At 41.3% G+C, this 120,595-nt stretch overlaps 4 protein-coding genes across 5 annotated transcripts; 1 reads left to right on the top strand and 3 right to left on the bottom strand.

The window, feature by feature from the left end:
• Positions 1-9,719: 9,719 nt before the first annotated feature.
• faf1 (Fas (TNFRSF6) associated factor 1) lies at positions 9,720-70,251 on the bottom strand. Its single transcript, XM_083969956.1, has 19 exons — positions 69,958-70,251; positions 67,583-67,651; positions 63,399-63,445; positions 60,244-60,512; positions 60,031-60,122; positions 59,302-59,393; positions 52,212-52,317; positions 47,176-47,262; positions 38,152-38,247; positions 37,892-38,015; positions 37,722-37,785; positions 37,526-37,607; positions 31,368-31,522; positions 25,926-26,062; positions 25,701-25,789; positions 21,975-22,055; positions 21,316-21,393; positions 17,501-17,716; positions 9,720-10,858 (listed from the first exon to the last, which is right to left on the bottom strand). The coding sequence occupies exons 1-19, from the start codon at positions 70,015-70,017 to the stop codon at positions 10,775-10,777; spliced, it is 2,028 nt and encodes a 675-aa protein (XP_083826082.1). The 5' UTR covers positions 70,018-70,251; the 3' UTR covers positions 9,720-10,774.
• A 2,715-nt stretch (positions 70,252-72,966) lies between these two features.
• Positions 72,967-77,068, top strand: cdkn2c (cyclin-dependent kinase inhibitor 2C (p18, inhibits CDK4); the record flags this gene model as incomplete). Its single annotated transcript, XM_083970112.1, has 3 exons — positions 72,967-73,150; positions 74,388-74,745; positions 77,064-77,068. Exons 1-3 carry the CDS (start codon positions 73,019-73,021, stop codon positions 77,066-77,068), a joined length of 495 nt encoding a protein of 164 aa, XP_083826238.1. The 5' UTR covers positions 72,967-73,018.
• Positions 77,069-80,306: 3,238 nt separating this feature from the next.
• On the bottom strand, positions 80,307-96,383 carry rnf11b (ring finger protein 11b). Of its 2 annotated transcripts, XR_014595349.1 has the most exons (4): positions 95,807-96,383; positions 84,694-84,863; positions 83,012-83,627; positions 80,307-80,503 (listed from the first exon to the last, which is right to left on the bottom strand). XR_014595349.1 is itself a non-coding variant. In XM_083970605.1 (3 exons), the coding sequence occupies exons 1-3, from the start codon at positions 95,927-95,929 to the stop codon at positions 83,456-83,458; spliced, it is 465 nt and encodes a 154-aa protein (XP_083826731.1). In that variant the 5' UTR covers positions 95,930-96,383; the 3' UTR covers positions 80,307-83,455. The 2 variants fall into 2 exon arrangements, 1 of the variants encoding a protein (XP_083826731.1); XM_083970605.1 differs by having other exon boundaries at positions 80,307-83,627.
• A 1,624-nt stretch (positions 96,384-98,007) lies between these two features.
• On the bottom strand, positions 98,008-119,966 carry ttc39a (tetratricopeptide repeat domain 39A). The gene is made up of 21 exons (XM_083970807.1): positions 119,863-119,966; positions 118,779-118,829; positions 118,537-118,587; positions 118,107-118,160; positions 111,134-111,238; positions 106,101-106,232; positions 105,535-105,575; positions 105,234-105,301; positions 105,048-105,112; positions 104,805-104,904; positions 104,212-104,277; positions 103,483-103,591; positions 103,202-103,269; positions 103,062-103,121; positions 101,879-102,040; positions 101,531-101,622; positions 101,088-101,208; positions 99,860-99,971; positions 99,570-99,684; positions 99,267-99,383; positions 98,008-98,966 (listed from the first exon to the last, which is right to left on the bottom strand). The coding sequence occupies exons 1-21, from the start codon at positions 119,913-119,915 to the stop codon at positions 98,852-98,854; spliced, it is 1,857 nt and encodes a 618-aa protein (XP_083826933.1). The 5' UTR covers positions 119,916-119,966; the 3' UTR covers positions 98,008-98,851.
• Between the last annotated feature and the right edge of the window lie 629 nt (positions 119,967-120,595).

Raw genomic sequence — 120,595 nt, forward strand, 5'->3', positions numbered from 1 at the left:
TGCTCTTAATCCAGTTTTCCTCTCGTCAGCCCAACGCTGCTCGTCGCAGAAGAAGAAAACGACATTTACCCCAAATCAACGATTTCTTCATTTTTTTTAATGTGTTTAATGGTTTGGAGGAAATTACTGCAATTTTTAAAATCATTTTGCTTTTTTTTGTTATTCTCGAAAAAAATGAGTGTCATTATTAGGAGTTAAATTGTGCACATTTTTGTAGCCTATATATTTTTTTTAAAACATTTGTTTATTTAGAATTGATTTACCGTGGTTCGTTTTCAGAATGAGGAGCATCCTTTTATTATCATGTACATGTGTACATGATACAAACATGTGGGTAAATAAACTGAATATTTTTTATTGAATAGGAATGCGGTGTGTAAAATGTTTGTATAAATAATAACAATAATAATAATAATAATAATAACAATAATAATAACACAATACATAAGATAGTAAAATAACTACACATTCAAATTAATTCAATTCGAATTAATCAGTATAAATAAGTTTTCATAAAATACATGAATAAAAGCGGATAACAGTTTAATAATTAATTTCCATTATGTTGGAAAAGTTGATGTGCGGCTGAAGCAGGAGTGTTTTCTGTTTGTTTTGGCTCCAGTTTCTCATCTTCAACATGTTAATTTAAAATAAACTTTATCAGGCAAAAAGAAAAAATAAACAACAGAAAACAGGATCTCTAAATTATTTCCCCACCATCTTTTCAATAAAGTCTGTAAAGTGAGCGTTTAGCATCTTCCTCCCGCCGCTCCTCTCTGAACTGACTAACCATAATACTGTAATGCTTCCAGAGATTTGAGGAGTCCACGGCGCGTGGAGCTACAAAGGGCACGGCGCGCGAACCACCTGCTTCCTCACCTGTTCACTTGATGATGATTCATGCAGCCTTTTGACTATCTGATTAAAAAGATATAGATTTTAAAATCAACAATTGTCAGTCCCTTGGAGGACCACAACAACAGTCTAAATGAACCATCACTACTACTACTACTACTACTACTAGTACTCTTTGAGGCAGATGAAGACAGAAATTGCTGTTGGGTGTGCACAACAGCAGCAGCAGCAGCAGCAGCAGCCCTGCCTCTCTCCCTCCCAGGCTCATTGTTTACTTTCTGAATCACTGTAAGCAAATGCCATCTGTTTCCCTCGCCGCTGTCATCTGCACCTTAATTACCTAGCCAACAGGCTAATAGAGACGATATTAAAACTACATCTTTTTGACATTCAAAGTAATTATCTGCATGGGGGCGACGATCTCACTCGGATGAAAATTACCCGGCGTCCTGCTCGGGGGAAGTGATAGTTGCAAAACACTGCAGGGAGAGGAGGCCCCGGCGCTCACAGCACTGACTAAGGTGTGTGTGTGTGTGTGTGTATATATATATATATATGACTAATATATATATATATATGGGAGCTATAAGCTGATAGCTGCTGGAGTATTTTAAAAGAAAAGCACCTGGATTTGACAGCAAAACACTTTGGTATAGCTTACGCATGGTGTTTAGATTCTCCATCTACTTTTCTCATTACGCACAATTTCCACTGATTTCAGGTGACTATTACTTTGACTTGATGAGTGTTTATGGAGCTATATTTGTCCACACAGAGCTCATAACGCTCATATGTTGTTTAATATGATCACAAGTGAATTCCCTCTGGAGGATGAACTGGTTAAATTATCGCTCACTTCATCCACTGCGCGTAAACCTTGGTTCGGGGGTTATCCCCGGGACATATTTATCACTTAAAGTTTGGCTCAGCCCAACGGAAAGTTCATTTTTCTGGGATATGCATTATGATAGGGATTAAGTTCACTATTATTCCTCCTGGCCCAATTAAAAATGCCCCCCGCGCAATTAAAAGTGACTGTGAGCACTTAGAAAATCCAACATTCTTTTACCCACTTCATTAGGCCTATGCATAAAAAAAACCATGCGATGCTTTCATTTCTTTCAGGAAGGCTACAGACGAGTGGGTTTTTAACACCCTTTTAAGATCACAACAAAGGCCATGCTTGACCCAACATATGTAGCAGCATGTTTCCGCTGCCCCTGCACCCCGGTGCGGCTTTCTAGCGGCCTCTCCCACTGCCGCTGCCCCGCCTGCAGCCCGGCTTTGCCCGGATCCCCTCCCGCGCTCTCCCGCTGCAGCAGCCGGGCTCTGTCACACAGAGGCAGAGGTTAGAGTAGCAGTTAGACAAGGGGCCGCGGAGAAAAGAAACGCACGGGGGTTTTTCACACAAGTATTTACACGCTTGACGGGCACGCCGAGTAGGCCCGGGCTTATAGACAAGAGGCTGTTAACCTGCCACTTCACACCAGCTCCACTGCGCCGGGGAAATGGATCAGGCTTAATGCATTCCTTTAAAGGCAGAGTCAGGGGAGCAGCGAGGGCTGCAGACACATTAAACACATTGTTGGGCAAGTTTATAACCTGCTTCTTTAATACTGATATACAACAGTAGCACGTAAATTGCTGTTGAAATAATAATGTGATGGATAACCAGGATTTCCAGACTAAAGAAAAACTATATGATTTCTGACTGCAGCCCTGGATGACACATAGAAGGTCTGTGATTAGTTATTAACATTCAATCCGAGTATGAAAACAGAACTATTCAGGGTATTGAGCCTCAAAAAGCACCACTAATGCACCAAAATAGCCAACTCGATAACATTGAAGGCCAAGACTTAAAATTAGAGCATTAACAGCAAAATCCATGTAAAGTATCACCAGTAAAAGCAACCTAAGGATTCATTTTATCTTGAGCTGAGAATTCCGTTGGGTTATTGTTCATCTGATCAATAATAATCAATCATTTTTAGATAAAACTAGGTCAAGAAATAGCTGTCAGGTACAGATGAGTGGTGGCATTAAACAGAGTCACTCCACTTCATTACATTCCAGCACTGGGGGACAAATCTCACAAGGCCTCTGCCAACAAAAAAGAGTGAGTGGTTAGTTTGCAGCTTCGCAAAGGTCTCAGAGTAAAAGACAGACGTCGAGGCGAAATTTCAGCAGCTAGGGCCGCGTGCTGAAGAGCCACTTGAGCTGAAGAGGCACAGAGAGCTCTCTCTCTGTCAAGCATCACTCCTCACCCGCTAGAATAACACTTATTTGTAAATGGGGGATCACCCTGCCACGGCGTATGAATATTTCAAAGATTTGAAGGGTTCCTGCTCTGCCAGAGCTGTTGGCCAGCACTCAGGCAAACACACACACACACACACACACACACACACACACACACACACACACACACACACACACACACACACACACACACACACACACACACACACACACACACACACACACACACACACACACACACAGTTTTTGTGCCCCCGAGGTAGGTTGGCAGGGATTATCTTTGTTTAATGAATGGGCTACAAGTATTCATCAACACGGCGAGATTATTGGGCGCACTCGCTCTCCCTTCTGCAAGGCCTATAGTGGCATATTACTCGTGTGTGTGTGTGTGTCACTCTCTCTCTCTCTCTCTCTCTCTCTCTCTCTCTCTGTGTGTGTGTGTGTGTGTGTGTGTGCGCGAGTGTGAGAGACCCACACACTGCAGCCAATTAAAATGCACTCTCCCCTGCTCTATCCCTGCTCTATCCCTCCACATCTGCCTCCTTTTCTCCACCAACGAATGGCGCAGAAAAGAAGGAAGCTCATGAATAGGTGCTCATTGAGATCACAGATGGAGTATGGCTTTCTCTTTGCTAGAAATTTGAGAAACACCATTGTCCCCAATCAAAACTCAATGTGTTCGCCCACAATGGTGCCGGCTTTGAGCCGCGCCGCTTCAATTGGCCTTGTTTTTGAAACTTGAAGTGTTCGGCACAAAGACGTGGCCCTCCTAGATGTCACCACCGCCTCGCTCCAGTAGGGCCGTGGGTGTGTGCGTGCGTGGATGTGTGCTCAGAGAGAGAGAGAGAGAGAGAGAGAGAGAGAGAGAGAGAGAGAGAGAGAGAGAAACACAATTAATATGAAGCAGTAATTACTCCCCTTCACGCCACTGCACCCATTCAGGACCCCACTGGCCCATTTATTGCTTTATCCCATGCGGTTGATAATCCGAATACCACAGGTTTTTCTGAGGCCTCTGCGGCGTTTAAGGAGACAGAGCTGAAGGAAATAAACTGAGCAACGAGCTGCTCCCTGAACACGGTTTAGGTAAAACAACTTAACGCATCACTTCAGTATAGATTCGTCATCCTATTAGCCTCAACCTGTATTTAATGTACATTCATATTTAGTAAAATAGCCCGACTGGTCACAGCTGTGCTGGAGTTTTGTGTAATTCACTGCCACTCTCGTTATCAATCTTTAGTTATAGGTAGTAATCTTTAATCTGCATATTAACTCATACACAAATTTGTGTTGAATTGATAAAATTAGTATTTTCACATTGAGAAGTCAAGAATGAAAATAACTATTATAGATAGATAGATAGATAGATAGATAGATAGATAGATAGATAGATAGATAGATAGATAGATAGATAGATAGATAGATAGATAGATAGATAGAAGTTCGTCAGTAATAATAAAAATGGTTAATAAATAAAAATTGACCGATAGGTCAAGTCTTTTTCTTTAATATTCGTTAGTTTCATGAATTGGCCAGATAACTTAAAATTATGCTGTTAAATATATTTTAATGTTCCTTTTTTATTTTATTAATGTTATTTTTATATTTTGCCTCTCAAACTTGATTTTCCCTGAGTTTACAGGCTTCACAGCTGAGACTGACTCAGTTCCTGACTGAGACCAGGTGCCCGCAGCGCCCCCTGCTCCAGACACAGACCTGGAGCTCCGGCAGCAGCTCGAGGACACAACATGCTTGGTTATTGTGTAATCGAGACCGTTTCCCATAATAATAATAACAATAATAAGATAATAATAATATAATCTTTGGTGCCTTTTGCACGTGAATCGGACACAATTTTGGAAAAAACAAAAAACAAAAACAAACGTGATTTCCAACGAAAAACAAACGAAAAGCCAGGGGGAAAAATCACTAAGTGTGAACATAATATTTCCTGGATTGAGGAGAAAGTGGCCTCACATGCTCAGAGTTGTCAGGTCGCCTCTTATTAAAGGAGTTAAGCTTATAAAAGTGGGTATCTTCACAGCTCAAGGTGAAGTGTGGCTGCTATGTGGCTCTGCTCTAATTATAAGGAAAAACAACAATAGTTGCTAATTAAAACAAGTAATAAATCAGCTTGTCCTCGTGGTTATTTGTTAATTGACTGAATACATTATATCCTGCATGTATATTCTCTCAGTTGCAGCAGAGTAGAAGGGTCGTTAAGAATTTTTTTTTACTGTCACTGCACACTTCAGCTTTTTAAAAATTCAGACCCATTTGAAAGAGAGATTTCAGCTTGGCTACATGGCTGCAAGGAAAACGTGTTTTGTCTTTTTATAGATGGAAATCAAAGTCTTTCCATGTCTATTGTGTGACTAACAAACAGTACTGTGAACGGAGAGAGCCGGAGAGGGATAGATGACCCTCCTTTTGTGCCCATCCAACAGTTTAAGCTGCATAGATTCTGTTTCTTTGGGCAGGGCCGGCTTCTCTGAGAAAGTAAACTTAGGGTGACCCTGCAGGTTAGGCCAGTCTGGGATACGAGCGGAGATGCTGTGATTCGGGGAGCCGCCGTGCTCTGGGATCTCAGTGGGTCCCACTTCAAAAGGAGGGAGGCGAGATCACTTGTGTCAGGAATTTTGTTCCCTCGCCAGTGGGCTGCATTCTTGACCCCGGCGGAGCTGGTTAAACATCATGGACGCTTTCCTCTTTTGTCGCCAGAGAATCAAGACAGGCAACCTGATGTTGCCACCAGTGAATCTGTGGCAGGGAAGCCGACAGAGTAAGCTCATTACCACACAGACACATTCTCGTCCCGCCTGTGTTAGATAGACGGAGTCTGGACACTGATTGAGACATCCAAGACTGACTAACATGTCAAAGAGCAGCTCATCTGACACCGAGTCCAAACACACCAGTGTCCTCTCCAATACAAAGTACCTTAAGTTTAATATTTCAAGTTGTTTTAAGTGATAATTTCTGATTAAATATTCTATAAAACTGTTTGTTTTTTAAAGTGTGAAAATGCTCATTTTAGTTTCTCAATTTCAATGTTTTGAGGTCAAAACACAAGATTCAATTGAGCATCATATACAAGAAAAATGCAGCTAATCTTTTAACCTTAAAATAATTAGTACACTGATCAACAAATAAATGAGAGGCAGTAAATGCATCAACTAATTATTCTCAATAAAAAGTGGTGTGGTCCATGACTTCCTTTTGTTAAGGGGACTAAAGCCCTTTGAGACAAACTGTTTGTAAAAATGGGCTATACAAATAAAATTGCCTTGCCTTGCCTTATCTATTCAAAAACTGGGATAGGTCATGTCTATCATGTGAAAGAGATAATAAAAAGTAACACATACATTTCACCAAATTTCTCTGAAATTTCAGATCATTTTCTTTAATGTTGTCTTTCCTCTCACAGTTTAAACCTGATGACTTCTTTCCAGTGAAACAAAAACATCTAATGACAAGTGTGGTCAGGTATAAAGAGGAATATCATTATGTCTCATTGACATTTCCGACCCCATCACCATCACAGGCCGCAGCAGCACAGAGAGACATGCCTGTGCACATCACGTTCAAAAAAGCTGCGTGATAGAAACTGTAATCTCACACTTGAGAGGAGCTGCACTATGTACACAGTTCCCCGAGGAAGACACACTCTGACAGACGAGCAGAGATGCACCTGTCTGTCTCTTTGCATAAACGCACCCGGTTTTTCACGCTCACTGAGCTCCTGGCCCTGCCCTGACCTCTCCCTCGCCCCGAGCTGCACGTGTCAGCACGGCCAACTACAGGGCAGCAACACTAAAATGTCATCCACGAATGTTTCATCTGCCAAGGACGCCTTTTCAGAGTTGTCTTAGAGTTAGGGGACATCATAACATCACTGTGTGTTGGTGGTAAAAGGGTCCAAACTAGGCATCACACAGGCACCACTTTCTATCAAGGTGAAATAACTTTTTAAAACCATTATAGAGTCAAACACTCCTCAGGATAGGAGTCAGCAGTTTGGTGAAGAGAAACACCAGGTGAATTGGACCTGCTGTAAAACTACTGTGTTGACTGAAATCAGAAGTGAATTGACTGAGTTTTCTTAACGTTCACATCGCAGTGGATAGTGTCACTGATGGAAAATCTATAATATGTTACCTTTGTCATCTTTATGCCACTGCAGCGAGCTTCATCCCTCCATCTCTCAACAAAGACAAGGCCACGTCGGTGGTTTCCCATGGTGGATCTCTCAAAAGGCTGCAATTTGCCACAGTACACTGAAGTCACACACTGGTTAAGAACTTTTCAAATAATAAAATAAAAATCTGCTTTGCGCTCACTAGTGGTTCTTCACTGAGGTACTTTCAAGGGTCATGGAAAACTGGGTTTTTATTAAGAAATACAGGTTTGATGTGAAGTGTTTTTTTCTTAACTTTTCATATAAATACAAATACCAGTTGTTGAGAAGCAGTGTTTCTATTTGTTGTGTTGAATATTACTCCCTGAGTAGATTTTTACAGAGACTCAAACAGTCTGAGGATTTGTCCTGCAGTGTTTCTCTGTCTCTGTCTCTGTCTCACAGTGCCTTCAGCAACATCTCATGTCTGGTCAAACCTGGGGAAGTGTGGCTGGCTGAGCACATTAGAGTCGACTCATTCCTCGCGTGAGAAACAAGACAGCCGCAGAGAAAGCAAGCCGATGCACACTCACACTCCAGCGTGCTTGTGTAACACAACGACTCATACGAGAAGTCCCAGTATTTTCAAAGCACTAGTGTAACTACCTCAACTAGAAATTCCCAGAGACTACATGGTTCTCAGTGTCCTTGTAACATTTTAAGAGTCAGACTTTCATCAGTAAACACCACAGGACCTGATGACGATACACAAAGTAAGATTCATGAGATAATTGTCTATTTCACCCACAAGGATTAAGTTGAAGATTGCAGAATTCCCTTTCGAAACTACAGAATCAAAACATCAGATTTAGTTTTTTTCACTCATTTAGTTTAGATCAATATAATCCAGTTCATGAGGAAAATTGAAAGTACACAGGAACTAAAGGTCTTATATTGCTCCCCTAAAGGGCCAAAGTTTAGTTTAGTCTAGTAAAATGTTCTGTAAAGTAAAAGCATAACCACAGAAGTCTGACTTTGACCTGTATCAGGGTTGTACAGCGACGGTTAATTGATTAATCTTAATAGTTGCTTATGAATTATTTCAACACTTTTTCTGATAAGCTTTGTTATGCAAGTAGCTGTGACACTGCTTCCTATTTCTAATGAAATAGTCAGAAAACAGATTTTGATCTTGACTTTGTTATGTACAGGCTTCTTTAATTAGAAATAACTACATAAACATTAGCTGTTGTGTTCATAGTCGGCATTTAAAACATCAGAATATTAGTATTTTCACTGTCCTCTGGTAATTTTAAATTGTATTTATTCCGTTTCCCTCCAAAAGCAGCAAAAATGAATTTCAGTATCATGTCCACTGGCATTGGCCGATTCATGTTTAACACGAGAAGAAAACAATGATTCCTCCAAAATGTTAGGAACTTGAAATATCACATGCAATCCCTCCTTCTCTGTCACCTCCCACACCTCCTGTCAGCGCACACCGTCAAACATGAGTTAGAAGAAAAGAAAAAGACATAAAGATAATCTATGAAATGCCATCTCAACACCACTCCTGTGAGTCGCCCCTGTCCCACCTCAGTGTGTATAGGTCAGCTTAGGCCAGACCACTGTGATCTGCTTACCTGTTTATTGATGAGCAGCAGTTTGTCTGTGTGGCGCGTCGCTCTGCTGGGGTTCTCAAACTTTGCCTTTAGCTGACAGAGGAGCCCTGCTACAGATGGAGGGCTAAGCCTGCGTGATCTCTCCTTGCTGAAGGCAGGAAATTAGCTGCGGTGAGGCTGATATTACCAGGTGGCAAGCGGGTGAGAATATTAAAACATTTGTTAAGAGAACTATACAAAAGGTCTGTCGGTGGCAACCGAGATGTGATAATGCATACCTAAACTTTAATCTGCGTACAAGCTGAGGCTGAACTGTCCCGACTGGCTCCAGGTTCAGGTCAACTTGACTGACATCAGGCTGGTTTGTGGCGTCACCTACAACTGGTTGTCGTCAATAAGCTGAACATCAACAGGAACGTCATGGTTATTATGATCTCCAGCAGCCAGCAGCACTGTGGTATCTCTTGGGTAAAAGCAAACAACTCACAAAAACACATATAAATGTCAAATGTAGGTTTCTCTTGCTACAAAAATGTTCAACCTTTATCCTCTCATACTCCACAGGAGTGTCATAAAATAGATATTTATATGATCAAAGATGATTTTATATCAGAAATCAATGTGAAAATCATGTTTTTCCATCTACTCAAGGTTTATATGCCCTTCATAACAAACCTTTACTTAGCTGTAGAGAATCTCAAAGATCGCATGTTAAATCATCTGAACAGACTGAAAAGACGTGTGGTTGTGTGTGTGTGTACCCATCGTGAAGTATTTCAACAGATTTCTGGTCGAGACAAATTGATGTTCATATTCATATATTTTATATAATGTATATCAAACTAAAACTAATACAGCATCAAACTTAAAAAGGATCAAGAGAAAAAAAAAAGAAAAGAAAAACCTGAAAACTGAGCAATCCATTGGCTTGTGGAGCAGAGGATGTTAAAACCAGGGCGAGCGGAGACTGAAGAGGGCACAGCAGATGCTGTGGGTGTCCCATCACGTCCCATTCCCCGTGGCAGACAGCGGGTGGAGGGGGCCGGGGTGGAGGGTGGGGTGAAGGAGGGAAGGGAGGGGGTGGGAAGTCGCAGTTGGGGGAAAGGTTAAGGGGATAGTACAGGTGGAGATGAGACAGCCCAGACATCTCCAGGGCAACGTCTCTTCTTGCTGTTTATTTTTTATTTTTATTTATTTTTTATTTTTTAGCATTTTTTTGGATTTCAAACACAAAAACCATGTTCTAAAAAAGCAGCCTTGGTGTGTTGAATGTGGAAACAAGGGGGACCGAGTCCTTGTTCTTTTTTTTTTGTTTGTTTGATTTTTTTTTCCTGTGACAAAGATTTATCTGCTCAGTCTCTCAATGCTGTTATCGTACGGTGTTTGTCGTGTTTCTGTTGTGAGAGGAAAACCATGACAGCAGTTGGGAACGTGGATTTGTTAAGTGTGTGACAGGAGAGAGAGAGAGAGAGAGAGAGAGAGAGAGAGAGAGAGAGAGAGAGAGAGAGAGAGAGAGAGAGAGAGAGAGAGAGAAGGTTTGGGTGAGGTGAATGTTTGGCTGTGTGCTTATGATACTGTCTTTGCTCCTCTGTGCAACACGTGTACACTAAACGCATTCATGTACCACGACCAGGCCGAGGGCAGAGAAGCTTACTTGCACTTTTGTGTCACTGGATGTGCATGCCAGTGTATTTATGTATGTCTGAGAGGAGAGAGAGGACCGTGTATCGCTGTGTGTTGGTGAGTGTGTGTGTGTGTTTGTGTGTGTGTGTGTGTGTGCATCGTAGGCCCAGACCGGGAGGGGAGGTTTTGGGGGGTAAGGAGGGGGCCCATGCTCGGTGACTAGTGTGTGTGTCCAGCCAGTTCATCAGTCAGTTCATCAGTGGGTCCTCTCAGCTATCAGAGGGGCCAGTTCCTATTCCTTAGCCTCCAGGAAGAGCGTCTCCTGTGGAAACAACTTGGCCTCCAGCAGAGTCGACCCTGGATCCAACTGGGTGATCTGGGAAGAGACAAGGTGTGGGGGGTATGGAGAAAATATTAGCCCATCACTGACCAAATGGTTTAAAGCAACTAATAAATAATAAATTAAACACTGAATTAACAATTACATTTGCTTGAAATCAATATTCTGCCAATTAACAAACAAATTAAAAACAACAAATAATTTCAGCACCATGAGAAATGTTGCTAGTGCTAAATTCAAAGCTCTAACCTGCTCCTGTCAACAAAGGCAATGCAATTGCTGAGCAAAGTCGATCAATTTATAGCAACCAAGTAGAAAGTAGAAGTAGAAAATACATGTGACAGAGTCATAAAGTCTTTTCAAAGTCAGTTTAATTGTATTATCTAAACTACCTCAATTATATTTTCAGATTTATTCCTGTCAGTGTAAACATGGCCCAGGGATCCAGCCTTTACTGCAGAGTTCAATGAAAGTGTGTGTGTGTGTATTATTCTAACATCTTGTTTTAAAAAAACGACTGGGCAGTAATCTGAGCAGCTCCAGCTTTGTTTCCCTAAGAGGACCATCAGGTTTGTTTTCATGGAAAGGCTGGGGTCCAGAACAAACTGATGAAGGTTACAGGACAGGAGAGTGCATGTTATAAAAGTGTGTGTGTGCGAGAGAGAGAGAGAGAGAGAGTAGCAGGGATTGAGAGAACTGTGTGTGTTTTTGATGGTTAATAATGACTAATTTCAGCCGTGACAAAGGTCGAACAGGAACGTAGCTGATGCTGTAGAGGAGAGAAACATTTATCTCCTTCCAGTACTACAACAGCTATTGTCTAAAAGCACAGGAATAATTCAGTGCCACCCACAACGGAGCTGATCGAGTTAACTGACACGAAGGGGGTCTGACCTGTATGTTTTTTTTTTGTTTTTTTTAAACAGGACAATCTGACTCTCTTTCCGACACCCACCACCCCTGTGGGCCTCTTAGCTTATGTGAGCTAATCACCGGAGGGGTTGAGTTACATCGGGCCAATCTAACACCTGGGCTGAATGGGCGAGGTGGTGTGACACCAAGATGTGTCCGGGGCTTATCTGATGACTGCTGCGTCAGCCCCTCTGATTAGGGCTCCTATTCTAACCTCGCAGCGGGATAATTAACAGGCTCGCTGTACCTGCTGTAGAAGGTCGGAGGGCAAGCCCAGCGCGGCAAAGGTCGGCCTCACAACAAGCACAGCGATCGGCCTGAGACATACTATTGTAGAGAGAGAAACGTGAACTCTGACCATGAACCGAACCACCAGCTTCACCTTCTTCGCCCACCCTGTAAGCACCTTATCAGTTTTATTAATGTTTTAACAATCAAATGCATTGATTTGAAGAATAAAAACCCTGTGCACGACAAACAAAGAGTCTGTGTTAACTCCTACTATAGAAGCTGAAAACAGAGATATAAACACTTTGATTTAACATTTAACCTTGTGTTCACTACACAATCTGTTAAATTAGATTACGTTCAAAGACGCTGAGGAAAGGGTGAGAAAAGAAAAAAACAAAACAAGAAGGCAAGTAAATTAGGGAAAGGTGACATCAGCATCAGACAACCTATCCATCTCCCAAGGGAGTTTGGAAATGTCACACCCATGTGCATTTCGACTCCGTGTCTTTCATCTCCATGTCCTCATTTCAACGTGTCATTTAGACTCTTGACTTCTCAGCGGGGTCCTGGGGAGCCCGGTGTGGACAGGGAGGGGCTGCCACATCAACCTTATGCCCATCACCTAGTCAACTGCCTCATAGCACAGCGGGGAGCAAGGCACCATAAAGAGAGGTAAAATCGTGTGCCTGTTTTTATGAGGATATGTGTGTGTGTGTGTGTTTGCCGCAAACATATTCCATCCCAACGGTGGGGAAAAGGACCAACAGGGCTGCTGCGTTCCTTTTCCCACCTCAGGAGCAGCGCGTCGCAAATGGCTGCCATGCTAATGAACCCGACAGGCTGTTATGACACCACAGCATCAGGTAGGAGTAAATGAGGCTTTGGGGTGGAGCAGGTGTGTGTGTGAGTGAGAGTGTGCGTGTGTGTGTGTGTGTGCAGTCATGTGTCTGTGGACTACATATAAGCTTGTGTGTGGATGTGTGTTGTTGCTGTGAGTGAAATCGGGATGAGAGTTTTTGCTCGTGGTGCACCAGGGAGAGACAACGGGGGGAGAGCAGCATCTGACTCTGAAAAAGAAAGTAGGGAAACAAGATGCCACACTGACACAGGAGACGGGCGCCATCGGTGATTGTTTACATTGTTATCCAATTAACAGACCATAAGTATGGAGGCATCTGTCAACAAACAAAGCTGTTGTTTTTCCTCTGCTCTGTCTAAGCCATATTCTCCCCTCCTGTGCCTACACAGCCATGCATACATACATACATACATACATACATAAGACAGACACAATCTAGCTCTCTGCTTGCAGTTTGTTTTTAACCTTGAGTCAATATAATTTTCATCGGCCAATTTAGATCAAATCAATCAGCTGAATTAGGGAAGTGTCTGACTAATTTAAAAAGATGAAATTAATTTCCAAAGATTTTCATCTGACTAAATAGTATTTGTAGAAAAGAATAGGTTTTCCAGTGGTTAATTAAAAATACATAAATGAACAGAATAAAAACTGAATTGAACTCTGCCTGAAGCTAAATCTAAATAGATAATACAATATCTGGAAGCTCGGCCGTAAAAAGCCTAATTTTAAAACTGGAACCAATTAAAAAGACAGATGGTGCCTCTCGGCAGTCTTTGATATTTTATCTTTCTATCCTTATGAAAAATTGTATGACATAAAATAATCAGCTAATATCAACCCCATGTATTTGGCATTATCGAAACAGCAGATTTCACCACTGTTAAAACCACATAATTAGCACTTAACGTGAAGTTTAAAATAAATACCACAATTGTAAGTCACTTGATTCAAATGAATAAAACACACTGATATAACAGAGGCGGCGACACTAAGCAACGCTCGGCCATGAAAGAAAAGAAAGGGAAAATAAACACAGGCCCTCGAGATGTCCGTTTCCAATATAATCAAACGTGCAGCTGAAATAACGCATTTTTAATGAAGCCATTACAGGCCCTACTATGTTAATTAAAACCAAATAACTTGTCTGTTTTAAACTAGTGTTGTCAAGTGTTTATTTGGCCAATTACAAAAGCAGTGGGAGATCATTATCTGCTGCCAGGAGCGTTGACAGCACGTAGCGCCGGGGCGTGAACAGAAAAGAACAGACCAGAATACGGCACTTCAAAGGGAGAAATGCGCCGCACAGACTGGTGGGGGGGGGGGGGGGGGAGAAAAATGGGAGAGTAAACGAGAGAGCAAGTGAAGTGAGAGTGAATGAAGACAGACTAGTTTATGCTTAAGAAATATATTTGAAGGGGATTTAGGAGGAGAAAAAAAAGTGAGAATGCACATGGGGAAGAATATAAAGACTGGAGAGCAAAACAAAAGTATAATTGCAAGAGATGGGGACTGTGCAAGGAGGGAGGTACAGAGGGAGGAAGACAAGGAAAGAGGAGGGAAAAAGAAGACAGAGCGAGGGAAAGCTGGACAGAAGAGGAGATGGAGAGGGCTGAGGGGGAGGAGGGGGGAGGAAAAAGGTGCAGCTTCTTATATCAAAAAATTCTCTTTCGCTCTTATTAATAATTTGTGTCTGACAACATCCACTTCTCCTCCATCAATATCTACGACACTATGAATATGCAACTATTTAAAAAAAAAAGTTTAACTACCAGACACAATACGTCTCCTGCTTCAATGAGAAGTTCATTGTCAGAGTCTGTGCAGGGGAGCTTTCACATCTCTTCGTTAGTTGCACATCAACCACAAATGACTTCTAAACTGGTTGTGATGTAAAGTAAATGTGTTCAACTCAGGTTTAAATTGAGCAGCGAGAAACGCTCCACCTTTAACAGAGGAAGAAACAGGTAACAATACGCTAAACGCATTTCTGTGTGTAGGGAGACAGTAGTCTGTGCATGTAGCCTAACATCATGTGTAGTGTGGGTGTCTTTACAGTTTGGTGCAGCGGTGGGTTTGAGATCTGCGGAGAATATTAGAGGAAAAAGTCCTGAGGTATCTCTGAATGAAACTACTTTTAAAATAAACTACCCTTCTCCTTCCTGTGAAAACAAGTCAGATAGTGGGACAAGAAAAACAAAGCACACCAGTATAACAGATGTAAAATCTATTGCAGTGCAGCACACAGCTTCTCCTGCGCCACTGTTTATTTTTTCTGCATCTCAGGTTTTGTCTAAGAATCATTTGGGCAAATTCACTAACAGAGCTGGAAGAAGGATTAAGCGAGGGTGAAATAGAGTACAGTATCACTGTGAGAAAAATAATACGCTGCTCTGACAGTGTTTGGGTGTCTATGAGCAGCCGGGCAGGAAGAGCAGACTGTCGATTATTATACCGGCAGTCTAAACATGTTCGCCACAAGCTGAGGGAAGAAGACCTCAGGCCTTTCGGCAGCGGTTCGTGCTCAACAAGTATCAAAGAAAATGGTGGAAATTCTTGAATGAAAAGCTGAAAACTGAAACACTAAAAGTCCCCCCTCCTCCCTTCTTCAAACTCGCTGACAGTGATAGAAACGGAGAAAGGGTTAGTTCCCTGAGCACGGCTAAGCCTAGTACAAATGAAGCCAGTGTAAGGCCTGCTGTAGTGCTGAAGAGATAAGCCACTGATACCAAATGTTGAGGAAAAGACTGAGTCCAAAAATTGGAGACTAATAGACACTTATTGGCTAAGCTACAGGAAGGTGGCAAAAGCCTGAATCAGAGACATCTGAACTGGTTTCTCGTGTATTTATCTCAGTCTCAGATGTTGATTAACAAATGAGAATGAGAATAAATCTGTTTCCAGACTCGCAATATAGCTCTCTCTCCTAGTCAGTAATGTTGTAGTTTTTAAACCAAAACATTTGATAAAAGAAAATTCACTTGATGTTCTCAACTCGGACTGCGTAGACCCACTAATTTGTGTTACAGCTGAATGAATGGAGATGAAATAAAGCAGGCTGAAGAGGAGGGAAATAGCAAAAGAAAGAGTGACACTGCACAAAGCCACAGAGAACTCGAAAAGGGAAAGAAGGTTTCAACAGTTGTGCAGTATTACAAATGCAATAGTGGTCTATCCTCTATCCTCTGATCCTGGCAGAGCAACAGTGAGAGCGTCTGGACGGGATGGAGGCTTTCTATGCTCCCTCTCATTTAATTACAACACAGAGCTGGAGGATTAGACAGGGGCCTGTGTTCACAGCCTCATACTGGCACTACCACTGAGCTGCTTCCCTCCTCTCTTTCCCCAAATCTCTTGCCTTTCTGTTTTCTGGAATTATCTCCCATTTTCTTCTTTTTAATATCTTCTCCACTTGTCTTCTATATCCCTTTCTCTTTCAGACTGTTTCTCTGATTAAATCTTTTCTTTGTTTAAGCTTTTGTCTTCTCTGTTCTCTTTTCGACTAGTTCTGCAGTCACCATCCTCTTCTCGCTTCTCTACCCCTCTAATCCTCCCATCCTGTTTTTGCCGGAATTTCATCTGCGATGCAGACACATCTTTATCTCTGTCTCAAACACATGTTTACTCTTGATTATAAAGAGACAACTGTGAATCCTTTAAGTGACAAAGTTGTGAGCGGGGCATGTGTTTACTTGAAAATATTTGTGCATGTGTTGAAGTGTGTGATTGTGACGAAATGAAGAGTGTGAGCTACGCGTTAACGTGTGTGTTAGTTTGAGGTGTTTGCCCCAGCGGTCTCTACAGACTAAGATGGCACACTGCCTGGGCAAGCCTACACACACACACCTCTACACAACCACACCACCACCCACCCTCCACATGCACTCTTCTCTTGATTAATGGAAATCCCATTTTTGTTTCCAGCAGCATGGCTAATTAAACTGGTAGTTAAAACAGAGCTCATTAGCCTGCTACCACGGAGCGCGGCGACCAAGCCCTCTAATGACTGGTTGAAGCTGACGGAGTGCTGCCTGGTGTCAGCGGAAGAGCCATAGAGAATACTACTGTTAGTGCTGACAACTGTATCCTACCCGCAGTCACAGTGTACTGTATTCACAATGGACTGATACTAATTAATATTCACTGAATAATACATGTGCACAGGTGGAGGGATAAACACTTGGCTTAACTTTCCCCCATCACAGGTACAAGGAAACGTAGGCAGTGACGCACCGGCGCTGCTGCGCCGCACAAACACTGCAAACAACTGTGATAAAACACAAGAAAAACTAAATCTTCCGTCAGCCACAACAGATTGTCTTAACTATTGTCCCTGCTGCTCTCCACACACGGCTGCCACCTGAGATTCAGCCCAGGCCCAAACGGAAAAGCCAATTACAGCTGTGGATCTCTCCAGCAGAGATGTGAGCTGTGGCCAAGAACACTTCATAACCTGCTGCTACTCTTCTGCACTAAGGGCGAATTTAGCACTTGTTTGTGTGGGTGCAAAATTGTCACAGAAAAAAAAAAAAAAAAAAAAAAGCCTTTACCCCTTCATATGTGCAATTTAACAGACTAGATGTGTTGGGCCTTACTGTCTTTTTCAGTGTGCAGATGAACGTGTGAGCAGGAGAGGACAATTTTCAGGGAAGTGCGTGTCGAGCTGCACCACTCACATTTCTACGAGGGAAGGTGGTGAGGAGCTTGAACTCTTCAAAGGGGTATCCCTTGGAGGCCACAAAGTCGAAGAGGACCTGGAGCTTACAGCTGCCCAGGAAACGCCGTTCCAGAAACTCGCCACTTGGCGTGCGGATTCGCAGTTTGCTGATTTGCTCTCCAGCCTCCTCGGCGGGCTCTGGCGGTAGGGCCTGCTCCAGTGACAAGCGGATTGCCTGAAAGAAGAGAGTGGGAGAAATGCAGTATGGTGGTTAGTGTGGCACATTGACAATGTTGGAGACGCTTCATAATTACCAGAGAGTTGGCAAGATTTATGTTATGCTAACAAGCAACCTGTGTATGGGTATAAAACAGACAAATTTGCAGAAATCACTCTGGATAAGTGTTAATGAAATTGATTTCTCCAACTCTGGGAAATCTGACAGTTTCTTCACTTCACTAAATTATGCACACGCTATTCGTTGCATGCTACACAAATATTAATCGAGGAAATTTTAAGAAATGAAGAATAATATACAGCTTAATTACTTTTTCTACACACACTGCCTCACAGTGTTGAGTGTTGACTGAGGGCAGGCATGTTTACATACAGGTGCCAGTGAGATGCAGCTGTCATCACTGGTGCTGCAGATCTTGTTCTCAGGCCTATTAGCATTACAAAGTACTGATTTTTTTTTCTTTACAGTTTGTTCACACCAGACTCAGTAAGACTAATATTGTGACAGGTAGCCAGAAATAATAGGTTCATAATTAGATCAATTCAATACTGGGCTAAAAGGACAAAAATAGTGGGGTGCTTATGCAAATGAGAACAAATGTATTTATGATTAAAAGTTATTTGTTATTATAAAACTATAAATATATGCAGTGCAAGAGAGAAAAGACACCAGGATGTGCATACAATCCTCCCCTATACGTGAAAAAAAAAAAAAAAATCTGATAGTCAGTCGAGTGCAATTATAAAATGTCTCTCTGAGAACTTAAACCGAAGACTCAACAGTAACACTGGCAGTTATGAAGATGATGGCACACTGTCCAAACAAGTACGAAACACAAGCCAAGAACTTTCTCCCAGAGTCTGATTACAGCACTGTTGCCTCACATTAATTAAAGGATCTTCTTGTCCTGAGTATGTTATTAAATTAGTTGTCCTGTGTCTCACCCTGTTCCCTAAAGTCTGATGTAGCTTAGCAGGTTGCGGAGCAGCATTTCAATACGTTAAAAACAGCCAAGAGTGTTCCTCTTTCATGCTGTCTTACTGCTGCTCAGCCCCCTTTACTGGGAAATCTGAGATGGAGACTGTTGATTATCTCACTAGTGTCCACCGCAGATACTTCAATCAAAGTTGTTTCATAAGAGCTAAAATCTTACAGCTGCGCGAACTTTGGTATCACGGTCTACGGCGGCTTTAACTGGCACAGAGACAACAATCAACTGTCATCTTGCAGAGCAAAGCTAATCAGCTCTCCTGTGTTCTGAAAAACTGCGCTTCAGCCACTCCCTTGAGCCTTCCTCCTTTTTTTTGCTCTTGCCCCTCACCTCCCTCCTCCTCCCCCCCTCCTCCTCCTCCCACAGCTTGTTGTTCCTGTTTGGCCAGCCGGGGAGCATATGCTGTGACAACACGCCCCGGTTTTATTTACACACCATAATGCAATTATATTTCATAAGAGTGTACAACAGTAGCTCATTAGCAGCTTCTGGTGTTGGGTGGGCAGGGTAGGGCACGTGCCGCTCCACCATCAGCTCCCTCAGGTATAAGAGCTGATGCTGACTGAGTTAAAGGGGCCCCATGGGGCAAACTAACACACACACAAATAACAGACAGGAGTGTGGATGCGGTGGTGGTGGACATATAAATGCAGACAGAGAGTCGACCACAGACAGAAGCACAAACACCCACACAAGTCAATGGTAGCGTCCCTAAAAAAAAACAAAAAAACCACAGGACACACTTCCAGTCGAGCTTCGGTCCCCAGCTGATCCACACAGACAATCAGAAGCATCTCTCGGTCCGACTACCTGCCTCTCCAGCTCTGTTCCACTAACCACAGAGAGCAAACACATGACAGGTGGAGACCAGGGGGGGTGAGGTGCACCTGACAGCCACACAACTACATGCTAAGACCCTCTGAAGTAGGTGAATAGTAATGTCAAGCCACACAGGCACATGAAACACATGTAGCCCACCACCGCTCTTCTTTGCACAAAGGCACAAAATCGCAGAGAAAGCGTTCCCCCTAGCATTGTCTGCTCTCCGGTGGTTACTGATGTTTTTGTTGTGTCTGTAGTTTCTGTCAGATACACTAAAAGGTTCCTGTCTCCTCAGACTCTACTCAACTGAAAGCTGTCAACAACAAACATTAACAATAAAACTGATCAGACACAGCCGCTAAATTCACCTTTATAGCCAGAGCCCAACATCACTGCAATGTTTGAATACTACAAAATGTCACAAATGCATCTACGCAGTGGTCAGGGGTGAGGTGGTGTGGCAGTCTGTCCACGATAACTCCCTGTGGCTAAATAAAAGCCAGTCAGTGTTGTAAAGGATAATGTATTAACATTTATGGGAGGAATGATTTAAAAAACAAAAACAGCAGCCTCAGCCTGAGCTGTCTCGATGAGGTGGTGCAGTTGTCATGTAATCTAACGTTAATATGTGAATGCAAATAAAAAAACGAATGTTCAAGGATAATATCAGGTTTCTAAAACTTCATAGAGTGTAAATAATGATAGTCAGATTCAAGAATTAAGTATAAATTGTAAACTGTGTTGTTTATATCATATACAGTAGAGTATTACATTTGTATGCAGTGACTATGAGCAAAGAAAAGTAGAATAACAAAGCAAACTGATATTGCTCAAATAATTTCTATGTGTACCATCAAATTTAATAGTTTAAAAATCTCATGTTGCCATTCTGACAGATATATGGATCTATGACTGTAGCACAAGCACAACACTAACGCCGTGGTGCTCGGGTAGGAAGCACAAAAAAAAAACGATGGCCATTGTTGTTTAAAATACACAAGCGTGCACACAGTTTGGTTAGAGGACTGCAGTGATATAATTAAGAAGGCCAGGTCCAGGGCTCTTTTGTTGTTGTCTGTTTAACTTAAGAGACAAATCACCTGAACAAGCTGGGTCACCCGATACCACGCAGCGCCCCAGGCTCTCTGCTGCTGGGTAAACAACAATCACTGAGGACTACACTGTATTACTATAGACTGTATTACAACAATGGTGTCATCCTAGCAGACAATAATTGTTTTCCTTGTATGCGTGACAGTGTGTCAGTAGTGTGTCTCCCAGTGTATGTGTATGTGTGTGTGTGTATTATCCCCCTCTTCACATACAATAATTGTTTTCCTGTGAATGTGTGTGTTTGCTTGGGAGGTGTGTGTTTGTGCACGAGCCAGTGTACATGAATTGCCTGAGTCTTTTGTTCAGTTGGGTTTCAATACGAGGCTGTGTGCTATACCAACGTAAAGCAAGTTAAACCGAACAATAACTGTGTGTATGGAAGGTCTAAGGCCTCACAGTAATTAGGATATTTCATTCTTCTGAAATCGCTGTATGCCTGTTCACCCACAATACACACGCTTCACTGATTGGCAGGCTTCACTAAAACCTCAATCCCATTGACTTATCATGGTTAAGTGAGAACAAGACAGAAAACAACAACAACACAACGTGCACTGATGAAACATTTCACTCTGACTCTTCCACCTTATACTGATGATAATGATGGAATATTCATTTAAGAGAAAACTTGCACAGTGTGAGTACGGCGTGTACATGGCTGTCTTCTCACCTCCTTCTCGTCCTCCTGCTCCTTTCTCATCTGTTCCTGGCGAACTTGCTCGGCCTCTTCTCTCTCTTGGGCTTCTCTCTAAAAATGACAGGAGAGGAATGTAATCAATGTGACAGCCGAGTCAATCAAACAGAGTGACGTGCAGCCCTTAATTTTGGTGTGGTGAATCACAGGCTGTCACTTTGATTTGATTAGTCATTGTGGATATTATCCTCATGATCAGAGCAATGTCATTTTCTTGGCACTGACATTTCCAAAACTGGAACAGTAACTTCCTACTAACTGATTATCAAGGCAGTGACTTAAACTGTCTCTATTTTAGTAGATTGTGTTCAGACAACTGGGCTGCTATATGGGCAAATTGAATGAATGTTTAAAGTGTTTAAACTCTGAAATGAATTCAAAAAAATTAAATTAAATACCAAGCAACTGGTCTTATGTACAGTTGGATGTCTACTCTACACATGATAATATGGTTATTAGCAAAACAAATCATTTTAGAATAAGAGAATATTCTAAAATGAGAAGAGAATGAATGCTTTTTATTAAATCCCTCTGGTTTTTACTTTAAAACAGCATCAGAAGTGATAATGGTGCTATGCAACAAAAATAATAATAAAAAGATGTGATAGAGGAAAATGTGTTTGTTTTTTAAATACCTTCTTACGATCAGCCTCTAAAGACAGACGGTAGGCCTCATCCTGTTCTCTCTTCACCATCTCTCTTGCTTCACGCTCGTCCTGGGTGGAGGGAGGGGAGAAAGAAAGCGGGGCCCATTAGCTAACAAGACAATAAAGGATACACGGGGACAAAGCATCTAAGCTGAGGAGCCAAAAAGAATCGAGCAAAAGGAAAAATGCAGCATGTCAAGTGTGGTTACGTACAAACACCAGGTATGAAAGAGTAGCACCAGAGGGGAATTCATTATGACGGGGCTGTCATTTACCAGACCCCGAGCTTCTTTTATGTTTCCTCATCTCAGTTTCACCGTCCCTTTCTCTTTCATTCACTCTGCGTCTCGCTTCCTGTTTGTACAGAGGGAAGGGGAAAGGCGGCCTTTCTCTTTCTACCTGCTGTGGCTACAAAGTGTTTTATAAAGACTGGGACTAAATACGAGTGCCCATTGTGTTAACAGTGCACAGCCATTAGTTTTCCATTTTCTGAAGGCCCATGCTGTGTGCCAGCCCGGATATGGCGAAGTAAGCTTATTGTGATGATCAGAGGACTACTGTGCAGCCAATCAGTGGCTAAGCAAAAGGACAGTGTGTATTGTTGCATTCAATCGGAAAATGCAAAGGATACATTTGTGCTTTTGACCCGCATAATAGATGAACATTGAAAGGAAACTGTAAAAGAATGGCAGACGGGGACAAAACATCAAAAGTGGCAACCTTCAATGGCCCGGCCCTGAGTCACGCAAACAAAGTTGCAGAGTAGTTCATGTTAAATACTCATTTTGTGCTGTTGTAAAATGTTTTCCAATTCACCATCTGCATCGAATGCCCTTTGAGAACCAGAGGCATGAAGTGAAATGTTAATTTACCATGAATCTGCTTAAACAATGTGATTTTCCTCTACGGAGGAAAACAGAAGGAGATTTCTGCATCTATAACTTGGCTACCGATCAAGTTGGTGATACACATGCTGTCTTCTAGAGGTAATGACAGGCTTATCAAGTCAGATGTCAGAAATTCAAGCTGTCAAACATTTAATAATTATTCACAAATAACAAATAATGGAAAGAGTTGCAGTTAAATTTAGATTAAAGCTACTTTCATTAATAAGGCAAATTAAACCTGATTTGTTTTTTTATGAATACTTTGGCCCAGTGTCTCACTGTCACTCCACAGCCAGAGGATCCAGAATTTAATACGAGCACTCCTGTCTGTGGACCTTTCATACTCCCTGATGCTGGGATATGTACGTTTGGTGCCATTGACCGAGCTACTGGCTTTAGAGCGCCGCTGTTTCTCATATACAGCCTTATGTGAAACCAGCTGTTTATCCCCAAAATCAACATGGGTTATTTTTGGCGGTTGCTCACATGAAAAGCAAAGAAGAAAGCCCCCGATGCTGACAGATGCAGACCACAAAACCTGCAGTGAGTAATCAGCCGATTACTAAGTACTAAGCTAAAACACAGACAACCATAGGAATGACTGGCGAGTCAGTAAGGTTGGTTGAAGTCACAGTGTGGCTGCCCAGCTGCTCCGTTTCCAGACAGACACAAAAGTCACTGTCAAAGTGGAATGTCTGGGTTAGGTGGGTGTCTGTGTTCGTGTCTCAGTTTGCCTTTGGAGGGTCGAGGTGGAAAAATGGAACAAGAGAAAAAAAAAGAGGGAGAAGGAAACTCAACAATGCCTGAGAGTTGCTACAGCAAAGACAGGATCGGTGCTGTGTCAAGGTTGAGTTCACCTGAAGATGGAATGAGTCCTGTCAGACGCAGGATATACTTAAATCCTGTGGTTATTGGTACTAATCATGAATAATCACACAGAACATTATGCTCTCATCATCACTTACATGCTATTTCTTTCTGGCCTCTAATGCCTGGGTAATTATCACACTTTAATGGAACAGCTTCACTGCTCTTACGCTATGGCGAATCTAATTTCTTATTTCTCTGACAGATCTCAACCCAGTTGTTAGAAATATAATAGAAAGAAGAGGAAGAAAAAAAATATTTGAATTTTTTAAAGCACAAAACACAGTCACCTTGTAAGAAAAGAACCTACAGTGTCAAAATAGAATCTTATATTTAACAAAACCACATAATTAGTTCAATATACATTGCATCCAAGTGAAACAAATCAGTCTTCCAGGGTGAACGGGCCTAAGTTTTGAACGTCAGTCCTTTTGGTATCAAGTGAAATGTGTCCACAAGACATTTTGGAACTGTTAAGTAGTGAAAGCTGGCACAAAATGTCTGCTGAAATGTAAATCTAAATGTTGCCAATTTTAGTCAGTTTAATTTAGGCACCATTTGTGCATTGCAGCTTTTCTTCAGACAACATCAAACATTTGAGAACTTATTTGTCAACTGAAAAAAAAAAGGGGTTCGGCTTTGTAGAAAAACTTGCTTATAACTGATGTATTGACATGTATCACTTTAATTGTCATCTGTACTAAAACACAGGTATCCTTTTGCAACTGGTCAAATAAAATGTCATAACCTCACGTATGAACCTGCAATCATCTTTATGACTCACAGTTTAATCTGACACATGCACATGCTCCAAATACTTCATGTCACTACTTATTATTTTTTTTTTTTTGAAGTGTGACAACCCACAATAAAGCCAGAGAATTGTAGCAATAACAACAACAACAACGCAGAGAATAGCTGTCATTCAACAGCAGAAAATGCCAAACCCTAAGGGTGTGTGTGTGTGTGACAAGATTTACTGCTTAACCACTGTTCCCACAACTCTGTGCTGTGGCTCTTGGATTAACATTGTTAGGGAGGCAGTTTGGTTGACTAATTGTAAAACTAATAATTTGGCATGACATGTGTCATCTATAGATATAGTAGTCAAAAAAAAGGCACGACAATGTCAGAGGGTGTGGGAATATGAGGGACGAAGCATTTCACAACTGACACACTGCACAGAACTAAACACCTGGAAGGATCATCACAGATCAACATAAACTACACAAATCTTCATATTAATTAATAACTCATTATTATTTGAAATATTAAAACATGAGTCTTAATTTGTGATTCTATAGCGACTGTACTACACTAAATTCCAAAATATGAAAAAATATTTTGTTACAACAAAAGAGAAAAACAGAGCTTGGAGGATTATGTGAATACTCTGCGAAAAGAAAACTTGCCTGAACAAAAAACACTTAGTATGTCATTCATTCTCTTCTTTGATGTTGTGTTGAAATATCAGTGAGTGGTGCAGAGGGGTCAGGTGAAAGTCTTGTGAAGAGACCTCCCTGTCATACTGTCCCAGATTCCTGTCTATGACATGAAAGATCACTGTTCCCTCATATTATTGTATGGAGGAGGGTATCTGTCAGGTATGTTTGTCCACTTTCTAGTGGAGTAAAGTATGCCACAGTTTAACAATGTAGTCTGATCTGCCCTAACATGTTGCCATTCATCTCCTGAGCAGGACACAATAGACTGGCTCTGGCTTAAATAAGGCCACCAAATGTAGCTAGTCATACAGCTGAAGTTGGTTTAAGTTTGTACTAGACGTCTTCCTATTCCACACCCTAAACAAATTAATGTATATGAAATATTACCTCCCGTTCATTTCTTTCTCGATAAACCAACTTAAAAACAGTCAACCTGATCCCAAGCGTTTTCTAAATCTTAAAGAATCAGAGCCCAACATTTTTGTTTGTTTGGCTGCTCCCTGCTCAGACCTTACCTCATCTTTGATGTCCTCCTGCTGCTGTGCTGTAAAGATTTCCATTGCTCCCATTAACCTCATCATCAGCTCGTCCACTGTCGTATTGCCTGAAGATTTTAAAAAACAAAACAAAACAAAACAAAAAACAGTCATACAATCACAATCAACACTTTGTCATTTATCATTTTTTGCATTTGTCTACACAAGTATTGATAGTCATATTATTAATGAAGTACAAATTACCTTGTATAACATTTAGAACTTCATTGGACGTGCGTTTGCCCATGACTATTAGGAGCAGGGGGAATTGGTCTGTTTTGTATGTTCGTATAGTTTGCGTCACCACACTTCCAAAGTGCCTCGTACACATGGTGAGTAGTCTGGAAGCAAAGAAGGAAATCCAATACAAATTTCACTTTTTTATAAAAACAAAAACCTTTCATTGTTTTTCTTGGAAGTGAACAACTACTTCAGAGCCTGCAATTGAAAAATAAATAAATTCAAACATAAAGGAGACAAACACATACAAGCATGTGTACAAACATTTTTACAACATATGGAAATGAAGGTGTACACTCCAGCTTTTGAGACTGCAGCAGAAGAGAAATACACACAACTCGTGGCATTAAGGACTTTAAAACCAATTCTGCATTTCCTTATTCCATCAGAGTGACATGCTATCTCAATTGGAACCGTAGATGAATTAGTATTCCTCACCAGACACCCATGAATTGATAGGGCAAGAGAGGATTTCTTATTCCATTACAAAGACAGAACTTTTTAAATTAACATTTCAGAGAGGGAAAAGGGTAGCAGGCAGCCGGGGCCCCGCCAAGCTCCCTGTAAATGTCATAATATTAATGAATTGCTATAGACTGAATGCAAATATAGATTAGCTTTTTCTCTCGCCTTTTAATAAGATCTACTTTAATAACTGGCTGGTAAAATAGAGAAGTAATGGAAAGGATGGAGGGACAGCAGGTCAGGGGAAGAAGATAGATGGAAGAGGTGTTGTCTGAGAGGAGGTATAGCTCATTAAAACATGAAGCCAAAGCTGCAGCAGCAACTTTCAGACTTTTCAAACTGTGAAACTGACTATTTGAGTTTATAGTGGTACTTCCTAAAAACAATAATCATAACACTCCAGACTGAAAGATCAGTGAACAACGGGAAGCTACAGGGCCGGAGCTCAAAGAAGACCAGACTTTAAGATGTTATTGGAATATGATTAAAATAAAACTTCTCCAAATGTTGAACTTTCAGTGACCCACGTCTTGCAATGAAAAAAGTTGGGTACCCTAAATCCTACTGATCATTCTGTCCTGACATTTGTCCCTGTTTAGACCTCTACCGTGGCAGACCATAACAATAGCCCACAGGGAAACTCTAACCTGTAATGAAAGGGCCAGGGAACAATGGACACTAACTTGAAGGGTAATCCAATCTTAAACCTCCCATTAAGCACAAGCCAACCTGCTTTGGTTTCTATCTCAGAACTAAAGGAAGTCAGTCCACCACAGCAAAAACCATCGCCGCAGCAGAAAACTGCTCGGTGTGGAAACTCGGCCTGGAACCGCTGCATACGCACTGTCACTCAGAATGGGAGAAATGTTGTAATCAGGATATGAAACACTAATGAATCCACCTATAGAACAAGCACGGACACAGCACGGAGAGCAGGAGGAAGTCAAGCTGCTCCAGGAGCTGAGGTGAACAGTTCACCACAGTCTCATCCAGCCATAACATAACGTGGTGAAGAATGTAGCCTGGTCCATACCAGGCCCTTAAAAACCTTCAGGGGTAACTAAATGTAGAGGAAACACCTGCCTGGAACTTGCAACTAATGTGAGCTAAAGACTTTGGTTCAGTGGTTAATGTGATTGACAGCTTCTAATTTGTCACCCATCCCACCTCCTTGACGCACTGCACATCAGGGCAGCTAAAATAGTAAATGTTTCCCCGGACTGTCACGTCACATTTCTTCACATCAAGCTTGTGCAAGAAGATATGAGTAGACTGGTTAAACCTGACAGCTGCTTGACTGAGCAGCTGATGAGTCCAGCTTGTACAGTAGCACTGCAGGGAATATTTTTACCAGCCACCTGTATGGGAGGGTGAAGTATGGGAACCGGATGCAGTGATAGCTCACTGTGTCATACACACTTTGTTTCAGAGCGAACATGGACATGTTTTGATTTGAAAATGACATTTTGTTCTCTCTCTAAACCAGTTATGTTTTCAGATCGGAGGATGTCAAGAGGTGAAGTCAAGTGTGCAGAACAGGTTTGCATATTGGTTGGTCCCTGCTCTTATAGGTTATGACACTAATTTACACTTAAAGGTCATTAAAAATATGAAAACGCAAATGTGGTGTGAGACTCAGAACTCTCAAACACGTGAGATAAAATTAACTTACATGACTCTTCATAACCAAATTCTGTTGACTTGTCTTTTGAACAACTGCACAGTAAATATGATTTGACCAGCAATACCCTCGACCAATGTCTTCAGTTAGAACTTTTACCTGTACTTGCATCCCTTACAGCTCAGTGCGGTCCCAAAACCATAAATCTTTAGCAAGATGGGGAAAGGGATTTCGACATGGCAACTGATTAATGCCAAGACAGTCAGTTAGCAACTATTAATGCCAAGTAAAGACTAGTTAATTACAACTTCTTTCATTAGCCTTACCTAAACCCACAGAAAACACACAAATTCAAACATGAATTGTCTGAAATGTGCTTTAGATGTGGTGTAGAACCCGGCTCTTTCCAGCACTGTCCCTGGCCCTGTACTAAGGTGAAGCTCATCAGCCACGACTTCTGTGACACCTTGACCAAGGACACTGGAGCTACCTTCCCATTAGATCCTGGACTTTCCTTAGTGGTGACTTTTAAAAAACATCGCCTTATCTGCAGCCTTACCTGGAGTATATAAAAACATCACGGACACCAGCAAAACAATCCATCTGTTAACCTAAGACCTATTTTAGGGGGAGCTAGATGCACTTGTGTTATATAAATGTGAAAAATTAAATTTTCCACAGGAGGACAAATATCAATAATATGTATTGCAGCGCTATTGTACAGGTGTTAAATGGCAGGCTATTGTATACTGTTGACTGTCAATACAAAAGAGATGGCCGACTTTATTAAAACCTTTCTTTGTGCTTGCACAGATATGTTACCATGGAATAAAATGTGTAATAGATTTGAAGTAGGAAACACACTGATAAATTGATCTAACTTGTAGCGTGTTTATCTACTGACAGTTTTAATATTTGCCATGTGCCACTGAAGTGCAGCGTCTGTATGATATATCAGATTCATTTCCCATGGGTGACAATTACACTGACATCCAATCAGTGGAACTACATTTATGCATAATTAATCATTTAACTGGGAGGCCTGTGAGAATACAGAGAGCAAAGCAACAGGCACATTCCAATAGCAGCAGGTTCATCAAACACACGCAGTCAGGATACCTTTCTAACAGCCTGCACGATTGGTGCCAATCACCAGTCACTTTGGATCAACCAGAGAGCGTGAGAATGCAGAGAGGCAGCGTATGTGTGAGTGAGAGAGTGCGCACATGTGCATGCATGCGTTAGCAGCAAAGCTGTGACTAGCTGTGTGTGATGAAAAGCTCCAGATGTTGCCTGCTTTTTAATGTGCAATAAAAAGGCTCAGCTGGGGCAAAAAGCAAAGGAGGCCAATGGGAGAGAAAGGAGAGTGGAATGAAGAAGGAGGGAATTTCCTTAAAAGAAATAATGGAGGGGTGAGGTCAAGGTGCGAGTCTTTCTTAAATAGCTCCTTCCAGAGGGCAGGCTTAACTCTCGAGGTTCTGGGGACAGGGAGAGAGGTGAGGTAGTGGGATAAAGAGAAGGAACATAAAGAAAAACTGGGAAAGAGATGAGGAGAATGAAAAGATGTAGCAGAGATGTGGGAGGAAGTGGGAGGGAACTGAGCTTGTCATTGGCACAATGTTATGAGGAAAACCAATCAAACCCTCAGCAGGTCTGCATTTACCCCTACTTGTCCACAGGCAAACACTTAAACCTGCAGGGATCTGGTTGTCTGTGACACATTGCAGGTCAGATTTGTTTTTCTAATTAGTGTCATGTATTTTCTACAAAATCTAAAATTAAAAAAAATCTAGTGTGAGTTGTCCACTGTAGTAGTGGGACGTGTAATAAACTAGTGCTAGACAGACCTGTCAATTACCAACACACACTGTTGGAGCTCCACTAGGCCATCTGAGCATAAATGGAGAGATAGAGATGTTTGGACTCCAAGGGAGTCCTTCATCTCCCACTGACCCCGTATTCAGACAGCTTAGTCAAGATTGCCCAATCAGGGGCCTCACCATGCAAACACAACGCCTTTTGTTAGCATGCAACCTCCAAGCTTCAAAAAGAGAATGAAATTGAAGAGAGAATGGGAGGACAGAGATGCAGGGTGTGAGCAATGGAGTAAGAGCTGAATGCCGGCAATTAAGGACATGTCCACATTAATGCGAATAGATGTGAAAACGCTGTTTATGTGTCAAACGGACTTCTGTCCACACTAGCAATTTTAGATCATTTTGTAAAAGCTTCCTATAAACTGAAGTGGCAAAACAAAGATCTCATCTCAAGTCTTTGAAGCTCAAGATTTTCTGCCTCTGAAATTGAAAAAACAATTCCACGAGTATGCAGCAGGATGGGGCAAGGTACTAATGAATACATTGACCTTCTCTATGAGAACCATTAAAAACAAAGACACTGGCATACATAGCAGCATGTTCCAGAGTAACAGGGTTCTTCTGCATACAACCAAGCTGCTCTCCTCCTGAAATACATCTGATATCCCCTCTATTAGATACACGTCAGTATTTATGCAACAGCCCACTCCTCCAGACAATAAGTCTGGCATAAATAAAACATAAGGATTAGGCATGCCGTCAGGGCTTAGAGGTTCGATTATTGCTCTACTAAACTTTGCATCAAGGAAAAGGAAATATTATTATACACAGTTTGATTGTGGTTTCTGAATCTCTGTGAGGGTCAGATAATTAATTCAATGTTTAAAGAGAAATAGTTTCATTTCAAACAACCTGGGTCAAATCATTCTGGCTATCATTTCAATTGGATATTAACACAGTTTTCTCTCTAGCTCCATTATGAGACTCAGAGGGCTGAGAAAACCCCTACATTCAACTTTACAAGATAATTCATGTGTTTGATTTGATTACTGAATTAGACAGGTTTAAAACAGTTCTGATAAAGAAATCATAAATCTATTATGTTAAGACTGCATCTCATGTTCCTATCGTCAGCAAAACAAAAAACTGCCTAACGCCTGATAGTAATAATAATGATAACAATAACAACAACAGGAAAACTAATTAAGTCACATACTTATCACTATTATTTTCTGATTGGCACAGTATCAACAAAACTTCATAGTAGTAGTTTATGGCAAAGGTATTGCTATTATTGTGTGTCCATGTGTTACTGAAGCTGAAGTTGTGTCTTAATTCATGCCATAGCTGCAATACTGGGTAAAGATGGCACAATTCAGAGTTCAGAGAAGAATATACAACACGACATAACTGAAAAATTCCAAAGCCACACAAGCAACGGGTCTGAACCTGAACAAAATAAAAACAAATTGCACATCCCTCTGGCTGACTTTGGTTCTGTACCTGGCTTTGTTAGCTTCTTTAGTGACGTCCCAGGCCCATGTGATGAAGTTCTGGCTCAGGTAAGAGACAATGGAGTCAGCACACATCATTTGGGAGCAGAAGACGTTGCTGAGGACACTGTCGTCGTTGTGGAGGTAGATGGCCAGCAGCTTTCTCTGTGGAGTCGATGAAGAGTTGTGTGAGTATACTGTGCCATCGTACGGACATTTTTCACAACAGACTGGTTTTATTTGGAGGTGACTTTGTGTTCAAGCAAACAACATAATAAAAGGTATAGTTTGCTGCTAACAGATGAGTATGTCGTTTTCTAAGCCTTTGGAGAAGAGATGTATTTAGATTGCTCTCTTATAAATTGCAAGATTACAATATTGATGGCAAGCTTATACACAGAGGTCCCAAAAAATAATTAATTGTTAAAAGTATAATCTTTGCTTGAAATGAAAACATCCATCCTCCCTGCTCTGACTTGATCTGTGTAGGGTGAGATCTCCAACCCACGCGCCAGTGTCTCATTAGCGGGGAGATATTTTCACATTATGTGATCATAAAATGACATGAGGGACCACGGGGTGCAGAGGCAGCATGACTTCTACAGACCATGGCGAGGCCACAACTGGCAAAAAAGCAAATACCACGCAAAATCAAATGCAGAGCGGTGTAAATAAAACTTCTCTTGGAGGCGACGAAGATATGGAGAAAACACAACAGACAAATCACTCTATTTATTTTACACCAAATGCCAGCAGCCTGTTCAGGTTAGTAGCGGCAGGGCCAGACAATATTGACGAAGCTCCAAATCCAAGGATATTGACACCATCATATAAGCCCGGCAGATTCTCCCTACTGACAATCTAATTAAAAAACAAACACAGCCACAAACATAAAAGGTTCCAGGGGACAGTGTTGGAAATAATGCTCTCTAAATTACATGTCACTTCTCTTACTATAAAAGAGCAAATAAGAAAAAACTCTCTCAGTCTCTGCTTAGTTCATTTTTAACCATGGCTGCAAAGGGGGAGTCAGGGGGTCCGTTTCTCAGGAGCAGAAATCTAGGCTACGTACGCCAAAAAGCAAAAAATCTACACAGGGCGTAAAATGTGAAGAGAAGTGAAAGAAGAAGTTGTGCTATACTGTGGCCTGTGTAGAATAGGAATGGGAGAGCACTGCTGTGTTTGCTCAACGATTAGTGCTTTAGAATAATCTCCACGGCTACTAGTGAGAAGGAGCTGGGGACTCATTCATTGGGCCGATTCAACGGCCTGAAAAGATTAAACACTCATGCTGAGAAGACAAGCAAATTCAGTCTTGAGAGAGGAATGAGTGTGAGGGGAGGGAGAGTTTTACAACATGGAGAAAAAAAAAAAAAAAAAAAAAACCTGATACACACTCAAACGCTGATGTCCCAACACACATGCACACATGCACAAATCTCACTGCGGTCGCCATAAGTGAAGGACTCACACTCGCACACATGCATGCTCAATTAGAGCAAGTGTAAAGATTAATCAAAGTGGGCATTTTGGCCAACTGAACTCCTTCATCTTCCTTAAACTGTCCATGCCCCTCTCTTCCCTCTCCACTTTCAAGTCGGATCTTTTGTATTGCCTGTCTTAGCAGGGAGGAGCAAATCCCTCAGTTCAGCTAAATTACTAGGTCCAACCTGAGCTAGATAGTGACCCCATAGCCCTTCCTCACACCTGTTCACCTAAATCTAAGCTCGCTTTGTGTGTGTGTGTGTGTGTGTGTGTGTGTGTGTGTGTGTGTGTGTGTGTGTGTGTGTGTGTGTGTGTGTGTGTGTGTGTGTGTGTGTGTGTGTGTGTGTGTGTGTGTGAGAAAGAGAGTAAAGATTTCACACAGCTGAACAGTGTACACATTGAGTGAGCTTGAGCCTCTGACTATATAATCAATGCTGCTCTTTCATTGGAAAGAGATATGCCTTGTGTGAAGAGTTTGAGTCATCCCCACTTAAGAAAAAAAATGATTTACAAATTTACAACATTACGGCAATATTTTTCCAGTGAAACAAAAAACTCATTGTGTTGAAGTGAATATTTGGTCCCTATTTTGGATTCTTAAATTGATTCCTGTTCTCTATTCTGAATGTAACATGTCGAGGAATCACAGCAGAGCTCTGTGTAATGAACAAATGTTATTAAAAATAAAATAAACGGAGAACATTCAAGGTCTGGGTATAGCTTACTGAAACACCGATAGCAACAGTGTGATATGTAAGCCTGGCAGGTAAATATTATTATTAAAAACAATAACTTTAATTTAATTTCGTTTGTCTAGAGGAGCCGGAGCCTTTCTCAACTTACTTTAGGAAAAAAATCCTGCTGAAACAACACAGTTCTAATAACACTTGCTCCTTTACTTCAAGTATGAATCAAAGCTGTCACATTAACAGAGAGAGCACACACAATGTTACTCCATTCCATTCTTTAACGTGTTTTAAGAGACAGTCCATGATGAACCATTCAAGTACTAAAAAACTACTACTGCATTAAGCCCATGAACTGATTCCAGTGGATGATAATATAGATGCACAATTGTCAGACATTAATGTACTATACAGTACACACACACACACACACACACACACACACACACACACACACACACACACACACACACACACACACACACACACACACACACACACACACACACACACACACACACACACACACACACACACACACACACACACACACACACACACACACAGTACAATATAAAGAGAAAGAAAAAATATATATCTTTCTATGATGAAAAAAATATGCTCTCTGAGGGTGAGCAAAAAAAAAAAAAAGACTTTTATGACAGTGAATTAAATCACATTTTTCATGCAGGCAGGCTTGATGAATTAGAGGCTGCGTCTAAAATAACTCCAAATTCATTTATTTGCTTTTACTTTAACATATCTACTTTAGAGTACCAACAAACTTTTTTTTTTTTTTTTTTTTTTTTTTACAGCAAATGAAAAACTAAAACAGTGTGTCCACTGCACAAACACTGCTTATCACTAAAAATCCCACAATGCAACTAAACTAATCCCCCCTCACAAGCTCTGTGTGTCACTCCAAATGAAGTCACATTGACAGCTGTGGAGGGCACTCTGCATTCAAGGAAAAGCTCATATTAATAGAACCAAGATCCTAGATTATATCGTTTCTCATATTGCAATAACTATTGTACAACTGATACATCCAAGTCCCATGTAACCTTTTCTGAGTGTTAAACAATATTTTCTGTAATTGTCATGCAGTAGAAATATGAAACACTGGTCCAAACAGATGAACAATATATACATGTGACATTGTTATATTTAAATAAATAAATAAAATAAATTGAGGATACATTTTCATGAGACTGAGATGAGATTTGTTCATCACATCACAAAAAGGTGTTAAATCACATGTGCAGTATGTTAAACAGGACCAGATCATACCAAGATACAGAGTGAAAGCAGCACAGAGCAGCCCAGATAGCGATTGTTCTACAGATGGCAGGCCCAGTCTGGAAAAGCAAATACTTCAAAATGAAGAGCTCAAATGTCTGATCCAATGACCTCGCACACACAGTGGGAAAACACATTTAGATCGATGACCAACCACACGGGAGGTTCTCTACAAGCTGTTGAAAACACATTAACTCTTGGACAATTTTTCTTCCGAAGGTGTGATATTCAGCCTTGAATTAAATGCTTATGGCCAAGTAGAAATCTTTTGGCTATGCAAATCTACTAGTGGTTGGTGAGGTAGGATGTCATATATTCATACTTTAGAGTAGTTTCCTGCGTTTCCACTCTACTCTAGTCCATTTATTCATGCATGGCAGCAATGCTGTCAGGTGCAGTCGATAACTTCCGAGAGTGTTTCTTGTGATCTGCAGCCAGGGATCTGATAGATATATGGACATCCATATGTCATTTGCCATTCTGATTCACTGCTGCTCTTTTCTCTCGATCCGCAGGGCTATTGCTGGGGTTTAAAGCGGATACTTGGCAGTGATAAATCCCTCAAGTCCCCTCTCAAGCAAGGCTATGAATTTTGATGTGTCTTTGTGTGTGGCAGACAGGAGAGAGGAGTCGAGAGCGAAAGAGAGCGGGGTTAGAGTGATTAACCACTGCGTTGATGGGGATTTAGTGAAGATCGTGGTTAGTGATGGGTGGCCTATCCCCCTGTACGCTCTGACTAACCACTGATCCCCCAGAGGGTTCAGCTCAGCTCAGCTCAGCTCTGCAGCCCAAAGCATTTTCATTAAGGATGGATTGAGTCAATCTCAACAGTCCCCCAACACACACCTTCAGAAACACTTCATCAAATGTAGTGTTTTGCTTAGTGATTAGCCTCTCCCAGGCTTTGAGAGAGTGAGACTGATTCCTGTGTTTATAAACCCACCGAGTAGCCCTTCCGTCAAATCTGCCCTATTCCAATATCCCCTTAATGAAGGAGGCTTTTTTTCCACGATGAGGACACAAAAACTCGATTCCCTTTCAAATGGAAGCAAAGAGCAAAGATGAGATGTCTCGATGGATGGGAGGAGGGACGGTGTAATCGTGCACATATGCTACTGTGTAATGAAACCGTCAAAAGCAGCGTGTTTTGGCCTGTCGTCTAAGGATGCTTGTGACAAAACAGGACAAACACAGAACAGATCAAATAGCTTCTGTTTTCATGCAAAATTCTTCGCACATATTTCAGCTTCCCTAAAGCCAGTCTAACCACGGCACAGTTGGCAGGCTAAATCAAGCTCACCCAGAATAAAACAAAATACAGTGAAAATGAATACTATTTCGCCCCTGAGCTGTGTAGAGCTCAGTGGTACAGTACAGAGTGTGTGAACACCAGGGAGACATCGGCCATATTGTGCTGGCTTAGTAGAGGAGATCAGCTGGGAAGCAGGCGAGACGCCAAGCTTCTCTTTAGATTTTTTCCATCATTGTTTGTTTCACACTCTCTGCATCCCTTTACCCCGTGCTGCAACCTCTCCTGCTTTTACTCCTCTCCTTCTCCGAGCTCAGTGTCTTCCTCCAACTTTGTCTTTTTTGCACCCTCCTCCCCCGTCAGACCATGTTATCTGCATCGTGGCCCTACTCTCATCCACTCCACCCTCCCTCCCTCTCTGCGTGCCTGGTGATCTGAACCCCCCTAACATCTTGCTGTGTCCTCACAGTCTAATAAGGCTGTAATCCACACAAGCTGTCAGTTGATACAAGCATCCTTAAAAGGACAAAAGCTGAAAAACAAGGGGGGAAAGTGGACAGCTAAAAATAAAGCCTCAGCTGTCAGGGTGAAAATTTGATGAGGGTTTTGATGAAATGATATCAATGTGGCTATAAAGCCGTCTCCACACAGCAAGACACGAGGGGTAGACAAATAACAGTAAATGCTGCATGCAAAAGGATTTCTACTCTGAACGGAATACATTATCACTGCCAACATAGCACATCTACAGTACAACAACTTGTGACAACTTTGGCTTCTTCTTGTTCTAAAGCAAGGTTATTTAAGGTTACACACAGGTAAGATGTAGCAGCTTTTAATCAACCCAGCAAACACTGTTCATGTAAATCATATACCTGTTGCTAAAATGTACCTTATCTCTCCACCAGATCAGTTTGTATGTGTTTAGCAAGGTACCGAATTCTTATTAACAGCCTGTCTTTGTACGTGTGTTTACACAGTGCCTTTGTTAAACTAATAACTAATCAGCCTGAGGACCAGAAGAACCATTTTACAGCTAATCGTGGCCTGGAAAAGAGCAAACGAGGCATACACAGAAACTTGTTATAACACTGACCACTGTGTTTTAAATTCCCACCAGCTCAGTTATGAGAATAAAGATTATGAGAAACACAGTATCTCCCCTGACAGATAGAGAATGGATAATATCCTGTTCAGTCTGTGTTTCTTCTCCATGTTGTCTTGAGCAAAGAAAACTGCAACGACTAGACTACACGAGGCAGGAGTGACATCAGTGTTAAAAGACAATCCAACACTGGTAGGATCAAAACCTCGTATCTTACGCAGACAGTCTAATTTTTTTTGTATTTTAGATAAAAAGAGACAAAGAAAAATCTGACACTGTGACTTATTTCAGTATCTCAGTATGTTTTTTTCCGTGAAACCTAAGCAGTCTGAGTTCGTACTTACATCTCTGGCTTTGCCATAGAAGGCCTCTTGAGATGCTGCCTCCAAAGACCCAATGAAGAACATTGGGTGGGTCTCTCCATACCTACAAACACAGTAATAGCAAAGAGCACACAAACACCAGACAAACAGTTAATAAACAGATTGTTGCATTCCAGTCTTTTGAATTACTATGAGAAGTGTCTGATGCATAGCTCACCTTGAAGAAAATTCGGCAGTAAAGTGCAGTAAGGCATCAGCTTCGTTCTCACTATTCTCTGGCACTGGAGAAAGACAGAAAATACTGCATGGTAAAGCTATGTCTTATAGCTGGAGTTACAATTATGAGCTCATAATCTTATATCATTGAGCTGATCCACTGGCACATACTCATAGGTGCTTTCCGACAGGTTGAGGCGCCCATTCCAAACATCTCTGAATCGTCCACACCAAACTCTGACGCATCTTCAAAATCATCCCCCTCACTGTCACTGATCATATGGACATCTGCACACTGCAAACACAATTTATTCATTATTAATATCTGGATTTACTTCAAGAAAAGCACATTGTTACTGTTCTTTTTGGGCATGGATACACAAAGCCCAGTGGGAAAAATAATGCACAAAGACTTTATGTATAATATGAACCTCTTCTGTGGGCTCCTGGGCATTGGCTGGTGAGGACCTCCGACAAACACTGAGGTGATGGCAAGGATAGGTGATCCCAGAGACAGCTAGTGTCATCTATAAACAAGAAACATAAGAAAATGTGTTAACAAGTTTAGTCAAACGCAACAAATTGAGTATGATACTATGAGTAAATGGCACAATCCTAAGCTCAAACTTAAAGTTGACTGCAAATTCATTGCAGTTGTTACCTCTGACCAGTCAATACCAAAAACTGACCTCTAATAATTAGACAAAGCAAAGCTCACAACTCCCTTAAGTCATGTGTATTACCGGCGTCTCCCCCAAACACTTTGGATGACTAATTTAGGACTAGATTACCATTATGAGACACTTTATAATTTCTGAACAAAGACTCCCTCATCTCTCTAAACAGGGGGAGACCTCGATGAGGTATTTGTGCACCTGCAGTAGCCGTTAGTGTGATGGTGGTTTGCAGTAAGAGAACACCTGATTAATGAGCTCTCCAAATCCAAAGCCAGGACTGAAAATGTCAGCATTCAGCAGGGACTCATTACAGCTCGTGTCTCCTAGCTTAGATCCTCAGGGACATCAACAATAGAAGCAAGGCTGTTGCAGGATGTGGTGTGAAACTCAAGATACCTCACTTTTCAAAAGCGCTGTGCCAGATTTTAGATTGATTTCTATCATATAACAATGTGGAGCCACTGTACAGCACCAAAACAATAGTGGCCTGTAAAAGTAGGACTGGTAAACGTGTCACCGTGACTTATAGCCTGAATTCACTGATACTTGTCACAGTAATGCAACAATATATTCATTCATGTCCTAATTGTTAGGAGCGACGCAGCAAGCCCAGATGCAAATACTTTTCTGGGAGAATGAACTTCTAAACAACGGGACAGAGGCAGAGCGAGCAGGGAGTGATAAGAGACAGAGAAGCTGCTCGTCCCCTGCAGAGGTCCTGTGATCTGCTCTATTGTCAGGGGCCACGACACACAAAGAGCAGCTGGACGTGGTTGAATCAAGAGACGATTACATGCAACGGCAATTGAGTCTGAAAAGGGTTACACAGACTGCATGGAGTTTCTCTCTCTGTCTCTCCTAATATAGACTGGTTCGTCTCCTTGGCCTCAGCTTTTTTAACAGGAGCAAACAGTGTAACCGCTAGACCTTGACACCAACATGGACTTACTTGTGAATGCTGCGGTGTGGCACTGATAAGAATCTAAATATCTAAAAAAAAAAAAAAAACAAGTCTTTTATAATTCTATCCTTTCAGACTACCTTATCTTTTCAGTGTTAAAGAAGTAAGTAAGCTGCAGTCAAAGGCCAAAACATTTGCACAGTTGTGGCTAAGATGAATGCATCTGTCAATTTCTGCTGCACTTAAGGTGTGTATGTGTGTTACACCACTATGGACTATGATACAAATCAATCAACAGGACTAATTCATGGTAATAATGAAGGTTTATGATTTTTGCATCAGTATGATGGACTATCTTAATATATCTGGTATTTATTTTGCAATATTATCCAAAACCAGACATCCCTGTCAGTATTTTGTGTCTATAAACAGTTTCTTAGTTGATTTTTCTGGAGAAAAAAAAGAGCGCACGTTACACACACATATGTAAATATTAAAAGCCATAATGTGACATGTATGATGCCCTGAGACTGTAATTGTTGAAAGAAAAATTAATTTAAAATGTAAAAAAACTATGCATTACCTCCCTTTTCTACACACACTCACTATCGTAGATCAAATGTGAAACTGCATTTACCGTTTAGAGTTGGTCCTAAACTGAGATAATGAATTATCCCAAGGAAAAGAACAAACATTTTCAATTTTATGAAAAAAAGGGCTTCCAAGGGGACATACTGAAACTGGTTATAATATTGACCACAGTTTCCTAAATTCCCAGCAGCTCAGTAACCAAGGACAAGACATATGAGAAAAGCAGTATCTCCCCTGAAAGTTCAAGAATGAATAATATCCTGATGAGTATTCCTCGTCCATGTTGTCTTAAGCAAAGAAAACTCCCAAAAAAGCCCTAGACTGACATGCACTGTTGAAATTACACAAACCAAGAATGACATCACTGCTAAAGAGACAAGCCAACAGTGCCTCACATCTCACTCACGGTGAAGATTAAATGTGTTGGAAATAAACCCAAAAAAGACAAATATGACTTTTGTTTCTCATTGAATTAAAACTGTTCCTATCAGATGCTGTGACAGAGGTGTGCACACAGATTATAGTAGAAACAGATAATGTTTCTTGTGTATTACCACTTTGTACCATGTGCGCTCTTGACCATGAGAATTAAGTGTCACAGTAAGGGCAGCTCGGTGTCCCGGGAACACCTACGAAGAACACTCAACTGAATTGGCTTCTTTCTGCTCATGTAACTTAACTCTAACTAATTTAGAACTCTGGTGCCGTGTTATTCATATCGCTCTGGAAAATTTTACAAAGTAAAGGAACAAAAACATCTTTCCGCTGACAGTAAAAATAAAACTAGATAGCGATCGTTTTTCAACAAGAGACAAAATGGTCTTTGACGACATGATGCATTATCAGCGTTGAAGGTTGAATTAGCTTTGAGAGAAAGTTGTAGATGTTCAGCCAAAGACGTGAATGGACGTCTGAGCCTTAAGGATGTGAAGCAATGGCCCCAAGCAAATTCTGCCTCCTCTCAACTGAGTGGCAATCAAACGTGAGAATCTTAACGGCGGCTGCAGAGAAGATCCCCATAAACCTTCTACCCATTTTACTCACAATAAGAGGCTTTCGTTTGAGGGCCTAATAAGTGTATAAATAAAGTTGATCACTTCCCCTGTCAAAGACGGCATGGAGGGTTTGGGCTGACATGGATTCAAGGAGGGGAGGTGAAAAGGGGAAAAAAAATGGAGTTGAGTGCCTCTCAATCCCCTTCCTCACTTTGACCTGATGGCTTCTCTCGATGTTGAGGTACACAAGTGCAGCTTGGCGGCTCAGTGGTAAAACGTGGAAACAAGGCTGAAGCGCCGCAGGGCACGGGGGGTGGGGGGGGCGAGGTTAACCCCCCCAAATGACCCTCTCCCACATCTCCACACAAAGGAACTGGCTCTTCTTTTTTGGATTCTTTTAATTAACACTTGCATTGAGGTTCGAAGCATTCAGGGGCCGATACAGGGAAAGAATTTTCTCTCTCCCTTAACCCCCCCCCCTTCTTTGCCTCTCCCCTTCAACCCTTTCTTCCCTTCTCTACCCTTCTTTTTCTCCCTTTCCCTCCCTTCATTCTTTCTGTGTTTCATTTTTTCTTTTCTATTGTAGGCAGTGTTTGGATTAGGTGTCTGGCTGTGAGTGTGAGATAATTACTACTGACAGCTGCACTGACGGCAATCACAACCACACTACCACCTTACTCCACTTTCTCTTTGATGGAGCAAGGGAGGAACGGTGAGAGACGAGGGGGGAAAATGAGACCGTACAGGGAAAGGAAATAGATAGAGGAAGACATATGGACGAGAAATAGTGAATTCATGAGAAAGAGAAAGACTTGAAGAGGGAAATGCAAACCTAAAAGGCCATGCCCACCCTGCCCTGAACACCTGTTGGTTTACTTATTCATGCTACTTTGAGCTTTGCCATAGATGTCACTCTCCTAATTAGTGGCTGGGGTCCTGTACAGTGTGTTTAAGAGAGTGGGTTTAAAAATACGGAAGGAGTAAATAAATAGGAGTTGAATCTGTGGGATGCTTCATAGTGGATGCAGTGATGCTATATCTTCTCTGTGGGAGGGTGCAACACATTTTATTGCAATGGAAGCTTCAAAGACAGCACATAAAATGTTAGAAAATGAGACAGACAGACTAACTCAGCGCTGAATGTCACCTGAAGGCAGCCAGTTACAAAAGGGAGCGGGGGGGGGCTCTGCCAGAGCTTACCGCTGAGCCTTGTTGCTACGGAAACCACCAGCCCCCACACCCCAACACCCCCAGCCCAATAAACCCTCAGCTCCACAGGCCCCTGTCAGGTAGAAGAGGATTCCATTAATGCCAGCTGGGAAATGGTGGGAGGTGTTGGCCTATAAGGCAAGGTACCTCTCTGAGGCTCCGCAGCATTAATACATTAGCAAACACCATGAAACACTGCATAAATGTCAGCAATTACTGACTAGAAGGAAGGGTGGGCGAAGAGATGAGGGGATGTGATAAGGATGTCCCACTGGCTGTCAATCACTCCAACAGGTGTGCAGAACAGACTGCCAATCAAAACAGCTCCAATGAGATGAAGCCTGTCTGGGAACTCTCCGCGCCGTATTGTTTAGGCGAGGGGCTAGAAGAGGAGAGGGAGACGGAGGAGGTAGAGGAAGAGCATCAATCAGCGTCTTTCGCACAGAACAGGAAGTTAACGTCCTGTTGGCCTCTTAAATCAACTGTTGCCAAGACCTCTGTCATCATCTTCAGCACTGCTCAGGACAGCTTTGCCAAACCCACAAGAATCAGGAGGAATATGAATGCAGAGCAAGACGATGGTATTTGAGAATAATGCCAGAGTATCTGATTTAATCCACTTGGAGTGAAATTAATTCCATCAAGTTTTAACTATAGCAAAGTCCAACAAGTGTACTTCTCTCTGATGGAGGACTTTTCCAGTAGCCTACTATCATGACTGTTGTGATGCAGTAAACCCAAAGAAAAGGAAAAGTAGTGCCAAAACAAACAAACAAACACACAAAAACAGTGTGCTTCCCCACATGATCTTGGCTAGTCTAGTAAATAGAACAAACTGTCTTCTGATTAATTTGAGGAAAGCAATAAAATTACAGAATGTGGAAATCTGAAACGCTGACTTATGAGGGACAGGTGGACTTTCATGTGTGTTTTAGATAAACATTACACCTGCATCACACAGTATACTTAGCAAGCAAGAAAGGAAAACTTAGCTCAAACTGGAACAATGTGATTTGCTAACCACAGCAACATTTGTATTTCAAGCTACTGAAGATAAAAAAACAAAAAATGGTACTAATGTTTCTACAGTGTGATTTATCAATGCTTTGTGTTCTTCGTGTTTACTAAGAAAAATTCAAATTAATCCATACCCTGGTCAACACAACCTGCCCGCTAGAAATGAGCAACACCTTCCATTGCTACTGCTTCAACTCCACTTTGCGCGACTTCTTTTCACATTCAAACTGCCTTAGTTTAACACCACATACAATAACACAGTAGGCCCTGCTCTCAATAAACTGTTGTGTTGTCCACTGCTATTTGAGTATTATCCATCCTGATCTAGTTTCAGCTCTCTAAGGCCTTGAATAATTCAGAGCACAATAAACAATGACACACATTGAGTGGACTGTAGCAGGGAGGGTGACGCAACACATAAGTACTAGTTTCCCCGAAAGGTGAGAATGTCTTTATTTACAAACTAATTTCCTTTGCTCCAACAATGCGACAACTCAAATAACCTTCCTTAGACCACAAGAACAACTGTCAGAAGATCAACAACTATATCTTAGAAATGAACACAGAACAATCGGGTCTTACTAGAAACAACTGCGCTAACACTGTCACAATAAGCGCTGGGTTTTGTGGGAAAACTTTGACCTTCACCAAAAATTATGTCTTTAAAGTGTTTTTTTCTGGCAAAATCTTTATTTCTCCATTTGAACCACACATCAAACTCTGGAAATAAAAAATGAAACAGTATAATATTAACAAAACTAAGTATTGAGATTTGATGGACAGTTGGAGCCAGTATGTTCAGTAAGACAGGCGCATTTGCAAACACACAAATGCAAACATGCACACAGACATAAATGCAAGAAGAAGGCAAACACAATTTTATCACACACTTAAAGGCAAAGCAGAGTTAAGTAGTAATCGATTCCGCGGGAAGCGGGCTCGTGTGCAGAGCTAAACGTAATCTGGGGCCTCTGGCTGCCATGTTTATTGGTCCAAACCCGGGAGATGAGACTGGGCTAATGAGCTAGACACTAATACTGGCTCTCTACCCGCCTGCTAGGCCAGCCAAGCCCTGGGCTTTCTCTGTTAATACCTTCAGACGTTTCAATAAGAGAGCGGTGGCTAGAGCAGAGGCCATTATTACACTTCTGTCTCTGTGCTTTTTAATATCTCCTCATCCAGGAAACACAAACGCTGCAGATGTGTGTTAGCCAGGTGCCGACTCGCCCGCCTATGATTCCACAATGAGCCGAAACCTATTCATGATCCCTGGCCATCATATCCATTGCTACCTATGAGGACTGGCTGATAACCAGTCCAGATCACCAAGATAAAATCAGACTTATTGTACTTTTCTTCCGTTATCTTGACATTGGCTGGGCTTGAGACAGTGAAACTCAACAGTGAAAGAAAGCAACCCTGCATTACAGGGCTTTAATCGTTAGGTAGGTCCCATGTTTTTGTAAATTAAATATGTCAGAGTCCTTCAACTCAACTTACAAATGTATGAAATTAATACTTTGACATGATTTTTAATTTAATTTTTCATTGGTAACATTTACTCTCACTGAGCACTGAATTAGGAACACCATACTAATAGTGGTAGGGCCTCCCTCTGTCGTCTAATCTTAGTTCTTTGTGGCACAGACTCCACATGATGTTGGAAATGTCCCATTGTGATACTCCTCCACATTAACATGATGACATCTCATCATTTTTGCTGATTTGTCAATCTCCTGTTCTACCACACCCCAAAGGTTTCCTGTTGGATTCAGATCTGGTCACTGGGCAGGCCGCTGAAATTTACTGAACTAACTGTTGTGTTGTTGAGACTACTGTTGTTCTGTTACATTTTACATCATCAAATTGGAGGTAGCCATTGGAAAATGGTGGATTGTGGCCATGAAGGGATGCGCATGGTGAGCACCAATACTTGGATTGCAGCATTCAAACCAATTTTGATTGGGACGGATGGGACCAAAGTGTGACAAGAAAATACTCTCCATGATAAAGTAACAGCGTGAACTGCTGACACAAGGCAGGTTGGGTTAACTAATGGATTCATGCTGTTGATGCCAGATTCTGACCCTACCGTGTGCGCCACGGCAGAAATCCAGACTCATCAGACCAGGTGGATGTTTTTTCCAGTCTTAAACTGCCCAGTGTTGGCGAGCCTGTGCCCACTGCAACCTCAGATATCGTGGCTGACAGGAGTAGAACCAATGTGGCCTTCTGCTGTTGAAGCCCATCCACCTCAAAGTTTGACATATTTAGCTTTCTAAGCTTTCTTTTTTCGCTATTCTCCTCTAACACCTGTCATTAACAAGTTGTTTCTATCCACAGCAATGGCACTTACTGCATGCTTTTTTGTTTTTGGCACCATTATTAAAAATCATCATTAAAAACTCTAGAGACAGTTGTGTGTGGAAATCCATGATCAGCAGTTTCAGAAATACTCCAACCAGCCTGCCTGGCACCAACATTCATGTGTGTTTTTATGCATTGCACTGCTGCCACATGATTGGAGATGGGATAAATAACTGAGTATGCAGCTGGACATGTGTTTTTGAAATATTAATTCCTGAAAGTTATTAATTATTTAAGATTGTAACGGAAAAGACATTTTAAAGCGGAATGAGTTATTAAATATTGTTAGGCTTCATGATGTAATGATGTTTCCAATCATTAGTACAATAGAAAAAAAAAGTTCAAAGGTATTCAAGCAGAGGAAACAAAAAACAACTCATTTGATGATTGTTCTCTTTCCAGTTCAATCTACTCCAGCTGGACACAGAAACAACTTCAATTCAGTTTCTAAAAAATGCCAATGTTTGCTTTGTCCTCTGTTAATCTGAAGAGGAAAGTCATAAATCACACAAATTTCATTTTGTGGTTGCAAGATGGAAAATTGACTCATTTGATGCCATTATGAATGAGAACGTTCAATAAACATTAAGGTTAGTCAATGTACTACAATTCTGTCCAAATTTAATCCATTTTATTAAAGATTTTTGTTGTAATCCCCGGCTGTTTACTGATCACATACATGGATGTCTATAAAGATAATGCTAACCATGATACTGTTTGTGGTTAACGGGATTAATTGCCTGCTGTGAGATGGAATGGAACAAAATAAAGCAAACAATGTTGTGTGGTGAGAGGATACATAACCTCTTATCCTTTGCCCTTTCAAGCACATTACTGGTGCAATATATTTGCTTTCTCTGCTTGAAAGCTTTACTTTGATTCAAAAGGTATAATTACTGGTCACTGCAGTTTTTGAAGCATTGGTACTGGCTGACACATACGATAGACTGTATCCACCAAAACTTTGTATGGTAGAAATGGTCCATTGTTTTAACCACAAATGTGAACTGCCATCTAAGACATAAATAGAATATCTGTTGTCTAGTTGCTACAGTGATGCCAGTTTCGGCGTAGGACACAGATGACAACTTATGAAAAACAGAAACAAAGACATTATGAATACTCCTGACCAAACAGTAATCACATAAAAAAGGAAAACGTTAGCTAGGGGTTAACACAAGAATGTGTGCACAACAGCTCCTCAATGTTGCATGATAACCCATCCCAAACAATTAGCATGGGAACACATATGCTGTCAAAGAAGGGGTGAGACAAAAGGGGTCAGAGGTTCCTCAAGGTTCTGTATAAGGGCCGCTTCTGATCAGCTTGACTGTTTGCAGGGTGAATGGCTGGGAAGGGGGACCTCGGGACGGGAGAGGTCAGCGGGACTCAATGATGTGAGCTTTAATGTCCACAGATAGAGGACACAGGACGGGAACCATCTTTGACATCTTAATTAGCTTCAACATCTTACTTTCATGCTTCAGCATGGATGGCATGGATTACAGACACAGACTGAGAGTGTAGAACAGTTTACACTCCACTTTGCAACTCTTAAAATAATGTGATTTAATAATCCATAAATTGTGAATTTTAATCTCAAATGATTTGTAGTCATCTTTAACACCAAAATCTTGGATCAAAGAGCCAATGAGGGAAAAATCTTAATATCTGACGGTGTTTGTGTGTGCCTCTTACAGAGTCATCAGTTGCTGACGCAGGCCATCCTTCCCACTGTTGATGCCGGACTGGGATGTTGGTCAAGTCTGAAACGTTCCTCTTCACCTGCAAACAAAGAAAAGTTCAAATAACTAATGCATATTAAAAATACAGAAATCAGATTTGCACAACATCAGTTAAAAAAGAAATGTTAAAATAGAATCATAACTAGCTCAACACCAGCTCTCCACATGGAGTTTTTATTTACCATCCTGTCTGTAAAAGTAACTTCCTTAGCAGTATTATAATTGGAAAAAAAATCTTCATCAAAGTCCTCTTCATTCAGCAGAATGAGGAAAAACTAGGATGGAGGCAAAGAACTAAGGAGGAGATGAGACAAAAGGAGGGAGAAGGAGGAAAAAAATAAAAAAAACACAGCCAGTGTTATCAGCATTCTTCAGATGCCACGGCTAATGCCCAGCAACAACAGCCCCACGCTCTGAAATGAACAGTATTTCTCTTCTCCCATTCATGCGCAGTCGCTGTATCTGCATCATTTAATAACATTCCATGCTTTTAAACAGTTAGCAGCCAGCAACGCCTGTCCCACCGAGCGCCGCGTTACACCGTCCACTGGGTTGTTGGTTTAAAGCCCTAACGCCAGCCTGATGTGCGCCAGCCGAAGCTGATCAAAGCCCCGTCGGCGTCTGAGCGCTGGCGGCCGTGGATTTTAATGGATTTGTTCAGTAGAATTCTGCCATTCGGGCCCGCGGGGCTGGACACTGATGCTGAGAAAACTGCCTATTGTGCAACAAAGATCCCTCCACACACGGGTCAAATCCTGTCTTTGTAAAAAGCACTGAGGAGAGATGGATCCTTGGGCATATGCAGGGCTACTGATCATGGAGGTGGAAACTTAAAGAACGCTACAAACACAAAGTCAAAGCCAATGTCAAGCAAAGCAGGAAAGCAGCTGCAAAACACTGAACTATGATGACTGCGGGGGCAGGCTTCGCCATGGGCTCTTGCGCCTTAACACTCTAACATTACAACAATTTGTATCTGTATATGTACTTGTGTGGGTGTCTAAGAGGACAGGCAGACATTGGCCTGCTTCAAATGCTTATATTTAAATCAGAATTTATCCCTTCATCAAGGCAACAGTACATACTCCCTCCGAGTTATCAATCTCTCAAAGAAATGATATTTTATTTGTGCTGGGCCTGGCACAGCAAAGCAATCTGCAGTACAAACAAGCTCAGAAAAAAATAAAAGAACAATAATAAATGAGTGGCACAGTCCTTTGTCTTACTATCGTAAATCCCACATCACACTGCTCGGTGCCTATCCTTATGAAGAGAAGCTATGGCCAGGATAGCCAGCTGGGGTCAGAGCGGGTGGCCAGTGTTATTACAGAGTGTAATATCTATGTTTGACCAGCCGGACTACAGGGATTTGACTGACCGGCTGGCTGGCCGATGAATAGAGGGGAAAAGGGAGGAAAGGAGAGGCATAAACACTAGTAATGAAGAGGCAGCAGTCAGAGGTTAAAGCAGCATCAGAGAAACAACAAACTAACGCCCACCACAGAGAGAGTTAAGGTGAGAGGTGGACGAGGAGGAGGAGAAGAAGGAGGAGGAGGAGGAGGAGGAGGAGGAGGAGGAGGAGGAGGAGGAGAGCGGAGACAGACAGTAAAAGACACCTGGCAGAAGACAACTTGATCTCACCACAAAAAGAAAACACAGCTACACGGCAGGCTTGCCCACCTGAAACTACACCAGCAGAACCTGTCGACAGACATCGACAGTGGGCTTCTCTGGTCTTATGAAAAGTATAAAAAGCAATTATGAGAATCTAATGAAACCATATCAAAGAACAACGAGTGAGTTCCTTCTTACATCATATTGTAACTGAACGACAGGCTGACACGGTGCCTGGCCCTCGCTCCTCCAGGTAGACTCTATGCTGTGTAGACCCACGCTCCGAAGCCGTGCATGCGATGGCAACAGCAGCAACCAGAGAGATAGCAATACTGTCTAATGCTGCCCCCTGTCTGCCACAGCAGCTATCTTATTAATAAGTTAGACTGCAACAAATTAAAACAATTTTGTTTAATCTTTGAATCCAAGGGGAACAAATGAGATCACAAATTCCTACAAAGAATAACCAACTAAAATATGACCTAAGACAACAGAGTGCTGTTGCAAAGTCAATATATGACAATGGACTGTGCATCCTCAGAAGCAGACAGACTGGCAGCTCATGAAACATATTGATCAGCCTGACTTGTACATAAAAAGATAAAATGTAAAGGAAGTGTCTTTAACACAGCAGAGAAAGATATACATCAAAACAGCACTGTTGATTTGTGTGCTGCTGTTCGTGTTGAGATGAGGCAGGGGTGTACCAGCCAGTTATACACAACATTAGCTAGACTGGCTGTGGTGCTGAGCTGCTGGCAATATGCCTCACGGCAAAATTAATGATCCAATCATTGTAAATGCCAATTGCCTGTAATCCCTGGCTGGAAGCAAATCAAAGAGAAGGAAAGGTTCCGTTAAACAGTCACAAGCTCTCTCTCGCTCTCTTTCTCCGTCTCCCCTAGGCACCAGATGCCTTTCTTTCATTCCCTTTTCGATCCAGCCTTCTTTTTCTCAGCTCTGTAGCTCTGTCTGCATTTGGTTCCTATATGTCTCCCAGCTGCGGAGCAGAGATGGGGCCCAGGCCCAGCCCCGGGGGGCAGAAGAGGAGGGAAATCCCCAGGACAACTGGTCTGGTCACGGACAGCTCAGGACCCAGCAGCCATCCCTATTCTACCCTCTACTTCCCTGGCAAACATTTGCTCTCCAGCTTAGCTCAGAAGCTAGCCAGCAACTTACCCCCACACTCTTGTCTGGTAATGCCAATCACAGAGTCTACACAGCCCTGTGCTCTAGAGATGGAGAAGAAAGAAGGTAGAGAGGGGACACTGGGAGAGAAAGATGGAGAATGAAGGAATAGAAAGGGAGGGGCAAGGGCAGTTCCCTGAGAGCCACAAGGCAAAGCCAGAGCCTTTGGCAAAGACAAACAAGAAGACAGGACTCTATCCCTATTGATATGCACAAGCAGGGACCATCGGCTAGTCTTCATCTAAGACAAAAGAGAGAATGGGAAGAGAAAGGTGCTCTGTAGTGGAGTCCATATGTGACTGTGAGTGGACACAGTATGCGGAGAAAGGGGAGTCAGGCAGGCTGAATATGGTGTTACTTCTTTGTTGCGTTCTTAAGTCTTGTTATGAGAACAGAAATACACGACGCCCCTCCTGTTTGTGTCTTATTATTGTTTTTATTGCAGATTTTCTCATTCTCAACTCCTCGTCTTTATTCTGAACATCACGTGTTATTCCAAAGCAACATCACTGAGTTTACCCTCACCTGTGATGATTATAGTTTCACCTGTAGATTAACACACAGGCTACCAAACCACCTGAACCAGACCCTAAATGGTGAATACACATGCTTTAATGATATATTATTTCCTAACCCATTACAGTAATAAAGAAGGAAAGAAGCCTGTTCCCCAGCCAAAGAGTAAATATATAAAGAGCATGGCCAACATGGGGCAAACAGAGTCCAGATCTTTGCAGGTTAAAGTTCTGGGCCTCATTTTCACTGCGGGGGGCCTTGAGATGCCTAAAGACAAGCAGGCGTAAGGAAAAGACCACGGCATGGAGGCCTGTTTAAGCCCACATTGTCCCCTCTCTATCCCCTATGGCCTCTTACAGCACCCCCACCAAGCCAACAGTCCTTTGCCTCCTTTCTGTGTCCATGGTTCCACCCTCCCACACCACAGGAACCCCTCCCCAGTGTTTGTAATCCCAGCAGAAACACTTAAGGTTCACAGTGGGTGCTCATCAAAACCATCTGCCTGAGAAGAGAGTGAGAGAGAAAGAGAGAGATGACGGAGGGAGGAGAAAAAGTTAAGAGTGAGGGAGGAGAGGCAGAAAACCAGGGAGGCAAACCGCCTCCTCCAGTTCAGATGTTGGATGTACTAATCTGTTCAATTAGCACCATTACAAGCCCGGCTAGTAGCCTCATTATTATTAGTGTAATCTTCACCTACACTGCCAAGAGAAGAATAGCACCTTTTACTTGGATCTTACTCATCAATCAAAGGAATGGAAAAACTAAAGACTGATATTTCCAATCCACATATAATATTTGGAGCTAATGGTGACTACTTAATTTACATGTGAGCTAAAATCATGAGTGGCTCTTAGCTCTGTCCTAGCTGATCAGTCTTTAGGGAGCTGACTTCCTCTCACCTGTGACAGCAGGCTACCTGCTGTGAATAATATATGACACCTGCTCAGGTCTCCCTCTGCAAAGTGCAGGGGTGGGGGGAGTACAGCAGGATCGTACAGGCCGGTAACACCCATATGTGTGTGTGTGTGTGTGTGTGTGTGTGTGTAGGGGAGTGTTCACATGAGCCCAAACATACAGACATGCCTACTCATCTACATAGGCAAGCAAGCACACATATATTTTCCCGCTCTTCGGCCTTTAATCCATTTGCAGCTTTGATAGTAATACCTGAAGGACAGAGGGGTGTATTGCCTTCACACTGGCTCCAGTATGAGTAACTATAAATGTTTCATAGGTTGCCAAATCTACTGTTTAGTTTCAGATGAAGAAAAAGAGTGGACTCTGTCTCTTTCCATTGCTCCTGCATGCCTAGATCAAACAATGTTCAGTCATTTAAACCGGCTCCTGGACTGCTGAGAGAGAGGGAGAAAGACGCAGTGTAGGAGGAGTGGGGAAGAAAATGAGGGGGTTGTACAGCTGTGAGAGTAATTATGTGCTCGGAAATGTGATCATTTGTGATGAATAATGAATCGATGGCTGAGATAGACTAGCAATGTTTGGCAAATGGACTGAAAGCTGTGTTACGGGAAACCAGAATCAGGTACGATAATATTAGGTATGTGAGAGTCTGTGGGTGAGTTACTGAAGGCCGTTTGTGTGCGTCTGTGGATATGAAATGACTTTGTGATGTCCTGCATAGTCTGTGTGTCTGTGTGCAGTCTGGCGTCATACCTCCTGTATGGTTCTGGAGCCGGGGAAGTTGAGGCTGTAGTCCCTCTGGGCCTCGCGGTGACTGATGACCAGCAGGAAGTTCTGGTTTAACGACTCTTGAAGACCACTGAATGAGAAGGGAGAAATTAAAATAGCATGAAACAAGAACAAAGCCAATATAATTAATCAAAAACGAGAGTGATGGGGAAAAAAACAAACAAGAAAACTTAGAAGGAGGGAGGCAGAATAATGAACCAACAAGAAGAAAGAACGGGTGGGGGGGGTGGGGCAAGAAAAACAAACATTATCACTAAGAGCGACTGAGTCAAGTCAAGGGCAAGCTGAAACTTGTCAACTAGTGGCAGCCTGCTGGGAGGTGGGTGCCTCCTCATGGGGCTAGTTGCCCACTTCACTGGTTGTGTCTTAACAAGCCTGGCCGAAGCTGCGCTCAGCACAGCAGGCGACCACAGCTATGACCACCTGCACAGGAACAGCATGGAGTCCATCAGTCGGCTTTAGTGCTAATAAATAAATATTTAACTGTGGCATACCATACAGCTGTAGCACTAAATAACGGCGTCTACATGGTTCACTGGGGTTATTGACCTTTACCAGTGACTCCAGCTTTTACTTTGTCTGTCAGATTTCTGTCATTTGTTTTGGGGAAATGTGTCCTCACCAGTTTTCAGTTGTTTGGTTCTTGACTGCACAATACAGCAAATCATGGACCAGCACTTTATCTACTTTCATCCTCCAGCCAAAGACGCAAATAATTAAGATTCATTATTGTGCCTCATGATACACTACCTCTTCAGCAGATGCTGCTGGATTACTGTTGTATTTAGCTACTTCACAGCTCATGTCTGTCCTCTGTAACCGACATAATGATTATAATTGTATAGTCATTATAGTTGTGCTAAATACATGTTGATGATACATGTTCTTAAACTAGACCTTTTAACATGGTGAAAGATTTTTGGGCTTGAGTTGAAATGGATATAACTACCATGTGCAATCCAAATGCAACCACAAAATCCACAAATGGGTGTCGTCAATCACAACAATCTGTTGAAATTGAAATAATTAAATTTTTTTACTAAAATTATGAGAAACATAGAACACTGGTGGGCCAAAAAAAAAAGAAAGATACAACGTCTGGTCTGAGATGTCTACTGTCTCACAGTGGAAGCCATGTGCCTAGTAATTTGACTGTGAGCAGAGACGTGGCAGGAGGGACATGACCTGTCAACGAAGCCAAAAGGGCAGAGTTTCTGGACTGGCATCGTAGTCACGTGCATGGTAGCTTGTGAGTGATGCAAACGTGGACACTTTGTGCGCTTCACGTAGAGAGAAGGCGGTGGGGGAATCAACTTTTGGAAGCTTCATTTACAATAAGCTGTGAGGTTAAGTAGCGTTTTGAGCAAACGCTGGGTCTGTGAGGCTGAATATCAATAGGAGGCTTAAGGGCCGAAGCAGCCACTTAATCAGGGCTCAGAACCCAAGGAGAGGAGGAAGAGTTGAGAGAAAGAGGGATGGGGGAATTAATATGTAGCGCACACATTAATTATGCAATCACACCCTTAATCTGTGCAGATCTGGACGAGCTTATGTTAACAGAAGCTCAAATTTACTGTAATGACAGCATATTTACATTGACTAAAACTGCGAAATCAATATGTAAATGTAATGTTTGTTGTAGCTAACTGGGGAAGATTGGAAATGTGTGGAGTGGGAAGGATGGATGCATATGTAATAGGGCTGAGCAGAAGGATGAGAGAGATGTGTGTGCATGTGTGAGAGAGCAAGAGAGAGAGAGAGGAGAAATGGAAGGGGTAGGGACACATAAATAAGGATCTAGCTAATATCATGATTATGTTTGGACACAGTCCCGAGCTACTGCTGGCAGGCAGCTAGACCCCTAAATAGACAGAGATAGAGGGTAAACTGTGTGGAAGTGTTACTCTGTCCTTCCAAGCAAAGAAGGAACATCTTATCAGTCATTTACGGCAGACCGACGAGCCATTTGGGGCATGTGTGCAAGAGTTCTGTTCAAGATTTACTCTGAAAAATCACATCGCTTATTGCGCTCTATAGTACAAATATAGCAACTCAAAATATCAAATGCATTCAGAAGGAGAAAAAAAATGCCATTCATAGTGAGTCATTCCCTCATCATTTCCCATCTGTCTGAAGAGGCCTGCTGGTTCATAAATAAACAAAACGCCCATGTTTCAAGTCTAATATCCCCTTTGTCTGGACTGCTTTCACTACTGATGCTGTCAAAGCTGCTGTCTTCTGATAAAAGCAGGGCCCTTTAGCAGTACAAGGTTGAAATGTGGATGTCTCAGTGTTTGCTTCTGCCTTCAGAGGTCTCTTTCTCACTCAACACATACACTCTGTGACACTGAGGTCGGCCTGCAACATCTCAGGAGGTACTTGACATGGCATAAGGGTGCTGGGAGGAAAATGTCATTTAACTTTATGGACAGAGAAAATGGAGCATTTTGCAGGGGAGAAGAGCAGGCTAAACAGATTGGTTTCATTCTGAGGTAAGCCCGTCGCCTAAGCTGTGAGTCCCTGCGGCACAGAGCAGACTCTAGACCTTATTAAACTAGCACTGCCAGACACAGAGGCGCACGCGCGCACACACAATTTGACATGTGCATGTAAAATACAAATACCCATACACACACACCATCACATACACTTTCTCCCCAACCTCTCACACGCTGATGCGTACTCAACTCAACTCTTAAAACACACCGACCAGGACAGAACACACTGACTGCTCATCTTATATGTGATGCCTAAAGAGGAGGTCATGATGAAGCACACACGCAGCTTACCTCCTCCACATTTTGCATCCACAACAAAGCAGGAGGATGCGAAATCGCTCTGGCTCTGCTCGGTTTTGTTCTGCCATCTTGTCCCAGAGTAAATCAGCATGCTAACCTTCCCATCAGGGCTGTTTTAGCTAACCGGTTAGCTATCTCCCTGAAGCATCTGTGTATCTGCTATTGGATAGCTGACACACAGAGGGGGAGGTGGAGGAGCAGTAGGCCGCAACAAAAAAAAAACATGCACACAAACACAAAACCTAATGAATCATTTTTGCAATTTGAAATTTCTTTTCAGAGTTCAAATTAAAATAACCTTTCGTTGGCAAACACGCTTGCTGAGAGCTGAAGTGCATGGAGAAATAAACGAGGAAGGAAACAGGTTCCATTAAAATATTCATCAGGTCTTCATCATTTATGCAAAAGATTAGCTCCTCCTCAACACCCTCTTGTATTCACAGACAGTCATCAGCATAGCCACAGAGAGAAACCCTCTTCAGACCGGGCATTAACATAGCAGTACTAACTGCACATCACATCGCACCACTAACTAAATGACTACCTGAGATGGATCGGTGCTGAAAGGAAAATCTCCTAAAGGCTCAAGATTTATTTCTAATCAAACATGACAACTAAGATTACTCAGCGGGATCATAATAACGGTGCAGCACTATTTAATCAGTCAGTTTGGTTTAGGTGTGTGTGCTGCAAAAGCCAAGCTCTACAAAGTAATTGCCAGGGTTATTACCATTTATGGAGAATTTGCATTTTTACTCAGCAACAAATTGAAGCAAATCAGCACAGCAAAATTAAATTTAGGTGGATAAGTGTCTTTTCAGACTGAAAGTATAGACTAGCTAGCAAATACAGTTTAGGACTTAGTGATAGTTTCATTCACCTAATTCAAAATATATAATTTATGATTACCTTGAATAAAACAAATAATGGAAGTAAGTAAACACCCCAAGTAAATACAAATTTCCTGCCATATAATGTTAATCTTGGTGTCATAACAGTCAAGAATTACAGTCAAGTTTCTACAATAGAGTTTCACCCTTATAAATTAAATGTATACCCCAATAACTTTTGATTATGTAAAAATTAATAATAATGACTCATAAAGCACTATTATGACATAAAGCTGGATAGTGACAGATGGAGTGACTACAGTTGAAATTCACAATTCTGATGATCAAAGATGTAAAGTAATGAAGAAGAGACAACAGCTGGAGACAGGGTGTCAACTTGAGTAATAGTGGGAAAGGTCACGATGCTCTAATAACGAATGAAATGAAAAGTTAAATAACGGTGGTTTGTAGGAGGCGGCCTTTGATTTCTAAAGTGGACGTAGGTAGGCCTACCAGATCAGATCATTCATTTCACTGAAACACTAGTACCTTGAGTTGCCATTGTGGGTATAATATGTACGTCACGGTTTATTTTAGTATTCATTTGAAATCACTGGTTATAACTTATCAGGCCGTTCATGGACGAGCCCCCACTTACATTGCTGAACTTCTGATAACACACACCACACCTAGACCGCTTCGTTCCTCAAACCAAGGCCTACTACTTGCTGTCCCCCGCACGAGGCTTATAACCAAGGGTGACAGCCAGGCTTTTCAATCAGTGGCCCTGAGGCTTTGGAATGCCCTGCCTCCTCAGCTGAGAGCTGCTTCCTCCGTTTTATCATTTAAAAAACAACTAAAGACACAACTGTTTACTGGCATTTTATTCATTTCTTGCAGCTGTTTTTTATTGCTGGTTGATTTGTGTCTGTCAATGTGTCATTGAATTTTGGCTATTCTTGCACTTTGTAAAGCACCTTGAGAAACGTGCTATATAAATAAACTTTCTTCTTCTTCTTCATATTATAAAAGCCTAGGTTGAGGCTATGACTGGACCTGATTTCTGTCTACAACAGCAAACCTGCACACACTGCTCACAGTAAACTACACGTGCTGTGAATATGGTGTGACTGCAGATTATTTTTACTGCAGGCTAACAGCTCGTCTGCTCCCACTACAGGGAACTTGCTTGCCCCCCCCCCCCCCCCCCCCCCCCCCCAATATTCTGTGATCTTTCACCTAACCTCTCCCAGTATGACAGCAGGATCACCAAACACACACACACATTTATATACAAATGCATGTGCATATACACTGGAGCCCACCCACTCCATTCAGCCCCAACTGTCCTCCACCAAAATAGCTGACACAGACTAATGAGCTCCTGACACCCGAAATGATATCGATAACACTTGGAGAAATGGCAACGGTGCTGCTAAAAAGACACAGCAGTAAGTGGCGGAGTGAGAAGATGGGGAAAAGACGAGGAGAGGCAGAGAGGAGAGAGTGAGGGAGGGAAGACTGGGGAGATGAGGAGGGCCATTAGCTGCCAACACAATATAACTACCACTTAGCCTAACTAACAGACAAAGCGGCAAACTGCCAAATGACTTCTGGGGAGGGCTACAGTGCAATTTTTATTTTGAATCCACTGTCAACAAACAGACTTGGGCCATTATATGTGAGATTATAAACATCTCTCCATAATCAAGGCCATGTAGCTGTGAGAAGTAACACTGAAAACTGTCATAAGATCCCATTATATCATCCTATCTTGTTTCCAGAGACATACAGTTTAGTTATTGTTTTTTTAATTAGGCAATTTCTAAATCTTAGACTGAAAAATGTGCCAGGGTGCACTTCATAACTCAAAAAAGAAACGATTAAAACATATTTTAATTAACATTTTGAGGGTTTAGGCTATCTTTTTAATAATAATATTGCTAACAACACCTACAACTACTTGCAAAGAAAAAAAAAATCAAGGTCTTTAAAGTCCCCCTGATGTTTACATTTTAAAAGACTGATGATATTGGTAATATCTTGCTGGGAGAGAAAGCCTGAGTCTCTAGGTTAGCCTATTGTCTTTAACGTAAACTGTATTTTAAACAACAGATTGTAAATGTCTTAAAGCGTTCATTTTAAACAATATTTGTTAATATGTAAATACATTATTCAAATGTTTAACAGCATTGCTTGTGGTTAAAGCAATGCCCATAGTCATTACTGTCATCAGATTGACGCTGTTTAATAATGGCAGCATAGGCTTCTAAAAATATGAGAAATTCCCTTAATAGTTACATGGGTGGCACAGTACATCCTCATCTTCCTCATTTGGCCTGGAATCCACACAGATACCCTGCACACACACACACACACATACACACACACGCACAACAATCCCAAGCTTCCAGCCATAACATACATGCAAGAAGCTAGCGTAATAACCAAAAGTATAAGAATACCCATAAGTACAGAACCTCACATGTATTTTTTTTTTCTCCAATTCAAAGTCAAATGCCCCTCAAATTAAAACTACAACAGATTCCTATTCACTCAACAATAAGCAGGTGAAATGGCAGGAGAAATATGACTTCTTTGGATGATGTTTACCTGACACTGATGAAAGGACAATCACACCTTCAGCTGCCACCTGTGATTGTATTACTGCGATGACTCGACACTGAGCTGCCTGACATTTCACAAGGAAAGGTTGCTAATACTGCCACGCATTCACCGAGACGAACACAAAAACCTCTGTATGGTGAACATTGGCTTAATTAACCTTTCTCAATAAATCTCTGTTGTCACAGGGTGTCATCACTAATGTGACGGACCGATGAGGTTGGAAAAAAAGGAACTAATTATAGATATGAATTGCACATATCATATACACACTAAAATAATAATAATAAAAGGCAAAACAACCCTCAGCAGGTAACAGTGTCAGGTTTACAGACACAAATATGGGAAAGTGAATTATTGTTTACACAATACACAGAGACAGCAGCAGTAGACCCTCCACTCAAAATGTCACAAAGGATGTGAGAAAATGAATGTGCAGCGGCAGGTCAAATGTCTCAAAACACACTGTTGAAAAAATAATTTTCTGGCTGGATTCTGTCCTCAAATTCTTCTTAACTGGATATAGACCGCCACCTGGTGTTCACTAACACACACTGCACTCATGTCAGGACCAGTTGTATTTCATAGTGTGTGTGTGCGTGCGTGTGTGTGTGTGTGTGTGTGTGTGTGTGTGTGTGTGTGTGTGTGTGTGTGTGTGTGTGTGTGTGTGTGTGTGTGTGTGTGTGTGTGTGTGTGTGTGTGTGTGTGTGTGTGTGTGTGCCCACAAGGATGTGGAAAAGATGAGAATCTACGATGAGATTTAACAGATAAAGAAGAGTGAGAAAGTGCTGGACTGAATACCTGTTTTTGCTGGTGCTGGCAGTAGCGGCGATGTCTGGGGTCAGGACATACAGGCTGTTGTTCTTGGGCAGGTGTAAACTTCTCAGTGGCGTCTGATCACACACACAAACACACGATTACCCACAAGGTTTGTTGAGGATGCCCTACATCTGAATGGATATTTGTCCCGCTCTAAAAACTTCTGCACCTCTTTTAGAGAGCTTCTCATTCTGACATGGTTGAAATTGGAAATATTGTGTTTGGGGAACATCAACTATATTTTGCAGGATAGGTAGGTGGTCTTTGTGCAGCTTGGCAAACTGTACAAAGACATGGGGTGAATTCTGTCTGGCCTCTTAATGTTTAATATGAAAACCCCCTTATAGGATGTTTTAGGAAAAAAACAATGTAAAAGTATAAATTTATCTGATACGGAAAATAATTCTAGATCTGCAGAATAGCGATAAGTCCAATAATAATAATATAATAAGTATTTATTATATAGTAACTATACACAAACAGGACAGGGCAGGGGCTGGATATGTTCTGTATGGTGTAAATGTTAGGAAACAGGATGGAACTAATCAATTTAGATAAAGACACGGAGTACAGTGCAAATTTACAAAGAGAAAAAGGACAGAGGGTTTCACACACACACACCTCCAGTGTTTGTTTTTTTCTGTTCTTGTGGTCCTTGTCTTTTTACATTTGTATGTTTGTGAAAAACATGTTTAAGGTCTATGAACTCACACTATCAGATACATCTCCACTCTTCCATCCCTTCAGCTGCATTTTGGACACTGGGACTCCAAGCTCTGTCTCAAGGATTTGTTTGATTTCTCCTGTAAATCAAAGTTGTGCAGAGGAAACGTTATTTTTACTCCTAACATGTGCGCACTAAAAGTGTTATCATGATGAGTATTACACAGTATGTATATCAGTGTGTGTGTTTGTGGTGCTCACCGACTGTGCTGCCTTCCTCCAGCACCAGCTCTACGGTCCGCTGCCGGTACTCCACCCTGAAGTTGAGCATTCGGGGCTGACGCTCTACGATGTGTCGGGAGGTGGCGTTGACGGGACAAAAAGCTGAAGTCGAGGATGATGGAGGAGAGGAGGATGAAGACGAAGAGGAGGCGGGAGGAGCCGAACTTCCTGCTACTGCTGCGTCGGCTGCTTCTGATTGGCTGGGAGGTCCGTACATGCTGGCCTGGCTGGCTTCGCTGGAGAAGTTACTGTTCAGAAATAAAAAAAAAGTTGACTTATGGCTTGGAGGGCTGAGTAACTATGCATACTTTATACAACAACTTAAACATTTCAACAAACACCCTCCCTCCCTTAGAATATCTCCTATCTTACATTCTCTCTATCCGCATGCTCAGTGTATGACCCACGTTTCACACTACACAGTAAATAATGTCTTTTTACTCTTGACCACGAACAAAGTGTGCCCTTTGTTCAGTGAAGTGTAAGCAGCAACTGTCTTGCAAGAACTGGGTGCCAGACTAAGGCTTTTAACAAAGGCTGTATTTTATTTGGCCCACCACATTGGAGAGGCCACTGTCCTGAGGCGTAGGTCGACTGTCAAGAAACAAAACCTCCACATACAGACTGGGCCAACAGGGTGGAGGGGGGAGGGGGGATTAACCAAACCAAATGGTAGCACATTGTAACTGTCTCCTCCACCAACCACTTCAGCAGCAAACACACTTTAGTGACCCACAAATGATGTGATCCAAGTATTTCCTATAATTATAACCGCATTCCTAGCATACGAGTGAATCAATGCTACAATGTACATGCAAATATTTTGACTTTTTAAGGACATGCCAGTATTTTATGGAGGCTAATCGGCATAAATGAAAAGCACCACTGAGGTGAGGTAGAGTAGCAGGTCCAACCATGTCACAGATGAGAAGTATTGTGAAGAGACAGGGAGAAAGGCATAATAATCAAATGAGGCAGCAGAAGTGGTGGTAGATTTTAGTAGCAAGGAAAAAGCACGAGCGACCCTGCCAAGAGTATTCTTACATTTCTCAAGGAAAAGCGATCCTGAGTGCACTTTCACCTAAACTTGGCACAGTAAACACTGAAGGCCGTTAAATTGTCCGTTGTTGCTGTAGGGCAGCATAGGTCTAGCTCCATGCTGTCCTACATCTAGATGGCGCTGTTCTCCCGTGCAGTTCAGGATGTGTTCTTAGACAAAGCTGCTGCTGAGCCCGATGCCTTTTATTTGGACAGAGTATCTAAGCATGAGGCTGTGGCCAACAGAATATTTTTCTCCTACCAGATAATATATTTAGGGCCCAGGGGATTTTGATTTCTGTGCTGCTTTTAATTTCCAACCTTCCTAGGAGGACACAAGGAGGACGGAAATGCATTTTAGACAAGAGCATTGGCGTAGCCTCCAACTGGCCCCAGCTCATGTCACGTCATCAGGGTCTGTTTACTGGGCAGCACCAGCCTACTCATACCAGTGCCAGCCACTTAGTAAATGTGTTGGCTGCTGGTCACACTGCCAGCCAGCCCCCATTCATAGCAATGTGTGCCCTTGAGAAAGACCAGCAATATTCTCAGGGCCCAAAAGGCCTGAACCACACTACAACACATGCATGCATGCGCACACATGCACACAAGTGTGTACACAAAATAAAGCCGGTTTAACAGAACGTCTCCAGTTTGAGTGGGTTCAGATCAGCTCACTGCATTCATGAGTGTCAACTAACCGTTGAAGGAAAGTGGAGGGCACAAAGCCTCTTAAAGAAACCTTTTCTATTCAGAAACTGTGTACAACTCCACACTTGGCAGAACGCTTCCTTGCAGTTGCAGTAACTTTTATATTGTTCCTCTCTTAAACAGCAACACAGAAACCATGGCAAGAGCAATAACCTCCAACTTAGGAGCATCTAAGTAAGTGTTATTCGCTGGCAAGATATTTGGACATATTTCTACTAAACAACTCTTACTTGGATATTTAACATCAAAATTAGATCTCATATTGGGAGCCAGTGATAAAGATACACAGAAAATTTGTTCTGGGATGCACCAAAATGAAAATGTGTGGCCGAAGCCGAATAAAATTTAAATGCTTGGCTGAATACTGAAAATTGAATGCAGTTGTAACGTTTTTCACTATTTTTTTTTTATATTGCATAATAGCCTAGAATTAATTTAGACATGTTTTTTTCAAAGGAAGTAAATGTTTATTGAATATTCTGACATTTCTAATATTCCAGTACCCTTGCTGTTCAGGGTGTTTGGCTTTTAAATGAGTAATTACAGCAGTCGTGCTAGAGGTCTTTGCAGAGGAACCCCCTCTAGATAGTTTGGTTGAAAATTGCAATTCATTTCTTGCTCTGCACAGTGTTTCCCATCAATTGAGTCCAGTTTCACTACGTATACGTACACACCACAGACACGGGCGTCCTGTGAAAAACACTGCTGCACGTTTAATTGCGTCACGCGCCATTAATCTATTCGGCCTTGCTTTTAACTCACTCCACCGAAGGCCGAATGTGGCTTTTTTGCAATATACGTCCGAATACATTTGGTTACCGGTGCATCCTACTGTTATACTGGGTAAATGTATGTTATATAGGGTAAAAAGCAGGTAAAGACTGCTCAGCAATTCAGGTTAAAACGGGCCATGGAAAGACACAGTCCTTTTAGTCATCTTGTGAGCAGTGTGACTTCCTTCCTTCCGGTTTTCATAATGCATTGTTTGAAAACCACAATTGAGAAAGGGGTCACAAAATGACTGGCAAACATTCCTCGTAGGTGCTTGCGCGCTCCTCCTCAGAAATGTCCATGAAGCTTCTCAGTCATCCAGGTCATCTTATTCTTGTGGAGTTGTAGTAAAAAAAAAGCAACTGGACTTCTTCTCTTGCTTGAAGACGTTTCACCCCTCATCCAACAGGCTTCTTCAGTTCTGAGACTAATGCAATAGTCTCAGAGTCATCATGCAATAGTCCCTGGGTTTCTTGCATTAGACTCAGAACTGAAGAAGCCTCTTGGATGAGGGGTGAAATGACTCACACATCTCCTTGGCATTCTCTCATAATTTTTTACACAGTGATGTGACAACATTGATTTGAAGATGTAACAATAATAGGAGATATTACCTCTGTAAGATCCCATTCTCTTGTGGTATCACCCCATTGATGGCTGCCTGCAATACAAGTGGAAGTACATTTTAAAACACAACACAATGACATTTTCTTGTTTCAGTTGCTGTATTCAATGCTGCTTCAATGGCAAATGCTCTGCTGCTATATCTGACTGTCCTGGCCTATCCCATCTTTATTTATGAAAAATTATTTTTTTTTTTTAAACATTATTACTGCATTCCTCAATAGGCTTGCAGGTATCATGTGAAACTCTCTCACCTTTGAGGCATCAAGTACATACCTAAATGCAATGATCAGGCCCCATTTTTTGTATTCTATCACATCCTGGTCTCAGGCAAGTAAAACAGTTGCAAAAATCATTGTATAAAAGTAGCCACAAGATGCATGCCAAAAACCACGGCATTACCATCACTGTCATGTAGTTGCTAAATATGGTATTTTGAGTTTTGAAAACTTGATTATACACTCACATGTCTGCTCTCTATACATTATCATGCTTATCAAAGCGTTGGTTACTGACTAAGCAAGCTTGAACACATTGTTCAGTTACATGTGAGAGTGTGTATGTGTGTCTGGTTATTAATATGCATGAGTGTGATTATTAGATGAGGGTGAGGATGGGGATGGAGATAGTTGGTTGATGAGAGTAAAAGAGAGTATGTGCTGTTCATCTAAGCTCTATTGTGCATTTCATGATTTGGTGCTCTTGTTCCCTGTTTTTGCTAGTTTATTTTGTCTGTTTTTAAAATATTATCAGATCATATCACTTGTATCTGTCATATTTCAACGATCTTAATTTTGTTATCTCTTTATCTGTTCTTACCTGCCCAGGGACTACAGGTGGAAATTAGCAAATGTTGCTACAACCTGGCTCAAGGCATCTTCTCTTGTCTTACAAGATTTATGTTTTTGTGCATTGTCCCTGTTTTAAATAAATAAATTCCTATCCTATTACTAATGACATTTTGGCAGCAACTAAAAGAATCATAACACATTTCCAAACCTCCAATATATTTGGTCACAGATAAACAAAGGGTACAATTCTGTACACTGTGTTTACAATTGTGATGTAACATAAAGATTAGCACATATTTGCTGTATAAAGTACACGGCAAACAGCTGTTTGTGCCCCGTCAACAAAACAGGGATCAATATATGACCTAGATTTGCTACATACTTTGTCAAAAGCACTGGTGGGTGCTCCACTAACATTGCTAACATTGGGCCTCATTCACCAATATCTTCTTAAGAACCTTCTTAGATTCTTTCTTAAGTTGTTCTTAAGAGGTTCCTTAAGAAAACCCTACGTCAGATTCATCAACGCGTTCGTAAGCCTCAGAATTGTTCGCAGCTGTGTTCCTACTTGATGAATGCCATCTCCTCGTAAGTTGAGGGCGTGTGCCAGGTGAGTCTAATTAACATAGGATTAGCATAGGTAACAGCCCCATCAATGCCCGTAAAAGGGCATGAGACTGCAGGGCCGTGTGCACACAGCACCCACAGGCACTGAGCAGAGGAGGTGAAGTGAGAAAGAAAGTTGAAATGCTCAAATGAAAATCTGGGAGGGAGCACCAGACTCCAAACGTAAAAAGAACTTAAGTAGTGAAGTGGCGCTACTGCGGCAGGAATGAAACAAAGAAACAAACAAAAGGCTTATATTTAGTTTATATTTTTATATTTATATTTAGGCTATATTTAGTAGCGTCAGCAGTGGATGCAGCTCTTCGGTTGTTATCAGAGAGACCACACTCTCACGTGTGCCATCATAAATATTATCATATTATCACATATGAAAAAAAAAACAGTTCTGTGTAGTGTGAACACTTACAGTAAGTGCACTGTTGCAGCCCGCAATTAGGAAAAAAAAAAATCATATCGGCAGCTGTATGCCCCCCACTCCCCCAAAAAAAGATATAATATGAATTTAGTGTCTATAATGTTTTTTAAGAGACTGCAATGATTTGTCAATTATTATTATTAATATATATGATTATTAAAAACATCATAAAAGATAAGAAAATAATTCTTATTCAAATCATATAATGTCATACAACTGCAGAACAAAAGAAAACGCTATAATTGGTTATTTTTGCAGAAGTCTCAGCACCTAAAAGTGCGTAAGTATACTCCTGACTGTTCTTAGATTTTGTTCTTAGTTAAGAACAAATTCTGGATAAGAAAACATTCATGAATGCCACAATCTTCGTAAAAACTTCGTAAGTAGGACTTAAGAACAAATTTGTTCTTAAGAACGGTTCGTGAATGAGGCCCATTGTGAGTAGACAAAATCATAATATCCTAAAACTAATTATTTCGAGCTTCAAGTATCATTGTTTTTTTTCCCCCAAATGGTGGTTTATTATCACTGTGACTGACTGGTTGGCTCTGTGTAACCTGGCAAACTTAATCATTTATATTTTGCTTGATTCTGTAACATCATGTTTGTCAGACTGACAAGGAGGAGAGTGTCTGATATTTGCTGGCTGAAAGGCTTCACACTAAACCTGTCGAAATGCAACAGAGAAGGATGGAGCAAACAGAACAAACAGCTGAAAGGACAAACATGACAGTAACCACTGTCAGCTTTGCACTGAGCTTTTGTTTGAATGGACAATTGCTCTGTCAAACACTCACTAGTCCTCACTGCAAAACAAGCAAACTGAAGTTTGTTGTTACATGCTTTTGTGATCATACACCTGTTTATTTGTGCATTATGAAGGGTGTTATATAGTGACAAAAAAAAGGGTCGTACAAGGTCAAGAATAATAAAACAGCCAAGGAATCATTCATACTCCGATGAGGTTCATTAAACAAGACAGAGCTACCTGTCATTGTTCAGTGAGGTTCAACAAAAATTTAGGTTAGGTGCTGTGAATTAATGACATGGCCACCACAATGATCTCAATCCCACTAAATGTCTTAGGGCTGGCCTCTAACGTCGTACCCAGTCATTATCTTTGGTCACTCCTGTGAACCACTGACGTCTGCGATATCACTTAACCAGCAAGCCACACAATCCTTGTTGGTAAAGAGCCACAAACCGGTTATCAGGACAAAACATAGTCCAGTGTCGCACTGAACGAGAATCTGGTAACTGAACGTTACACGGTAGTGGTCATGGATCACTGAGATATCTGAATACAACAGAGCCAGTCTTTGTTATTAGTGACACGTAAGCGCTTCCTAAAATTAAATGTCATAATTTGCAAGTTTTCTTTATTTTTGCAATTGTGTTCTAACATTCCCAGCAATGTTCAAACCCAGGGAAATACTGGATTTTAGTCACGGTGAGGGTCTGTTTCAGTTTGTCACCTGTCTTTGCCATGATATGTCTGACATAAAGCACTGACAAAACAGTGTGAAATCACCAGCTCTGTTTGAACTGGATAGGAAAAGACCTCTGTGGATCATCCCTGAATGATATCGCAACAACATATTTAGCCATATTGTGGCATGCTGACCATACAAATGGGCAGTAGAGGGGTGGATACTGCCAGTGTAGATGTTTTGTTACTTTTGTTTTTGGATATTTTTTTACATTGACCCATCTCACCCAAAAGAACCACTACAGAAGAGCAAAAGTGTGATAACTAATGAGTGTATGTGTTTTTATATTATACATTCCACCCCACACGCAGGATACACACAGATTTGTTTTGTCTGTGTTTATAAAAACTACCAACGACTGCAGAGAAACTGCAAGTCATCAGATTTACAGATGCAGTGAGTCCGGGCCACTGTCTGTCCTGCTATTGCTTGGACTACTGCTCCTGCTGCTGCTGCTGTTGCTGCCGCTGCCTGTTTTGAACTCTTGCCAGCATCAGTCTAAATATAGACTGACCCCCTCCAGTATCCACCTCACAGGAAAGGGCTACTTATTTTTCAGACTCATCGGGACTTGATACATACTACCTAGCAGGACTTATTCTTTCTCACAGTGTCTCTCAAATCAATGTTTACTCTGCCACACCCCTGAGGAGACACCCACTCTCATGGTCACTGCGATAGATAGTCTTGTCAAGATACAGCCTGCTTAACGAGACATGCTGGGGAAGTCATTTGGCCATCAGAAAACTGTGTGTTATTGGGTGTCAGCTGCCCTCTTGAACTTGCACTCTAGATGGACTACACCTGTCTGTCAAAGAGAGAAGTCCCAAGCCTGCAGATAATGAACTTACCACTAAATCCCAGTTATTAAGCTCTAACAGAGTGATTGCCTCTGCAATGTTGTCGATTCCAGTGCAAGCCTGTGAGAGGAAAAAACAAAGAAAACATCATCATAAAAGAAAACACATTGCACGACATTCTGATGTTGATTTCTGATATGAAACAATGATTAACTCAAAAAACACATTTCACAACAAAACACAGGAAGAAGACTGAAATCAGCAATACTATTTCTAACCACATGTTACCGTCCAATAATTATAATTACTTAAAGCGGTGGCTTGGTCAAAACAAGGAAACGAATTTCCTCAGATTTCTGCCTTGATTTGAGTTATTATCCAGGTTTTCAAAAGACATTATGCATGCAGACAGCTGTGTGTAGGTGTGTGTATGTGTTGTCAGTTGCTGGGAGTTGTATCCTGTACAAAAATGGTAACTAAAACTCTAAAAAAAAAAATCAGGCTAAACAAAGTATATTCTTCGCTGTATAAAAGGATTACAATACTACAAAGCAAGTCAGGATATACCAATTCTAATAATAGCTTAATGATATCTTAGATTCAGCTCTTTGTATTTTTTCTCAAGTGTAAAATAAGGCAGAGGATCCAAAGCTGAGAGCATTGTGTCCTTCGTGTCAGTCATAACATCATTAGAGAAGCTGTAAGGGGCCCAATAAGACACTATGCAGTTTGGCTAAGGGGCAGGTTTAGGAGTTGATGATGCAAAATGCTTTACTAATGTTAATAGTTTGGTTGTGGACAGGGAGAAAACAAAGTGTCTGAATTAATAGTATTAAACCTACTCCCATCCCAACTGGTTTCTTGAACTGCAGAAGCAAACAGAGTAACAGGTATATCCTGCAATATGAGGATAATACTGTTGGACTAGGTTTTACTTTAGCAGGCCATGAACAGGACTATGGATGGGTTTAAAGTCTTGCTGAGGATATCTAGTAAATCTAAATCCAATGATGTGATTATCTTACCACCTTAGTGTGGTTAATGATAAGAAACGGAGAATACTGACAAGTCAAACACAGACTTAATTTTATACAAAGACTTGCAGGTACTAAATTTGTTATGCTTTACAAGTCTAAAGAACCAATGCACTTGAATCTGTTTGTTGGGAAGTTTACAACCTCTTTCTTGTAAAACAGAGTAGTAAAATACTTGGCAAACAATATTATTTTCATGGTGCCTGTGAGCAAAAACCGGTCCACAAGACTTAACATTATGCCCAATAGAAGTCACCCTAAAAAAACTGAGTTAATGCATATATTTCCACAGTATTTTCAGGATATTTCTGCTAGTCAATAGTAATTTTATAAACTATATGACACACTTTAAAGTTGATGGGCATCTAATGTTACTCAAGCAACTAACAATGTTTTGAAAGAAATGAATGTTTGGTCATTTTAATTCAGTTCACTTCTCTTATGTGAACATCATCCATTTCATGCAGCACAACTCTGGCACTCATTAGCTATATATTATATTAATCTGAAACACAATTTTATGAAGCAGTTGCAAAGGGGGGGCATTACAAAAACTGCTTTGATACCTGAGCACTGCAGCCCAATGTGAGATCTGTATATGTAGGACATTATTCCTCTTTAGAAACTTATATTTATACCAATGAGACATAAAGAGACACATATTGAGTGTGAACCGGATAACGTTTGAGCCTTATGATGTGGCATGGCATAGTGGAGGAGGAAGGGGCTTAATTAAACAACATGTCTCCTGTGGTCTGTCCTTACGCATCCACTTAGCCCCTGTCATCCACAGCTTTAACTATAAGGGATGCTACATTAACGTTACTGTCAGTTAGAAGAGAAACCAGTCTTGTTAGCCTGTATTTCCACAGGATAAAACAGACTTCCCTGTGTGCAAAAAGGGCTGAAAAAGAAAAAAAAACTGGTATCTTTGAGGGTGACCCGTTTGTTTGTTTTTTTTCAACGACGGTGAGCAAACCGAACAAAACAACTGGCGATGTGTAAACAAGTTGACAGATAACGCTGTAGCTCAGCTTTTACAGCCCAAACAAATATCATCGGTATCTGTCAAGGAAAGCAAAGCAAAGCACAAGACTTTTAAAACCAGCGAGAAACGCTTATTATGTGACTGTTTAGATGGGGCAGCTTTGGTCTTGCCGTGGTATTGTGTAGGTCTTGAGCTTTCAGCTAATAAGTGCCCTAAGTCTCTGTTAGCAAGCTGTCAGTGTGTTAGCTCGGTGGGTTAGCCACAGAGGCTCAGCTCTGGTGTTTACGACGGCGGTCAGGTCGCTGTGAACTGTTGTTGACAACAACCTCGGCTGATTCAACAACAGCGGACACACTACCAACTACGTAATACAATATTTTAGGGACACACAAAAGGAGACACACCTGAAAGTCGGCCAGGATCATTTCTCTGTCCATGTTGCTATCGCCGCTCTCGGAGGCCATGGCAATGACTGGCTAAAAGCAATTCTTCTTCCAGTGGCTCTCGTCGCTCTCTCGTCTCACAGAGGGACACTGGATACGGATAAAACAAGTTCACTCAAACCTGGCGACGAGGGAGAAGTTGGCAAAACCAGAGATGTCAAACTTTGTCGGAATTTTACAGCTTCAGATACACAAAAAATCTGTAAAGTAACGTTACACTGTTCAGTTATCTCATATCATTATTGTCAGCTACATCGCTTTACGGCTGCCGTGAAGCAGCACCCAAGTGTCGTAAAAAAAATCTCCGAGCCAAGTATGGCCGAGTAGCACTTTTCTGTGTCTGTTTTTCGTGCTGTCGCCCACGAATATATCCCCCAGCCCCTCATCCACATGCCCATTTTATTGTGTACTTATTTACTTAAACACACCGGCCCACAATGAATAAGCTGTTCCTTGAGCTCAGAGATGCAGATGCCTGCACTCAACAGTCCTATGTGATAGTCTGCCAAACAGTCCACCCACACTTGTGAGAGCTTCTGATTCAAACAATAAGGGCAGAGGGCACAACATTTCATTTTTCATTTCTTTATTTCAGACCCAAGGGGATCCATATCGCCATAAAAGCACAATAAGATAATAAAACAAAGACAGAATATAAAAAAAACACAACAGTATCCAATGGCCTACATTTACAATCTTACTGTGTCTCTCTCTATCTCTCTAATGACAAAAATAGTTTGCAGGACATAATGCACACAACTTTGAGGCAAAATGTGTGTGTGTGTGTGTGTGTGTGTGTGTGTGTGTGTGTGTGTGTGTGTGTGTGTGTGTGTGTGTGTGTGTGTGTGTGTGTGTGTGTGTGTGTGTGTGTGTGTGTGTGTGTGTGTGTGTTGTGTTGACAACCACACACCTGCCAGCTTCTGACCCTAGTTGACCTTATTCATTTTATTCTGCACTGACTTTTATCACAGTAAATCTAGACAATTAAAAAGCATGCTTGATGTATAGATCGTATTTGAGGGGATAGCCTACATCCTCATGGGCGCTTGACATACTCCTGTGTTCTCTTGCGCATGACAATACAATAGAGTATAGACATATTCAATATAAGTAGCCTACTCTGTCACTCGGGAGGAGCTCGGAGCAGAGCCGCTGCTCCTCCGCATCGAGAGGAGCCAGCTGAGGTGGCTCGGGCATCTGTATCAGATACCCCCTGGACCGGACGCCTCCCTCCGGACATGTCCCACCGGGAGGAGACCCAGGACACGCTGGGGACGCCTCTTCCTCCCGGGAGAGCGAGAGGAGGTGTGCGGGGAGAGGGAAGTGTGGCTGTCCCTGCTCCGACTGCTGCCCCGCGACCCGGACCCGGATGAAACGGAAGAAGATGGATGGATGGGGATGGATGGATGGAAGGAATAGCCATAGGTACGCCTCAAACTCCATACTCCAAACCAAGGGCGATGTGACATCACATTTCATCAATAGAGGGCGCAATGTAACCATAAAAAAGTGATGGCGCTATCACTTTATTTCCTACTAGGCTACACGTAATCTTGCTCTCGTAGCCTACTGGAAATGATAGCTACACCACATAAAGATGAAGGAACCTAGTTCACATATAGGCTATAGGCTATTGTATCACAATGCTACTGTGTAACTGACCTCAGAGAAGTAGCCTAATAAAGCCTCTTTATCGCGGGGCAGAGACAACACAGCAGTGTGGCACAGCATCATGATTCATTTCCCAAGCGTGAGGACAGTGTCCCGCCTATCATCATTGCCTATCCAATCACGCCGGGGCATCTCTTTTTGTCAGAATTTCAAATATTATCCACACAGCAAAGTGAAAGGGCAAAGACACCGTGTCTTGCAGCTCAGTCTGTTTTTCTGAAGAATCATTCGGCGATGTCAGTACGGATATTTCAGTAGGGGCTTTCCTCTTTTCCTCTGTTTGGACATCTGGATCTATTTGAGATAATAATCGCAGTGACATTGCTTCATGGCGAATCAAACGGTAGGACTGAAAAATAACAGTTCATGCAATGACTCTGTAGCTCTAGATTGGTCTCCTTGTCTCCACTGGGGAGCGCTGACACTAGGCTATAACTAGGTAGGTATAAACACAGAAACGCATGTTTTATATTATGGCACATTATTTTAAAAATGAGCGGGAAGTGACAGCGAATCACAATCAGCACCTGCGCAGACATAACAATTTATTCGTTAAAGTGTTATTTGCCTATTTATTTTGTAGCGTGTGTTATTATTGTTTCGCTTTTTCAGAGTTTTACTTGGTTGGAGAAAGATATGACACCGTCTGACCTGCTGCAGGGAGGAGTGACGGCTTGTGTTGTGATTGTAACCTCACTGAGAGTAAGTTTTTATCGTTGCTTGTTTTGTTTTTTTGTTTTTTTGTTGCTTGTTCGTTTGTTAGTTTACCTATCAATCCTGCAGATCTAACCAAACACACAGAGCTATGCATTATAGATGCGCTAGAATAAAGGAAATTGGCCCCAGATGGTCACAACTTACTTACAACCAAGGATGAGATGGAGGTCTCAACACGTGGGAAAAATAGGCCTACTTGTTGTTGTTGTTGTTTTTTTTTTGTTTTTTTTTACTTCCTTATGACATTTAGTTAGTGCCAAGTCATGAGCAATTGTTGTGTAAAATCCATATTTGTCTATTTTTGGATGGGGCTGTGCAAATATATTTTTTAATATAGCCTAGTTTTAGTCTCTTTTTTTTTTTAGTTGGTGTGCATTGAAGCAAAGCTGAAATGTGGGAAGGATGAGGACAATGTTGACAATTGGCTACTTTAATGAATTAAAAAAAAAGAAAAGAATATATTTTTTTACAGTGAATATGAGCTGTGTAGGCATGCCCCTGTATGATGTCAGTGTGGGAGGGAGGTGACTGAGATATAACACCACCTACCATTTTGGATATCATAGGCTACATTTTCCACACAGCCTGACAGACACCTTGGATTCTCTCTACTTATATTTCTCTTTACAAAAGGATGGCAGACAGATCAGTGATTGACTTGCTGTGCACAGCTGCTGCCAGGGGAGATCTACAAGGTGTTATCAACTTGTTGCAAGATGGAGCAGATGTTAATGGATTTAATGCATTCAACATGACTGCACTCCAGGTTGGTGGAGACATTCTTCAGATTGATTTGTGGTAATTGTCCAATAGAAACAAAGGTTGTTTTCATGAAGTTTGTTTATGGTAACTTTGGTGAAGTGTGACAAGCATGGGCTACATGTTTGACTTCCTCATATTTTGAATGCAGGATAGAAGTCCTCAACATATTTTCTCTTCAAGTATCCAGCAGGCTTTGTCCGTTGTCATATAAAAGTAAATTGTTTAAAGAGATAAAGGGGAAAAAAGATGGAGATAAAATCAAGAATTTTGTGGTCTGGTTGCACAAATGAGATTAGACTGTGGTCTACTACTTATCCAAACAGTTTAACAAATAGTCTTGAAACCAGTTTGCTGTAATAAATTATTTCATGCCATATTATCATAAATGTATAGATTGATATGAACACATTTGTGTTTTTTAATGAATAGGCCTATGTTTTTTCCTCTATTAGTTTCACTATTTGATGTGGCTCTAGCATATGGTTTTGTACTTGACCATGAGAAGGTTATTCAGATATAATTAAGAATGGGACATATTGTGGTTATATTACTGTTATAATAAATCACATACCTGCTGTAAAGCAAAAGATATTTGAGGGTGGAGTGGGAGAGAAAGTCACAAAATGGTGGTGATGAGGAAATGGAGGCAGAGGGCCTGCTGTAGCTAGTTGCATCAGCTCCTGCAAGGATTTCTTTTTTTCTTCTTCTTCTTTTAACAAACTGCACTTTTATCTAAAAGAAGGAGCAAGTCAATAAAAAATAACAAACTAATGCTAATATTAGCAAAACTACTGAATAGGCTAATCACTGGAGTGGAGTCACTTCCCAGCTATAAGATTTAGACTAAAGCACATTTCATGGGCAATTAAGTCTAAACATTAAAAAAAAGCTACAAAATTAATTGGTACCATTTTTATGGGCCGAATAAACTATATTGCTACTGTTACATTAGCATTAGACTAGTCCATTAATGTTAGTAGACCTGTAGCCTATGCACACTTGCCTAGAAATATGAATTAGACGTTATAGCTATGGTAGACTATCAGTCAGTTTATTTGTTTATTACTGATACACTCCAATATATTCAGATTCAGATTTATGTATTTATTTATTTTTAAATGGGAACAGTAGGCTACATATTGATGGACATTGACATGTAAATATGTGGGATTATAGCCAAGTGGCTAATTTCCATCCCCATATCTTCCTCACCGCTACTTTCCTCCATCTTTCCTGGGCAGGTGGTGATGTTGGGAAGCTCCGCCGTGGCCGAAGCTCTTCTCGAGGCGGGCGCAAACCCTGATACACGCGACCCGGCCTGCGGTCTCACCGTGACCCACGATGCCGCGCGTGAGGGGTTCGTGGACACTGTGCGCGTGCTCATGGACCACGGGGCAAACATAAACCTGGTGGATAAGCAGAGGAACCTGCCGCTCCACCTGGCCGCCAGGGAGGGACACCTGCCGGTGGTCCAGCTGCTGATTGGACACACGGAGAACCCCCGCGCGCCCAACAGCCAGGGATTCACTGCCGGGGAGCTCGCGCGCCTGCACGGCAAGTTGCAGACTGCTTCATACATCGACCAGTATTTGAGGCTAAGTGAGTGTATCCTATATTTAAGTACGAGTAAGAGGATTAGGGCCGCTGTGGGGGGAAAAGTGAGTGAGTTCTGACTTTTTTTTCTCAGAATTAAGACTAGACAGGCCTAACGCGGCACATTTCCTTATATTAAAAGCCTTGTCGGAATGGTGGGACGGTGGCATGTGGGAATAGCGGTATGTGGGATGTCGGAGTGGTGGAATGTCGGAATGATAGCATGTAACAAAGAAAATTGGTGTGTGACAGTTTCTAATGGCAAATGCTGATAGGTCCGTTATAGCTTCTGCATAAAGGCGAACCCCAATTTATTCGTTGACCATTAAAATACTTATTGCTCAGTATTAGGCTAGTGGTCACAAACTGGGTGAGAAGACGGGTTACTACACTGTAAAAAGAAGGTTGAGTGAGTATTTTGTTGTAGCAGGCCAAAGGCTATGTGAGGTTAAATTAGCCGTCTAATCCCATCCAGGCATCTATTATGCCTAGCATTATGATAATAGGCTACAGTGGGAAAGCATGAATTACAATTTTCTAACTCATCATGATAAACGCCCTGTCGTTCATCATTTACAGGAGTAGGCTACATAAATAAACGCGACAAATTCGTTTTATTTTAAGATAGCTAGGCTACACAAAACATTTTATTAACTTTGAATTACTCTATGATTAGCTCTAACGCTTGTCTCGTTTGACTGCCTCGTGCATGTTTAAAACGAACTAGTGTGCACTACGAAACAAATCGCCGTCAAAAGCTGGACCAGAGGCCACAAACGCCGCACCACAACAACACGGAAATATAATTAAATCCTTAAACTAGCCCATTAAATAGGCCATAATATTGTCTATTTAAGATAAGCCTAATTAAATAGAAACAAACAGCACTGTTACAGTTTTGTTGTGGATAACACTGATAATTAGCAGTGATCAATTAATAAGCAAGACAGGCTTAATTGTTTTTAACAGCAGAACAACACCCAAACAATAACACCATGAAATAAAAATGTACACATAACAATTAATAAGGCAGCAGTTTTGGCTTTCCTGATTCGGTGGGCGATTTGCTTTATTTCAATTGAGTGGGATGTCTATTTAACGATCCGATTAGCTAAAATAAGAAATGTCATCAATTAACGTCAAGTTATATCCCAGCATGATATTTGTAAATGCATTTATTCATATAAATAAAGGTCGCACACATTGGTCGTAACCTTGTTTGATTTCTGTCATTTCAGCCGAACGACCTTATGGTCACAATTTACAAACTATTCCCTCCGTTATTAGCAACCTTTTAAAAATAAAAAATAAAAAAAAAAAATAACAGGAACGAAGCTATGTGTTTATTTTCAAGTCCTTTAGTTTGGTGCTTTTAATCTACACCTCTCTCACTCCTCACTCATTTGAACGTGCGTTGACGCGTCTTTCTGCCTGTGTCAAACCAGCGCGTGGTGAGCCGTGTCGTCAAAGACTTGCTGATCACAGCAATAATAATAATAATAATAATAGTAGTACACTCTGTGCCCTCTTTATTCATAAAGTGACTGACGTTAGTAACATCCTTCGACTCAGTGCGTGTGGGGAACACCGTGGATCCGGTCTCTGTAGGCCGCGGTTTCATTTTCAGTTTGACAAAAAGTGCTCCATATTGACTGATTCTGAGCCCCTTGTCTGTGTGCATGTGAAACATAAACGGATCAGTAAAGTCACAGAGTAATTTTCCCTCCTCGGGACTGGGATTACCGCCACTCATTTTAACAACCATTAAAAGCAGCCAGTGTTTTGCCCAGGGTGGCACCAAGCAGATTGACAAATGTTTCTTTACAGACAAAAAGTCGCATGTAAAATACTGAAAAGGCCTGAGAGAGGCTGCGGAAGAGGTGGGCAGGATTTTTCTTTTTGATTAACTAGAAAAAAAGGAAAAGTGGCAGGAGGAGTCAGCCCTTATATGGGGTTCAGTCTGGAAGTCTCAACTGTATAGAGCCTGGATTGGTTGGAGAGAAGGAAGAGGAGGCTGAACCACAGCAGGGCCACTCAGCACCGAGCACTGCGCTCGGCACTGAGGGAGCATAAATCCAGTCAAAAACACTCTCCATGTTGTAGTTTCAGCTGCATGACATGTCTTTTTTTTTTTTTTTTTTACCCTTTTCATAAAACCATGACGTTTTTGTCATGATAGACAAAATTATCTTCTTTTTCCCCCTTTTACCTTGACAGGTGTGTGCGATAATTTAATAACCTTTGTTTTTCACATTGTAAATTAAACTTATTTTCATTTCTAAATTTGAACAACTTAAATTCATTTATGTTTTTCTCTCTCTCAGACTAGAAGACATGGATGAAGAAGAGGATTTGACTTTCACTCTTCTGGGACTCTTGATTATCTGAAACCTTCTTATGCTTGCTATTGTATCATTTTAATATGCTGATAAGTTTTAACATTTTATGTTATATTTTGTAAAATCCCTGCTAGTTAGAATACTGAATTGGCCTTATAATGAGACAGTGTGTTTACACACTAATCAACATATACATGGTTTGGAAAGAAAAGGGACCAAGGACATAATTCACATTCAATTTGGGATAGAGAAAACAAAATATAATACAGTTAATTGATTAATGTATAGAAATACTCTCTCTGGCCCATTCAGGCTTACAAATATCTTTACAAGGAAACTGTAGAGGTTCACTGGACTGAATTCTATTTAAATGTGGTTCTTGTTTGTAAATGTAGAGAAGTCCAACACATTTCATACTGGAGCCTCATTAATTAACATAGCTGAATTACCAGTGTCAAGCAAAATATAACATTGTTATCTTTGTAAAAGTATACTCTACTATATATCCATAATAGTATTGCAGTCTCTTTAAAAAAAATACAAAATGGATATTTGTTTTAGGTCAATAAGAATAATCTTCGCTACTGCTGCTAAGTTACATTAAAAATAAGAGTTAATAACAAAGATTAAAATGATGGTGTAGATGTCAGTTGAAGCCCAAGTTATATACACAATGGGAAAAAGGAGATGACATGTACTGAGAAAGGTTTTTCTGTTCAGTTACCATTCCCGCCTGTAGACTGTGAAACAAAATATAACTGGTCAAATGTGAAGTGTATTATAGACACTACAAAAAAACACAAACTGCATCATGTTGCAAAAAGAAAAAAGTGCAGGCACTCAGATCTTCCTCACATGTCTCGTGATTATGAGACACCTCGTAAATGTAACATGATGCAAACAACAGGATCACAGGAGCGCTGCTGGTGTCCCTCAAACCACTGGTGCTCTTGCAAAGGGTAACAGATCAAAAAGAAAGAAGTGCAGGCACTCCTTGGTTTGAAAAAGTAAAAAAAAAGGCTTTATTTTAGGGGGTACAGTTTAAAAAACACCAACGCGTGTCGGCTTGCGCCTTCCTCAGGGTGTCTGAAGACAAGAGACACATCCAAGTAATTATAGTCAAATCAAGTTCAGCTGTGACTCCTTAGATCAGTGCAGTGCTCCTCCAGGCCTGCAGGAGGACCCAGCAGGAGGCCCCGGCAGGAGCAGTCAGGACCCTTTTTTTTCAGTTTGTGGTCAGCTGTGGTTCAGTTTGTGGTCAGCTGTGGTTCAGTTTTTCAGGACCCTGATGGTGCATCAGGGTCCTGAAAAACCTCTACTTCGGAAATAATCAGTCAACAGACAGACTATTTGACCATTAACAAAATAAAATAAAAATATAACAATCTAGCATAAACCATAGATTCCAAAATGGAGACCATACAGAAAGTGATCCAACTCTATGTTCAGACAAAAAACAACAACTAATAATCCAACTAAATATAAAAACATAGAATGTGTAACTGACATAAAATGTCATTCTATGTCTTTATATTCAGTGGCCTGGAGGAGCACTGCACTGATCTAAGGAGTCACAGCTGAACTTGATTTGACTATAATTACTTGGATGTGTCTCTTGTCTTCAGACACCCTGAGGAAGGCGCAAGCCGACACGCGTTGGTGTTTTTTAAACTGTTTTTAAAACCCCTAAAATAAAGGGTCTTTAACTTTTTCAAACCAACCTCAGTGCCTGCACTTTATTCTTTTTGATCTGTTACCCTTTGCAAGAGCACCGGTGGTTTGAGGGACACCAGCAGCGCTCCTGTGATCCTGTTGTTTGCATCATGTTGCATTTACGAGGCGTCTCATAATCACGAGACATGTGAGGAAGACAAAATGATAAATACACTGCCCCATCTGGCTCAGTCTCATGCATCTCGCCTCTCTCTGCTGCTCAACAATAATCCTGTCTTGTGTAGAAAATTACATAATAAAAGGTGGCAATTAATCCCAGCTTGTTCCCACTTTTATCATTGAATGTGTGTGTGTGTGTGTGTGTGTGTGTGTGTGTGTGTGTGTGTGTGTGTGTGTGTGTGTGTGTGTGTGTGTGTGTAGTGCAACTTACTTGGATGAGAAAAATCAGATGACCTACAAAATAATTGTAGACATAAATTAGTTATTGAGACAATTTTTTCCCAACCATTTAATTTATATAATTTGAAACAGTTTTTGTCTGAAAACATGACACCAGGTATTCATGTGTTTTGTTTGTCAAACGTGAAGGGGTAGCCTACCCTCTTATTTCATTTTGTAAAGCCTAGTACTAATAGATCTGTAAACTCTCAGACACGGGTGAAGGAGAACAGGAGGAGGGCGATGGCGAACAACATCACCACCACAGTGACATTCAGAGAACAATTTCTGTATGATCTTGTCAGATTAAGTGCATAAATGAGGATGTTTTAATATTGTTATTTTTATGTGAGTGGATGATGTTATATTCAACAAATCTGACACCATTGTTTATGCCATACTCTGAGGCGCCTTACTGCCTTACTGATTCATGTTTGCACAAATAAACTGAGAACCTTTAAGTGTCAGTCTTGGATGCTATTGCTTTGGTGCAAGTTCCTTAAGTGACAACTGTTCCCTTTTTACATATAAAATAAATCACACGCATTGACAATTATGTTCTGTTGCAATGTCTATTTATTATTTGCCTGTAGTACATAGTATATGCATATTATGCTTACAAAAGCATCCATACACAAGCATACAACACACATACTCCATTCACATGAGCAAATCTTGCCATTCAATCCTGTATTTAAAGCAAGTAAAAAATCAAACAAACAAATCCACCCTAAGATAGCACTGACATACCATTCCTATGAGTCTGGATATTTAAATAAATAACTCTATGCTGTGGTTCTGAAGTCATATCTGGCCCATGATTATACAACAGTCTGTGCAGCTGTTTCATTGTTCACAAACTGCTGACTTCCAAGAAGCATTAACACATTGCAGGAAATCTATTTAGTTAAACAGCTCAAACATCTCTTAAATTTGCCACCTACACTGTCAAATGAAGCAGCTCCACAAAGTGTCTCACTGGTAAACGTACATAGCTTGTGGAGAGAGCTAGTCTTCACTGGGATCGGGATATTTGTGCGTTTTATATTTTTTTGTGAAACAGATTTTTTTACTCTTTTGAGGAACAATGGCAGATATAAACACCTAAACACAATGACAGGGTTTAACTTTATTTAGCCATTCAAATCCCATTATGCATTGCATGTCCCACCCAGTCTTTAGCTGATCCAGGCCAAGATCAAAACCGAGCCTTTTCTTGGCAGAAGGCGTTTGTATCCAAAAATGTCATGCACTGCACCACAGGACTGCAGATGAAAGCTGGTAGGAACCGGCAATGCAATCCCACAGGAACCCTTAGGGAGAGAGTCAGGTGATGTGACAGAAACCCAAACACCACAATACACTGACAATTTATTCATTTTGTGACAAAGTAGAGGGACAATTATCTTGACAGACTTTGTGTATTCTTAACAATATTACATGAACACAACCACCCCGCTCCCACCCCCCTCCTGTTTTTTTTTGTTGTTGTTGTTGACCAGACTCTGCTCCACATTTTAGCAGCTGATGCTCACATGTAACCTAAGGCCTTGAGGCTCCACCTTACTGATGGAGGACAATGTACAACAAAGAGTTTAGTCAATTAAAGTACTGTGCAAAAACTAAGGTGCCGACTGCCAGCTCACACAAAGGTCATATAGCCTTGGAAAAACACTCACACAGAGAAAAACTCACAGACACACACATCCACACATAAACACACACACACACACCACTAAAAGGCATGTTTTAAACCATGTTGGATCTGTATCATGCCTGCTAAGCAGGGGGAGCTTAATGATTGAACATTTCCTGCATAATTTAATGTCTTGCCGACTCACCTGCAAAGGTGGCACGGAGAAGGACAAGGAAATTGAACATTTGCATGTTTTTGTGCTTTTACCAACTGGGTGACTGATGTGATATACATTTTAAAATATGTAGGTCGAGGCCTCATCTTTGAGGCGAAGAAAATAAGGACAAAAAATGTGAAGAAATAAAACCTTTCTAAACTGGGAACAGTTCGCTGTATAACTGCTGATTCTGACCACATCAGGTAAATAAAAATCCTCAGTCATATTCACTAACACACAACCCATGAGCACATTCATTCTGTATTACCACTGTCCTGACGGTGAAAACTGGCACCTTTAACTGTTTCCCCTGTGAATGTTTGTATGGGACTGGTAGGACTGGTTTTATTCTACAAGTCTTTTTTTTTTTATTACAGCGCAAATAAAGCGACTATTCATGTGCGCACACATTACATTACCCCAAACAAGTGTATGCTTTTTATTTTGTAATGAATTCTTTTTTGTAAATGTGTAATTTTGTCCTAAAAAAATACATTTTTGGACAGTAACAGAGGAAGCAAGTAGAGGATTGTTTCAGTAGTTTGATTCAAGTCACCAGCACTGAATTATGCACCCACTCCTGGTTCAGAGACAGTGTCTTTCATTACAAATTAAGAGTTGTTCCGATACCAATACTAGAATCGGAAATGCCTCCGATATTAAGCATCAGCGAGTGCACATGGCTATGCACTGATCCGATACCACGTAATTTATTAATGAATGTCCAGATAGAATGGCAATTTTGCAAGAAATGAATTCTTCGCTTCTCCAAAACAGTAGCATACACAGGAAGTTACTGTTTTAGATTAGTGAACTGATTTCCAGCGAAGAAGCCATTTGTACAACGTCAGCAATTTGGCAATATGTTCAACTGGTAAGTACCACCAGTAAAAAGGCAACTTGTACAATATGAAAGGCTTTTTTTTGAGTTGTGTCAGTGGTGTTAGGATGACTAGTGTAGGGAGTGTGACTTATTTTAAGATTTCATTCTTGAAATTTCCTTGACAGCGAAATCAGATGACAAAAGAAAGATTTAGATTTAACCTGAGCTATGCCATATAATAATGACAGCAATCAGAATCACATCCATTCAGGGTTAGTGGTAAATTGTTAAATTAACGCGATGGTACCGGATCAGTACTGTGTATTGGCTGATACACGAGTTTGTGTATCAGAACTGGTATCAGGAAGGAAAGAAAAATGGTATAGGAACATCTCTATTACAAATCATAGCGATGGTAATAAAAACCACATACTTCACTTTGACATGATTACTAAATGCATATGGTCAACTCTCATCACAAGTCTGATTAAGAAGTGCAAATATCTTTTGATTTGTATTAATGGTTTGTTAACTAGTCTACTTGTGCTTTGGCCAGTAATCTGAGATCTCACTGAGACTGAGAAAGTCATAAGAGGGTCTTGATGGTAACAGTCAACCAGCTATCCATCACATTAGTGACTAAAGCACATACAGTATTTTTACTTCGACATGTCTGTGTTGTTAGTACGTACACACTGATTCAACTGAGCCCTTATACTGACTTGACGAAACAAACAGAACAGATTTCACAAAGCCACAGGACAATCGATCAATCCACCGACCAGTCTTATTTTTCCCATGAGAGATCTGTACAGACAGACAACTGGAGACCCAGGTGCTGTGGATGAGTGGAGGCCTGTGGTATGTCTGCAGAGTATATCTGATGGTCGCAGTCTTATGTCTGATGTCCATATCTAGCAGTCTTAATCTGTAGCAGTTTTTGCAGCAGATATTCATCTGCAACAGACGCCCGGTTTTCTTTGTCTTGCAGTGTGACATGATGGTAATCAGGCTTCAGCAGTCCAAGAAGTACAATCTGCGGCCTGATGATGGCAGTCAGATATCCTTCCTCCTGCATTCTGTCATGATACAATTCAATGCTGGGGAGGAAGTGTGTGACTGGGCATGCTTGCATGTATACTCACATTTACAAAAGCAGTTTCTTAATCATGCCAGATAACCGTCATCCATTCCCCTTGGCTTCCCTTTACACTTAACACCTTCCCCCATTGTGAGCTCTCGGCTTGTGATCTTTTCTTCCATCCAGCACTTTCCTGCTCGTCCTTTAACACTCTGTACTTTCCCAGATGCAATCCTGTCCAGCAGGCCAACTGGGGAACTTGTGTAAATACACACACGCGCACGCACAGACTTGCACACACACACACACACACACACACAGACAGACACGCACACACATGAGAGGTCAGAATAATTCTACATGATCATTGCTTTCGTATCACCACCTTCATAATCCAGGATACAGTGCACACACTGTATGTGTGTGTGTGTGTGTGTGTGTGTGTGTGTGTGTGTGTGTGTGTGTGTGTGGCCAGCCTGGGCTGCAGGTATCTGTGTGTGTGTGTGTGTCAGTTGGTCTCGTAGGAGGATAGCAGCGCGGCATCCACAGGCTCCATGCAGGAGGGGCAGGTGAAAGACCTCATCAGCCAATCATCTATACAGTCCATGTGGTAAATGTGCATGCAGGGCAGGAACCGGATCGGGTCTCCATAAACAAAGTCCATCATACAGATGACGCACCTGCATAGGAAAGAACACAGAATCACTGATAATTGCAATTTTACTATATTTTGATAAGGACTGGATAGGGGTCAGCAGCACAAAAATGCAGAAAATAAAAAATACAGTACTGTGTACTTTTGATCTTCTCATATGGTGCTACATTTACTGAACTGATTTAAAGTACATTACACAAATATGAAAAGGAGGAGTGAGTGCTCTGGAAAATACAAAGAAAGCACACCAGTCAGTGATGTGAGCAATACAATCATGCCAGTTTTAACCTGTACCATTTGCAAATGTTGTCCTGTTATCATATAGTATCTGTTATGGACACATAACATTTACAGAATTACTTTGAAATGCCACACATTACAATATCACCAGGGATGTGATATACAGAATCATCCATCTCTGTGCTAAAGCAGTGCATCAATAGTGCTATTGTCTCAAGTACGTGGTCACTGTGGTCGACTGTAAATAGGTCATCTATATTTTTCTGAAAGGTGGCATGTCTCTTTCATGAGGCTGTTTTACCTTGATTTTGCAATAGTGATTATTACTATGTTGCCTTATCTTTCCCCCCAAAATTATGAAAAATAAAGTATGAAGAAATAGATGTCACTGTCATAATGTAAACATGTTTATTCCTGCTCTAAAATTCATTCAGCATTTTAACATTGCCTTCTGCAGGGATCGACTCACTTTTGGAGGCAAGCTCAAGCATCCATTTAAATAAGAGTGTTCAGTTTCCTCAGTCGGTTTCCTGGCTAAGGTTCGGAGGCAGTTGTCACATGACATAATTTAAATTTATCTCATTTTTTGTGTGGAAAGTAACTGAAGTGAAACTTGAAGGAGGTTTCATTTTCTCACAACTCAAACGAGAACATACATGATTTGAATGCAGTCGTTCCAGGAACTTTAGCAAGGATTAAGTTTTGCTCCTGTTTTCAGACCTTTAATTTAGCCCATCTTAAGTATATCAAGGCATTCAAGATGGCTGCTTGAATACAGATCACTGAGGTGAAGTAGTACAGGTCCTCCATCTTGTGCTAACTGCTAACCGCTAACCACAGTTTCTACTCACTCTCTGATCTTTTTTTCAGAGCCATCCCGACCCAGGTCATAAACGCCTTTTGGCAGGTGCTGGATGAGCCCAATGCGTTGGGCAATGCGAACTTGTTCTTCCTCTGTTAGCTGTGTTGCCAGGCGGGCTTGGCTGGGTGTTGGGTGGTAGACAGGCACATGGATCTGCTCCTGCAGAAAGAGAGAGAGGAGGCCACGTTACAAAAAATCCAGACTTAATCATTGTTTAAATTAAAGCAACTATGCCTTTGAGTCCTGTTTCATGAAATTTGTTTGCAAAGGTGGCAGAAAATATGTTTAGAGGAATTTGAAGAAACACTGCAATAACACTAATGTTCTGGTTTCATAAAGCCAGTTTGCCAAATCTCTCTTCGGCCTTAATTCTACTAGTATGAGAGGTTAGTTTAACAAAAGCAGAAGATGTTGTTCTTGTTATCACTTTCGGTGGAAGTCGAGCTGGATCTAACTGATGAGCCACAACTTAGCTTATGAAACTTTTTTTGATTCTAGCACAAACAAATGCTTTGCAGAGTGGGATATAAATGTTTATTGTGATACTGAGAGACGACATAATGTCACCACTTGCCAATACGATACCGCTAGGCATTACTCTGAAAACCGCACAGCCTAAAAGAGGGCTTTCACTACACAATTTAATCATCCACTTGACGGTCACAGATACAAGATCCAACACAATTAGTTTTGATGAAAAATTATACAACTAAAAAAAGGGCCTGCAGCTGTGAAATAATCACTGTCACTATTATCGATAACTGCTGTTACAGTGATTAATTACAAGTTGACAATGTCTCTGACTATTTTGTGGGATTATGATTTTAGGGCAGTAGGTGGTAGTGTTTCCCACACCTTCCAAAAGCTGATGCAGCATATATTGTTGTGTTATACAGAATTCACAGGAAGTGTACAGTTTAAAGTGTGACAGTGCTTCACATGGGGTTGATTTGACACAATCAACATAGTTGCTATGCCACTACAATCCGAACAGATCACTAATCTGTCAACTACAAACAACCACTGTGTAATATATGCCGGCTCTTCAAAGGGTGGAAAGTTGGTGCAAACTTCAAAGCAGCCAAAAGTCTCACTATCGGCTTTAGCTTAAGTCACCAGGAATCTGAATGAACTGATGCACAAAACCACATAAGGAGAAGTTTATAAGTAATGAAAGTGGCATCATATCAAAGAGAGAAACGGGGTTTCAGTATCAGACTATAATGTGTCAAACAAAGAGTCAGAATTATCACACGCCAAACCTATACGGTGGCCTATAAATCTAGACCAGTAAAACAAAAATGATTATTACACTAATCAAAGTTTTTGTCATGTGTAATTAACTGCAAATATCAAGTCTGTTTTAAGTGTTTAGCTTAAAATGAGATTCTGAAACATTAGACACCATCTTGCAATGAGAATAAACCACAAGCAATTCCTGTCAACATGTAGACATTCAGTCAACATTACTACGTGTCCACGGACAGAAATATTACAAAGGTATCCCTGTGGTAGTTCCCGCTGTCCTGGAGCACAGGAGTCAGATTTTGACATTTTGCTTTGGTGACAAACTGTCGCAGCTGTTAAACAACTGAGGCCAATCCCTGCTGAGAGATGGGGAAAGTCATCAGTCTATATAAAGACAAAAGACCCCTCACACTCACATTCACACTTGCGGGCAATTTTGAGTCGCCAATTAAATTAATTAGGTTGGCATGAGAAGAACATGCAAACATCCAATCAAGGAAATAACCTGCAGATTAATTAATAGTGAAAATAACTGTTAGTTGCAGCAATGGATGTTAAGTTCCCACTTTCACTTTAAAACGTCAAAGACCTAACATGCTTTATTTGTCCAGAAAACTGCCTGTGGAACAAGCTTTTCAAGAAATGCCAGTGGTGTGAAGATTGACATGGTTTCACCTACTTTTCAGTAACTGATCAATTAAAGGAGAATTCTGGTCATTTTCTAAGTAACGCTCTATAGCTCTAGGTCTCTGTTAATGTGTGTTTTTATCATGTAGGCCTACCTCTGTTTACTCTAGCTTCCTGGGTAGACCTTACTAGTCAACTGTCGAGCTTGGGACTGCTCGACAGAGATGATTTTGGATGGGGGGAAAAAGTAGTTATATTCATATTAAATCCATGTTTTCCGCGCGTTTTTGTCTTTGTTGATATGGGAACAGTCCTGAGCTCGACAGTTGACTAGTAAGGTCTACCCAGGAAGCTAGAGTAAACAGAGGTATGTGATAAAAACACACGTTAACACTGCTCTCTCATATTAACAGAGTCATGCACACTCAGTGTTGTGTGTTAAGGAACTGGTGGATGTTGCAAAGCATTTGTAGTGATATTTTGAGCATTATATAGAGGCCAAAGTTGCGATTAGAAGAACTGCCCCCATTGCTTCGCTATTTAACTGCAGTGTAGCACAGCTAGCAGGAGGAGAGCTAGGTCCGGTCTGCACATATTTTTCTCAGATTTTTTCCTATGGTCGCACTCAGGGACCTAGAGCTGTAGAGCGTTAGTTAGAAAATGACCGGAATTCTCCTTTAAGAAATCAATTTCAAATGTCCACACATGAGTATGGGGGAAACAGATGCACAGATACATTGTCTTGTGTACTACTTTGGTCTTTAAGTGTCTTCTTCCTCTCTAAAGAAAGACTTTCTATTGACTCAACTCTCTCACTCACTCTGTGGTCTAAAACTGTGCCTCAGCCTCATCCACTTCCTTCCTTCTCTTCCTCCTTCTTTCCAATAGATTGTCATAGCCTACACTCACTACATTGGTGGTGTGTGGATTAGTTTCTTTTTGGTCCACTCGCTCTTTGTCTCCTTCCTGCGTGCCAAACCTTCATGTCAGGAAACTGAAAGGATTCAACAACCAGGTCATGGATTAGGCTAAAGCCACTCTAATACTGTTAAGTGAGCTCTGTCACTAACCACCAGTATTAGCCACCTAGGGATGTCATGATTATAGATTTTATTGGTGCGATTATTGTCAGAGAAATAATCATGGTATCAAGATTATCACAATTATTATGCATTAATTAATTTAACGTTTAAATTCCTACATAATCTTTTTTGGAAAGTGACGGTATTGAGGAATGTTTACAGTAAATGAATTGTGGCGATTAATACCGCAATTAATTGAGCAAACAAGTAATTGTGACATCCCTAATCCACACTCAGACTGGTGTTGGCAGGACAGAAACCTAACCAAACCTTCTAAATGATCTCAAATTACTTTTCATTCCTGATGCATATTTTGATCGAAAAATATATTGAAACAAGTTTTATTTTAATGTCACATGACGAGCTAGATGTCTAGATGGATGGATAGACAGATAGACAGATAGATAGATAGATAGATAGATAGATAGATAGATAGATAGATAGATAGATAGATAGATAGATAGATAGATAGATAATATTTATGAAGAAACCATTTTAAACATGGTCTTATTTTAACTTCTGAATTGCTTGAGTTTCTTGGGGGAAAAAATCTGAATAACAAGTTGGCAAAAAATTAGCCTCTCAGCACAGAGCATTTTAAGCCATGAGTCAGCATATCTTTAGCAGCCGAGGCAGTCTGCTGCTCCCCTGACGGCCCCTCCTTTTACCCGTGTCATAAAGAGACGGCAGCCAGGCAGCAAGAATAAAAGCTGCAGACAGGGCCTCCGAGGGGGGCAGCAGCTGTACTCTTGTGTGTGAGTGTGTTAGGATGGTCAAGTGTGCCGCGGTCAGCAGTGTTATTGTTGTCATCATGCCTTTCCCTTCTTTCATAGATGGTGTGTCAGCTGGGCTGTGACAAGTGGTCACTATGTGACCGCAGGCTAACCAGAGGGACAACAGAGAGATGGAGAGTTAGGCAGAGTGAGAAGAAGAAGGTGAAAGAGTGGCAAAGAGAGGGGGGGTGGAGGGGGTGCAGGGCGGTGGCTAACTGAGCAAAAATACAGACCTTGATTTCCTCTTCCAAACATGCAGGCACGCAGCAGCAGAAACTGCCTGCCAGGCCAGGGCTGCTGATGGTGAGCAGGAAGGGAGGTGAAGATTATGGCCACGGATGAGGGCAGACACACACAGACTAAGTGAAAGAAAGACTAATAGGGTGGGGAGGCATTTACCCTCTGTACTCCATCATCCATCACTAATTGAAAGAAATTCAGAGGAAAGCAGAGTGCAAAATGTAAGATAGGGGCACTCTCTGCCCACAAGTTCAATAACAACTGAGATCCTCCCCATAACTGGATGTGTGCTATTCATGCTTATAAGTGTGGGTACAAATAGCACGCACATCCCAAAACAGTGTAAAACTGGGTGCTGGACCAGAGGGTAAGTATGAGATGAAAGAGGAAGTCCGCACACCAGAAGTAGCTCCTGCAAGTTTTATTGAGTGTAACGTTTCGGGAAGGGCAGGTGCCCGAAACGTTACACTCAATAAAACTTGCAGGAGCTACTTCTGGTGTGCGTATAAGTGTGGCCTTGAAAAGGAGGGGAAAATGGGTTTGAGCCACACTAGCCCTTTTTTTTTTTTACTTGTAACATTAACGATTCAATTATCCAGGCAGGGCAGAGCTTTTTGGCACCGACGAGTTCAGCTGCTTTAAACGCACAGTATGTACTTGTAACGCTCAGGGTCTCTCACACTCAAAGCTATAATAAAAGATGACGTCATGAAAGTACTAGTGTCGGTTCATGGGGGTTATTGTTACCATAAGCTTCTCCCAGTTTGGATTTCTTCATTGTGCATTGTTCTCAAAACAGAACGGACACCTGGTACCTTTTTGGTGGTAAGTCTTACCCTGTGTTCCAGTGAGACCCTTGGCCCACATGTCATCTCTCTCTCTCTCTCTCTCTCAGACACTGTGATTCACCTCTGACATAGCTGAAAACTGCGACTGCTTACATGCGGACCAGTTGTTCTACGGGTTTTACAGGGATTGGCATCAGTAAACGAATTAAGCAGTTTCACTAAATAAAAAAACAAATCAGTGATCACTTCAGCGGACACAAATAGAAGGTCTCCAGCAGCTGAGAAATGAGCTGCCTGACATTTTCCTGGCTTTTTTCTCAGAGAACTTCGAATCCGAACATTGGATGCTTAAATACTTCCTCTCGTTAAAGTACAGAATTGAAAACAACCAAGGTGTAAAAAGTGTATGTGACTTAAAACTACGACAAGACAGACCCATACACATACGGGCAAATGAGATGTCAATGACAGGCAACCAAAAAGATGACATAGGTGTTGTCATTTGGAAAGGAGCCATATCCTACCTGACCACTCGAGATTAATGTGGCAAGATTTTCAACTCGCTGGAGAACAGCAATGAGCTGGAAAATGACAACAGACATTATTACTGAATATTCAGACAAATTGCATGATGTGAGGATTTCCAATCTATGGTGGGACGTGAAGGTTTCATAATTGTTCACAATTTCCATAATCTTTATTTATCATTATTGAAATTAACAAGTACAGCTTACTGTACTGACTATTTTACTATTTAGGGGAAGCAACACTAGGAGGGGCATGAAGCAATTACAAGCTCTGAAATCTAAACTGTCTGTCAAGGGACTGAAGAGTAACAAAATCTTCGTACAAACCCTACAGACACCTGCACATAATACAGGCAAGCAGGCACACAGGCTACGCAGAAAACAATGGGGGGAGGAGAAGGATGCGCATTCGCATCACAGGATGTGTTTGTTGATGTGATAACAGGAGAGTCTATGGTTTAAGCAGAGTCAAGTTGGGCCATTGTGTGTGTGATTTTAATTAATTATGGTATTTACATTGGCACATGACGCACCTCACACAAAGCCTTCCCTGAGTCACAAGGGAGCTATGGATGATGCACATAAACATATCTTGGTGGAAAATGGAAAATGTTTAGCAAGTCCAAAAAGCAGCCATGAGCTGATAATGCTCCAGCAACATCAGCCACTATAAAATCAAGTGTCTAGGAAGTTGTGGCGGTCTGTTGTTCCATATTACAGACACATTTAACAACCTTACACACTTAGATATGTCACTGTGACATGACAAAACCAACCTGCTCATACAAGGTGGGAACAGCAGCCGTCAACTAGAGAACTGAACGGTATGAATTTGAGATCTGGGACTTGTGGTTAGCACTTAGGAATAACAATCTCTGTGAGGCTGCATGTCAGCCAAAGCCCACAAACTATGTCACTGACCTGCAGTACAATGGCCTGTTTGTGAGCACCACTGCCAAGCCCTCCCACAATGAGGCCGTTTCCCATATTAGGGCAAGACTGAGGATGCTGATACCGATCACCTATGGGTCAAATCAGCCAATCTACAGCAAATACTGATCATTTTTGGGCTGCGTTGCTGACGGTGTACATTATTATCACACTCAAAGTTTCACATGGGCGACATGTTGTTTCATGTGCTTGTGTATGACACAAGGTGGGCCTACAATACACAGCACACAGTACTTCTCCCAGCAGACGGCAGAGTATTTGTTTGACTAGAAGCATTAATCTGATCAACCAGTCCTATATTCTGATCAGCCGATTAATCGGGACATCTTAGACCACACACTTTGAGTAATCTGTGTCAAAAGGCACTTAAATGCAGCATATCAAAGCCTTACGCTATCACATCTGCTTTAAGAGACTCCATCATACCTGACGTCAGAAGCACTTTGTTTGGTCACCACAGTCGTTGGGTGAAGTTGAAGGCAGCTGGACTTCTTTCGATCTAACAAAAAGTCCAGCTGCCTTCAACTTCAGCACCCAACGACTACGATGACCTGGATGACTGAGAATCTCCACGTACATGTTGGTCACCAGACACACCGAGAGAAGTAGGTCACACTCTTATCCTGCTTTCCCAGCAGCTACAAGAGTGGCCATTTGGCTACTTCACATTTAAACCATGATGAAGTTGTCCGACTGGCATTTTACCATTTCATTTTATGGATTCTGTTTCAAAGGAACATTTCTCGTAACGGAAAACAACCCACATCCTACTGAAACTGTAGCCACAGCTATGCAGAAAACCATTGTTTAGTTCAACATCTCCTCTTCTCCCTTTCATCCCTCTCTTTTCCTCATCTCCGCTCCGCATTTGACAGCTAATTAGAAAACCACCTCCAAAGTATACTTACTTTCTCCACTTCCTCTGGCCGAGCTGGCTGAGCACAAAGCAAACTGCTGACTGCAAGCCCTCTCATCTTGACAGCACTGCAGATGGTGGACAGACTCTTGTGTTTTAGATCATTTTTTACCCTCAAGCCCTCATGGTGACACAAAAGTAACAGTGACAGTGAAAATGATGGACAACCTGAGCACACATGAAGCTGAACTTCAATCACTGCGAATCTGGTGCTGCTCCTTTCTTTGTGGTTTCATATCTATGGGTAAAATACACATGGACAAATATACACATGCACACACACTCACACACACACACCCTCTCAAACACAAACACATGTTTCCTTATCTCGCATAGCCTGCCCCCACACAGCCATGACTCAGCACTCGTTTCACCAGCTGCTTTCCGGATCTCCAGTGCTCTGGCCTCTAAGTGATGATTCAGCACCGAAGGTTGACAATTCCTGGGAAGCTGTGGGATTCTCGCAAGTTGGGAGTCAGTTTAGCTATTGAAAAAAAAGGCATCAGGCCATAGTCACTAAAGCAGACCACTAGGGGCACTGAAACTGAACTGACTTTTGGGACTCCGGATAGAAATTAGCATTGTTGCTATAATCAGGCACATTTACATGTTTCTATATGTACATTGATGTGCACTGTCCCACCCAAATAAACAAATAAAGTAAAGTAAAGTGAAAGATATAAGTCCGAACCAGTTAGTGAGTGGTGTGTGATTCTAGTCCACCTTTTCACCCTCTCTAGATGTGTTGACTGCGCTGTTAGCTGAGAAACATGTCTGCATTGCAATAATAATCCTTTGTCTCTTTATATACGTTTCAGTGTTATCAATCTGCCTCTGCAGTGGTTCTTTTTATTGCTTTGCATGTTGCACTTTTATTTAACTGTTTATGAACTAGTGAATCCATGTCTTTGCGGTCTAACCTGACAGTCTGTGGCATGATCCCTGTGGTCTGGATCAAATATAAGTGAACATAATTTTCTTCATTTTGCACATAATGCTGGTTTTTATCTTGTACTGTATATATGTTTCTTATTCTTCTTCTATGAGCTTTGAACTGTGTGCACATGTGTGGATTGGGGACAGGGCTGAGCCAATGGACAATGATCTGTCAGTGATCATTTTTCACATGAACGTATATAATTGTTATTGATGTTTTGAATTCATCTTAAATTTAGTTTGCTCTGCCATATGAAAGAATAAGAATAAGAGATGATTCTAACAAAATCATGAATACTTTACTAAAAGCCTTGTTTGAGAATAAAATCAACATTTAAATTACTACTGTCTGAACTACTTTGTGTAAAAGATGTCCACATATGACTTAATGCCACTCTGCAGCCTCTTTTAACCAATTATTCAACAGCATCCTCCCATCTCCAGATGCTGGAATTCACCCTCTGATTCACTGCTGACTGTCAATTCCCAGGAAACAGCAGTTGTTTGGCCTCAGGGTGGGTGTCTAAGCACACAGATCAACTGCTTTATGTGCATGTTGGATACACATTTTATAACTCTATGACTTGGATAGCAAATTTAAAAAAACAAAACAAAAAAACCTTACATCTCTATCTTTAGGTGTAAATCAGAACAAATTGCCATGCTCTCAAAAGTAATCTATAACGAGGGATTCAATGGAAGTATCTTGCGTAAGGCTCAATTCAACTGTCTCTTACAGTTCAGTTAGTCAGTCAGTGATGTGATTTGGGCTTGGCGTACAGGTTGCCAGATTACCTGCTGTCTAATTAACAGGAAAGACTGTGACACAAAGAGCAGTCAATCCAGGAAACTTGTAAAGAAGTAGTTTGAATCAACTTCTTGAAGGCTCCTGGGTCTGCAGATGGGTGACAGATTACCGAAAAGAGGAGGAAAAGGCTCTATCTCTCTTTAAGATTTTTCTTCATACTATGTCTACTAGTATGCAAAGCTTCAATGCATCTCAGCACTGAACTGTGATGGTTTCTTTTCAGATAGAGTGAATGGCTGGGACATTGTGTAATGAAAAATCCCCATTCATTCTCTTTTGTTGCCAGACAGCTAGACAAAATTAATGTTTCCATCCTGTCACGTCTGTTTTTTTGGCTGTGAAAACAATACCAGGGTTGGATCTACATCACCACCTGTTTTCTGTATTTGTTTTCTGTAACTTAACCACTGCCAGAGGTCATATTGTTTTTGTTTTGGATTTCACTGTTATGATTTCCGGCATCATTCTTTTTGCTATGACCCTTTGGTATGAAGGACAGATATGCACTGTGCAGCTATACTGGCATTTGAACCCAGGGCCGTGCTCGATAGCCTCCACGAAAAGCAAACTCAATTCCAAGTAGTAGTCGAGTATAGTGAAGCCATTGGTCCTTCTTCTAACACAAACAGACCTTCTGACAGCTCAGAAGAAATGTGTGCTCTGTTCTCACACTGGGTTTTAGATGGTGAAGATGTTGATTACTGTGGTCAACAGGGAGGAAAAACCCTGGCAGATCTTAAAGAGCCCTTTATCAGTAGGTTTAAAGTAGTTGGTTAACCCTCATGTGGTACGGTGTCAGTCTGAACAAACTGTACACAAACTTTCCCAGCTCAGCTGAGAGCTTAGTCAGAGCTACAAAGAAACTTAGTCATGTTTGTGTCGTTTATTACACCATCGCTTCTCTATGAGACCAGAGCTGGCTGCTTTGACCTAATTACCTAATTGCTGTTTGCCAAACATGACAAAAACAACTCATAAAAATCTGGACACAAATGCATGCATGTCAAGGACATCTAGCTCTGTTCAGATACAATATTTACTGACGCTGATGCAAATTCCACCGATAATAAATGGAAACTATCATGAATAAGAATTTTCTGTTACCAGAAACTGACCTTGTGTGTCTGTGTCTGTGCCTCTCACGTTACATGAATTCAAGTTATACAATTTACTATAACCTTATTTCTATAAGGTAACTTGTGGGAGATGTTTGAGGGGGAAAAAACAGGAATTACCAAATATATTTGCTGGAACTAGTTTACATTAAAGGTCGAATGTATAATTTTGAACGCAGAAATACGTAGCTGTCTAGTGTGAGAGCTGTCATGCTGGACTGACCTGACATCGCCCTCAGTTTCCCATTCATTTAAAAGCACTTATCTTAAATCTACAGATAAGGCTTAGCTTAACCCAGTAACAGGCAAACTCTCTGCCAAGGCCTTACATAATGCATACAAGTCACATTTTAACATATAAATACACACAAGAGGAGCATAACACCATACATCATATTTACGGTTACAGCGTGCCAGGGTCTGTTTGTGGATGATCTAAATCAAGAAATAGGGACATTAATAAACAAAGTTGCTGCCCTGAAGGAGATCAGTGAAGGAAGGAAGCAGCTGCGAAAGGTATGAGAGTGTACAAAATCTACAAAACTCCCTCTTCAATGAAAAACTGGGGTCTGTTTCAACCCCATTCAAACTGCAGTTTATGCTGTTAAAGGGAACTACAAGCCATAATAAATGGCCTTTGTGTCTTCGTTCATCTCCACTGAGTTGGAACGTAAATTACATGGTTCAATGTGTTTCAATAAAGACTACAGCAAGTGATCACATAGTGCTACTATCATATCACTGAAGGGTGAATCATTACATGACTTCAGGGAGACGGTAGACACACAGTCAGGACCATCGGATATAACAAAGAGGATTAGTGTCATAAGGAGACAGGGTCACTCGGCTAGACCGCTGGCCAAGGGTGATCCAGGATCTGTAAACAGCTGATCTAGGGTCTGACATTGTTCATCTAAAACTAGTTTTCTGTGACTGGTTTACTGGGCCAGACACGCCATAGACGGGGTAACACCATCCAAACGTCAGGTATTTACGGAATTTGGCTCACCTTGTGAGTAAAAACAACAACAAAAACATAATTGCTAACTTAAATGTTAAGGTACTGGTCCAACACAGCCGACCAAAGTTACCTGATAGGGGGGCGGTGGCTCCTGGTCGGGGTCAGCACCGTCTCCGTAGCTGGCCCGGTCCGACTGAGATTCATGTAGCAAAGATATATCATCTGAGGTGGGAGATTTCAGACAGTTTCCCATCTCCTTCCTCGTCGGTCAAACTCTTCCTTTCTTTTCTCTCTCTTCCTTTCCGTCGGTGTCGCTGACCTAACAGCGGGCTTCACGGGCCACTTTCACGGTTAATGTCAGTGGATGAGAAACCGTCCAGGAGGGGCTGCTTTTTTTCCATACACAGCTGATGAATCTCCTCTCCCAGACGACGGGAGGGCTGCCCGATTCAACAACAACAACAAAACATCCCTCAGCTAGCAGCTAGCCACACAAAGAGCTAGCCTGCTGCTAACACAGAGCTAGCACTCGCAGGGGGAGCATCTAGCACTAGTCTGGCTGAAACATAAAAATGAATCAACGACTTTTAAAAAAGCCTTACGACATTACACATCCGCAGAGGCGGCGAGGCGAAGGAATTTTTTTTATCCTTCATTTAAAATGACAACGCAAACCGCAGCGAGCCTCTCTGGCTGTCAGGGACTTTCCAGTTTGCAGCTGCCCGACAACGACAAAGGTGGTGATGTAGCAACACGAAGCCCCGCCCCCCGCCAGAGCCGCAACCAATGAGCTTTCACCTCCGTCTAGCGTCTCGACTCCACAGCCAATCAGGTTCGTGATCACGTTGCTTTCGCTAAAAACATAAACACACAGCTAAAATCGATAAATGAGTCTTTGAAATATGCAATTTCACAGCAGTTTTGCTGTCACCACTGCCGGCCTCAATACATTACACGATCATACACTCTTTCAGGGTTTTCTCGCTGGTCAATTTAATCTTCTACGGTGTATTTTCAATTTGATATGGTATGTATAGTAGCTTTTCTAGTCACTGGGTGCTACTGCCCTGCATGAAAACAAGATGAGATTACTTTACTATAGGTAGGCCTATGAGAACAATGGGTAGGCTATAATCATTTGAATCATTTTTGCTGTGTAATAATGAATACCACTTTAAACTGTAAATGCTGTCCATCATGCTTCTTTTGTTTATGATGTACCAATGAAAAAAAGAAGACACAGAGTGAGATGTGTTTTTTAGTTGCTTATCATCATTTCATCTTAAATTACAATAGAAACATTCAGTAGGTATATACAGGAATGTCATTCTGTTCTGTGGTAGCCGTGCCCAGTATAATACGCTGATTGTCAACATCACAATGCCACTAAATTTGGTTAGAGTTTCCTTCAGCTACATCAGTAAAACCAAAGGGGGGGAAAGCTTGATTAATTATTAGAAAATAAAAGAGGATTTGTTATAGTAACATTACAGAGCTCAACTGCTGTTAAAAACAATAGTAGGAATACATTTCCTCCACCATTAAAAATATTGAAACAGTCTTCTTGTTATTACATCTTGAGTCCCAAACCTCATTCTCATCATGAATAAATCAGCGATGCTCTAATTTCAACACTTGAGACACTAACTGAGTTTCTAGGTTGTGGATACCGTCGCTGGGATGCAGCCCTTCAAATAACCCCACAAGAGGTGACCTCTTTCTGTCTAATTATTTCGATCATTACAAGTATTTGTTCATATACAGATAATAATTTGTTACAGGATCATGGTTATGATGTTTTGAAGTATTTCTATAGGTGGTTCTAGCCAAGCATGGCTGATACATGAGCAGCAGAGGATGTTCACAAAGCAGGAAGACTGTGGTGGTTGCCATTCACAGCTTCTTCACCCACTAAAGATGCAACAGGCAGACAAGCACGCAGTCCTTCACTGCTTGCCATGAATGGCCTGTTTGTTCAAGCTCAAGTACTGCTGGAGCCTGTCCCACACACCAGGAGGAGAAAAGGAGGGAGTCTGCCTTTCTAAAAGACACATTCATCTGTCCTCTTAAAACGGGACAATTTGTGTAAAAGGTGCCATTTACAGTATATAAATGTAACCAACAACTCTCACTGCAAGTCTGATAGGCATTTGTTTTAACAATGGAGAGTTAGCGTGGCTGGCTGATTTACAAAGCTTTGTGCAAGAGCAATAACATGTGACTGTAAATACAGCAGATTTGATCAATTCTTCAGAAGGAGACTGAAAGAAAGTGTTTCGATAGGATTTAAGGAAAGAATGAGAACTTAAACTAAACAAAATGTTCATTCACTCGACGTGACACAATTAACCAAAAATGACCTAGAGTTTTAAGAAAAAAAGAGGGAAGCCAACATTCAGAGTTTACATCTAATTTGGTCATACTGATGATAAAACATCTAAACAAAGTGAAAACCTGTCAACAAAATGTATCAAATGGCACAGTACAAAACAGTCTCATTAGTTCTCATGGAATATGTGATGAGTTGTATGATATGACATATAATGTGTGTCAAACTCAAAACATGTTCACGCATACTGATGTCTATCTTATATCACTAGTTTACATTAAAATAAAAGAAGTGGTAGTGCTTTCTTGCAACCAATGCCAAATGGCGGAGCTAATGTCAGTAATTTCCTGTGGGCTCTTTGGTACTCTGGCTTCACCAGGTCCAACCCCAGCACCCTGAACCAGGCACATATTTATTCTGGGGTAATAGTGGCGGCCCTCTGCGGTGTGTACTATACAAATGTGACCTTGTCCTCTACCCTAGTGGACCCCTTATGGGTGGCCATGGTGCTAGACAAATAAGCCTGCTAGAAGCAATGTTTCTTAAGTATAGGCACATTTCTCAACTCTATTTCAAATCACACAAGGAAATGAATTGCATCATAATATATTTTTGGATGAGGGTGTAGCAAAACCGCAGCCAGTTTGGGCCACAAAGAGCTGCAGCTGTCCGTAAGGATGGCACAAACAAGAAAAATAAGCATCCCTCTTCCTCTATCCTCCTTTTGAAAAAAACAAAATATCCCGCCTGAATGGACATGTCTAGGCGGGACTGAGCGTTGCATTGTGGGATTGCAGAAACAGAAAGCAGTTTCTGCTGTTGCTGTAGTGTGCCCTCCTCTGTCTGTTATGGGCTGGAGGGAACATGGATGCCGTTCTCCCCGGTGCCCTTCGCCTTGTGCAGAGCAGCCTGAATGCGGAAGTGTGTCCGTGATTCCATCGAGTAATTTTTGTAATTTTGCCTGAAATAGAGCAAGAGGAGCTGTTAATAGTCACATCAGTGGTAAATCTCAATCTCAATCAAGACCTACTTTCACACAAGGGGCACTATCATAAACCCATACAACACAAAAGTGGTTTCAATAGACAACACTCCGTAATATTTGAGGGAAACTACAAACACAAATTGTGTGGAATATTTAAGTTAAAAAACAGTGTCAAAAGAACATAAAATACATAAAGCAAGTGGAGAATCTTTGATATAAAGAAGCTTCTCTATTAGAGTACAGATGACTTGACTATGGTGTATTAAAGAGCCTTACTTTGCAGCTTCTAGGAGTTTGATAGCTTCATCTTTTCTGCCTTGCTCCAGACACAGCAGACCGTGCTCCAGCAGGGCATTAGGAACCAGGTAGTGGTCATATTTGATCTGGGTCTCACTGCAGAAAACGTATTATGTGCAGGTTAAGTTAGCATGAACAATTCAGCAATGATTTTTCTTTTTTTCAAAACAGAACAGCATATATGAGTTAATTGTTGACACCACTTGTATAGAGCAGAGGTCATCGTTTCTGGATGCATACCCTGTCTGTAGGCGTCTGTGAATGTAACAGAGTGAGGCTTACTTGCAGAGGACGAGGGTAAAGTAGTGCTCAGCCTCCTCTTGGTGCCCCAGGTGTTTGAGGCACAGACCCTTCAGCAGGCTCAGCAGACACTGATCATCTATGGAGAACTCAGTCCCTGACAAACACACAGCAGGACAGTCAGGAGCAACAAGTTCACACAGACAGTGTCGCAGTTTGCCTGCATCCAAACCAAATGTAAATTCATCGTAAAATTATATCAAAAGAAGAGAAAATGAGAATTTGAATTCATTGGGAAGATCACTGAGAATGGGGGAAATAATTCAACGTACTTGGGCCGTTATCAAGTTGAGCCTGGGCTTCGTCCAGTGTTTTCAGCATGCCCTCCGTCAGGTCTTTGTGTTTGCCAATGACTGTGTAGCCATTCCATATGTACATCATCTCCTAGACAACACACAAATACACAAAACAATAGTTCAAAAGCAACAACCAGTGAATTGTTACTGATATAGACCAACATGAGACATATTTATTTATCAATAAAAAGAAAGCCACAAAATGTGGCAACATACCACACACAAAGACTGTATGGTGGATGAGGATCTGTGATTTATTTGAGCAACGCGTTACGCATATAGCTTCTTATTTATTTATATTTGACATATAGCTCTCACCATGGTCTGACTTTATCAAAGATTATTTTGGTAACACAGGAGCACAGATAGAACAACTCCCAACTGCCCTGAATCCTTAGCTTCCACACCCTTGTACAGGTTGTACAAATGCCCACAGTATTTTTAACACAGTAGCCACAATGTCAACAACCCAAGCTGTGGCAGAACAACAGGGTTAGAGGGCTCTGCGCCAGGTTGCACAGACCTAGGGGGCATAATGTCCTCCCTAGGAAAAACTTCAACCTTTTGAGCCAACCCAGCTGGATGACAGACTTGTGAAATGCCACAACGCAGCCAATGAGCACTGTGCAAAAGAACAAATGTTCCACATCTTAACACTTCTTCTGTGAGTGCAGGGTTGCCTCTTTAAACTCATCCCACTGCTGCCTATATCTGCTGCTGAACTTGTGGATAACAGGTGAGAATACAACAGCTGTTTATACATCGGGGCGGGTCCAACCTGATTGGGCCAAAGCTGTGCATTCAAATGTCAGTGTGTGTGTGTGTGTGTGTGTGTGTGTGTGTGTGTGTGTGTGTGTGTGTGTGTGTGTGTGTGTGTGTGTGTGTGTGTGTGTGTATGAGACAGAGAAAGAGAGAGCTGGAGAGGGAGCAGAAGAACCTGGCTAATGTAATCCCATTACGGAGGTACAAGTGTGTGTGTGTGTGTGTGTGTGTGTGTGTGTGTGTGTGTGTGTGTGTGTGTGTGTGTGTGTGTGTGTGTGTGTGTGTGTGTGTGTGTGTGTGTTAACTGTATGAAACAAAACTAAGCAATTTCTCAGATATTTTAAAACCAAATACCTAACAGACCTAAAAGAAGAAATGCAACGCATCGTAGAAACAGTGTAAAAATCCAGCCATAATAAAGGAGGCCTATTCCAGTACTGACCAGTGGAGGAGCAGGAAGTGGAATGGGTTTTTCTGCGAGGTAGCGACGGGCTTTCCTGATCGCAAACTTCTCTGTTGGCAAAGACTTGCCTGCTATTTTCTGCTTCAGCGCTGGCACCTGCCTGAAATACAATCATACAATAGAGAATTAAATCTATACACATGAATGTGAGTTATCAAAAGACAACATATGACACACTTTTTCAGTGGAGCACTTGAGCAGCTGCTGACCAGCAATACATTAATTTGTATTGTTTTGTGCCAGCAGATGATTTAATGTCAAACTGTTTTTCTTTAGGTATGTCATTCCCTTCTGATAGGAAAAGCATCTCATCTTCTTATGAGCTCGTATTTCCTTTTATTATAAGTGTCACACTGAATCATCTCTGTTATACTGTGGTTGTAGTGAGCAGTTTCAGTCGTGTTTAAGCTCTTGGTTTGTACCTGAACAGAGTGAGTGCAGTTTCCCCGAAGGTTAGACAATCATCCTTAGTCAGCATGCTGAGGTAGGCTGCTTTCATATACGCGTAAGTTGCCTGAGGGAAGAAAAAAAGTGGTTAGTGCTGCAATCCCATCATTCCCTTCAGACGAGATGAGAGGAATAAAAATAACTGTGCGGACTTTAGACAAGAGATTGGAAGTGAACTAGGGAGCTATTTCTGTACATGTTATAACCAGTCATAAACATTAGGTCGACAAAATACCCAGCTGGAGGTCATTATTATCCTGGAAGCATTTTTACATGTTATGTGTTTTTTTATGTGACCCAACAAAGGCCTACACAGGGCCCACCTTGGACCATGAGTTCTCCTTGCTGAGCAGGTCTGCGTAGAAGTAAGCCATCTTCCAGTGCCTCTTGTATGTGAAGCACCACATGAGCTCCCAGTAACACATGTGGTGAAACTGCTTCCACTGCTGCTGAGCCTCACAGCACTCCTCGAAACGGTCGATGGCCTGGAAACATGAACAACATATTCAGCACAACTGTCAATAATTCAAGCAAATAGATTTTTTGATTGAGTCTGGTTCAGGACTCGTGAAATGGTCTGTGTTAAGACTTATGAGTGCAGAACAAAGATGGCACAATTCAGAGCATCTTGAATATTTTGTTAGTACACACAAAGTCAGTCAACGGGAATCCTGAGTTTATAAGAAAAAGGTTTGTTTTTTTATACGCACATCACGTTTTTAAGGTGCAGGGCAATACAAAAATACCAGAACAAAGAAAAAGGAGAGGGTATGACCGCACACTTGCTGGTAGCCACATATCATATCAGGTAGGTCACATATATATATAAACCAATATGTCATCATTATGTGTTAAAGTTTGGGCTGTTGCTATAATAAATGCAGACATTAGTAAGTGGTCACTTTGGTAATTATATTACAAACCCATATCACTAGCTCTAATGATGACAAAAGTATTGGCTCTGGATCTTCACAACACAGATGACTACTCACAGCCATCACACTGAATTTCCAAACACTTATCACTATGTAAAGTCACCCGTTCTCCTGGAATTAGTCATTACTATAACTCACGTACTGGGTTACTGGTACTGGGTGTAAATTCACATTCACAAATTGTGTCTAAGCGCTTATGTGTGAACAATCATTATGACCAAACCAAGAGGTAGGGTTAGTGAGCCAGGCATGTGAAAGTCCCTGGTGGTTAAGAATCAAATAGAGCCCACCCCAGTTTCTATGTTTACATCGGTTATAGCCAGCGGCCATGGAAAGCTAAATTTTACTCTGGCTGCTTACGCTTCGGAAATATTACTGATATTTGACATTTTGTGGCAAAACCACCCACTCACACAAGGGGAAGATCCACATATTAGAAAACATCAAGAAACTTGTTGTGCCACGATACATAGGAATAAAAAATGGTAAGGTGATGAAGTGTGATGAGTGTTGAAGGTGTTGTTTTGTCTAAAATTAGGGTTGAAGGTGTTGTTTTGTCTGGTGTACCCACAGCATCCAGGTTGCCTTTGATCTCTTCTATTCGTCCAGCAAAGAATAAGAAAATGGATCCCTGTGAGAAAGATAAAACAGCAGGTAAGTAGATATATAAATAGAGAAATAAACAGGACAAGGTGTTTAATTCTGGCAAACCTTCGGATATTTTTTGAGATATGGCTGCAGCAGTTTTTCTGCATCTCCAACGTCTCCTTCTCCCGTGCCTGCAAGAGAGAAACAGAACAAAACCCCAACTCAGATGCTTGTTTGTCTTTGTGGTAGCAGCTGTGTGTGTGTGTGTGTGTGTGTGTGTGTGTGTGTGTGTGTGTGTGTGTGTGTGTGTGTGTGTGTGTGTGTGTGTGTGTGTGTGTGTGTGTGTGTGTGTGTGTGTGTGTGTGTGTGTGTGTGTGTGTGTGCACGTGCATCTTGTTGCTCACCAAGAATGAAGCTCATGAAGGTATGATAGCAGAGCAGTAGCATGTTACAGAGGAAGGACCTGAATGTGCTTTCTGCAGAGCCCTCCTGAAGCTGCTGGAGACCAAACTCCTGCACAAACACACACACACATAAATATATATGCTCTGCTCTCTGGTCAGTGAGTGGTGGTGTGTGCTGGAGGACGAACAACATCTGCTTTTAGCCACCCAGTCTCAACTGAAATAGGTCACATATACTGTACATAGGCCTGTGTGAAAAATATGCAAATTCATTATTGTACATAATAAAATAAACAGAATATGCAAGTTCACGATGTCAGAGACTGTAATGTTTGCATGATGTACAGTTTTTTGTTAGAGATAAATCATTATATGAAAGTCATATCAGGCTTTCAGATTATTTTGCATAATGAGTCATTCACAGATTAAATACAGCTTTAAGTTTGGCCTCATACTTTTCCTAAATGTATCAGCCTCATTGTCAATTCAGTATCACATAGATTTCACATGAAGTTTCACCATAATCAAAGGCAGAATGTCCTGTGAAAAACGCATCAAGTGAAACTGAGATCGCGAACACAGTTCTCTCATTATTGCAGGTTATGAAACATTCACAGCTTTCAGTGTATTATTTCAAAGATAGGTTGCAACAGTTCATATGGACTAGATCGAGCCGTTACACGCTCAGACCTGTCATCAGTCAAAACTGGTTCTCCGCGCAACATTTACCTTATTACCAGAGAATCCGACAAACTCAAGCAGCTTCAGTGTCCGTGTGGGCAACATGGAAATCATCTGCAGGGAGTAGACAAGATGTGCAACTGAACAAATAGCAGGATCCTTTTTTTTTTTTTTTGCATTACAACAACTGGGGTTTCCAAGGAAATTATATTGAATTTCTTAAAACATATTTCATAAATGGATTGTACAGTAATTAAGGAGGTTTTCCAACCTACAAACAAACCGTAAGTAATTTCGTCTTTACTCTATTTTTTTATACTTCACTTAATATTTAAAATATATGAACTTGATGGCAATATGTTTATTTATGAAACTATTATTTTGTACAATCACGAGTTAATAACTATGGAGACTAATGAATGGGCTATATTCTAATATTTATCAATCAGTGCTATATGAAGAGCACTACATTCAAAAAAACAGATTCCCTCCATAGAGAGACTATAGTGACTATTTTTTATGTTCATCTTTTGCTATTTATGTCGCATCTGATGGATATCACTACTGTTCAGTTTGGATACGACTCAAAACAGGTTGGAGTCCGCAACACCTAACATCACTGCATTGCACACTCTACTTACTAGATTAAAGGCTCCTACTCCCAACTTCACACCACCCTCAAAATGGCCATGGTTATCACCGTGAGTGTACCCAGCAGACTGGAGGACTGTGTGGAGCTCTCTGTGAGGTGAAGATGAGGGAGCAAGTTAAGAATGGATAAATGCAGGGTTTTAAACATTAAGGTAGAAAAAAAAACATGTTTAATGGGAAAGTGGGAATAATTAACACAAGAAACAAGGATATTATGAACATAAGTTTCTCACTTGTATGTTTGGTAGCTGTTCCTCACTTTGATTCCCCCTTTAATGAAACTGATCATGTTTTCATCCTGTGCCAGGAAAAAAAAAAAGCAGAGTAAGTTTAAATGAAGGTGAGTTTCAACAAAACATAAATGTATTGGTGGGGATAGTGTTCAGTGCAGTCTGCATGACAGAGCCTTCAGTCCTGACCTGTAAGAAGGTGAGTGCTGCTCTCTGGAGGAGACATTCTGCATAACAGACTTCAGCATGGAGTTCCTCTGAGGTGGAAATGATTACATCACAGTCAGACAGCCTGAACGCTCAGCAAGGGCCCGCGGGCCGCAGAGTATTGCCCAAACGCACATCCAGATGTATACATACACAAATACATGCTGACACACACAACAGAAGCAACGATTCAAACTGATTTTGACACAAATTTTCACATACACACAAGTGAAACTGCTACCTAAATGTTGTCACTATCTCGCCAATCCAGGGCTGTACTGACCTTCTGTGAAGCTTTTGGAGAAGCTTGACTTCTTGCGGTGCCTGAAAGCACAAAAGCACAAAGCCACCATCGGCCATCAGCAGCTGTGTTTCACCAAAAATGTGAAAATATTGTTTTTCAGCTGCGTCGCCTCTCTTTGCTTATCTTGTTTCCAATGCAAATCAGTGACTCAGCCTCTTCTCAGTAAAGACAGGATGCTGAGCCACTGCAGGATGAAGTTACCTCAAGGTGCTGACCGTGCACTAACCCCCACCCCCCCGCCCCCAATAGTCACAACATTATAAACGAAAACTGCAGCTCTGACCTCAGATCAGTTTTCCGGCTGAACCAGAGTGGATGTTTATCAGGCTGGGCTAATTAGATCTACTGTTTGTCCAGCTCTCATGACAGACGCTCACAGCGGCTCCAGGACAAACTGTAACAAGCAGCTGTGACATTCTTTATGCCAGACGATGCCAGTATGTTCCCTGGTTTGGTATGATATCACTAATACATGTTCTACAGGCAAAGGATCACATGCCGTGTGCCGGAGCTTATTTCACTGTGGTGGTGCAGGAATGTCTCACCGCTGGCAAATAGCCTGAGCCTCCTTCATGGTGTTTCCCGCTGCCAGGATGTGTTGGGGCTCAAAGGTCATCATGGCCTGCATCTCCAGGATCGTGGCGTAGGTCAGAGCGTGGTACATGCTGTCTTTGGTTCTTAAAAAAGAAGAAAAAACACACAAAATTTTGTTTTCAGCTGTACCGCATCCATCGGCCTTGAAAATGAAGCAGGGTGTGCCAGATATTAAACCACGTAATGATTCAGAGAGGCTGGTTTCCTTACAGAAAACACAACAGTAGAGAAACTTGGTAAGTGTTTAAGATTCACGTATAGTTGCCTAAACAGGCAATAACAGTGGGGGGCAGCAACAGGACAAGCACAACATTTGAAAAGTTGTAGCATGTTAATTAATTCCTGTTTACATTTGTGAGATTGAATACTTGGAAAAATAAGCCATATCACTACACAGAAAAAAAAGAACGGTTATGTCTATTTATACTTGTGGTTGCAGGCGTGTCACATCACTCTGTTTAACAGCAGCTGCTCTAGCAGGTTGAAGTTTCTGATGCACACACATTTTTTCAGTAGATATACTTGTTGTTCTAGTTAAGAAAAAAAACATACTTCTACACAGTATTTGAACTAATTACACTGATAATTAACACAAAACAAACATATGGTATTGATGCTAATATACTGTCCTAATACCTCTACATATTCTGTCACTATTGTTCATAACATAGAAAGAATGATGTGGTTGAATAATTTCAGTAATGGCAGAGTTGTTTAGAGAACAATCTTGTCAGTCTGCATTTCTGACATTTCTTTGTTGTGAACCACAGAAGATGTCAAACCTCTGTGACGTTACTCAAAGGCTCAAACCTGTTGCCAGAAGTGATCTTAGACTTCAAGAAGACAGAGCACAAAGACAGGCCAGTCAGTCTTAATTGTGCTTAACTTTTACTTTTTTACTGTTATTGATTAGTTGTATTACAAGCTCTCTAATTTAGAATTAATGGATTCATTATAGAAAAGGAAAGCAGACACAGATGAGAGTGTTATCATCCATGTGACTTTTAGCCTATCATAAAATCACAGCAGTGAATCAGGGTTTCTAGAAGCAGATCCAGTTTGCTGAGCTTCAACTCTCCACCTAAAGCGATTAATATAATCAGTTCTAATTCAGTGATCAACTGGTAAACAAGAACTAACTTGGTAGCAACCAGGTAGCGACTGACAGTCAGAGAGGGCGGAGATACAGACTGAGAAGCAGAGAGATTTGCCTGCCTTAAATTTTCTTTTCTTTTTTACATCCCAAAGTGAAGCTGAGAAACCTTTTAGGATGGAGCTGTGAGGGAAACTGAGCTTGAAGGTTAAAGTGGTTGGGAATTCTAAATATGTCACAGCAGCACTCGGATATTTTTCAGTCAGCATTATCTCAGAGATCATCCTTATGTTACGGCACAGGAGCCAGGTTCCCCGCATATTTCCAGTGCAGTGTTCCATGATGCAAGGGAGGAGTCGTCATGTGCTTTTTCAAAAATGCAAAGTGCACACGCCTTGTGTTCAGCAGCACACGTGTTAGTAACAACAAGGAAGTGCAGCAATGGTGAGACATGCAAAAGTGGTTATTTTTAGCAGAATACACCATTGTTGCCAGCAGTTTTGTTGTAATAGTAAACAGAGGTTGGCAGCTAATTTGAACCTATGAAAAAGTGACAGCTTTAAATGACAGCATGGCATGTCATAAGTAACATATCGTTCAAACAGGAGACATGTACTTTGACTTTTGGCCATCTCCGTCCCTCAAACCCTCATCCATGCATTCATCACATCCAGACTGGACTATTGCAATAGCATCCTCTATGGTTCACCATCCAAACTCTTCTGTGACCTGCACTGGCTGCCCATCAGTTCAAAATCATCCTCCTCACACACAAAGCACTTAACAACCTGCTCGACCCTGCTTTATTTTACGATTTTTAAAGTTTTTAAGTGTCTTTGAGCATTCGTAAAAGCACTTACAAATAAAATCTATTATTATTAAATTTATTTAATAACAAGAAGCTGCTGTCACTTGATGTATTTTATGTCAAACAGCTAAACATTTACCTCCTGCATCCACTCCCTTTTCCAGCTGTGGGGACCTGAGGAGGTGCAGCCTGGTGGGAAAATTAAATTGCACTGTTTTGGCTGTGCTCAGTCTGTGGCATGTTTGAACAGAGAGTTGGCAAATAAAACTAAGTCTTCTCCTGGATACAAGTAGGATTGGAGTGTTGATCACAAAACACTAAAAGCACTTGACTGGTTACTCAGCAGATATGTTTCTACTATGAGGAGAAATATACAGCCTAGGCCTAATTTGCAGTGATAACTCAGATTAAAGGCCTTACACTAAATAACATGGCATGTGTTGCTCACTGACAGTGATATTGATGTGAACACAAACCTCTAGTCAGATACTATACCATAAGACGCTGGCATCTTGCAACAGAACATTCCCCAAAGCATATGGAGACAGCTGAAAATTATTTTCAATTTTAAAAATTTCAAGTTGGCACATTTGTCACGTTTCAAATGCCATACTCTCCTCTGAAATATTTGTCACTACTGTGTTTGTTCAACTGTTGTATGATACAGTGACCTCTACTGATGTGCATAAGATCCGAAACCTTCAGTCACTGCATCAGTACTGTGACATTATAGTCATTTTCACATTACATGCATACTGTAAGTTAGGAGAAACTTGTGGTTCGATCAGTCAGTCTTTCTCAAAAACACGCACACATTACTACCCTTGCTATGAATGACTGACATGTTTGAGGTGCAGCTGTCAATCAGCTTCCTTTCTTTCATTAACAAGTTAACATCCATCTATCAAGTCTTATCAGGAATACTATTCCCTTAACCACAGTTGATTCTCCAGTGTTAATTCAGTATAAAACAACGTGATATATATTCCCAAACCGACAGAAACAAGCTGCACATCTCCTCTTGCAGTCACAAAACATACAATACCAACACCAATACTTATGGGCAACATATTTATGCTGCCTATAGGTATATAGGTGTGAGAATATTAACTCTGTCTTTCTCCCAGTGCATGGGATCCAGCTGCCCTCGATTATGAATAGGAATGAGAGGGTAAAAGAAATTGGGATATAATTGGTTAAAGTACATCCACATGATGACAGCTCCAGTATTTCAGTTTCAGTGTGTGCGCATGTGTGTGTGCTGCAGAGACTGTCCCAGTTGACTGCGTCAGCACCGAGCTCTAGGAAGAGGAACTGTGACGAAGAGTGTCGAAGAAGAGCACACGTGGACTAAAGCAGAGGACAGACGAGGGCCGAGCAGAACGGGAAAAGCTTCTGCCTGTGTCTGACATCCACAGGGCTTCAGATGTCAACTCACCTTTCTAACATTATATATTAGTTTGTGAGTAGAAATCAGGGAAATTCAGAGGATTATGGATGTTGTTGTTGTTAAAAACAAAGATCTCAATTTGATGAGGGAGATGCATTAAAATATAGAATGACAACCCTACTGTCCACTGAATCCCTTTGTTGAAGTAGGGAGAAGCTTGAGGAGGACACACCATTTGTTCACAAACTTTCATTGAATATAATTACTCCACCTCCTAAACTACCACCACAGTTATATCCTAGGCATTCCTCAGTCATACTGTCCCACTGTGTGTGTCAGATCCAACCATCTGGGCTCAAACCAGCTTCAAACGTACTTAATTGCAGCTCCTGTTTGTTTAGGTGCACTTCAGTGACTGGAAGAGGAAGAGAAGGCCGACTTAGAGCTGTGGGAAAAATATCAAGACAGAAACCGGGACCTGCTGGGCTGACAGACTGCCAGGCTGTGGCATCAGTAACATGCGACTCCTGGCTGGATTTGCCCTGGTTTTCCTCCAGTTTGGGATATTTGACAAATCCTGATTTAAATACTGAAGCCTATAATGTTTATGACATGAGGATGGCCACTTGGCAGCACAGTGTTCATGTAATGTTGCTTTTTGTGTTAAAAATACCCCCATTAACATCAACAGCAAACACACCACACTATTAATGTGTGTTCATCTAGCTTTACTGCAAAATTACAAGAAAAAAGGAAGTAGAGGGTGACAGGAAGCTTTTCTTAGGTCTTGTTGTGAGCTGGCACTGAAAACAAAAAAAAAAAAAATGGGGCTAAGGAGTGGCCCACAGCCCCAGAGAGTGAAGACAGAGGCTGGAGGAGAATAGCGAGGGCGTGATAAAGTCTCAAGTAATAGCCGAGAGAATGAGCAGCGAACAATAGAGTAACTTGATGACATAGAGGTGGGACACAAAACTAGAGGCAATGGTGTAAGCCTGAAGAGGGATTTTGTGAATCAAAGCAGCATGTCAATCATTTAATACCTATGGCCATGAAATCGTCAATAGGCATCAGCAGCAAACAGTATATCCAACCCTGTAGTAGCCTACTTATGTCTCTGTCACATTGCAGGATATGTAAAACCTAAATCATTGCTAGTGTGTTTATTTTGACATTGACAATTCAAACAATACATTGACTTAAAATCAAAATTTAGGAAGTCAGCTTAATGTTAAATAACATGTTTTTTTTTCTTGTTTAACTCCAAATGTATATCAAATAGGCTTCGGTAATTTAGGAAATAGTTTTGCTTATTCATTATCAAAACAGAAACAACTTTATAATGTTAATCTGTTGCTTAGCAGGTGAATTTTAATGTTTATTATCATGCTTTAGCATCTCAGCATACTAATAAGGGCTAATTACAACTAATACACCACCCACAGGCCCTTTCATGAGCAGACATGACGCAAAAGAAGAAGATTAAACACAGACTCTGAGTTTGTGTGAGGGTTTTTAACATGTCTCACTGGTACATGTGAATACAAAAACACAGCTGCTTGTGTGCATAAAATCAGGTGATTTGTTTCTAATCCACCACAGCGCTGTAAGGCCAGGTGGATGAGAGCTCCACGACAGGCGGGGGCAGCAGCTGGATTAGAATAGGTGAAGCCGGTGCAGGGAGGTTACGTCTTACCTGCATCTGAGCCTGGTCTGCGCCTCCTCGAAGTTGTTTCTCAGAAACAGATCCAGGGCGGCCATACAGTCCTCCAGTGCCACAGACAGGTCTGACCGTGAGCACCTGGAGAACCAAAACAAACACAGAACGTGGATGAAGAGGGTGATAACTGCAGAAGGTGTTGTCTCATAAACAGGCCAAGCTGGGAGTCTGTTGAATCCTTAAGTTTAATGAGCATGTCTACTAAAAAGAAAGTGACTCTGAACAAGTAGGATCCAAATGAAATATACTGTATGGCGTCTCATTCTGCTCTGTCACCCTCCTGTGTATCTCTATCTCTCTGGCTGTCTGCTTCCACTGCAGTGACCCTGTTCTCATTTACAGCCACAAACGCAGCCTCCAAACACTGACACAGAATGAGGAATCATCATATTCTCTCAGTTCACTTTCCTGTATTTTTTTTTTTAATCCTGCATGAAATTCTCCCCCTATGCACCACAACTTTATAAGAGAAACAGAAACACAGTGAGCCAGAGAAGCGAATTCGCTCAGGCTCGGGTGTTGTTCTGTTAGTGTTGTTGATGTTTGCATTACATTGCACATTACAAGAGTAATCATCATAAATTATAGGATCATATACTAGAGCTAAAGAACAGATCTTGTTGCCACCACAAATAATTGTGTGTCCATATCTAAACACAACCATCTGCTGTCTTTAAGTTGCTGATAATTGAGCTACCGTCTATTCTGACGTCATCCGTTGGTGCAGATGACCCCCACGTGACGAGCATATTGTGTGGCCAAACTGTGCTCGAGTCAGGACAGAGGATCATGCACTGCTCCTTCATCACAAGGCTCCTTCCTCTTTGGTTTCACTCATGTGCTGATAATGGATCTTCTCAAATTAGATTATTTTTGTATTTATTCATCAGCACAGTGTGAGATCAGCACACAGCATGTGGAAAGCACCAACATTCAGCATAATGAGCAAAACTAATTAATTGAGATAATGGTAAATGTGAAACAATAATGGGTGACGGGACTGCTACACTAATGTTCTTCAACGTTAGGATGATTAGTTTATTTTGTCTGGATTATGACTTGTTTGTTGTGTAAGATGCTGCTTTTTCATGAGTTCAGTCAATTGCTATTTATGTTATACATCTGAGTTGTTTACTGATGTGTTAATGTGACAAACACATGAGGATTTCAACTGCTCCCCATTTTTTTATCTAACAGCCAGTCACCAAGGATTACCACTTTTAGCACAGAGTTCAGGATGCTGGTAGACAAACATTATGCAGAAGAATAAAAGAGCAGAAGCTCAGCAAACACCACTACAACTAATGTGTGTAACAACAGTGACTAATAGACAGCGTTCACTTTACATTCCAGTCCTTGAGAAACATAGAGGAACTATAAAATCATCTCAGACACACACACACAAACACACACACACACACACACACACACACACTGGTGCAGCTCTGCCTAATGACATGCGAGTGACTGCTGTGTTCACCATATGACCAGCACCAAGCTGAGCTTCCTGATAACAGCACTGAAAGTTTCCCTGGTGACAGAGCAACATGTACGTCTATAGCGTGCGTTGGTCGCTAGGTGAGCATGAGCGTAAACAGTCAAACTATTTCAGGCACCGAAGTTTAACTACAAATATATAAACTTAATTTACATGAACTGAGTGTGAAGAATTAATGACTTAACTGTCAAATGGAGGGATACTACTGCGTGTGTGTTTATGTCATTGATTTCAAGGATAACGCTGTAGTCACATGTCTTCCCCCAGTGGCCACCGACTAAATCCAGCCTGAGCTTTCTCTGCTGTGTCGTATCTGTTTTCCCTCTGCAAAGGTGCAGTGACTGCCGACTGTCACTTTTACCTGAAACAACAACAATCTTACACAGAAGCATGTGTAAAATCACAACTATCAACAACCAAACTATTATTAACTATTAACTATACTATTAACTATTAAAAACACAGGTCTAACCTTGACGCAGCTAAAACTTCACTGTAACCACAAGCCTACAACTTGTATTGTCTTCACATTTATTTATTTCCCGTGGTACAGGGCACTTAAAGAAACATAACATTGGTGGAGTTGAATTACCTGTTACATTTAGAGCACAAGCATAACCTAATGAATAATAAACGTCAATAACCTTCGGGAGGCTGCGGTGTTTTTGAGAGGTTGTTTACTTATCTGACACAAACAGGACACTGTAGACAGTAGGTATGGGTACATATTACATAACAGCTGGGATGAAAATCAGACACCAGCTCCATATTCATATCACGCGTCCAACTTCCTGGTGTTCACGTTATTTAATAATGAAATGCAATGATGAAATTGGAAAACTAACAGCAGTAACTAAAGAGTACTGATGGTACTCAGGGTGAACAATCAGTGGCTTCATCATTTCCTTGTGGCTGAAAACCAACTCAACTGGTCCTGGGTGACTGGAAAACAAAGTTTTGTCAGATTTACACTTTAAAGACCTTAAAGTCTGAGGCCCTGGAAAGGACATGAAGGAGAATTCATCCAGCAGACAAAGATTATCACACAGCACAGGACATTGTCCTTTAAATGGACTGAATAATTGACAGTTGTCTGAAAGGGAGAAAAGACATACCAACCAGGACAATGATGAGAGTCTGTTAGATTCAGGATGTGCATACCACACATTGTCCAGATAATTTAATTTGATTTTAAGTCAGCGAGTCTCAAATTCTGGGTTTATTACTCCACAGAGAGCTAGTTACACAATAACCATCATTATCTGGCAAATGCACAGAGACACACACACACATACAGATAAAACCATTCAGAAAATAACTAGTATTCATAACCACATCCTCTGCATGTGCTCATGCAAACCAACACACACACACTGGTTCAAGAGTAACGATGCATTAGTTTATCATTTTTGGCTCACAGAGCTTTAACTGCGTTTATTCCAGCCTCTACTGTATAAGATTTAGATCTTCACAGTGGCACAAAGGAGCCAAGCTGCTTCTATAATAAACCAAGCGAGTTTGTCCACATGCCTGAGAGTCACAGCTGAGCCCTCTCTTTCTCTCTCGCACACACACAGACACACACACACAGACACACATATTTCCCTTTAAATCATGGGACCAAACCAGAAACACACTGACAAAAGGATCTTACAGAGGCCGACTGAATGACACACACGTCATCCCAACATGCAGCAGCAATGAAGTATCTTACCCGTTTGACAGAGTCTCTTCCTCTCCGGACATTTTCATCTGGCAAAGTGTCTGTGTGTGTGTGTGTGTTAGTGTGTGTTAGTGTGTGAGTGTGTGTGTGAGAAAGAGAGACAGATAATGAAAATTGCAGAAGTGAGCCTGGGGCCTTTACAGCAGAGCAGCGTAATGGTCTGTGTCGTCTCTTTCTATGGCAGCAGCAACAAGAGCAAAAGCAGAGGCAGAGGTGCAGACGGACGAGAGAGAGAGAGAGAGTGAGAGAGAGAAAGAAGAAAGAGAGAAAGAGAGAGGGGTCAGAATGAAGGAGAGAGGGAGGGAGAGAGAGAGAGAGAGGGGAGGAGGAGCAGGAAGGGCGCAGCAGCAACAGCAGCCCTTAATAAGATTGGGATGACTATCACACATGAGGAGTGAATACACAGGTTATCTGTGCTGCTGCTGCGAACACACGCACGCACACACACACACACACACACACACACACACACACACACACACACACACACACACACACACACACACACACACACACACACACACACACACACACACACACACACACACACACACACACACACACACACACACACAAAGACGAGCCCGTCCCACCTCTTCCGATATCATCCCCCTCATGCTACAGACTGCAGTCTCTGCTCAGATTGGTTCGTGCTAAATCGGAGGCGGAGCTAAGTGTCCACAACTCACGGCCTAATGATTTTTTATATAATATGTGAAATTACTAAAAAAAAAAGAAAAAGAAAGCAAGGACAAAAGAGGTCCTCTTTCATTCGTGACACAAAGACCACCATATCCTCTTCTGCTTACGTGTGAAAGACAGAAAACTGGAAAAGGAGAGAGCCGGTGTGTGTGGAGAGGAGGATCTCCGCTCTGCTGCAGTGGCAGAGACTGAACGCTGCAGCGAACCACGAACATCAGACATAGATGCAGCACAGCAGCTCAAACTGTGGCTACACAACACCTAATGTGAAAGCATGAATGAAATATGGACACAGTCCCAGGAGTAATGTGTGTGTGTGTGTGTGTGTGTGTGTGTGTGTTCAAGAGAGAGAAATAGATGGAGAGAGAGAGATAAAGGAAGAAGACATATCCGCTTTAGTCAATGTCAGATATCCAGTGTCAGAAAAGTGCTAAGGCGTTTAACCCATCAATAAAATATACTTTATAATGAATATTTTCTCAATCAAAGGTGGAGTAAGTGATTTCAATCTGATTATTTCCTCACTAACTGTGTGTGTGTGTGTGTGTGTGTGTGTGTGTGTGTGTGTGTGTGTGTGTGTGTGTGTGTGTGCTGAAGAGCCGTTCCAGTCCCAGCTCGGTAAACAAAGTGTCACAGAAGCATTTATACTCAGCACTTCTCTGACCTCTACTACAAATCAAGGCATTTATGAACTGACTGATACAATATGTTAAATATAATGTCTAATAATCACCAAGTTGAAAGAGAAAGCAGAAGAACAGATATAATCAGGAGATGATGAAATTAATGAAAGTATTGGTAGAGAATGTGTTTATTATTATACGGTTATTCTACTAAATTATATTGAAGATGTCTAGTTAAAATATTGTTTTATCTTGAAATCAACCGAAAACGTGACTAATGTAAATATCAGAAGCTACGCCAGCAAACTCATTGATGAAATTCCCTGGGGGCTATCACATTCAACGGGCCTTAAAAATGTTGTTTTGTGAGCTACATCATGACGGTTCCAGGAGAACCCGAAACGAGCGCACAGGCACAGGGAGAACATGCGAACTTCAATGCAAACACACAGACGGGCTTCAGGCCCCAGAATCGAGCCTCTTGACTAGATATAAAGTGACAGAGACATTTCGTTTACTTGTGATGATGTACTGTTGGTGTGATGTTGGATATAGCAGCAGGAGGGTGGTGAGTATCTCTGTCAGCAACTGGTGCCCAGGCTGCCAGAAACTGTCTTCTCTTATCTGTGTGTAGCTTTGCAGCAGCGACTGTAACGATTTGCTGTCTCATTGTTTGATCTATATCATTGTGTTTGTCCGTACGATGTGTGAAGGGTTTTTATAGACACAAAGACCTAACAACACACAAGTGTGAAGGCACAGTGGGTTCATTTGGTTGGATTCATAAAATGCTTTGCCAGGTGACAGTTGTTTGTTTTGTTCTGCTTCAACTATGACAACGCAAAATAAGACACTCTTGATTCCACCATTGTGTTGTCGTCTTAGCAATGACTTTGGGGCTATAGCTTCTGAAGGAGCACTGAAAGCGGGGTTTATTGACTGTTGAGTGTGTAAAATGGCAAAACATAGTAAAAAAATGTCCTTAAATTCCAAGGTGACGCCTAAAGCTGCTGTTTGACTCAGATTTACTGACAAATCAAGATTTTGCACCTTCTCAGAATTTCAGTTTTAAGAATCAATTGAATCTATTTGATACTTATATAGCCTACTAAATGGACACACAGACAGACAGACACACAAATACTTAGTAACACTGCTGACACCAAGAAGCATAAAGATCACACTCATGTGACCGCGTCTAAGTGCTTGTCACGTTTGACATATTTTGCTCCCATAAAAACACAATCACAAGGGCAAAGCACTTTGGCCCAGAAACATGAGGGAAAATACATTTGTCTTTATAGACTGTGGTAAAAAACAAAAAAATTAACAAAAGCAACAAAAACAAAGAACAAAATGCGTGATCACTGGTTGCATCTGTCGTGTGTGGGTCATGGGTTTAAGGTGGAGATAACTGGATTTGATTCGCTTCTGTCCTCATGGTAGAGAATTGGATTTAGAGACCAAAAAACAAGGATTAATGATTATGACCATGACCATGACTTGTAATTTCAAACTATTCTAAAACTGTACAAATTTCATATACCACAGACATTTGTAGATCTAAACACTTTAGCTGTGTCCTAATTCGACACAGGAGGCTAATCATAACATGTTCATGTGTTCACAGTGGTAAAGGGACAAGATTAAAGGAACTATTTACAAATCAGTGTAGCAGAAATGTTGCTCAAAAGCCAACTAAACTCCTTCAGCTGCCTCCAGCAGTATAAAGTCAACACCAGCGTTGACTCATATCTCCATCACATCTTTTTTGGAAGTTAGCATATGCTAACCAACTAGATCCAGCTTACTGTGTTATTTTCTGATAGAGAGGCACTGTAGCCTCCAGTCTGCGCTGAAGGCGTAACTTTGCTCCAAGAGTGTAGCATTTATAACATGGTGCATTATACAGACAATGATGGTCAAAGCTTTTGTGACAATCACCACCACCCGCAGGCAGAGGAAGCTTTTTTTTTATATTGTGAGAGTTGCTGATCATCAATTCCCTGCCTAAAATCAAAACAAACACACTATCCTGCTCCTCGTGCTCCCAATAAGCCTTACATGCCTTAAAACACAATAGAATAAGCAACAGGTTTTAATTCACACTCACCCTGCCATGAATTGACTGAGGAGGTTGAGATTATGTTATTCTCAGGTTTTCTCTTTGTCTGATTTATTGATATGTGTGATATGAGCAGTGAGAGGCTGTATTAATGCTAATGACCTTCTCGTGACCCTCAACATCAACATGCTACTTCCTTTGAGTCATAATCTGCTCACACAGACTCATACTAACTGGGATTACACAACCATGACGAAACACAAACAGAAGGACAATTTATCAAGGAGAATATTTACAAATAACAGGACATAAGTGGGTTGGTCACCTCCCAGTCTTACCCATTAGATGGATTTGTAGATTCCAGAACATTTTTGTTGTCCGGTAGCTGTAACCTGAACCAGAGGGACAAAAAAATGAGGCTGGTTAGAGAAGAGAGGAAAATCTCTAGGGATGAAGAGCAGCTGAAAGGAGGGCTTTTGTTTGAGGAACATGATCGTGAGAGCCCTAGAAACACAGACAGATAAACGTGGACACTCCCTGTCTACTTATTTCTTGGCACTGTTTAATTGAAGATCTTTCTCCAGATATTAATTTGACAACATGGTGAAAATCAGTCTGATATAGGTACAGATCTTGGAAAAGTTGTGGTGGTTAGTTTAAAAACGTGTACAAGTCAGTAAAAGTCTTAGAGAAAGTAAAGAATCAAATGTGAATGTGATAATTAACTCTAATGTGAGTCCAGTGCTTCTGAAGGTAAAACACACTCACCTGAAGTCTGTGATGATAGGATCCAGGTCTGGACTGTTTATTACTGACAAACTGAAAAGAAATCAAAGTCAGTCCAACTGTGACTCAGCATATCTGGAGTTAAAATGGTGAAATCCAAAAGGTTCAAACACAGCACCATATTTGTTTTTAGCACTGTGAAAACTATCACAGGGTTTGTTGTTTTCTTAGCGACACTCCTGATTGTTCCTGACTATGTAAATAAATGTGTAATGTAAACGTACCGGCTCGGGGAGTCTGGGCTGTCAGGGACGACCTGTGCCTCCTTGCCATCCCTGAAAAGAGGTCAAATGTCAATTTAGAGCAAATGTAAGAATGGATCACATCATGGTGAGGAAAATGTTGGCTAGGATACTTCAAGTCTGATCTGAAGATGTTAAGTGGACTCTAGCACAGAGCTGTTACCAGCATAGATGCATTGTAACGAAAAAAAAAAATATATATATATACTGTATACTATATAAAGGCTAAAATAAAAGATAATTGACTCAGCATCAGAAACAAGCACAGACAACTCTAAAATGTTCCAATTAAACATTTAAAAATATCCAGTAGGATGAGATCTGCAAATTTCGAGGTGAATTTAAGAGCTAATCACTGGAAGGCATTGCCTCACACTTTGATGACTAATGAAGTAATTATATTGAATGCTGAATGGAAGAGAGACAACGCCAGAAGGAAGCAAAAGTCAGCATAAACACAAAACTAAAAGGAGCTCCCTCCTTAAGACTGAAGTTTGTTTGTACCTTATAATTTTACTATTGCTGCGTTACTTTAGAAAACCATAGCATATGTATCTATTGTCTAATCCCAGATAAAAAAAAAAAATTAAATATACATAGGTTTTATCATTCAAAAGCTCATATTGTTACTCCCACTTCACTGTAATCCTGCCTGACCACATAATGTTGTCTAACAGGCTGCAGATTGTCTTCATGTGAGTAGTTTCAGGCAACATAAACCTGAAGCTCATCTGTAGCAATTTGTTTAATTTTGACTCAGAGGGAATAAAATGAAAAAAGCACAATCACTGTCAAATATAACTTTTTGTCACACATCAGGAGTTAAGACACTAAACCACCTGAGAGGAGTGTGTCGGAGTGTCTATGTATATTCATACTTTGCTGTAGACATCAGTGGCAGCGTGATGGCAAGATGACCAGCTGACAGCAGCAGCAGCAGCAGCAGCACACAACACAAGTACAGCTAATACAAAGCGATATTGCTGGTTGCACTGTGAAAACAGACAAGTACCGACAGGGCCTGGACTTGCACACTGATCTCTACCAGCTTGGCCCTTCTACTTACTTTTTGATGTCATTTTTCTTCACGCTTCGTCTCCAGCCGGCGATAAAACTCATTCCACAGCGGTGGGATCCGGTGAAACAGCAGAATATCCCGGACAGAGCAGGTTTACAGGGCGGGCATGGATGAAGTGACAGGCGGACAGACAGTCGCACAGGAGAGAGGAGAGAGGAGAGGGGAGGAGAAGAACAGTTCACACTTAAAACCACAGCGATACTAATGAAGGAAGAGCTACTGCTGCTGCGTCTGCCTCCCCCTTAGCGTCAAAAGGTGTGTTTGCGCTCATCACCATCTTAATGACTTTCGTATTTAAATGCACAGGAATGTCAGAGCTGCTGCAGGTCCTGGCTTCCGGGTCCTAAGCCCCTCCAGATTCTTCACAAGTTAAAACCATGGATGTGTATGTTACCGGTACTTATATATTATAATAGATCCATGGTTATAACACATACACAGACACACTAAAACCAAAAATAAATAAGTAAATAAATACATAAAGCAGGTAAGTGGGGGGAAAAAATCACACAAAGCACAAAACACAAAAAACCTAAAATTATTAATGCATTTAAACAATAGGCTATATTTTCAAGTTTTTATTTATTTTCAAGCTGAACCCTTGGATCAATATGAATGAAACAGTACACATAAAAAGAGGAATCAGTATATCAATATCATTATCAATTTCATAACATGTGGACAAACTTTATTCACTGATTACGATTATGATATGACTGCA

The sequence above is a fragment of the Trachurus trachurus genome (genome assembly GCF_905171665.1).
Source record: "Trachurus trachurus genome assembly, chromosome: 4".
Lineage (NCBI taxonomy): Eukaryota > Metazoa > Chordata > Actinopteri > Carangiformes > Carangidae > Trachurus > Trachurus trachurus.

What these genes read in the sequence shown, in the direction of transcription:
- faf1 (XM_083969956.1), bottom strand. Translation starts at nt 70,017, where the DNA reads ATGGCCTCCGAGAGCGGCGATAGCAACATGGACAGAGAAATGATCCTG. An exon ending in TAGAGGCTGATCGTAAGAAG is followed by an intron (nt 21,394 to 21,974) that starts GTATTTAAAAAA and finishes TGTCATTTTTAG; the next exon opens with AGAGAAGCCCAAGAGAGAGA. An exon ending in CCACCTTCCCTCGTAGAAAT is followed by an intron (nt 10,859 to 17,500) that starts GTGAGTGGTGCA and finishes GTCTCTTCCCAG; the next exon opens with ATCACCCAGTTGGATCCAGG.
- ttc39a (XM_083970807.1), bottom strand. Translation starts at nt 119,915, where the DNA reads ATGAGTTTTATCGCCGGCTGGAGACGAAGCGTGAAGAAAAATGACATC. An exon ending in AAGAAAAATGACATCAAAAA is followed by an intron (nt 118,830 to 119,862) that starts GTAAGTAGAAGG and finishes ACCTCTTTTCAG; the next exon opens with GGATGGCAAGGAGGCACAGG. An exon ending in CAGCACTCACCTTCTTACAG is followed by an intron (nt 105,113 to 105,233) that starts GTCAGGACTGAA and finishes TTCCTGGCACAG; the next exon opens with GATGAAAACATGATCAGTTT.
- rnf11b (XM_083970605.1), bottom strand. Translation starts at nt 95,929, where the DNA reads ATGGGAAACTGTCTGAAATCTCCCACCTCAGATGATATATCTTTGCTA. An exon ending in AGCCACCGCCCCCCTATCAG is followed by an intron (nt 84,864 to 95,806) that starts GTAACTTTGGTC and finishes CTCTTTCTGCAG; the next exon opens with GAGCAGATCCATGTGCCTGT. An exon ending in TCTGAAAAAAAGATCAGAGA is followed by an intron (nt 83,628 to 84,693) that starts GTGAGTAGAAAC and finishes TTTCCTATGCAG; the next exon opens with GTGCGTCATCTGTATGATGG.